At 42.0% G+C, this 121,896-nt stretch overlaps 1 protein-coding gene and 2 long non-coding RNA genes across 5 annotated transcripts; 1 reads left to right on the top strand and 2 right to left on the bottom strand.

Annotated features, from left to right (window-relative positions):
- Positions 1-22,249: 22,249 nt before the first annotated feature.
- Positions 22,250-40,098, bottom strand: LOC134473861 (uncharacterized). The gene is made up of 2 exons (XR_010044321.1): positions 39,929-40,098; positions 22,250-24,875 (listed from the first exon to the last, which is right to left on the bottom strand). It is a non-coding gene; the product is annotated as an uncharacterized LOC134473861 (long non-coding RNA).
- Tet1 (tet methylcytosine dioxygenase 1) lies at positions 23,101-121,323 on the top strand. Of its 3 annotated transcripts, XR_010044320.1 has the most exons (13): positions 23,101-24,966; positions 40,749-40,802; positions 73,173-75,471; positions 78,564-78,654; positions 79,182-79,275; positions 90,552-90,763; positions 94,708-94,858; positions 95,174-95,260; positions 98,819-98,908; positions 100,096-100,233; positions 105,827-106,178; positions 110,018-110,114; positions 111,126-111,154. XR_010044320.1 is itself a non-coding variant. In XM_013156854.3 (12 exons), exons 1-12 carry the CDS (start codon positions 23,101-23,103, stop codon positions 111,992-111,994), a joined length of 6,303 nt encoding a protein of 2,100 aa, XP_013012308.1. In that variant the 3' UTR covers positions 111,995-121,323. The 3 variants fall into 3 exon arrangements, 2 of the variants coding, with proteins under 2 accessions (XP_013012308.1, XP_063095673.1); XM_013156854.3 differs by lacking the exon at positions 110,018-110,114 and having other exon boundaries at positions 111,126-121,323; XM_063239603.1 differs by lacking the exons at positions 23,101-24,966; positions 110,018-110,114 and adding an exon at positions 40,372-40,533 and having other exon boundaries at positions 111,126-121,323.
- On the bottom strand, positions 50,178-78,769 carry LOC134473862 (uncharacterized). Its single transcript, XR_010044322.1, has 4 exons — positions 78,605-78,769; positions 75,427-75,501; positions 54,089-54,176; positions 50,178-50,845 (listed from the first exon to the last, which is right to left on the bottom strand). It is a non-coding gene; the product is annotated as an uncharacterized LOC134473862 (long non-coding RNA).
- Positions 121,324-121,896: the final 573 nt, after the last annotated feature.

Below are 121,896 nucleotides of genomic sequence, written 5' to 3' on the forward strand. Positions count from 1 at the left end.
ATAGAATCTATCTCACAAAACCAAAAAACAAAACAAACAAACAAAAAGGAAGGAATGCCTAGTGGAGTGATTGCCTGTGATCAGGGGATTGAGACAGGAGGATCTCCTTGAGTTTGAAGCAAGCCTGGCTGCATAGTAGATTCAAGGTCAGCCTGGACTCCATAGAGAGATACTGTCACAAACAGGAGAAAAGGCGAGAAAGGGGAGGAACTCTATTCAATGAATGAGTCACTAATGCCAGGTCCAGTTCTCAAAACCGTATTTTCTTCTTTTCAGTTTTTTGTACCATAAAATAGGGAGCCATGTATAAATATTTATATTTTACATGTTTAAACTGAATAATCAGGCGTGGGGTTTAGCTCAGCGGCACAAGTCCTGCTTGGCAAGCACAAGGTCATGAGTTTGATTCTTTTTTTTTTTTTTTTTTTTCTTTTTGTGAGTTTGATTCTTGGTACCAATAAAAAATAAATAAATAAACTGAAGAACCATAAGCTCCCTATGGTAGAGATGATTACATGCATTACAAATGTGATTTAGGGGGGCTGGGGATTTAGCTCAGCAGAATAAGCACCTGCCTTGCAAGCAGGCAGTCGTGAGTTCGATCCCCGGTACCGATTAAAAAAAAAAAAAAAAAGACAAATGTGATTAGAACCACTGACCCTGTAATCCCAGCACACAAGAATCTGAAGCGAGAAGATTGCTGTGAGTTCCAGGCCAGACTAGGCTACAAAGTGAGTTCAAGTCCAGCCTTTGTCAAAAAAGACCTGGGGATTTAGCTCAATGACACAAGCACCTGCCTGGCAAATGTGAGGTTGTGAGTTACAAAACAAAACCACTGATCCTTAAAATTGGCTGGAATTGGCTTGAGGATATAGCTCAGTGGTAGAAAAATTGCAAAGAAGCCGGGTGTGGTGGCTCACACCTGTAACCCAGCACTCAGGAGGCTGAGGTGGGAGGATCATTGCAAGTTTGAGACCAGCCTGGGCTACAAAGTGAGCTCAAGGCCAGCCTGTACTGCATAGTGAGACCCCATCTCAAAAAAGACAAAAAAAAAAAAAAAATAGGCCAATTATGGCAGTACAAATTTGTAATCCAAGTACTCGGGAGGTTGAGACAGAAGGATCCCCATGTGTTTGAGGTCAGCTTGATTTACATATTGAGACCATCTCAAAAATGGATAAATAGGGGCTGGGGATTTAGCTCAGCGGCATAAGCGCCTGCCTTGAAAGCAGGCAGTCCTGAGTTCGATCCCTGGTACCGATAAAAACGAAAAAGCCAAAAAAAATGGATAAATAAGTTGGATGTGGTGCCACATGCCTGTAATTCTAGCACTCAGTAGGCTGGCAGGAGGATCATTGCAGGTACAAGACCAGCCTGGGCTACAAAGTGAGTTCAAGGGGTAGGGATTTGCTCAGCAGTATAAGCACCTGCCTGGCATGTGTGAGGTCGTGAGTTGGATCTCTGATACCAGAAAAAAAAAGAAGAAGAAGAAGAAGAGGAAGAAAGAAAGAAAAAAAAAAACTCAAAGCCAACTTAAACTGCATAGAGAGATCCTGACTCAAAAGGACCAAAAATAAATAAATAAATGTTAATATATAATGAGCAAAACATCCCGAAGTCACAGTACTAACAGAGGTTTCTCCTGTCTTATAGGATACACTGGTATATTACCAGTTCATACATTTCCATTTCCAATGAAATGCACCTCATAGGTTTAATCTAATACTTAATGGTCCCAACTAAAAAATTTAATCAATGCCAAGAATAGAAAGTTGCTACCCAGGGTTGTGGCACAAGCCTACAATCTTGCACTTGGGAAGCTGAGGCTGGAGGATCACTTTGACTTCAAGACCAGTTTGCGCTACATAATGAGATCCCATATCAAACAAATGAATAGATCAATAAATACATGCATGCATGCAATAACAAACAAGAATAGGAAGTAGTTATAAATTATAACAAGTGTAATGACTTAAACATCCAATTGTCTCTTCATATACACAGTTTCTTATTTCTTAACTCCCTAACCTAACTCAGATGTTATTGTCCCAGAGTTCATTATGCATGTATATCTGCATGTCTGTAATGTTGGAGATGGAGCATAGAGCCTTTGCAAAGAGCTACACTCTCTGCTGTTTTTGAAATCTATTTATTGGTTTTATTGAGACAAGATTCCCTAAGTCACTAAGATGCCCAGGATGGGACTGACCTTGTGATCCTCCTGACTCAGCCTCACAAAATACTGGAATTGCAGGTAGGTGTGCACCACCATGCCCTGCAATGAGGGTCTCTTCTCTTCTATATGTATACTTAGTCTTTCTTGCGGGGCAAGGGTTACAGGGAATTGAACTCAGGACCTCCAGTTTGCCAGGGAGGCACTGTGCCATGGAACTAAATCTCCAACCCCCATACCTAGTCTTAAGGGTCTCAACCAACCACATGGTTTGCAATCTTACCTGTAAATCTCATCAGTCAACTGAGACCCCCTCAATCCGAACCCCTTCTCACCCCACTTCCCAACTCCATTGATTTGTTTCAACTTCTCCATCTGTATATCTAACTGCCTCTGTTGGTTGAAGCCAAAAATTTTATATGTATATTTCAGACATTTATATAAAAGACCAATAGTACCAATATGTTAGGCATCAATAGCAATGATACCTTTGCAAGGTTCTGCAGTCCTCTGAACAAAATTACTTCACACACTGTTTTAAAAAAGGAAAGAAATGGGCATGATGGTGCCTACCCTCTGGCACATGCCTGTAATCCTAGCACTTGAAAGTCTGAGGCAGAAGGACCCTTGTGAGTTTGAGTCCAATCTGAGCTACAAAGTGAATTTAAGGCCAACCTGAACTACATAGTGAGACCCTGTCTCAAAAATACCAAAGGGGAAAAAAAAAAGAAACAAACACAAATAGGAAACAGCAATTCTGCTATTGTTGTGGTACCAAAACTGTTCTTATTAGCAACTCAGTCATCTTCTGGAAAGAAAACATTCTAGAGAAACAGCATTTAAAAACAGCTCTCTGGTACAGCGTATCACTCACTACTATGTATCATGAAGCAGGTACAAGACATTTTCCATTCACAGAGGTGTGCTACAGTACTGTGTTACCAGAAGATACATTGCAAGTGCTATAAACCTGGCATGATGGTGTATGCCTGTAATCTTGGGAGGATGAGGCAGGAGGATCGCAGTGAGCTTGACGCTAGCCTGTGCTGCATGATGAGTTCAAACCCAGCCTGAACAACCTACTGAAATCCTGTGCTAGGAAGGAAGGAAGAAACAAAGAAAGAGAGGGAGAAAGGAAGGAAGAAAGGAAGGAAGGAAGGAACTTCAGAGTTTCTGGCCACCACCAAAGCAACATCATTTAGAAGCGGAGCGGCAGCCAAATGTGCAGCTGGGCTCAGGTGTGTTCACAGATGTTGACGTCAGTGTGTAATCATCTACTCACTGGCCAGACAAAAGGAAAGTCAGTTATGACTGTACTTTGCCACAGTTGTATCCACAAATCCTAAATTTCGAATCTCCTTTCCAAAACCTACCGGTCCTGCAGCCTTTTTCCTCCTTATTTTTTTTTTCTCAGTACTGAAGATTGAACAAGGACCTCTGCCCTGAGCTATGCCACTCACCCTTTTTTTTTGTCTTTTTCCTTTTTATCGGTACTGGGGATCGAACTCATGACTGCCTGCTTGCAAGGCAGGTGCTTATGCCGCTGAGCTAAGTCCCGAACCCCTGTTTATGACTTTTTTTTTCAATTTTGAGACAGAATCTCATAAGTCATTACATTGCCCATGCTTCAGTTTGGGATCCTCCCTCCTGAGCCTCTGCGAATGCTGGGATTAAAGGAGTGTGCCATATTCATTTTCTGTTAGTATAACAAAATACCCAAAGCAGGCTGGGATCATAAAGAAAAGAGGATTTAGGAACTGGGGACTTAACTCAGTGGCAAAAGCACCTGCCTGGCAAGCTCGAGGTTGTGAGTTCAATCCCCAGTCCTCCCCCTCCAAAAAAAAAAAAAATAAAAGAAAAGAAAAGAGGATTGAAAGTAAGTTTGCATCATAGAACTCTAATGTATATGCTTTTCATTGAAAACAAAAAGGACAGCAGATTATGGTAGCACCCCATCACTCTGGGATGTGGATGGCCCTAGGTTCAATTCCTACTACCATTAAAAAAAAAAAAAAGATGGCCAGGCATGGTGGAACATGCCTGTGATCTCAGCACTCAGGAGGCTGAAACAGGAGGATGGCCCAGAGTTCAAGATCAACGTGGGTCACAAAGTGAGTAAAGTCCTGCCTGGACTACATAACAAGACTCTGTCCCTGTCCCTCCCCTACAAAAATGGCATTAAGTCAAGCACCTGTGATCCAAACATCCCAGCAATAACAACCCTGGACATATTTACTTAGCCTTTGCCTCCCAGAAGATAAAAATGTTTTGATAATAGTATCCAATTGTCTCTGCCATCAATGACTGGCCTGGTAGCAACATTTTCTGAGGACATGGTATGAGTCTGTATGGAAAGATGCAGCAGAAATAAAAGCTCTCAAGCAGGAGGTGGTGGCACAAACCTGTACTCTCAGCACACAGGAGACTGAGGCAAGATCCCCTCCGGACCAGCCTGAGCTGCCTTAGTGAGTTCTAGGGAAGCCTGAGCTACCTCGCAATGCTCTCTCTGGAAAAACAAAAAGAATTTTTATTTATTTATTTATTTATTTATTTAAGTACCAAGAATCAAACTCACTGGTTTGTACTTGCCAGACAGGTACTGTGCCTCTGAGCTCTATCTCCAGACTGAGAATTTAAATTATACCTGAGAGTTGCTAGGTTTTTGTAGAAAAAAAATTTATACATGTACCACTAATAAAGTATAGGAAAAGCTTGTATGAATAAAGTATACTACCAATCTCCATGAATACTGATGCCACTATGATAAGTAAAGATTAGCTGTGTTTGGTCAGATTGTTCAAGAACATTTCTAATTGGTGTGATGGTGGATGCCTGTAATCCCAGCACTTGGGTAGCTGAGGCAGGAGCATCACGAATTGGAGGCCAGCCTGAACTACATAGTGAGACCCTGTATCAAACAAACAGACAATTTCCTAGAGAAGCTGAAAATTGATTGGTTTGTTCAGTTGCGGAGCCGCAGCCCTGCGCCCTAACACTCAGCTCCACAGCGCCACCTTGTGGATTTAAAGAGACAGACCGAGATGCTGAACTCAGAAATTCTCCTTTTTTTTTTTGTCTTTTTCCTTTTTATCGGTACCGGGGATCGAACTCACGACTGCCTGCTTGCAAGGCAGGCGCTTATGCCGCTGAGCTAAATCCCCAGCCCCAGAAATTCTCAAAGCAATGACAGATGTTTTTCTCCTTTGGTGATACTGAAGATGCAGGGCCTTGTGTTGAGCCCTTTATTTATTCATTTATTTTTATTTTGATAAAACATCTCACTATGTCTTTAAAATGCCCAAAGCATTTATGGTCTCAAACTTGTAATTCTCCTGCCTCAGTCTCCCAGAATACTGGAAATATAGCCCTGTGCCTTCATAACTAGCTATGACAGATTTTTTTTTTGACAGATATTTTTGAAATAACCACAGTATTTTAGAGAAAGGGATAGGAAAGGGAGGTACAAACTTTCTGTTTCCTGTGAGTCGGTACTAGGTGCTTTATGTTTATTATTTTATAATGAAGGTATTATGATACTGTGGATTTTTCTAAGAAATTAGCTCATTTGTGCAAACCGTAGAATATCACAACTGCATAATTGCACAGAGGTCAGATAGGAAGCCAACAAAAATTGTTTGAACCTAAGGAGTGGTTGTTTCTACCTGTAATCCTAACACCTGGGAGGTTTGAGACAGGAGGATCAGATTTGGGCTCAATCTGAGCTATACAGTGAGCTACATAGTCTTAAAAAAAAAAATCTTGGGGTTGGGGATTTAGCTCAGCGGCATAAGGGCCTGCCTTGCAAGCAGGCAGTCGTAAGTTCAATCCCCAGTACCGATAAAAAAGAAAAAGACCAAAAAAAAAAAATCTTGCTGGGTGGGTGACACATGTCTGTATCTCAGCATTAGGAGGATCCCTGAGAAGTTGAGGAGAGCTTGGGCTACACAGTGAGTTCAAGGCCCACCTGAACTACTTAAAGAAATCCTGTCTGGAAAACACAACAAAGAGCCCCTGGTATACCAAGTCCTGACCTATCTATTCAGAATACATAAATGAAGCACAGCCCCTTGAAAGGTGTGGTATGCCCACCTTATTCAAAAGGGTCGTTCCTAGATGTCCTATGATTGCCTGAAACCAAGAATTCAAATCTAGCTGGCATAGTGGTGCACACATCTATCATTCTAATAGTCTGGGAGACAAGATAGAAGGATCTCAAATCTAAGCCCTGCCAAGCAAGTTAGTGACTTTGCAATACTGTTTCAAAATGAAAAATGGCTGGAGATGTAGCTCAGGGCAAAGGCCCTCGGTTCAGTCTCGGGACTGTCCCCCGCGCAAAAAAGGCATAGCAACTGAGCTCTGCATACTCCTGTGCCCTCTTGCAGTTCTGCTTGCTGCAGTGTCCATTGTGGTAAATCAACACCTTGACTCACAGCTAAGTCAACAGAAGTCAGGTGCTACATCATGGTGCTTGCGCCACTGGGCTCACTTCCTATCATTACAGGCGTCCCACATCGTCACAAGAAGTACAGTACAGTAAGATGTTGAGAGACTGGCGTTGTGCTGCATGGCTGTAGTCCCAGCGCTCAAGAGGCTGAGGCAGGAGCATTACCATGAGTTCAAGGCTAGCCTCAAAATGAAACAAGCCAGCAAACAAAAAAGAAAGAAAAAGAAAGCCAGGGATATAGCTCAGCATCACAGCGCCTGCCTGGCAAGCAAGAGGTCCTGAGTTTGATTCACAGTACAAAAAAAAAAAAATGTGTAGAGACATTTATATAACTTTTACTACCGTGTACTGTTATAACTGTCCTATTTTATTACCAGTTATCATCATTAACCTCTTCTTGCACCCATTTGTGAGTTACACTTTCCTGCGGGTCTGTATGTGTGTACAGAAGTTGGTACTACTCAAGGTCGCAGGGTTCCCAGGATTCATGGGTGCCCATGGACAAGGAGGATACATACAGAGTTCTGGGTTCTTTCCAGTCATGCACACTTACAAAGGCGTTGATCTTTTTTTGAAGGAGTTGATCTTGTAAATCAGGCACAGTGCTCACAGTGCTCGACTGGCAACAATAGCTAATAACAAAATAGAACTGTTAAAACCATCTTCCATAATAAAATTCAATTTTATTGAAAACTTAGGAATTACTTTTCCATCCTTTGTATTCACAAAGTCTGAAAAATAAATCTGTTAGGAGAGACTCAATCGGTAATTAAAATAACTTTACAAGTTCAAGAGGAGACAGTAAGCAAGTGTCCAGAAATAATTCAGGCAGCAGTATTTTGTTTTGTTTGCAGTACTAGGGGTTGAACTCAAGGCTTTCACAGACAGATACATCCCAAATCATTAAAAAAATTTTTTTTAATTTTAGACAAGGTCTCACTGTGTAGCCCAGTCTAGCCTCAAACTTGGGGTGATCCTCCTGTCTCAGCCCCTTGAGTGCTGATTACAGGCCTGTGCCACTTTAAAGTTTGAGGCTGAAGTAATATGTAGAAAGAGTATCAAACAAAAGAAAGTCTTGAGCTTCTTAAGAAAAAAAAATCTGCCAGGTGTGGTGGTGTATTTCTCTAATCCCAGCACTCAGGAGGCTGAGGCAGGAAGAGTTTGAGTTTGAGGCCAGACTGGCCTCCATAGTGAGTGCAAGGCCAGCCTGGGCTCCATAGCAAGACCTTGTCTAGGGGGAAAAAATTGTAAATCACAACATCGTTAGAAATTATATCACTTGTAGTCAGGAGATCTGATTGGTTCTGGCAGAAAGAAAGAACTGGCGACATCTCAGGGCTGAGGAGTCTGGAGGAAGGGATCCCTTGGTACAGCAGTTCAGCATAGGTTGTGATATCTCAAAGGTCAACTCACAACCAGGGTGGGGTTGTCCACAGCCCAGTTCCATGGGTCAGCCCTAGCAGGGTCTGAGATCTGATTAACAGTGGGCTCTGGCTCCTTTTGAATTGACACAAGCACAGCAGCTCCACTCTGCTCTGGATTTTGAAACGGGCAAAGGGTCCACCAGAGTTCTGCTTCTAAGGACCAGCAGAGAAAACAGTTGAGAGCAACTGGATCTGTGGGTGGGAAAAGTGAGCACAGAAGTTGCTAGGTACAGCAAAAAGAAGAAACCAGCATATTGTCACTTGGAAGTGAAAAAGAATCTGTACTAACATCAGCTCAGTAACCACACTCAGAGCGCTCGTGACTCAATCAATGAATGAAGCCATGAGTTCCATGCCAGCCTGAGCTACGCAGTAAATTCAAGGCCAGTGTGGATGACATACCAAAACCCTGTCTCTCTCTCTGTCTCTCCATATATATTATATATAATATATATAGAAAGAAAAGCAAGCTGTTTATTTGAAATCTGCTTCTCCTGGTTATTTGACGCTAAAATATGAAAAATGTAGTTTATGGGATCCTAACTAGAACATGTCCTCCCACTCTACAGCAACATGTGCTAATCTTTCTTCTTCCCCCCAAAACCAGTCAGTATTTCTATCAGTGCACGTTGACAGTACTCGATAACCGCTGGGGGTGAATGTTAATTCTTTTCAGACCCCCTTCCCTTCCTCCCATCTTCCCATCACTTCTGCTTTCTCTCCCTCAGTTTATCATTTGATTTCCATAGTCACTGAGACATCCTGGTTTGCATCTCCAGCAAACTGTGTACTGTGTACACTGCGTGCGTGCGTGCGTGCGTGTGTGTGTGTGTGTGTGTGTGTGTGTGGGTGTGTTTTGAGACAGGGTCTCGCTCTGTAGTTCAGGTTGACCTTAAACGCAGGAATCTTCCTGCCTCAACCTCCCAAATGCGGGGATTACAGGCGTGTGCCTGGCCCCTGTGTATTTTTGATACTCTTCCGATTCAATTTGAAAACCTCAGATAGAAAGTCTTAGCCCCACGTCATTGTGGCACAATCTGAAATCTGCCTGACTCTCCTCCCGGGATCCAGTCTCCGAGTTCCTGGAATTTCCTGAGCGATAGCAATCTCTTTAGTTATTCAGAACAATCACCTTTATCGCGGTTGAGCTGATGTTAATGAAGGACTCAGGGTGGGGCTCAGGTAGCCTCGGGGCAAGGCTGGTCCCGGACACCTGCACATCCAAAACAGCACGCGGCCCCTCCGCGAGCCAGCGGGAGGGTAGGCGCTGGGGCTGTCACCTCCGCAGGGGTGCCCCGTGCGAGGCCCCGAGACGGTGTAGGGGCTCCCGCGCGTGTGCCCCTTCCTGCACCCGGCCTGCCAGATCGGCGCACCGCTCTGTTAGATGTAAGTAAAACCTGTCCATGCGCTCCGCGAACCATTATAGTAAATCATCAAATCCCAGATAGGGGCTGGAGGAGGCCTTCGGAAACAGGCCCAAACCGAGCATGGTGGCACACACCTGTTAATCCCAGTACTCAAAGGATGAGGCAGAAAGATTGCTGGAGCCAAGGCACTACATCATGAGTTCAAGGCCAGCCAGCGTGAACTACATAGGGAGACCCTGTTTTAAAACAAAACCAAAAAAACCCCACGGCTCACAACCTTGGATTTGGATTTTGCCTTTAATCTGTGAAGTTGTATCAGATAATTACAGCTGTGGCAATTTGTGTGTGTGCATGTGTCTGTTAACTGAGACTGAAACCAGGGCCTTGGTACTGAGGTATATTCTCAGCCCATTTTTAAACTTTTTATTTATTTTGGGACAGGATCTTGTTAAATTGTTAATTTGAGAGCAGGGTGTGTCAGAGCAAGATGGCTTCCAGTTAGTTGGAGGCCAGTCTGAACCACACAGCAGGACCCTGTCTCAAAAAACTAAAACCAAGGGGCTGGGGGTTTAGCTCAGCGGCAGAAGTTCCTGCCTGGAAAGCAAGCAGTCGTGAGTTCAATTCCAGGTACCGATTCCTGCCTTGAAAGCAAGCAGTGTGATTTCAATCCCCGGTACCGATTAAAAAAAAAAAAAAAAAGGAAAAAGACAAAAAAAAAAAAAAAAAAAAAAAAAAAAAAACCAAAAAACAAACAAACAAAAAAAACTAAAACCAAATAAATAAATTGCAGCTTGCTCAAACTGAGGCTAACGTTTTGATCCGTCTACTTTAGCCCTTCAGAGTGCTGGGATCACAGGTGTGTACTTGCCAGGCCCTGCAAGCAGTTTTACAGCCCAGGACCCCCAATCTTGAACAGATACCTAAAACTGCAAACAGCAAATTCAGCCTATGCCAAGTGTTTTCCATATACACAGAGCTGTGAGTTTACAAATTAGGCAGAGGCTGAAATTAACAGTAACAATACATTTCAACAACTTTGATGAGATGGGATGATGATTATTAGTGATATGCAAATGCTGCTTATTTTTTGGTACTAGGTTCTAAATGAAAGACCTGTCACAGAGCTCCACCTACAAAACTTACTAACTGTATATTTTTGAAATTTTCCATTGAATATTTCCGAAAAGTGTTAAGTGTTTTAGTAAGTGAAACTGCAGAAGTTGAAACTGTGAGCACAGGTGGTGACCGTACTCCAAGTGTGGCAGGTGTCCTGTAGCCTGGGCACTACCAACCTGGAGTTGAAAGTACTGAAAAAAATGCGGTCTGAACCAGGCATGGTGGCACCTGCTTGTAAGCTCAGCATACTGGGGCCATGGCAAGAGGATCACTGCAAGTTTGAGGCCAGCCTGAACTGCATAGCAAGATCCTGTCTCAATAAGACAGAAAAAAAAAAAAAAAAGAAAGAAAGAAAGAAAAAGAAAAGAAAAGCAAGAAAGAGAAAAAAAGACTGAGTATAGATTTTTTTTTTTTTTTTTTGGGTCTTTTTTGAGTTAGGGTTTTGCTGTGCAGTTCAGGCTGGCCTTGAGTTCACTTTGTAGTCCAGGATCTAAAACCCTAAATGATCTTCCTGCCTCAGTTTTCCAAGTGCTGAGTGCTAGGATTACAAGGATGTGCCACCATGCCCAGCTTGCTTGCTCTTTCTTTCTTTCTCTTTCATAGTATCCTCAAACCTCTTATTTCTCTCTCTTTTTTTTTTAGACAGAGTCTTGATAAATCACTAAATTGCCCAAGCAGGGGGTCAAACTTGAGACCCTCTAGTCCCAATCTAGATTTTTCTTGTCATTTTTTCCCAAACATTATATTATGACAGCTATTCACAGACCACTGACATTGTTTTGGGTATTATCCATAATCTAGAGATGATAAAAGGTAGATGAAAAAAATCTGAACCTGGTCACCTGGACCTGTAATCCTAGCTGCTTGGAAAGCTGAAGCAGGAGTTCAAGGCCAGCCTGGGCCACAGTAAAGTCCTGACTCAAAAAAAAAAAGAGTGCCTGGCAAACCTGAGGTTGTGAGTTTGATCCCTGGTACCAAAAAAGAAAAAGAAAAAAACAGTATTTGGGACTAATGACTATCAGTCATATGGAAACACAGCTTATTTTGTGGTATTGGGTACTGAATGAAAGACCTGTCACAGGGCCAGGGATTTAGCTCAGCAGCATAAGCTCTCACTCCCCAGGCAAGTGTGAGGCCAACCAAAAAAAAAAAAAAAAAAAAAAAAAAAGAAAGAAAGAAAGAAAGAAACACCCGTCGCAGAGCTCCACCTAAAAATTACATTTTGCCCAGGTGAAATTATTATCCTTATTTACATTGTGGTAGGGATGGAACATGAGATCTTTCAAATGCTAAGAAAGTACCCTACAATTTCCAATAGTATTTTTCTCTTTTGGGGGAAGGTTGGTGATGGCAGGATTGAGACAATCTTATCATGCAATTCAGGCCGCCTTTGAGCTCACTCTGTAGCCCAGAATGGCCTCTAATTCGCAGCAATCTTCCTGCATCAGCTACCCCATTATAGGCATATACCAGTAATATACCAGTATTGCAGGCTGGCTTTGGCTTGCTTGCTTTTTTCTTTTTTTCTTTCTCTTTTCTTTCTTTCTTTCTTTCTCTTTCTTCGGAGACAAAGTTTCACTACTTAGTTCAGATTGGTCTCAAATGCTCAGTGATCCTCCTACTTCAGCTTTCTGAGCGCTAGAATGACAGATGTGTACTACCATGTCATGCCTTTTTTTCCCCTTGAGATGGGGTCTTACTGTGTTGCCCAGGTGGCCTAGAACTGGTCTCCAGTAATTCTGCTTTGGCCATCCAGTAGTTAGGACCATTCTAGGTACACTCAGGAAAGAAGCTGTATATGTGTCTGTTTTCCCCAGGGTACTACCCAAGGTAACCAGAGCGTCTGAAATAATTATCTCTTACTATATCTCTATATAGTAATAGTAAATAAACAATAATTTAAAGCCAGGTAGAGTAAGGCGCACTTGTAATCCCAGCATGTTGAGAGGCTGAAAAAGAAGATACCAAGTTCAAGCCCAGGGCAATTTAATGTCCTAGAGACCCTGTCTCAAAATAAAAAATAATAAAAGGGCTGGGGATTGCAGCTCAGTGTGAAGGCCCAGGATCAATCTCTAATACTGAAAAGTTATTATTATTTTTTTTAGTGTGAACTAGAGTTATGTTTTTAGGAATTAGATAAAAGCTGTTCCAACACTCACATTATAGGTATCTCCAATTCAATTTTCTTTTCTTTTTTTTTTTTTTTTGGTACTGGGGATAAAACTCATGACCATGCACTTACAAGGCAGACGCTTAAGCCATTGAGCTAAATCTCAGCCCTCCAATTCAATTTTGTAAGGCAACTGGAAATAAGACATTTATTCTTAGTTTATTCAGGAAGAATAAATGAACTACTTGTAAACATGGTGGGAAATAGCCTAAATCTTTGTTTTTTTGTGTGGAGCTCCAGAAAGAATCACACTTTGATTTCTTCTTTTTAAGGATGTTCCTTATATGCGGTTTCCCATGGTTTCCCTAATCCTTTATATTCTAGTATAAATCTCAGGCCCCTTTTTGGTCTGAGGGACCAGATAGACTTATTGTTGCTAGGTACTGTGTCTGTGAAGTAAATAACACTGCACTGTACAGACCTGCAATTCCCAGCCTCATCTGTGAGGTGAGGCAGGAAGTTCTCAAGTTCAAGCCCAGCCTGGGCAATTTAGCAAGTTAGTGAAATTCTGATTTGATGGCTGGGAAATAAGTCACTGTGAAGACCCTGGGTTCAGTTCAGCCCCCAGTACTACAAAGATACAAAGGACCAAACCCAGATGCCAAGCTGCCTTTAAATATAATCTACATGCTATTGACTCTCAAACTTGTTCCTCTTGTGACTCTTTTTCCAGATTCAAATTTGCTCCACACTTGATGGATTCCAATTTTCCCCCCCAATTTTTTTTCCCCAATTTTTACTGTTGTAAAAGATTAGCACAGGCAGCTGGGTATGATGGCATATGCCTGTAATCCTAGCATTCAGGAGGCTGAGGCAGGAGGAGTGTTTCAGAGACCAACCTAGGCTACAAAGTGAGCGCAAGGCCAGCCTGAATTGCATAGTCAGAATCTGCCTCAAAAAAAAAAAAAAAAAAAAAAAAAAAAAGCCCAAGGATTTAGCTCAGCATCTCAAGCACATGCCTGGTAATAGCCAGATTGTAAGTTGGATTCCCTGTACAAAATAAAAAGAAAAGAAAAGAAAGATCAGTATCAATATAGGGCTGGGAGGTGGCTCAGTGGTAAAAAAAAAAAGTCCTTGCCTCGTATGCTCAAGGCCCTGTTTTTTTTTTTTTTGTCTTTTTCCTTTTTATTGGTACCAGGGATCGAACTTGGGACTGCCTGCTTGTAAAGCAGGCGCTTATGCCGCTGAGCTAAATCCCCAGCCCCAAGACCCTGGTTTTGATCCCCAGCATTACAAAAAGTAACACACACAGCCAGTGGGGTGGCACAAGCCTATCAGGCCAGCACTCTAGGTGACTAAGACAGGAGGATAATAAGTTCCAGTCTCAATGAGACCTTGTCTCAAAAAATGAAAAGGGCTGGGGATGCAGCTCAGCAGGAAGGTCTTGGGTTCAATTCCCACAGTACCACAAAACTAAACGCATACATAAATTAAATATATAAAGAAGCCAGCTGTGGTGTCGCACACTCCGAGTCCCAGCATGTCAACAGGTGGCTCCCTGCGAATCCAGCCTCGACTACATGAGACCCTGTCTCAAAAAGAAAAAAAGAATGACACAGCAAGAATCCACAGTGAACCCATCTGAGCTGAGACACAGTCCAGCCGCTGAGGTGTTGGTCTTTGCTCTTCCTACTCACACACTTTCCTCCCAGCTTCCATGCTTCCTTTGAGAACTACTCTTCATGAGATCTTCCTTGGTTGCTGAGTTTTTTTTTATTTTTATTTACCTGGTGCTAGGTATCAAACGCAGAGGCTGGTGCACACTAAGCAAATGTTTTGCCTCTGAGCTGCACCAACTGTTGAATTTAAAATTGCAGCCCTGGAGCATATTCCCTATCCCCTTCCTCCTCTTTTTTCTGTGTCTGCATGGGTATGTGTGATTGAACTCATGGGTTCTGTGCTGCACTACATCCTCAGCTCTTTTTTTTCTCCTCTTTCTCCTTTTTTTTCTTCTTTCCTTCCTCCTCCTTCTTTGGAGACAGGGTCTTTTTTTTTTTTTTTTTTTTTTTTTTTGTCTTTTTCCTTTTCATGGGTACCGAACTCATGACGGCCTGCTTGCAAGGCACTTATGCAGCTGAGCTAAATCCCCAGCTCCTGGAGACAGGGTCTTGTTATGTAGTTCAGGCTGGCCTTGCATTCCCTATGTAGAGCCTAGGTTGGCCTAAACTCCTGGCAGTCCTTGTGCCTTAACCTCCTGCATGCTGTGATTACAGGCCTGTGCCACCACACCTGGCACAAGAGGATCTTTTTGAGCCTAAGAGTTCAAAAGCCAGGGTGGCAATATAGCAAGGCCATTTTAAACAAAAACAAAACAAAAAGCCACCTGCAAACAAACAAACAAAAAAAATGGAAGAACCGACTGAGGAAAATCTACTTTAGCAGTCAGATTCATTTTAAAACATTTGGGAAGGGCCAGGGCTATAGCGCAACTGCACAGTGCCTGCCTGGTAAGCGCCAAGTCCTGAGTTGGATTCCTGATTCAAAAAAGCCTTTTCAAATCAGCTGGGCAGCATGGTACGTAAACCCGAATCCCAGCACTGGGGAAAGTGAAGCAGGAGAATCTACAATTCAAGCGCAGTCCAGGCTACATTAGCAGCCAGAAAAGATTCATTTCAAACTCCCTGCTTTCTTTCTCCCTCCCTGTGCTGCGGATGGGCTCCCTGGCTTGCTGCATGTCCGCCCTCTACTCCAGAGCTGCACCTCAGTCCACCTGCCCAATCTGAGACCTTCTCCAACCTAGACCTCCACCTACCACATCGAATGCACTGTACTGCTCCCTGGCCAACCTAGTGTTGAAAGGAGCGAATCTTACTCATCTTTGTCTAGATCGGAGTGCAAGGATCTGTCAGCAGGAATCCATCTGAAAGGAGGGCGTGAAGTTCAGGAATTTCTCTGTCCGTCTCTCCCTGCTTCCTCTCCTTTTTTTTTCTCTGCATCTAAGTTAAGGTTCTAAAGTCTAAAGTGCGGGACACCAGGCATGCGAAGAATGGTATGAGGTACGGAGAGAATGAATCTGCCTCCTTCCAGTTGGGCTGAAGCTTAGACCAAATGACAGTCCGCTGAGCAGAGGTTTTCTTACCATGGTGACCCCATTTAAAATCTTGTGTGAAGTGCCTGACCCCTGGAAGAAGCCTCTACCCGGGAGCACGCGGAGAGAGCTCAGAGGCCTTTTCCGGCCGGTTTGACGCAGTCCTGCTGGCTATTACTCCTGATGTGTGGACTCCCCTCTTCCTGCGTCTGTATTACAAGTGAATCCGACCCCCCACCCCAGGTCCAGATCCAACTAATAAAAATATTATGATGATTCTGGCAGACACCAAGGGCTGAGTCCAGGATCACAGCCCTCATGTGGTTTTTCTGGGTGTTGAGGGTGCTTTTCCACTGCTGTCGACCCAGGGGCTGTCCAGGTGCCATCTGGTGCCTGAGACCGCTGTCCTGCATCTACAAACAACGGTCGAAAGGATTTTCCAAACTTTTTTTCTTTCCTCTCTGAGCCTGAAAGCCCCTCAAGAGGAAAAAGAGAGATAATGTAAGGATTATCTTAACACTTCTCCAGCAGCTCTCCAATACTTCCTTTGACCTTGAAACTATCTTCATACTAGAGGAGAGCTGAAGGCCTGGGGAGAAGGAGGGGTCCGAGGGGAGTCCGGCTCCACTTTGGGGAAATCCGGCTCACGTTTTGCCTGTCGCTCCGCGGTGCAGGGTCCAGCGAGGCCGAGCCCCAGCCTCAGTCCCCGAGGTCTGTCCCAGGGAGACGCTGCTGCTCGGGGGGCTGACCTGGTGGGGAGTGGCCGCGCAGTGGCCCCGGCACGGCTTTGTGCGCGCAGCCGCTGGCCCCTCTGCTCTCGGGTCTGCCCCCCAGGGACCTGTCCCTGCGCGACCCAAGCCATGCGACTCTACCTGCCTCTGCGCCAAGGACCCTCGCGGAGCAGTCGCCCACCCCAGGGGCTCGGGCCCTGACCGTGCCTGGAGGAGGTAGGTGTCTCCCCGGGGCCCTTTTGCGAGCCCGCGCCCGTCGCGGCCCCGGGCTCCAAAGTTGGTGGGGACCCGCGCGAGTTAGAAAGTTTGCCAGAGGGCTGCCTCGGGCGTGGGGACTGGGGACACGCGCTGCCCGGGCTCCGGAGCGGGTGGAGAGCGGGGCCGGGCACACCCAGCGCTGCGCGCTGGAAGGGACCTGCACCCCGAGGCCAGGAGGGGGACCGGGGGCGGCGCTCTGGGCTGCTGGCGAGGCGGGGCTCTCTGCGCCCCAGAGGAGGCCCGCGCCCCGCCGCGACCCCGGCCCTGCCGCCCGGGAGCTTTTGTAGCGGTTGATAAACAATGAGGCCCGGTGTGCGCGGGGTGGCCCGAAGGGTCGCCTGGGGCCCCGACCCTGGGCTGAGCTGCGCACCGGGTCGGGGAAGGGCGATGTGGGCGCCCCTAAACGCGCGGCGGCTGCATAGCCCGCTGTTGGAGTCGGTGGTCACGGCGCCCCGGAGCAAGAGAGGCACTAGTGTGAGTGGGTTGCGCGTGGGAGGCCGGGGTATCGCATGCTGACCAGATCCCCACGAACGCGTCTCCTCTAGTCCCCTAACTTCTGCGGACACAGATGGGCAGGGAAAGTGCTTTTGGCGCCTGCCGCGCCGTGCGTGCTAGGGGCGAAGCTAGTGGAGAGGAGGCCTTAGGGGGCGCCTAGACCTGAGCTGAAGGATCGGGGAGGAAGGGCGCCCGAGGGGAGACGCAGTCTGTCAAGTGACTTTGGAGAAGAGTATTTCACGACCGCCACCCGGCCCCATATCGCTAGGCGCTTGTGGCCACCTCGGTCCCACTCCTGGGGATTCCCGGGCGTGGGAGGCACGCAGAGCTGGGTCCCCAAGACCGCGACAGGGACTGGCCGTGCGACACGTGAGCCTCGGTCCCCGCCCCCCAGTTCCCGGGCTGGGAGAAGCATTTAAAAATCTCCTTTTACTCCCTCCCTCCCTCCTTCCCGCCCGCCTTCTTCCTGGCCTCCCCTTCTCTGCTCGGTTTCATCTTTTGCGAAATCCATGTGTTTCTACCAGAAGTGGTCAGGAAAAGTCCTGGCCGGCGGCAGCAATATTTCTACACGAGCCTGGGCACACACTGGGCATTTATGAACCAGTGAGGAGCGCATCTCCCCGAGAATAGTCAGGAGATTGAAAAGGGGTTCCACCCCACCCCCACCCTCGCCCCGGAACTCTGTCCTCCCAAATTAACCAGCTATCCTGCCTGGATCACTGCCGGCCTCCTCCCCGGGTTCCTCTCCCGCGCACTAGATGGGCTGCATAATACTTCACGGCAATGACCGGCGAATGAAGAAATATTTGAAATGTGGCTTCCAGGCCTTGTAACTGGAAAGCAATTAGGACCCCACCTGGGGTCGCCAGGGTGAGCGACATGCTGCGTCCTGGAGGCGCTGGAGAGCAGCAGCCTCAGACCTGCTGAGGACTGAGGCCGCCCTGGGTGAAATCACATAGTAAAGCCCAACACTGGCTTCAGGGTACCCAGAGAGTTTGCAGAGAGCTGAGCAAGAGTATCAGAGCGTAGTGGGGATTTATACCTACAATTAAATGTAGTGGGGGTGTCCACATAGACAAATACAAACGAGAAGATGTTTGGAAATTTAGTTCACATTATTTCCAAGAACTAAAACTAATGTGATTTGTGGTGTGGCTTTGGCTTTGGGCGTGTTTATTGATTTTCGTCGGTATTGGTTAAGCAAGGTAAAAAACGCCCTAAATCCCTGCTTTTCCTAGTTGAAAGGATTTTTAGTTGGGTTGTCAACCTCTTTTGTCTTACAAAGCATATTATGGTTTAGATGAAACTTCAGCATCAAGGTCCATGGGACATGGTCTGTACAGTGGCCCTGGTTTTGGCAAAGATCAATGGCCTGGACTTGCGACGCTGATCCTGGCTCACCGTGTTAACAGTTGGCTGCCGGGTCTTCCTGGAAGGACCGGCCGAAGGTCTGGACATGCACTGCCCCAACCCTTTGGGTGTCCCCGATCTTGTCTGGTTTGCCCCCACCTCCCTCCTTGTGTGACTATCTTTCCCCCCATACACACTGAATTAGTTTTTCTTTACCCTCCTTGGTCTTTCTACCTTTACTGTTCAGGCTTTGGGTCCCAGTTATCTTTGTATTCCAACTTTTTGGCTGAAACTTCTCGTCCCTCCTGTAGCATCCCTCCCCACTTTATAGATGTTTTCTTCCCTCTTTTAATGCTCTTTTATTTTTTTCCCCTTGTCTTTGGAAAGCCACTCTACCTCCATTTTTAAACCTTCTCTTCCCTCTCTTCGCCCTTGTCGCCGCCTCTCCTCACTGCAGGGAGCTGGTGTTTTACATATGGAAGGAGCCTTTCACTAAATCTGCTAGCTTTTCACCGAACAGTCTTTCCTAGCCCTCACACTCTCCGTAGCAGAAAACGATCTAGGAACAGCTAGCAGTGGTGGGTCTGTCGCTTTTGATGTAGAACTTATTGGCTGGAGGAAACTGAACCAGGTGGTGCCTTAAAAAGAAATGTCTTAAGTCCTGTTTTTCTCAGTCAAGTGCAAGAGCATTTAAGTTTCATAGAGCTTAATGGAGGGACTGTGAAATTTGAGGCTTTTCAACCAAGCTCTATATGCAAACATCACCGTTTTCAGCCACAGATGGGAACAGGCAGAAAACTACAGTCTAAGTTTAAACTGGCAGGTGGGCTGAATGGGTTGTATCCATTTAGTTTAGCTATTTCCTACCCAGGGAGATCTCGAAAAGGAGTGTAGCCAGGAGATTTTTTGACCTGGTGCTCGCAGTATGCTTATTTACAGACCACTGATAGAGTTTAGGAAGCCAGCCTTTCATCTTATGATTTTTATTGATTTTTAATTAATTTATTTTGGTATTGGGAATTGAACCCAGCACCTTGCATTAGGAGGGGCAAAACTACCATAAACAGCCCCCAGCCTGCCAGCCTGCCTTTCTTTTTATTCTTTCTTTCTTTTTGAGACAGGGTCTCATGATGCAGTTCAGGCTGGCCTCGAACTCAGTGATTCTCCTCCCTCAGCCTTCCAAGTTCTGGGATTATAATTGTGCACCACCATGCCTGGCTTTTCTTTTTTCTTTTGAGACAGGGTCTTGCTAAATTACTCAGCCTGAATTTGAATTTGGGATCCATCCCATTCTCCTGAGTAACTGACTAGCTGGGGTTATAAATTTGTACCACCACACATGGGAGGTGATTATCTTTTTTTTTTTTTTTTTTTAATAAAAAGGACTGGAGAGTGCCCACGGGTCTCTAACCATCGGACCGATGGGCCTAAGCGGTTGGGAAACCAGACTCGAAGGAACAGCTGGGCTAAAGCCAGCCCAAGGTGATTATCTTAAATAATTGTAAGAAAGCGTCTTAGGGAAAGGCTGATCATTTGGTAAGTTCAAATAATATTTGATTTGGTTATGTATGAATAACTAGCAGACCCCTGGTAGCAGTGATCACCTATCAAAGTGCACTTCTTATTTCTCTACTTTGTTATTTGACTTTTATTCTCAAGTTTGGGCTAGTATTGTGGAGTAACCCATTTGGGATCCCTTCTGTCTCTCTCTCAGACAGAAGCTTTCTTTCCCTTAATAAGTATTTCTGCTTTTAACCTCCTTTGCTCCTAAAATTCATTCTTTGATTTTAAAGAACAAGAACTCAAACCAGACATATGGTAGGTTGGGCTAGTATTGTGTCTTTTTTTTTTTCTTTTCTCTTTTTGAGTCATGATCTTACCTTGTAGCCCATGCTGACCTCAAATTCTCAGAGATCTTCCTGTTTCAGCCTCCTGAGTGCTAAGATTACAGACGTGCACCTCTATGCTAGGCTGTACTGAGTCTTTCTGTATCTTTTTAGAGGTTGGTCTCTTCTCTCTTGCCCTATGATTTTGAATCTCATGCACTGTAGTCCCATATATCACAATAATATTTTAGGGAAAAATTTGTTGTGGGTTAGGGGCCTTGGTACCTTCTGATGAAAAGGTCTATTAACTGAGTAATGTTTTGCATCCCAGAGTTGGTTTTTGTTTTGTTTTTCTCATCCAGAACAATAGGAACTCAGGATCCTGTCAATTCAGTCAATTGCATGTGGCTCCCCTTTCTGGACTCTTATGTAGATTTTCTTTTCCCATGTTGTTATCATGTAGCTCTCCCTATAGTAATGAGACTCTGGAAATATTCTAGATTATGATGATTTTTTTTTTTTGTACCAGGGATTGAACTCACAACCTTGTGCTTGACAGACAGGCACTGTATTGCTGAGCTATATTCCAAAACTGCTTTTGAGAAGGACCAAAACATCAGTTTTAGTCAAAAAGGAAAAACAAGAGTGGAACTGAGATGTTAATAGACAAAGGAGATTTTACTGTTAGATTTTTATTTTCATTCATCTGGCTAGTGGGATCTGCGTGTTCACTGGAAGATACACTTTTTTAAAAAATTTCTTTGGTGCTGGAGATCTTGTTCTATTACTAACCTACAGTCCCAGCCCAATATCTTTTTGGGTGAATCTTCTCTATAATACATAAATCGCTAAAAATGGCACATTTAGTAATATTTGTAAATTATAAAGGAAGATTAGTTTCAGGAGATCTTTGAGGATAAATTTTTCATATTTTACTGTGGATTTGTTTGACAGAATAGATTACATTACCAGCTGGGTGGGGTGAGACATATCTGTAATTCCAGGACTCTGGGTGGCTGAGGCAGGAGGACCATGAATTTGAGCCCAGCCTAGGCAAGTTGGTAACTTAATGAGACCCTGCCCCCTACAAAACGAACAATAACAAAAGGGGCTGGGGATGTCAGTGTGAAGGCCCTTAGGTTCAATTTCCAATACAGGGATGTGTGTGTGTGGGGGGTGTTCAGCCATAGCAAAACCTTAATTTATCACAAAAGGTTACATTTCATCAGTGAAGCAGAGATGATTAAAATGTAGGTTTTGTGAGTGAGGCATGGTGGCACACACATCTATAATAGCAGCACTCTGGAGGCTGAGGCAGGAGGACTACCTCAAGTTTGAGACCTACCTGGGCTATGTAGTAAATTATTTCAAGGTCAGCTTGAACCCCATAGTGAGACCTTATGAAAAGGAAAACAAAACAAACAAACAAACAAAAAATATATATATATGGTCTATAATCTGTGGAACCCCTTATTTTATTTCTTGTTGTCTCTGTGTCTTTGGCTGAGTGCAACCAGGTGTTTTTTTCCCCTGTTGCAATCTCCGGACATGTTAAAAGCTCAAAGTTTTTGGACTGTTAATTGAAACCTAAAGTTAATATTGGATCTCCAAGCCAGGTATGGCAGTGCAAAGCCCATAATCCCAGCACTTGGGAGGCTGAGGATGGAGGATTGAAAGTTTGAGCCCAGCCTGGGCAATTTAGTGAGATCTTGTGTCAAAGACTGGGGGGTATGGGCCAGGGCAATGGGAACAGGGGATACAGTTTCTTGGAGTACATAAGCTCCTGCCTCTGGGTTTACCAACTTTGTCGTTAAGTCCACACTACCTAGCTTGTGTTGGAATGTATTTAGAAAAAAGAATGAGACAATTTTTAAAGTATCTTTTTTAGTTTTTGTTGTTACTGAGACACAATGTCCAATACCCACAATTTCAGGGAAGAGAGGCTTAACTTGCTCATGGTTTCAGGGAGTTCAATCCATGGTCAGTTGGCTCCAAGGCAGGAACTTCATGGCAGAAGGGTATAGCGGAGCAAAGCTGCTTAGTTCATGGTGGCCAGGAAGCAGAGCAGGGAAGAGCACCATATACAGTACCCAGGGCTGACCCAGGCCACACATGCAGGAGCATGCTCTTCTAATTGGCAAGATATTTCTTTACCCAGTGAAGCTGACATCAAGGTTAATGATCACAGTACCTAAAGACAGATTTAAGTTTTAAAATACATATAACTACACATGCTGTGTCTCATGTAGAGAAACATTGTTATGCTTATTTTATTCTAAGAACTTTATCAGCTGAGTCGGTTGTTGTGGTAATTAAAGGAATATTATAACGAATCCAACCTCGTAATAATTCTTCAGCTTGGCATGGTATCACAGCCTGTTATTCCAACTCTGGGAGAACATGCCTCAAGAGAGAGAGACAGAGGTGGGGCATTCCCATTTTTCTTTTTCTTTTTTTTTTTTTTTTTTTTCAGTTCTGGAAACATCTCTACCCATTTTTCTTTTGCAATACATGTTCTGAGTTTCCTCATTTTAACCAATAGTAAATATTCTTTCAAGTGGAAAATGCATGAGACTTACTTTCAATATTTTTATTTCAGGTTGAAACTTTGTATGACTGAGCTTGACAATCTATCCAGATTCTCCTCCAAAGTGAGACTTTCCAAAGGACCAATGACTCTATTTCCTGGGCCCTTGGAGTTCTTCCCACTCTGTAGCTATGTCTCGATCTCGTCACGCAAGGCCTTCCAGGTTAGTCAGGAAGGAAGACATAAACAAAAAGAAAAACATCCAACTGAAGAAGACCCACAAGCCAGCAGCCAACAAAAATGTGACATCAGTCAAGCCTGTGAGCCCTGGAAAGTTAAAACAATTAATTCAAGAAAGAGATGGTAAGAAAAAAACAGAACCCAAACCTCTTGTGCCAGCCAGAAGCCTTCTGACCCGAGCTGGAGCAGCCCGTCTGAATCTGGATCGCAATGAGGTTCTGTTACAGAACCCAGAGTCCCTAACTTGCAATGGCTTTACAATGGCTCTCCGCAGCACCTCTCTTAGCAGGCGGCTCTCCCAGCCTCCAGTGGTCACTGCCAAACCCAAGAAAATTGCGTCTTCCAAGAATTCAGAAAAGCAACGCGAGTGTAATAAAGTGCTCTCCAACCCCGGAGTAAAGCATTCAGAAAATGACCCAGTCCCAAATTCAGACCCTCCAGTGCCTCTTGATACAGAAAATCTAATCAGTGTACAAAACACACCTTTAGTTAAAGGTGAGAGTCCAGAGACAACCCAGCCTTGGTCTCAAAAGGTAGAGGAGTCCAAAATCAGTGTCCCCACCTCCAGTACCCTAGCAGCTGAGATTCTGCCTGAGCCTCTGGAAAGGCCACACTGTGGTGAAGAACTCTTCTCTGAACAGATACCAAATGACACCAGCGAGTCCCAGAGCTTTGCTTGGGACACTCTGAGTACCTCTTTGTCCCAAAGAGTAGCCACCGAAGTTACCTCCCACAGAAACCCTCACGTTCAGTTGGAAGACTTGGGTTCACGAGTACAATCTCTGAAGTTGTTTGATTCTAGCCCAGATCCTGACCCACGTGAACAGGAGAGCTGCCCATCCTCTGTCTTTCATCAGGGTGTACCCGAACTGGACCTCAGGAACTACCTGTCTGTCTATCCCTCAGCCCTGATAAAGTTCCTCTTAGCAGGCTCCGAGCCACAAACCCTTGGTGCTCAACCCCACAACCAAGAGGCCCTCCAAGCTACCCCAGCTCCAGAGGGAGCTGCTGATTCTGCCTCCATCCCAGGACCAGCCTTTCAGGCTGTTCCTCATCAGTGGGAAATTCCGGGTGCTAACCCAGTTCCGGGGGAGGCCCCAGCCCCACTGGAAATTCCTGGTGCTACTTCAGTCCAAAGAGAGGTCTTTGGTCCTATCCTCAACCAACACGAAGTCCTGGGTTTGGTCTCAGGTGCGGGTGCTGCCCCAGACCTGGGTGCCTTCCTTCCCCTGCTCCCAAATGCAATTCCTGCCTATAGTGCTCTCCCACAGTGGCCTGTGTCCGAGGGTGCTGTAACCTACAGGCCTGCAGTACCAAGTGCTGGGCCAGTCCTGCCCTTGGGCCCAGGACACGCTCCTCAGCCTCCATCAGGCCCTGAGTTCAGCTCAGTACCTCCAGTAATAGCTGCAAGCAATGCAGAGACTGAGGCGCCCATTCCTATGGGCCTTCCGCCAGCCACCACTCCCGATGTCACTGTCGCGCTGGGAAGCAGCCTTGCTCCAGCCCTGCCTGGCTCTGTCCAGTTCTCCCAGGCTGGTCCTGGCACCACCGAAAGTCAGAGTCCCCATGTCAGTGTGAGCAGCGCGCCCGAACCGGTGTCCCTGGCCAGCGCCACCGCCTCCTTGTCCTACACGACCCTCCTGCCGACTCTGGAGAAGAAGAAGCGCAAGCGCTGCGGGGTCTGCGGGCCCTGCCAGCAGAAGGCCAACTGTGGCGAGTGCACATACTGCAAGAACAGAAAAAACAGCCATCAGATCTGCAAGAAGAGGAAGTGTGAGGAGCTGAAGAAGAAGCCATCCGTCCTGGTGCCTTTGGAGGTGAGTGAGGACCCAGGCCCACGTGGGAGAGAGGGGGTGCGCCAAGCTGGGGGCTTCCATCTCCTGTCCTGTAAATTGGCAACTTGCTGTTGCTTGACTGTAGGAACCTGGGTCTGCTCGAGGAAGGCCATGTGCAGAGACAGCTTGGCTTTCTCCTAGTAATTGTCCCTCGAGCACACAGTTCTTCCATTGTAGCATTTGATAGGGACATAGAGAAATCCTAAAGGTGTGGTTTTGCAAAGATCTCCACTGTGCTTCATTTTAGCTAATTGCTTGCCTTTCTTGTGTATGTGATTATGGACTTAAAACTTAAGAATTGGCCAGGTGTGGTGGGGCACTTCTGTAATCCCAGCACTAGGGAGGCTGAGGCAAGAGGATTTTTGCAAGTTCTAGACCAGCCTGGGCTAAGTAAGCTTGAGCTGCATAGTGAAACCCCATCTCAAAAAAAAAAAAAAAAAAAAAAAAAAGTTGAACAAATTAACTACCTTAAAACCTGATGGGGGGGCAGACAATTTAAAACTCCACAACAAACTCACTACATCGCCTATGCTGGCCTCAAGCTCACAATTATCTTCTACCTCATCCTCTGGAGAGGGATTGTAGGTGGGTGTCACCACATCCAGCATCCTTTTTTTTTTTTGTATGGGGAATCAAACTCAGGACCCAGCACTTGCCAGGCAAGGGCTGTGCCAGTGAGCTGCCCAGTGTGCTTACTTTTGAAAGGGTAAAATTGTCTGTACCCTCAATGTTGAGACTGCCTTGATGCCTGCCAATAATACAGATTTTATGTTTATTTTCCGTGGGTGATTTCTTTTGGTTTTGTTTTCCCTGTGAGTGATTTCGACCTATTAGGCACATTTCATGGAGCCTCTGGGGTTAAATGAAAGTAGCTTGTGAATTCTAGTGTACTATAAACATCAGTTCTTACATGATTGATAAAAATAATAAAAGTATTGGTTGATTTAGAGTTTGAGGTCTGGGGATATAGTTTAGTGGCACAGTGCCTGTCTGGTAAGCACAAGGTCCTGAGTTCAAGTCCCAGTACCAAAGGAAAAAAAAATTTTTTTTTTGTCTTTTTCCTTTTGCAGGGGTTGAACCCACGACTGCCTGCTTGCAAGGCAGACACTTATGCCGCTGAGCTAAATCCCCAGCCCCCCCAAATTTTTTTTATTTGAAAGATTTTATGGAATTTGGTTAAAACACAAACTGCTGCATATTAGACTTGTAAAATGTGTGACAATTATTTATGATTTTTGCTGTCTATTTATTTTTGCAACAGAGTCTCTCTGTGTGGTTCAGGCTGGCCTTAAACCTGCATAGCCTGGGCTGGCCTTGAACTCACAGTAAACCTCCTGCGTGCTGAGATTATAGATACATATATACACTACCACACATGGGCTAATTTTTATAACATTCTTATTTTTATTTTGAGAGAGGGTCTTACCAAGTTGCCCAGGTTAGGCTTGATCTTGTCTGCAATCCTCCTACCTTAGCTTCAAGGAGTGTCACCACAACCAGCTCTTGTCATTTCTTCTAGCTCTATTAATTGGTTTCAAATGCTAAGGAAAAGCTCTCCCGCTATTTACTTACTTGTTTGTTTATCTTTTAGTCTAAACCTATGAATTTTTATTATATTAATGGATTATAATTTATATTAACCTTATTTCTTTTGGAGGGGAAGGTGGGAGGGGAGGAACTTTCAAATGCTAGGCATACACTATTGCAACCGTCTGTTATCAAATTTGAAGCTCTGAGTATCTCAAATTTGGCCTGGAGAGAATTTCAACTTTTTCTTTCTTTCTTTCTTTCTTTCTTTTTTTTTTTCTGGAATGCAGATTGAGCTTGGTAAGCACCAAGCCACATCCCAGCCACCCCCTCCTGAAGCTATAAAGCCAGCTTCAACCATTCCCTGAGTAGTTGTTTTCTGGCACAAGTGTTTCACTGTCAAAAGTGTTTGTGTGATGTCCCAGATCTGAGTCTGCAATTTGTCTGAGGTTGAGTTGGTTCCTGTAAGTGGACAGCAGTGACTGAAACACTATGTTGGTGATACCCAGGGTGATTGTCACTACCATGTCATTGATGTGTTCAGAGTTACTTGTTCTCTCTTCATTTGTTCTTTTTTTTTTTTTTGTCTTTTTTCGTTTTTATCGGTACCAGGGATGGAACTCCCGACTGCCTGCTTGCAAGGCAGGCGCTTATGCCGCTGAGCTAAATCCCCAGCCCCTCTTCATTTGTTCTTTAGCTCTTTTTTATCCTCCTACCCCTCCCCTCAAGAGTTCTTTAACCTTTTCTTTGGCTGTCACTGTCTTGGACTCTGGAGGTGGATAAACTACCCTCCCCGCAGGGAGTCAGAGTCTCTGCCAAGTGCATTCTGGGAAAGCAAGGTCAATTCTACATTCTGGTTTTGTTTTGGCTTAGTATTTTTGTGAGATTCATCAATAATGTTGTTTACAGTTGTTCATCATTATTGTGGTATAGTATTCCATTGTATGTATGTATGTATCACAGTATATTTATTTTAAATGATATGCCATACATATCCCTTGGCGAACATATGTGTGTGTGCTGTTGCATATATTCCTTGAAGAGGAATTGCTGGATCCTAAAATATATATATATCTTCAGCTTCTGTAGATATTATTGAACCACTGTGGTTGTGCCAGTAAGACTTCCCTTAGTGGCTGAAGATAGCTCAGAGGCAGAGGGGCTCTTAGAATGCACAAGGACCTGGCTTCAATCCCCACACCCAGATAGCCCTCCTGGGACCCTGCCTGTGATATGCTGAACTGTAGGTCAATTGAGAGATAATGACTTTTTTCTGGATGAATCTGCTAGCACGTGACCAATGCCTTCCCTGTTTATTAATAGTTCATCCCCCTCACTCCCTTTCCTGGGGTGTAAAACCAGAGCCTTAGGCATGTTAGATAAGGGTTCTTCCACATAGGTGTGGCCCAGCCCTATTTATGTAATCTTAGAAAGTTTTTTTTTTTCTTTTGTGGCACTGAGAATTAAGACTGGGGGACCTTATCACTGAGCTAGATTCCTGGCCCATTTTATTTTATTTTATTTTATTTTATTTTTGATGGTGCCTCAATGGCTAGGCTCAAATTTGAGATCCTCCTACCCTAGCCTCTAAGAGTCTAGAATTACAAGCATGTACCACCATGTCCAGTTAGAGTTTTAGTCAAGATTAAAAAAAAAATTTTTGTCTTCTTCCATCCTTAGTTCATTTTACTGTTCTCTTTGTATCTCAAAATGCTGATAATTAAAACCTTTAACTTTATCATTTTTTCCCTCCCTTTTTAATTTTTTTTCAGTGCTGGGAATGGAACCCAGGGCCTTGCAGTTAGAGAAACTCTCCATGACAAGCTACACTCCCCAGCTGTTTTTATTTTGAGACAGTACCTCCTTAAATTGGTCCAAGCTGCCTCTAAATCTTGTCCTCCGAGTAACAAGATTATAGGCATGGCGCACCATGCCTGGCACTTATCAGCCTTATAGTTGTTTAGGAATGTGTTTTTGGCTAGTACATTCCTCATGTATATTTATTTGTAATTTAACATTTTGAGTCTTTTTTTTTTTTTTTTTTTTTTTTTTTGGTCTTTTTGAGGTCTCACTACACAGTTCAGGCTGGTCTTGAGCTCACTTTGTAGCCCACGCGTGTCTCCAACTTGCAACAATTCTCCTGCCTCAGCCTCCATAGTGCTAGGATTACAGGCATGTGTTTGGCTTTTACCCTATTTTTTTGAAGTGATATAAGTATATAAAAGAATAGGGTGCAGGTTTTTTTAAGCATAGAGATACATATTTAGACATGGGTTACATTTTTTACAAGTAACTTTAACATAGGGTGTGCAGGGTAGGGTTTTGAATTACGTCTCTAGCCAGAGGATTTTAGTATAGTATGATGTGTTTAATTAACATTAACTGAATGACTAGATACAGTAGTTTGTGAGTTCATCCAGCCAAAGTGAAATAATTTTTTGTATTTATGTTGGTTTTACTTTTCTGCCCAAACATTAGAGGTTATTACATGTTTGGTTAGACTAATGACAACATACTAGAGAACACTGTAAAGTGTGCTGCGTTTATTACTGCTAACTTCCATGTGCGCATGCGCACGGGCTTCAAACCCAGTGCCTCACACATGCTAAACCAGTGAACTGTATTCCTCCCAGTGAGCTGGCCCCTTCCCCTCCTTTTTATTTGAAACAGGATATATATTTCAGGCCGGCCTTGAACTCACTGTGGGAATCCTGCCTTAGCCTCCTAAGTATTTCGAGTACAGGTTTGCAGTAACATACAAACCCCCTGCCCCATCTTCTTAACTAATGGAAATTGTCATATTTGAAAATCTGAACATTAAGGGTTGTTAAATGATGCGGGGTGAATCACTGGCTGCCTGCTTTTTTTTTTTTTTTTTTTTGTCTTTTTTCTTTTATCGGTACCGGGGATCGAACTGACGACTACCTGCTTGCAAAGCAGGTGCTTATGCCACTGAGCTAAATCCCCAGCCCCATGGCTGCCTGCTTTCTGACGGTAGCAGTGACACACTCATTGTCTTCGTCTTACCCCTTCCTCTGGGAGCTGGTGATGAGCCTCGCCCCCCACGGTCACTACTACCTCAGTGTTTTCATTGCAGAATGTGTGGCATACTGGACAAGTTTTTGTTACTAATTCCTGAGACTGCGGGCAATGTTACGAGTCCTGAATTGTGCCTTCAAGCCAGATGAGTGTATTAAAAGCCTTTTGGTGGACAGTGTGCATGTGTGTGAAGCCCGCCTAGGGAGAAGAGAGCAGGTCTTTCCCTGCGTGGAGCGCCCAGGCCAGGCAAGCACAGAGTGCACAACCAGCGACCCCTGGAGCTGGGTTGTTTCTGATTAGTGCATGTGAGTCCTCGAACCTACCACTCTAGGGAAGTACTTTACCTGCATTATCTGGCTATTTAATGTCGCAGACTGGCCAACATATTTCATCTTGTGTCAGCGTAATACGAGTTACAGTTACAATGAGCGCGCCGGCATAGTACGTGTTGATTTTATTTTATTTTATTATTTATTCTTGAGCCTCATGGTGTAGTTCAGACTGCCCTTGAACTCACTAGGTATCCCAGGCTGGCCTCAAACTTGTGATCTTCTTGTCTTAGCCTCCAGAGTGCCGGGATTACAGATGTGCGGCTCCATGCCCAACATGTATTTATTTTTCAATGGAGTTTAACTCCAGAATTCTTTTGTTGGTCTACCTATTCATTTTTTTATTGCGCATTAGTCATCTAGGAGATGCAAGTGTAAATCTCCAGCTGTTTTGTTTTGTTTTGTTTTGGTATGGTGAAATGAACCCAGGGCGTCACGCTTGCCAGGCAGGCAATGTGCCGCTGAGCTACAACCCAAACTCAAGTCTCCAACATTTTGTGGGGCTATGATGGATGTGGCTCAAATTTCACCAGGAAAGACAGAAGGAAAGGTCTTATGCTTTTTTTTTTTTTTTTTTTTTTTTTGTCTTTTTCCTTTTTATCGGTACCGGGGATCGAACTCACGACTGCCTGCTTGCAAGGCAGGCGCTTATGCCGCTGAGCTAAATCCCCGGCCCCAAGGTCTTGTGCTTTTGTACAGTTACACTGGAATAACACACAGCTACCAAATGAATCACACTACTCTGGACAATTCAGCAGATTACCTAGGTAATGAGAATCAAAACTCAAGTATGAAGTATTCAGGTGTTGGTTGATTATCAGCTTTTCAAGCCTGCTGTGAATATTACAAAGGACAAATCTTGTCTTTCTTCTGATTTAAGTATTCCCACATGGCTACCAAATTACTGCTTTAGCAGGCCATAGTGCTGGGTGTGGTGATGCATGCCTGTAGTCCCAGCACTTGGGAGGCTGAGGCAGCAGGATTGCTAGTAAAACTTTTTTTTTTTTTTGAAACTCTGTCTTGAAAAAGAAACAAGCAAAGCAGAGAGCAGTGATTATAAGTGACATGCTTAAATTATTCCAAAGCCCAAACCCAGGACTTATGGGATGCTGACAAGAGTTTGCTTGAACAAATGATTTAAATTTTAATAAAAATACAAAATCTAGCCACTTATCACACACCAACATCTAGTTTAAAAATACAAAAATTAAAACAACATCCCAGAAGGTCAACTGCACTGTAGTCCATCTACTTTATACCATATTTAATTAGTATTTTATCAGCTAGTACCCCAAAAGAACACTTTGGGGATTATTACACACATATTCTTTTTTTTTTTTTTTCACCATGAGTCCAGCTAGATACACACATATTCTTTTTTTTTTTTTATCTTTTTCATTTTTATCGGTACCGGGGATCGAACTCATGACCGCCTGCTTGCAAGGCAGGTGCTTATGCTGTTGAGCTAAATCCCCAGCCCCACACACATATTCTTTTCAAGTACCAAAGCCAGTAGAATCATAGGCTAACTGTAGCAGAAATTCAAGTGGAAGCTTAAGGGAAAGGTTTTTGGAAAGGTACAGTGCTTTTAAAGTATGTGAAAGGTCTGGGATGAGGTGAGAGGAGAAAAATGATTAAGATGTGATGTGTGATGAGAGCAGAGTGCACATGCTGGTGTGTACCAGTTGTCCAAGATGAACACAAGTATTTTGCATCACAAACATACTAGTGTAAAAAAGAAACTTAAAAATAAAATAAAGGGCTGAAGGTGCAGCTTGGTGGTAAGTGCTTGCCTAGAATGTTCAAGGCTCTGGGTTCAACCCTCGGCACCACAATTGATTGCATTAAATGAATAAATGATGGGAAAGCTGTATAACTGTGTGGCTTAATTTTTTTGTTTGTTTTGTTTTTGAGGTTTGATACATAGTCCAGGTTGCCCTGGAACTTGTAGTTCCCTCAGCCACCTGAGTGCGGGGATTGTAGGTGTCCCCATTATACCTGGTGCTTACAGTTTATGCCAAGTACATTTATAAATGTTGGCTATAGCAAGATGCAAAGTGTGGGACGCTCAGAATTCTCAAAAATGGGGTTGGGGATCACTGGGTTCACTGTAGCTCAGTGACCGAGCACTTGCCTTTGCCTGGTGTGGCTGCAGCCCTGGGTTTGAGCTCCAGAGTAGGACAAAAATCAAACAAAATGAAAGACTAAAGAATGCAAGCTCAAAAATTCCATAGTTTTCTCATTGCCAATGAAATTCAAAGGATCAATCCTAGAAGGATATGTATAAAAACCAAATGTTGAGAATATTTATTTCTGAGGATCGTTTTGTGAGTAGAGGAGGAGTACAATAGAGAATACATGCCTTTTAAATTTTTCTTCCAATATTTGTATGTAATTGGAATTTTTACATAATGACCTTGTGTTACTTAAAAAAAAGAGAGAGACAGGGTGAAGGGGAAAGAGGAAGAAAAAGAAGTGAGATATTATATGCATGTACTAATTCCCCACAGTGTATGCAATCATTTTGTCCTGCACACATGAACTGATAGAAGCACATTTTTATGGGGGGCTACCAGAAATCGAACTCTGGATCTCATGCTTGCCATGCAGGAACTGTGCCACTGAGCTAAATTCCTGGCCCCTAACAATATTTTTATAAAAAGTGCCAAAACCAACTGGGCAGGGTGCCACAAGCCTGTTACCCAAGTACTTAGGAGGCTGAGACAGGAGAAACTCAAATTTGAACCTAACTGGGTAACTTAACTTAGTGAGACCCCTGTATCAGAATAAAATTTGTGGTTACTGTGTGTGCTCTCATTGGTTGGCTCTCACCCTGCAGAGTGTGCTTCTTTTACTACTTTGTTTGTTTGCTTTTTGAAATAGGGTCTCGGGGCTGGGGATTTAGCTCAGCAGCATAAGCGTCTGCCTTGCAAGCAGGCAGTCGTGAGTTCGATCCCCGGTACCGATAAAAAGGAAAAAGACAAAAAAAAAAAAAAAAAAAGAAGAAGAAAGAAAGAAATAGGGTCTCACTCTGTAGTCCAGGCTGGCCTTGAACTCACTATGTAGCCTGGGCTGACTTTGAATTTGCAGCAGTCCTCCTGTCTCAGCCTCCAGAGTGCTGGGGTTACAGATAAATGTCACTGAACTGGGCTTTCTTTTTAGGAAACTTCTGAAGGTCCTTAGCTTTTGGAGGTGGTGAGTGAGCCAGCATTTCAGCAAATCTGACTAATGACTGGACAGCAGCCAGATCAGATTAGGCATCTAGTGTATTTTTAGCTACCATGGAAAATCAGAATTTTTAAATTGCCATTATTGTATCAGTGCTTTGGTCCTGCTAAACTTTCCACATGTTCTTGGTTGCTGAATAGGAATTCCTGAGACTAACTTGAAGTATAGTGTGACTTTCATACCGACTTTACAGATCCTAAGAACACAGGATAGCGCGTACCTGTGCTCCTGGAGCTCAGGACACTGGGATGGGAGGGTCACTCGAATCCCAGCATTGTGGGCCAGCCTGTGCCACATAAAACTAGGCACCTGTCTCCTAAAAACCAAACCAAACAAAACCAAATCAGAGTCCCCCCAAGCCTCAGTGTTGGGGATCAAACCCATGGCCTTCACACTGAGCTACATCCCCAGCCCTTTTTTATTTCCATTCTGAGACAGAGTCTTACAAGTCACTAAATTTTCAGACCTGGCTCAAACTTGAAGTCTTCCTGTCTCAGCCTCCCAGAGTATGAGAATTACAGGTGTGTGTCACCCTGACTGGTAGAAGCTCTTGATCTGTTTGGACACAAGACTTCATATACCCTGGATTCCACTCCCTCACATTGTCTGCGGGAAGACGCTGTATGGCTCTTGTTAAATTTCCAGGGCAGCAGAGTCTTCACGCTCCAAAATAAAAACAAACCAGAATGGCACCCACTGCCCGAGCCTGTGAGGGCTGCCCTTGACACCTGTTCTTTGGTTCAGGAGAAGCAGTTACTCTAAGAATTTAGATTTCCCCTGTGAGTAGCAGTGTGGAAAAGTGTCCTTGTGCCCCTGAGAGCTGTGCATGGGCAGCAGGGATGATGTCTACAGTATCTGGTGCAGAGCCTGCCCCATATAGTCACTGAAAAGTGCTGTGAGCTTGCTACATCCTTCAAAAGATTTGTGTATTCACTTCATTACTTCCAGCTGTTTGCCTCGTCTATGTGTACTCTTTTCATTTTTTTGTTACTGTTTTTTTTGAGGCAAGGTCTCACTTTGTAGCCCAGGCTGGCCTTCAAACTTTTGGTAATCCTCCTGCCTCAGCTTCCTGAGTGTTGGGATTACAGGGCAATTCACTATGTCCAGCAATTTATGCTACTTAGGGGGAAAGTAACTGAGGTCCTTGGCAGTAGCCAGGACCACACACTGTTTCTGAGAATTATAGATGCCTTTGTCCGGGTGATGGATTAAGATCCATTATGAATGATCAGTTTTCTGCCCTGTGGTACAGAATTACACTTGTGGTTTCCAGAGAGACGATTGCACAGTTCTTTTCTAGCTGCTGTTTTATGAGAGGGCTTTGATGCTGCTGTGCTCCAGACATTTCTACTCCAAAGCTTATTTTCCTATCGTGTTTCACGTGCAACATCATTTTGTGACCTTTTTTGCATAAGGATACAGCCGAGTGACAGTGGGAAGGAGAGGGAGGAGGAGACGGGGCGGGGGGTGACACAGGATCAAGCCCTGGGACTTGGGAGCAGGAGACTTGGATGAAGGCTGGAGGGAAGCCCGCTAGGGTGTGTGTGCTTCTCCTTGGAGGAGGAATTTGTTGATGAGTTCATTCAGAAGTATGGAAGATTTTTTTTTTTTTTTATCGGTACCAGGCATCAAACTCACGACTGCCTGCTTGCAAGGCAGGCGCTTATGCTGCTGAGCTAAATCCCCAGCCCCTGGAAGATATTTTTTGAGACAGTATCTTGCTATGCAGTCCAGGCTGGCCTCAAACTGGCAGTGATACTCTTTGACTTTGAGTGCTGGATTTATAGGCATGCACCACTATGCCTTGGTTTTTGGTTTTTTTTTTTTTTTTTTTTTCTTTTTTTTCCTTTCAACTTGAGACAGAATCTGACAATATTTGTAAATCACCCAGCCTGGTCTTGAATTTGTGATTTCTCCTGCCTCAGCCTTCCAAGGTAACAAAGATTATAGGTGTGTGCCCCCAGGCCTGGAGAAACAGGTAATTTTATATTTTTCTAGCCCCACTGTCTAGACCAGAGTTGAACCCAGAGCAGAGGCTCACACTTAACTAGACAAGTTCTTTACTGCTGTATTCCTGCTTCTCTCTACCCCTCACTCACCCTTTCCCTCTTTGAGACAAGGTTTCACTCACAATGTATGCCAGATTGGCCTTGATATTACTGTGTAGACCACGCTGACCTTATCTGTGTTTATCCTTCTGCCTCAGCCTCCTGAGTGCTGTGATTGCAGGTGTCTGCATCTGAATCTTTTTTTGTTTTTGTTTTTAATTTTGAGACAGGATCTTCTAAATTCCCTAGTCTTGCACCAAATTTTCAATCCTCCTGCCCAAACTGCCCTGCACCGAGCATTTTTTGTTTTTTTCCCATTTTTCTGCTTTTCTCTAGCAGGAGGATTATTTGAAATGACCAATTCCATGACTGCTGGAAATGAAAGTTTGATATTCTTTTTATTTTATTTATTTGTCTTAGTGCTAGGGATCTAGCATGCTGATAAAGTGCCATACCACTAAGTCACACCCCCAACCTCCGCTCTCCTTTGTTTTTTATGTTTTGAGCCAGGGTCTCACTTATGTAGTCACTATGCTGGCCTCGGCCCCTCAGTGCTGGAATTACAGGCCTGCACCTCCACATTGGGCCTCTTTAGTCATTTCTGCTTATTGTGCATGAAACTTGCTATCACCTAAGTCAGGACTGAGATCATCAAATCCCTGAGTGCAGGGATGGAAAAAGGTGGCCAGGGCAATCGGTGAAAAGCCATTCAGTGTTCCTGCAGGCCCAGCTCTTGTGAATCCCTGGGTTTGCTATTCAGAGTCAAGGTTAGATCCAATCACTGTCACTAACCTTGCTAGCATTATAGGCAGCTAAGTTATTCAGAAATATCTGTAGGCAGTCAAGCAGGGTGGGCCTCTCAGGAGGTCAGTGCAGAAGACAACTGTAGCTGGAGGCACACTGACTGGAGGCCAGGTTTAAGAGAAAGAGGAACTGCTCACCCCTGTACTTCCTCTAGGATGCTCTAGGGATGAGCAGTGTGACTGATACTCTGAATAGACAGACATCAATCACCTTGGGCGTGTGTTGGACCCACATCTCTTTAACCCAACGCATCAAGGAAGTCCTTGTCCATCCCTTGTGCTCATGCTATATGACTTGCTTCCCCACTGGACCCCCATTTAATCAGTATTACCCAAGGGACTATACTTGTAATCTTATTGATTGACCATAGTTTTGTCTAACCTCACACTTATTTTGTGGTTTTCCATTGATCAATGTTATCTGCACTTATAATCTTTTTTTTTTTTTTTGTCTTTTTTGTTTTTATCGGTACCAGGGATCGAACTCATGACTGCCTGCTTGCAAGGCAGGCGCTTAGGCCGCTGAGCTAAATCCCCAGCCCCTTGCACTTATAATCTTGATTGTGGGTCTATCCCACCTTAGACTCTCCTCACTGTGGTTTTGCTCTCTAAACTCCCTTGAGAAGCAGGGTTCCCAGCAACCTACTCAAGACCTTCTATCTCTTAGACAGAAGTTTTTCTTTCTCTCAATAAATACTTTCTACTCTTAACTGCTTGTTCCTAGAATTCATTTTTCTATTTTAGCAAACACAAACTCACATATCAGACATCTTAGCAAGCTAGGAGTTACATTTCCCTTATTTAGAGGTCCTATATCATCCCTGTATCAATAGGATGAACATTGGATTTCTTATTTTATAGAGCAGGACACAGAGACCTTCAGTACTCTTAGGTTGCTGGGTGTCTCACTGGGTGGCTTCCCAAATGTCTCTGGGAGTAACATTGCTGCCTTCGGGGCCAGGACACTTGACATCTGGCCAGTGTATACACTCAGTGTCCCGCATTGATTTGACATGTAATTACATTGTGAGCACTTTACTAAACATTAAACAATGAACTGGGTGTGGTAGTTCACGCCTGTGATTCCAGCCCAGCGAGGACCGAGGACTGCTGTGAGTTCATGGCCAGCCTGAACTACATAGTGAGACCTTGTCTCAAAAAAAAAAAAAATGTTTACAACAGGATAAAAGTATTGATGCTTTTTAAAAATTGTATTCCTAGGGGCCGGGGATTTAGCTCAGTGGCATAAGCACCTGCCTTGCAAGCAGGCGGTTCTGAGTTTGATCCTTGGTACCGATAAAAATGAAAAAGACAAAAAAAAAAAAATTGTATTCCTGTTCAGGTGTGGTGGCACAAGCCTGTAATCCTAGCTACTCAGGAGGCTTAGGTGAGAGAATTGCAAGTTTGAGGCTAGCCTGTACAAAACAGCAAGACTATATCCAAAATAAAAATTTTTGTAAGATTTTTTTTTTTTGTCTTTTTTTCGGTACCGGGGATCAAACTCATGACTGCCTGCTTGCAAGGCAAGCACTTATGCCGCTGAGCTAAATCCCCAGCCCCAAAATAAAAATTTTAAAGGGCTGGGATGTAGCTCAGTGTGAAGTTCAACTTCCAAGACGACACATACACACGCATGCATACACACAAAGTAATGAATAAATAATAAAATTATACTCATTTTAGTGTGGCATAATCTGTAATAGAAATGCAAGGTGCTCTGAGAAATGTTGGCTTGTGTGTGTGTGTATGTGAGAGAGAGAGACAGACTGGTGAGAATTTAAATGGTGCAGCTGCTGAGATCGAAGTTTGTACAGAACTCAAAGTTAGCTGTTAACTGTGCTTGGTGTTGTATGCCTGTGGTCCCAGCACTCTGGCCCTGGGTTCAGTTCCCAGGATTGCTAGGGGAGAGGCAGGAGGAGCAGCAGCACTAGCAGCATCTGGGTGTGGTGACACATGCTTTTGTTATCCCAGCCCTTTGGGAGACTGAGGCAGGGGATTGCAAATTCAAGCCCAGTCTGGGTGACTCAGTGACTTAGAGAGACCCTGTCTGAAAATAAAAATTGAAGCAGGTCTGAGGATATAGCCTACTGCAGAGGCCTTGGATTTTGGCTCCATGACCACACAAACAAAATAATGTAGCATGGCACATGTCTGTAATCCCAGCACTCTGGGAGGCTGAGGCAGGAGACACAGATAGGAGATATAGACAGAAGAAGAAAACTCAGCAGGGGCTGAGGAAGGCAAATCTCACACACACACACACACACACACACACACACACACAGTATACTCATTTTGTATACAGTATAATCAAACCTTATGGTATTCGGCCTCATTCTTCTCTTTTTGGTGTCACTTTTTTGTTTTTTTGCTTTTTGAGACAGAGTCTCACCATGCAGTTCAGGCAGGCCTTGAGCTGACTTTGTAACCGAGGCTGGTCTCAGATTGTGATGATCCTCCTGCCTCACCCTCCTGAGTGCTGGGATTACAGGAGTGCACCACCACGCCTGGCTCACTTTTGATTTTTTTAATTAGTGCACATTTGCAGAACCTCATCACCCCACTGATTGTAGACAGCTAGCACCTGGCCACAGTGGTCCTGGTATCTCACCTCCTTCTCTGCGGTCTTGGTCTGCAAGGGAACCTGTTAGCATAGGTTTAGTGTGCACTGGTGGATATATTTAGGTCAGATTCTGTTGGTTTTCCGAAGAGTTGAGAACACTACCGAGTTGGGTTTTTTTTTTCACATGAATTTATTAAAACTTTTGCCTAGCACTCTGAAGGCTGAGGCAGGAGAACTGGTGGAAATTTGAGGCTACACAGCAAGACCTGTCTCAAGAAACCAAAAAGAAAAAAGTGAAATTTTGGCTGTGGGTGGATGAGAGAGAAGTAGGTGAGGACTGGACTGGATTGGGCAGGCAGTAGTAAAGCCCCCTGCTTTAGCATGCATAAGGCCCTGGGTTTCCGTCCTCAGCACCAAGAAGGAACCTGAAAACCACAGCAGGAAACCAGGCCCACTGGCTTCGTGAACCCTCCAGGAAAGCTCCCTCTCTGGCAAACCCAAGGCCGGAGGTGAGGGTGCCAAGCCCAGGCCATCCAGCCCTCACTCTGTTCCCGGTTTCTGCCTGTGGGAATCTGTTCAGGATCCAACTGCAAGTGGAAAACCCATCTCTGGCTGAGCAGCCAAGCAAGCCCTGCTGCCAGCCTCCAAATGTGCTGCTGAAACCTGGGCCCTCGAGGTGGAGCTGGGCTCTCCGCAGCGGTCAGGGTGGTGGGGATGGGACCACGACCAGCCTCTGTCGGTCACTGGTGTTGGGCAGTGACCTTGAAACCTAGCAGCAGCGCTGGTCCTTGTCGGTGCTGCTTTTGCAATGCCAGGGGCTACAGGAAGGGAGATTCCTCTGTTCTGTCTTTCCCAGGGGGTGGCAGGTGTCAGCCACTGTGCCTGCCACCTGCGAACGGGGTCCTTCCAGTGAGAGAGGGTGACTCTCCATGCCTGCCAGGCTGGAGTGTAGACAGCTGCATGTGGGGACCTATTTTGGTGGCTCTGGGGGGCAGAGTTGCTTGGGTGATGGTTTTGGGAGAGGGAGGTGGATTCTGCCTCTGGCCAGGCAGGTATTTCTCCAGGAAATGAAAGTCACAGGAAATGTTCCTAGCAAGACAGAAATCCCTTGTCTCGCACCACTTGGTGGCAAGTGTATTTTGAAAACTCCACCCCTTCTCCTTGTCCTCAGCCTGTCCTTTCCTAAGTGGCTTTATTGTTATTTTCTAATCCGCCTTTGTCATTGGACATTTATTGACAGAAATCAAATCGCTGTGTTTCTGGGCAGAGCGCCTGCTGCAGAGAGGTGTGGTTCGGAGGAATGAGACACGAAGCCCAACAGCTGAGCCTTACTGTCCTCACATAACCTCCCTGCCTTAAATATCGCCAATATTTCGCCTTGCCTTATAAAGTAAAAATGCACAATACCTTCCAGAGTTTCAGCGAGCCCCAAGGCCCCCCTGGGCTCCGCGACAGCTCCTGTGCAGTGCAGGCAGAGCCGTGTCCCCTCCCCCAGGCGGACCTGCCCTGGCTGCCACCCAGAGGTGACTAATCAGGGAGACTCCGCCATCGATCCTGCCGGCCACCTGGGGGATTGGCGAGCATTGTTTTGGCTGAAGCCTCCTATGATTTCGCCGCGACCAGATCCTCTGCGGAGAACTCCATGTCACAGCTTGGGGCTGCCTGTGTCCTGTGGCGAGAGCCAGCCGCACAGGAGATCCTTTGTCTAGGAAGGGCTAGGCTGAGAAGATCACTTTGGAGTTGCTAAGCTCTGCATTGCCATTGGCTGCACCGTGTGGGGCTGTTTTTGCAAAAGGCATGCCCAGCACGTCTACAGTGCTGGCAGGCCAGGGCTGCCTTCAAACACCATGATAATAACACCAAGAGCAGTTTGCAGAACTGTTCCACTACCGAGGCTTCCTCTGCAGAAGCAAGATGGCTACCTTGTGGGCTTCGCCGTGAAGAATGCAGAGGCTAATTAAGACAGACTTTAAGGGAAAGCAGGGTATTTCCCTACTTCATCTTGATGCAAGGTTGTTGTTTTTTCACTGACTTTTAAAGTATACATTTTACAGAAGCTGTTAGGTTCTGCCTAGAAACATGTTGATGATTTAAGATGGCATAAGTAGTTTTACAGAGAAATAACCAAAAAAAATTTTTTTGGGGGGGGTGGTAGGAATGGGAGCTTTTTTCTTTTTTTAAATGGAGGCTCATTTTCCGTTTTGATTTTTTTTTTTTTTTTTTTTAGGTTATAAAAGAAAACAAGAGGCCCCAGAGGGAAAAGAAGCCCAAAGTTTTAAAGGTAATCAGCTGTTGATTAAATACTATTTATTTTTTTTTCCATTTCCATATAGTATTTTTCTGTCACTTGAGGTTACATTTGGACTAGAGTGGATGTGAATGTTCCCAGATTTTGAGTAAATAATTTTCACTCAAATAAAGTGTATCTCTCTTATTTTAATGTGCTGCATATTAGCATTCTTTATTTACAACTCCACAGAAGTCTGAAGAAGGAAAAGTTTATATGCAAACTGTTGTGCATAGAATTATGTTTTCCTTCCAGCTCCCTTTGTAACATCTGCATTTGTGGCGTTGCACCAGTGTGTTTTAGGAGAAAGGTACCATACCAAGTTGACAGCTATGCTCCATTGTGATTTTAATAGACCCTCCATTCAGTACTATTTTGAAATGTGTGATTCCCCCTCCCCAAAGAAAATGAGGTCCTTAGAGATTTTAGTTCAGTTTAAGATGTATAAGTCTTTGAGATCTTACAGCCAAATTATAAGTGCTCAATCCCAAATTGTTACTGTCACCTTTAATTTTGACATAGAGCTGTAGGACTAAGCATGTTTTCTTCTTTTTGAGTCAATTGCCTATGATGAGCATGTAGCAATAACCTAATTTGGCTATAAGCTAGTTAGCTATAGCAGTCTGTTATGAGCTTTGTACAGTATTTAAAAGGGTTCATTTAAAACCCTATGGCATCACTAAAAGTTCAGTGCTAGCTTTAGTCTGGCAAATAGGTGCTTCTGTGCTCCGGGTTTCAGGTGGCATGTTGCTGTTATAAATGTAAGCAACCTGAGCAATCTTGAAGTAGAGAGCAATCACTAGCAAGCAATCACACAACTGGCTTGTATAGTTATGTTGTGTGCATTTCACTTAGGATGTTTGTACCTAATTACAGCTAATATTTTGCAAAAAAAAAAAAAAAAAAAAAAAAAAAAAACACCTTTCAGCCCTCAAAGAGGAGCAGCATGTTGAACTATTGCTGTGAATGTGGCAGAATTTATCTCATTTGTTCCCCAAATTGTGTAACTTGAACATGTTGATACTGAGAACCAGACCTTGCACTGCCTTCTGGTTTGGGTGACCACTGTGAGCTTCTTTCCTGCCTGTACACAGAATTGCCATGTAGAGTTTCCACCAACCCATGAGTGTTTATTTAGCATTTTTCACACAGTGCGTGGTGTGCTGGGCACTGTGAAATGAATGAAAATGCTTGACACAAATTCTCATGGGACCTAAACAAATAAGTATTAGTGATTTTCAAGACACATTAAACCATTTTTCTTCTTCATAGTGATCTGTCTACTCCTTTTACATCCTTCCCCTACCCCCAAACCTAGAAGTACTTCCTTAAAAGTCTGATTTGTCTCTTTTTCTATACTTTCTGTATTGGGTGTATCCACCTCAGACCTGACATTCTTTAAGTGAGAAATAGTTTTAGCGCCACTGCTGTAAATGGCTCTTCAGTTTGGAGGCAGGATGTAGCAGAGAGAAACAGACCACATACAGAGATGGAAAGATGTTAAGCTTGGTGTTACATCTCTCACCTTTGCTAAGAAAGAGGCTTGGAGGATGCTGTTTATTTTTCTGTTTATTTTGTTAGTCTGTGTGTGTCCTGTCACCTGAAATAGATTTCACAAGTAAATATACCATGTGTTGATTTTGGGAACCACTACAGCAGACTTTGGCTGTTTCTTTTAAGTAAGCACTTGTAGGTGGCCGGATTCCCTCTGCCCTGCAAATTTAATTGGGGCTGACTTTCCATTTGTCCTTAGTGATTGTCCTGCAAGACTAGGAAAATACCCCCAAAGGAAAAGATAATTGTTAAATGTTAACATTTAAGTTGAAAAAAAATTGTGTTAATGTTTTCCATCTTCCAAATAAAACTTTATTTCTCTCCTACATGGTGGAAATGTTTAAAAGGTTTCAGATTTTAACTTGAGCTTGTAAAGTTCACCTGGAACAGACGTAGAATATTATAGAACCCTAGACTAGGAAGTGCTAAGTGCATTTAGGGAGGCCGGGAAGAGAATTGGCTTCCAGCTTACAGGTGAGGTCTTAGTTGGGTGCCACCCACGGGAGCTACTCCACAGTAGGCTTTGCAGGTCACGGCTCGGTTTTCTTGCGTTATTCTTTGTCTCTGCATTGATCCTTGTGGCAGAGACCTAATCCCCCTTCCTTTAATGCTGGACTCTTGGATCTTCAGTCTTTTGGGGCTTGTGCTAGGGTAGATGCTGCAATTTTTCACCCTTGTCAATGATTAGGAAACAGATCTGTGCACAGCATGATGGGGGATTAGTGTGGAACTGGAGGCTTCTTCCATTTTACTCTGAGCCTGGACTGCTGTAACCAGGTGTAGGACTGAAACTACTTTATCTCACATCTTCCCTCTAAAAGAAGACTGTTACCTTCTGAGCTTGTATTCGCTCTATTCCTTCAGAATTTCAAGATATAAGTGGTGATCTCAAATCGTTTACTAAGTCTTCCCTGTGGCAGTTCCTGAAGCACCTCAGTGGCCAGAATGGGCACCTATGGTGGGTGGTGAGTGGCTAGTAGCATGGGGCAGTTCAGCACAGTTTTCCATACAAGTCCCTTTGTGATCATGGTTACTGTCCCACCTAGGTGGACATGCGAGAGCTTCCTCGATTGTTGACTGAGGTGGATTGGTACTCAGAGGGGTGTGACTTTAGGCTTCTGAGCAAGGGACCTGGTTCACATTTTCTCTAGGAAGAAACAGTGATGTAAATGTTGTCCCACATTATGCACAGGCACAGTTGAGGGGCAAGTCAGAGGATATATTTCCTTAGTGAAAGCCAATTTTAAAGCATTGTTCGTTGGCTCAGATTGTAACTCTTGGTTCCCGTAGAAAATCAGTTAGCATTGTCAGTTGAGTGTTTGACCAGAATTTCATAAAGGGGTTAAGAAAAAAAACTAGCAATAGCAAAGAAGCGCAGTGCTAAGGAAGGCAGAGAGCCACTTAGGACTGTCCTAGGACTGAAGGTCCGGGTGACCACACTGTATGGTGAATGTCTCCAGGTAAACAATTACTTTGGAACAACAACAATTGCTATTAGTGCCCCTGACATACTGCCCCTTGCTTCAGACACACTCGTCCCATCCTTGTCCTGACTCTGAAGCAGCTCTGGAAGTCTTCTGTCTTTACTGGGTCTGATGAAAATACAGCAGATGTCGTTGCTATGTGCCACCCAGCCAAAAGCAGGCTGTAAGAACGTTCTACTGTGTCCTCATCCACCTTCTGCACCTAGTCTGTCACCATGCAACCCTCGACTCTTCCCCAAAGTCAAAATGACTGTGGGAGAGTAAGTGTTTCAAGTTGATTCAGGACACCTTAAAATGAAAGACAGGAAAGAGGACTTCCAGAACTGCTTCTGAAGGAGGCAAGAGTGATGGGACAAGTGTGTTCTGAGTGAGAAGCAGTAATCCCAGGGGCACTCAGGCACTCAGGGCGACGTGTCTTCTCCTGAATGAATTCACTGGCTTTTTTAAAAATCAGGAATTGAACACACAGCCATGCATTTGCCAAGCAGGTGGTGTGCCATTGAGCTACATCCCTGGTCCTGTGATGAATTTGTTTAATAAAAAGGAAATGGTCACGGTATTGTGGATCCGATCTTGTAGCTGCACAGGGTGAGTAGCGCTGAACTGTGGCCAGGGGTACAGGCTCCTGCAGGGAGGTGTGAAGTTGTGACCAATTCCCTACTCTCTGAGCTCCTGCCACTTTCCTAGGCTGACCTAGGCCAGAAGTCGGGAAAGGAAGTGTTCTGATGAAACTTCTCCTGCTACGTGCGCATGAGTGTAGAAAGCGGCCTGTGGAGCTGGAAGGGAGGCGAGAGCACATTAAGTATCATTAGTGGTATCAGGAACTGTCTTGTAGGGTCAAAAAGAGCTGGATGTGGTGGCACACACTTGTAATCCCCATATTCTGGGAGGCTGATGCAGGAGGATTGCAAGCCTGAATCCCACTTTCCAATTTACCAAATTAATGGGACCCAAAATTAACGAGATCCTGTCTCAAAATAAAAAAAAAAATAAAAAAGGGCTAGGGTTGTAGCTAAGGGTGAAATCTTTGGGTTCAATCCCCACCACTGCAATAAAACAAACAATAAAATAAAAATTTTAAAAAGAGACCAGGTATGGTAGATAATATCTGTAATCCCGTAATTTGGAGGATGAGGCAGGAAAATCTCTGTGTGTTTGAGGCCACCTTGAATTACAGAGTGAGATCTTGTCTCAAAACAAAATTTTAAAGTATCAGGGGCCAGGGATATAGTTCAGTGGCACAGTGCCTGCCTGGCAAGCATGAGGTCTTGAGTTTAATTCCCAGTAACAAAAAAGGAAAGAAAAAAGCATCAGAACCCAAAGTATGAAGATGGCAACATTAGATGAGGCTGAACTTACAGAACAATTCTATGCTTTTTTGACAACTCAGCCATACATGTTCATCTAAAATGATTTCACTATAAAAAATACAGGCATCCTTGTGTGGGTGGGGTTGTACATTCATATATTCTTCATTCTCTTCCCTTGACTGGGGTGGGATGTGTTCTAGCCATTTGGTTATAAAATGCCATCACAGTAGTAACAGTGTTTGGAAGAGCTGGGGAAACAAATATAAAGAAGTGTCAGTGGATATTAGACCAGGAAACTGTCTACAGAGGCCAACTGAGAAAAGAAAAAATGAAAACTTGAAGCAGAGTTGCTGCGGGACTTGATGCCGGTGGCCCTGCTCTGTTTGTCTCTGCTTCCTTCCTTTCTTGATGATGCTGATAAAGTGAGGAGCGAGTGGTGTGAGGTGCTGGCAGCGTGGGGCCTGCGTGTCACTAGCGTAGCAGAAGACAAAACATTTGTATGTAGCTGTGCTTACATGTCTGCCAGAAGCAAATAAAGCATATGAGGGTCACGATCCACTTTTCTTTTTATCTTTTTTTTTTTTTAGACACAGGGTTTTGGTATGTAGTTCAGGCTGGCCTTGGACTTATGGTGACTCTTCTGCTTCAGCTTCCAAAGTATGGGGATTATAAAGGTGCACCACCACATCTAGTTTGTAATTGGGATTGACAGTGTTATCAAAATATTTAGGGCCACTGCGAAGTCTGAATTAAATGCTCCATCTGAGTTCCTTTCTGAGTAACATTTGAGCACATACCAAATGCTGGGGCGGTAATGGTAAATGTAAGATCATTGTGTTTCCTGCTTTCTAGGAGATTAAATGCCACTGAGGAAAGTCAAGGAGGAAAAAAGAAAACACATGACAAATTGTAGCACATGTATTGGAAGACAGAAACATGAGTGTGAGGCTAGGGAAAAATCATTGTAAGAGACATATTTGGTATCTTTTGAGAACTCTTCCTTTATATTATAAATTATTATGATATACATTAATGTTGGTTTAAAAGGAACATACAGTTAAAGTTGGGCATGGTGGCACACACCTGTAATCCCAGCACTCAGGAGGCTGAGGGAGGAGGATCGCTGCAAATTCTAGACAGCCTGAGCTACAAAGTGAGTTCAAGGACAGCCTCCCAAGTGGTAGGATTACAGGCGTGAGCCACCACACTCTGGCTATTTATTTATTTATTTACTTATTTTCTGCACACATAATTAATAGTTTTGTTTCAGTTAGCCAAATAAATCATTGGTTATATGATAGTTTTTCTTTTTAAACTGGTAATAAGGCAACATTCTATTACTTATAGCAACATCTTAGAAGATTTTAAAAAGCCTAGAAGATGGTGGTGGGTTCATGCTGTAATCTCTGTTACCTGTGAGCCTGAGACTGGAGCATCATAAATATGAGGTCAGGCTAATTGGTTTAGGGAGAACTTGTCTCAAAATGAAAAGGGTTGGTGTGTAGCAAAGTGGTACAGTACCCCTGAGCTCTATTCCTGGTACCAGAGAGAAAAGATAGTTTAAATGTTAAATTTGAAGCTGGGCGTGGTGGTACACAGCTGTAATCTCACCACTTGGCAAGCTGAGGCAGGAGGATGGCTTCTGAGTGTGAAGCTAGCCTGGGCTACAAAGCAAGGCTGTCTCAAAAAACAAAAAAAAGTTAAGCTTGACCGTTGCTACACGTGCCATTTTGATAGAAGGCTTTACCATCAAGGGCAAGTAATTTATACTTCTGGGTGTAATGGGCCAGGGAACAAAAATTTGGTGTGGATAGCAAGAACATCCACACAAAATGCACGTTACAAATTAACGATTGAAAGAAGGTAATTTCAGAATGCCAGAGAGTCACGTAAATTTAAAAACTTAGTTCTGTGACTCAACACATCATCTTTATTTCTCATTATGTCATATGCTGGCAAAAACTGTTAGCGACGTGTGCTTCTCCAGCAGTGTTTATTCACACAATCAAAGGCACACATGCGGCTTCTGATCCACAGAGCCAGAAACTGTGGCACAGTGTTTTGCAGAGTCTGGATCGCGGGTGTCAGGCAGGCTTGCGCCCACAGAGCCCGCTCATTCATTCACTCGCTTGTCACCAGGGCCTGCATCCGCTCTGGGATTTCTAGGAACGATCCCAAACGAATCAGAGTGAAAGGAAGCCAAGTAGGGTTGGACCGGCTGGAGGAAAATTTCATTCAGGCTACAAAGAAAAAAAAAATTATGAAGTCACCTTCTTAGTGCACAGAACATAGGCTTTGTGTCTTGAGTATTTATACTTGTGCATATTTGTTTTGATGGTGGTGGGTTTGCTTGCTTGCTTGCTTGCTTGTTTGTTTGTTTGAGGCAAGGATTTGCCATGGGTTTTAGGCTGGCCTGGAACTCACTTTGCTCAGTATGTGGCAGGCTGGCCTCGAACTCACAGTGACCCTGTTGCACCACCACATCTGACTGCCACAATGGTTTTCAAGAGAAGTGATGCAACCTTTTTGTCATCCACATTTAAAATATATTGATGTCGCATGAATTTGGGGGAAATACAAACTCTTCTCAATTCTTGGAAGCCAAGCGTTCAATGATAAGCTTATTTTAGGAACATGGTTATTTTAAATTACTAAGTGGCTATTTTAGATATATCTCTTCACACGTGAGTGAATTTAATTTGAAATAGGATGCATGCCTACACCCACATGAAATCAAAGAATTGGGAAGCCAATGAGGTAGTGAATGTTTAGAGCAGAATAAAAAATAGAGCACCTGCCTGGCAAGTAGGAGGTCATGAGTTGTACCAAAAAACAAACAAACAAAAAGAATGAAAGATAGCTAGGGAAAAACGGAAGTTGGTGTTATGCAAATTGGAAGGGAATTAAGAGCTGTATGGGGGAAATAATGCAATTAAGATGTGTTGCGTGCCTGTGTCAGCTCCTCCTGATGAGTGAGGGCCTTACTTCTGTAGTGCAGATGTGTACTAATAAAAATGTAAACAACAAATGAAAGCAATGTTTAGAATAGCGTGGTACATAGTGATCTAGCATGTCCAAAGGAACATGTTGCTAAATTATTATTATGTCTTTTTTGAGACGGGGTCTCACTATACAGTTCAGGATGGCCTTGAGCTCACTTGGTAGCTCAGGCTGTTCTTGAATGGCAATGAATCCTCCCGCCTCAGCCTCTGAGTGCTGAGATTATAGGCATGAGCCACCACACCTGGCATGTTGCTAAATTATTAATGAACCATTCAGGAGTATGGATTTGCTAGCAATATATTAACTTAATTGCCTCTTATAGAAATATCAGCCTATATCCTCACCCAAAAAAATCACTTTTTCTTTCCTTTTCAAAGGAAAATCACTTTTTCTTTCCTTTTCTTTCTTTTCCTTTTCACTTCTGCTTCTACAAATCTGTACCTTTCTCTTGTGACATTGCTGTGGATGGAACCCAGGGCTTCATGAGTGCTAGGCAAGTGCTTATCACTGAGCTCCATACCTGTCTCTTATTTTATTTTATTTTATTTTTTAAAAGGATTTTTTTGGGTGTTGTTTTGTTTTGTTTTTTACTACCTTCTTTTTTGGTACTGGGAATCAAACTCAAGGCCTTACACTTGCCAGGCAGGTGCAATGCTGCTGAAATAAATCCCAGTCACTGTATCTTATTTTAGAAGGAAGAAATGTTTCTAAAATACTTAAGGAGTATTCAATTATTAATTATTCTCCTTATAATTGTATTCCAGTTCTTGAAATAAGCTTTAACTTATTCTAAACATAACTACTGAAAACTATAAGGAAATATATCTGAAATGTTCTGAGCATTTACATTTTTATGCAGCAGATATTAGGACTTTTAGTTACTTTCTAATTTTAAATACTATTATCATCACTATAATCAGTTTTTTTGAGTCAGGGTCTCTATGTAATTCAGACTAACCTTGATGATCCTCTGCCTCAGCCTTCCAAAGCTGGGATTATAGGCATTATTTTTAAAATTTTAACTCTGCATTTTTGGGTGTTAGTAGCAACACAGGGAAGGTATGTAATTAGGAAATCTAGTTGAACAACTGAGCCCCATTATCTTATGTCTGTAAAAATGGGAACAAGTAATAACCCACAGGATTGTTGGTAGATTTTTTTTTGAGACAAGATCTCACTATGTAGCACAGGCTGGCCTCCAGGTTGTAGCAGTTCTCCTGCCTCAGCCTCCTGAGTGCTGGAATTAAAGGTGTGTGCCACCATGCCCAGCTGTTAGATTATTATAAATAAAATATAATAAAATATAGAGCAGTTATCCCATGAATAGTGGATCTCCAGTACATGTTGCTATCTTCATTAATACTGTTCTTTTTGTGATAAGTAGGTGAAATAAAAACTTTATAAACTATTGAAGCACTCAGGTTTTAAGTTGCCTCTCTTTTTTTTATAAGCTTTTTCAGTGGAGGAGCAGCTTTCACCACATCTGTCAGAATAACATGGCCGCGGGTGCAGTCAACCAACCATCAGTCTGATGAGGGGATGAGTTAGTGGATAGAATATACTAGATTTGGTTAGTCAGGGCTGAGCTCTAGAACTTAGTGTATTGGCCAGGTGCAGCTGCTCTGGAGGCAGTTTGAGATCAGTTTGAGACTAACTTATGAAACATAGAGAGACCCTGTCTCAAAAACAAAACAAACAAGAAACAACCTGGTATTAGTTGAAATTAAAACAAAGTGACACACCTGTAATCCCAGCACTTGGGAGGCCAAGGCAGGAAGATCACTGTGAATTTCAGGCCAGCTTAGGCTAGATAGCAAGACCCTGTCTCCAAAATCAATCAATCAATCAATCAATCAATCAATCAATCAATAAAAGGAAGGGATTAAGAGAAAAGAGAGGCTATTGTAATGACATTTGGGCACATGGGAGAAGCACTCACATCACCTGTGGTAGTCTCTGTGTTGAGTTGCTCTGGAAATCAGGATATATATCCAGTATATTTAATGTGATAAGTTAATTTGTCTTTACCTTTTTACTCAGGAAAACCTACAATTACAGAAAAGTTTTAAGAATACATGGAATATCAGTAAGTTTTTATTCACACACTGACCCCTCCCCACTGTTGAATGTCTGTTCTGAGAACAGGAAAGTTCTACAGAACCACAGTATAAATATCACACCAGACACACTGAGTTCTGCTCTTTAATACCATACGCTATACTCCTAAGCTTCCTGAGGGCCTTCCCGATCCAGCATCCAGTTCTAGATTGCATCTTGGACTGGGTGGTCATTCACTTGACCGCAAGGCCCTACACTGACCTTCACCCTCAGCTCCTTATTTTTACTTTTAAGTCAGGCTTTCCCAATGTCATGAAGTTCCCCTGATGGAGCTCAAACTTTCCACCCTTCTGCCTCAGCTTCCCAGAGTGCTGGGAGGGGAGCTGAGTGCCTTTATGCCATAGACATGGTGTCACTGGTCTCTTTTTTCTCGTACTTCCCGCACCAGTGAGTGGGTATGGAGTCCGTCCTTTTTTGTGGCCGCACTGGGGACTGAACCTGGGAAATGCTAAGCTTCTGCTCTTGCTCCTTTGATTGGATTCTGAGGCAGATTCTCTCTGGCTTGTCCAGGCTGGCTGAGTGGGTGGTTCTGTGTCAGCCTCCAGGAGTCCTGGGGTCCTGGTGCACTCTGCAGGAGAACATTGACTTGTGAGGGCCTGGATTCCAAGGGAGGGCGCTGCAGGTTGGTGAGACAGCGGTAGCAGGGGAGACTTGGAGATGAGCTTGAGACACTGCTTCTGCACCACTGGGGTTGGGGTGGGCAGTAGTGAAAGGCATGCTAACGCTTGCCATCGGAGGGAAGCAGAGAATAAGATAAACTAGTGGTATTTATCCAGCCCGGAGGGACAGTGACAAAAACACTACTGAAGTATGAGTTTTGGTGAATTTTAGAAAAATATTTGCTGATTAAAATAAAAACTGAAGCTGGGTGTGGTGGGTGCACCCCTGTAATCCCAGTACTCAGAAAGCTGAGGCAGGAAGATTCCTATGAGTTCGAGGCTTGCCTGCATTACATAGTGAGATCCTACCTCAAAAAAACAAAAATAAAATAAAAACTGGTTTCAAGAGGTTAATGTGTCCCTGACTCTGTGAAACATGGTTTCTATGCTCTCTGGGTGGACAGTGTAGATAACTGCAGCCCAGAACTTTGAGTCGGAAATGTAATCCAGCTGGGTCCAGGCTTATTTATCTTTTTGAGATAGGGTTTCACCATGCAGTTCTGGCTGGTCTTGAATTCACTTTGTAGCTCAGGCTGGCCTTATACTTGCAGAGATCCTTCTGACTCAGCCTATCAAGTGCTGGGCTCCACGATGCCCGACTCTTGGGTTTATTTAAAGTCTCTGATACTTGATCACTTCATTAAAACAAATTAGGACCATCAGGATTCAACGTTGCTTGGACCCATTTCTGAAGATACAATATAAATGGTAAGGGTATAACAATCCTCGGCAGTCTATTTCTGCTTAGTATAATTTCTAGGGAAAAATTGTGAAGATTAATTTGGTCATGGTCGTGGCAGCAAAAAGTTAGAAATAATGTGTGTTCCCAGTTTGATGTTTCAGTCAGAAAACTTAGTCATATTCATTAGCTGAGAGATATAAAACTACATAACTGCACTATGAAACTATATCTTGCACTCCTGCTTCCTTCTCAGGACTTACAATTTTTTTAAAAAGGTGGTTTTTTTGAGACAATATCTCATTATGTAGTTCGGGCTGCCCTTGAATTTTGCCGATCCTCCTGCCTCAGCTTCCTTAGGGCTAGATTACAGATACTTGTCATCACACCTGCCTTAAAAAATGTTTTTGGGGCCTGGAGATTTAGCTCAGTGGCATAAGCGCCTGCCTTGCAAGCAGGCAGTCCTGAGTTCGATCCCCAGTACCGATAAAAAGGAAAAAGACAAAAAAAAAAATGTTTTTGACATAATTTTCTTCTTTTTTTGGGGGGAAGGGGGAGGAAGTACCAGAAAATGAATTCAGGACCTCGCCCTTGCCAAGCAGGACTGTGTGATTGAGCTATATCCCCAGCACCATAATTTCAAACACAAAGAAAGCTATAGAGAAATACTACAAAGTATTCCCGTGCACCCTCTTCTCTCAAATTCCTGATTTTGCTTCGTCCTTTCTTTCTCTTTCTCCATATAAATTAATAGGTATTTTTATCCATCCCCAAACTCTTCAAAAATAAATTTCAGAAATAATATCCTTTTTACTCTAAATACTACAGCATATATTCCCGGCAATTGAAGACATCACATAGTTCCACAATTAAATCACTACACTATGAAGGTCAAACTAAGAAAGTTAAGCAGTAGGATGCTATGCTGTTTTTTATTGAATCTACTGATCAGTAGTCTGTTATTTCTGTGTTTATCCTAATCCCTTATACACCAAACAATAATCTTATCAGGTACTGCATTCAGCTGTCTCTTAATATTCTCAACCAGAGAGCACAAATCAGGTTTATCCTTTTTTTTTGGGGGGGGGGGTACCGAGGATCAAACTCATAACTGCACACTTGCAAGGCAGGTACTTATGCCACAGAGCTAAATCCCCAGCTGCTAGGTTTATCCTTTTTTCCTTTTCTCTGTTTTTCTTTTTTTGAGACAGGATCACTCACTGTAGTCTGGCCTTGATGTTACTGTATCCCGGGCTGACCTGCAACTTTGAGTGATCCTCCTGCCCAGGGGCCTCCCGAGTGCTTCGATTACAGGTGTACGGCACCATGCATGGCTACTTCAGTTATTTTTGTAGAATGTCTCTCCATGTGCCTTTATATGTGCTCATGGTGAGGTTCAGTTAATCACTGTTAACATGGATTCTTTAGAAGTGAGCTATGCCCTCTGCACATCACACCTACCTGCCCACAATGTCAGTTTGTCTCATTATTGTCATTTTAACTCTGTCCAGTCGGTCAGGTTGTGTTTGCCATACTGTTAAAGTAAATCTTTTGCATTTTGCAATTGCATAATCCCTCAAGGAGTTAACTTTAAGATCATGTAAAATTCTTTGTGGTGGGGAAGTTGATTGATGAGAAAGGTTGGCCAGCATGCCCAAGGCCTTAGGGTTGATTCTTAGCACTGAACAAACACAACCAAATGAAAAACTATCAGTGTGCTATTTGTCTGTCTGTTTTTCTGTCTCTCTCTGTGGGGATTGAATCTAGAGCCTCATATATGCTAGGCGAGTGCTGTTGTCCTGAACAGCCCTTTTTACTTTTTTTCCAGCCCTTTTAATTTTTGAGACTAAGTCTTGCTGACTTCAAACTTGCAGTCTTCTGCCTCAGCTTCCTGAGTAACCAGAATTACAGGCCTGTACCCCCCATATCTGGCTGTGGACTTTATTTTAGCTGAAATATTCTATTTGGTACTGAATTCTGTTTCAGCACTATTTATGAGCATAGAAATGGCAGATGTCTTCAGTTTTAAAGAGAAGACAAGTAAAGGTTTTAAGTAAAATGAAATATAGTGAAATGGGTAACTTCAGTTGAAAAAGTAGACTCAGGTTCCTGTGCTTCGGACTGCAGTCATCTTACTTGGGTATGAAGGGAAAAAGGAGCTACTGGGGGAAGGTGCCATGCAGACAGGGTTCAAAGGAATGTCAGACAGACTTCATTCCTCCTTTATCTTGCCTTTTCCTGCTCTTGTCTTCCTGTAGTCTTATCTTACCAGGAATTTTGAAAAAGAATGAAACCCTATCTTGAGAAACTCAGGAAGACAAAGTAAAACAGAAAGTTTTATCAGTTAGGGACAACCTACTCTTCCAGTCTAGGACTAGTGACTTTGAAGAGAAGCAAGGAGATTTAGGGCCAGATAGGAAAGAAATCAGTCCAGTGTCCAAGAGGACAAACTCAAGAAAGCCACAAACATTACCTTGCCATCTTTCAGTGAATTTACAGCCTACAGGGCTCACAACCAAGGGGTTCTGCAATCCACAAGTCAAACGAATGCAAATTAATCACTGGGATTTAAAAAGAAAATATGGTTAATTCATTTAAAAATAGTCATTTTAAATTATAAAAATAACACACTAGCCAAATGTGGTGGTGCACACCTGTTATCCCAACTCTCTGGGAGGCAGAGGCAGGAAAATCACAAGTTTGAGCCCAGCCTGAGAAATTTAGTGACTTAGTGAGATCTTGTCTCAAAATTTAAAATTTTAAAAAGTGCTGAGAATATAGTTCAGTGCAAAGGTCCTGAGTGCGATCCCCAGCATGACTAAGAATAATGATAAATTTTCAAAACTAGTCTAGAAAGTAAAACAAAAATGCACAAAGGAAACCAAGCTTGCATTCTGTGTGGGTCCTCTTGCTGGACATCCCTGCCCAGCTTTGTGCAGAGCTGGACCACAGTGACATAGGATGGGGACAGTGTTGTCATTTACATGAATTTGTATTGTGAACTGACAAATTGTTATAAATGCCTAAGGGGATTCCTGGGTATGGTGTGGACTAATGACAGGAGACTAATTACCATCTATTTCCTCAAATACTTATTCTTGTGGCAAGAAGATCTCAAATGTACTCTTTTGAATATACAGTGCGTTAGCATTAGCTACATTCATACTGAAGTGCGGGCACTTTTTGGAGTGCATTTAACAGTGAAATACTCAAATTGTAACTGTTTTTAAGCTAGCTTTCATTTTATCGTGTCCACCTTGCACTTGCCAGCCAGGCGCTTCTGCCACTGAGCTAAACCCTCAGCCCTTTAAACCAGTTTTGATGAACACATGGCAAAAACTCCCATCTGTAGCCCAGCATGCTTCTTCTAGCCTCTTTCTGATCAGCTATTCCCTCTCTAAGTAGCTGGTGTTCTGATTTTTATCACCAACCCCATGGTAAATTTTGTCTCCTGTACACTTTTTCGCTCACGAATGGAATTGTACAGATTATACTGTTTCATGTCTTGCTTCTTTTACTTAAGATTAGGATGGATAATCAATACCCTTGTTTTTGGTTTGTGGGACTAGAGACTGAACAAAGGACTTTTGCGTTGTCCTTTCTTGCCCTAGCCCTTCCTCTAATTTTTAATTTTGAGACTGGGTTTTGCTAAGTTTTACAGGTTAGACTCAAAATTTTAATTCTCTTGCCGCAGCCTTCCAAAGTGCTGAGATTGTAGACATACATCACATTGCCTAATTCCTCAATATGAACATCTTATGGTTGCTTTTTCATTTTTTTGAGACAGGGTCTCGAGGTATAGTTTAGACTGTCTTCAACCCATTATGTAACCCAGGCTAGCTTTGAACTTGAGGGATCCTTTTGCCTCAGGCTCCCAAGTTCTGGACTTAACTGGTGTGTGCCAGCAACTCTGATACAGCTGTCTTTAAAAAAAAAGAAAAAAGCTTTATTTTCCCCAGGCTCCAGAATTTGAGAAATACTTATTATGTAAGCAAAGAAACAGCAGCTTTATTGGGATATAATTCCTATAGCATACGATTCACTCACAGAAAGCACACAGTCCAATGACTTTTAGTATTTTCACAGCTGGGTACCGTGATCATGATACTTAGGGCATTCAAATTGTTACCTCCAAAAATGACAGTTTACTTTTGCTGTCACCACACAGTCCCTTCATCATCCTAACTATTGGCAGTCACTACTGTACTTTCTATCTCTCTGAGACAGCTTGTTGTAGACATTTTCATTTATTCATTCTAGTGATAGCTATGGGTTTGTTTGTTTGTTTTGTTTTGGTACCAGGGATTGAACTCATGACCTTGAACTTGTCAGGCAGGCACTTAGGCCACTAAGTTAAATCCCTGGCCCCTACATTCATTTTTTGAAATTTATTTATTCAGGGTTTTTTTTAAAGATAAGGCCTCACTATATATTCCAGGCTGGCCTTGAATTCTATGTATCTCAAACTGGGCTTAAACTGGCAATTCTCCTGCCTCAGCTTCTCAAGTGTTGAAATTACAGGTGTGCATCACCATGCCTGGCTTATGTTCATTTTAATTGTTACCATGTGGTGTCTTATAATACCTGCTTTAAAAAAAATTTTTTTTTTGAGACAGAGTTTCCATCCCTATGCAGTTTAGGCTGGCCTTGAATTTCTTTTGTAGCCCAGAATGGCTTCGAATTCACAGCGATCCTTCTGTCTCAGAATACAACCATGCCCAGTTTAAATTTATTTGTGAATAGTATTCTCACCTGAAAGGTAGTCACATGTATTAGGATATTAATTAGAATAACATTTATTGAAAAACTCCATAAATTGGCTTTGAGTTTTTAAGTGTTACAACAGTTGTTACAGTAAACATCTGGATTGGATGTAAATTTTTTCTAAAGATGCTATATAATCTATGTAAATGTGGCATTGAGTTCATAATAACAGCATCAGGAAGAATAAAGTTGAAATTGTAAAGTAAAACCTAATTTTGGTTTGGTTTGGTTTTTATTCGAAAGTCTTATGGCAAATTTTGGTAGCTATACAAAGAAGCAGAACCTGACACGTTTTTTCCCATTTGCTCTCCATCTTTGGGTTGAAGAATAGATAAAAGATAGGAATTGAACCTCAGAATGTTTAACAATATCACAGAAGTTCCTGTTCAGTCTGAAGACTTTCCCTGTCTAAATGAGCAGGGTGGAGTCGGCACCTCGGACCTTGCGGGGAAGAACATCTAGATGTCTTCAGCGAGTGTGTGACAGCAGAAGGAATGAAGGGCAGTCACTGTCAGAAAATATAAAATAAAAACAAAACCAAGCTGGGTGTGGTTGGTGCATGCCTATAATCCCAGCATCATAGGATGCTGAGGTAGAAGGATTGAGGCGAATTCCAGGCCAGCCAGGCTACAAAATGAGATTCTGTCTCAAACAAAAACCAAACGAAACCAAAACAAAACAAAAACAAAAAAACAGAAGAAAGAAAGACAAGAATCTTAAGTGGGAAATTTCACAAAGCAAAAAATATATACATCCAAGAAACCCTGTTTTCGGGGTTAGTAGGGCACAGTCCTGGGAGTTGAACTCCAGGCCATCATCTGAGCTACATCTCCAGCCTGATTTTTATTTTGAGAATTTGGAATTCTTCTGCTTCGGCCTCCCAGAGTATCAGGATTTACAAGTATGTGCTACAAGAAGTAATTTTTAAATGCCTGGCCTCTATAATAATTTCAAAAGCATGTAATAGAATACTTTTTTCCTTCTCAGTTTGTAAAGAAAAAAAAAAGATCGATAACCATTAGAAAAGAGTTAAAATGGGATATCTTAACCCTCCATGGGAACAGCAGTTAGTCCTATCTTTTTGGACAGCAGTTGGGATCAAAAGTCCACAGGATCAATCTCTAGGGGCCTGGGGCCCTATCTTAAGTGGCAGAGCTCTTGCCTAGCATTCAAGAAGCTCTGGGTCGGATTCCTGGCTCTAGAACACAAAATAAAACACAAAGTATCACTGAACAGTTTTCAGGGCTGGGGATGTAGCTCAGTGGTAAAGTGATTGCTATGCAAGTGTAAGTCCTGGGTTTGTTCCTCAGCACTAAGCTAAATAAATTGTACAGATCTACACAGAGGAAGAAGGATTTCCGGATGTTGTTTTGTCAGGTCTCTTGGTACACACCTGTAATCCCAGCACTATAGGAGGCTGAGGCAAGATTGCAAGTTCAGTCCTCAATGAGACCCTGTCTCAAAAATGGAAAAGAGCTGTGGGTATAGCTCAATGCAGAGGCCCCAGCTTTAATTCCCAGTATTGCACCCCCACTTCGAAAAAGAAAAAAAGCATTATTTTAAGTTGGATAGAATCAGGTTACAAAATGATATCTATAGCATGTTTGGTTTCTGGTTTTAAATACATAGAATAAAGTAAAATGAATATATATGTAGCATTAATTAATACTGAGATGATTAAAAAAATACTGAGATTGAAGAGTTTTTTTGTCTGATTTTCTTTCCTTATCTACATATGTTGGGTTTTAAAGTTTTCCTGAAATGAGACTGTAGTAAAATCAAAGAAATTTCAAATTATAAAGAAAAACACTGTCTGCTACTTTAGGATTAAACAACACAGTAAACAGCATACTGAACCTTGCGAAATCCACTTCCTATCTCTAAAAGTTCTACTTTTAAAACTGAACCTTATACCGGGGTGTGGTGATGCACACCTGTAATCCCAGCACTTGAGAGGCTGAGGCAGAAGGATCACTTCAAGTTCGAGGCTAGCCTGGGCTACAAAGTGAGTGAGTTGAAGACCAACCTGAGATACAGTACATAAAAGACTGTCTCAAAAAAAAAAGAAAGAAAGAAAAAAAAAAGTAAATACATAAACACACTGCATCTTAGAAAAGGGCACTGGGGAAGGTGCTCTTGGCTCCAGACCATGAAAGGTATGAGTTTGTTTTTGATTTGGATCACCCTTCAAAAGGGTACAAAGAATTCCTTTACACCTTTACCACTTTGCCACAGTGCTAAGCTCCATATCCTTTGTGCCAGTATTAAAGTCAGGATGGCAACACAGATGGAATACAAGGCCCCCTTCTGATTTGGTCCATTTCCCCTCTCTCTGGAGCTCAGGATACAATCAAGGATTGCCCCTCTTTTTCTTTTCTTTGCTAGGCACGTGCTGCGTTGTGAGCCTCACCATCAGCCTGAGGGTTGTACCTCTTATTTAGATTTAGATGTGGGTGTCACTCATGTCACTGAAGCTTTGGGAGAATTCCCCTCAGTCTGGGTTTGCAGGGCATTGTCTCAAGGTTAAGTTCAGGGCTTGTCTGTCCAGCTAGAACAGCTCACGCCCTATCTATGGATCTCAGCATGAGGTCTCCTAAATTGGCTGGCTTTGATCTCCTGGTAAGTGTCTGCCAGATTTCTTGGTAAAATCAGTTTCCCTTTGTAATGAATGGATATCTTGTGGGAAATACTTGGAGACAATGCAAATATCCTGTTCTCTGTCCTGTTTTCTATCTCAAACTGTTAGCTTCTATTCATAATTCTTGCTTCTGGCAGTTACTGATGTGTTTATCAAACAGTCCTATTGCATTTCCACCATCCTCTCCAAACCTACCAATGATACTGGGCCTGGTAAGAGGCTGTCTCTTCTCTACTGCTTGTTTATTTAATTATTTGTTATATCAGTATAAACACAGTTTTATTACTAGTTTTATTCTGTGGATTGTAGCCCATTACTGATAGGTATTTGGAGAATTAAAGAAGACTTCAGTTCTCATCTGCTTTTTGTTTCGTTTCAATACTGGGGGTTGATCACCAGGTCTGCACACTGAGCTACAGCCCAAATTCTTTTTCATTTTGAGACAGGGTCACAAAAGTTGCAGCGTTACCCATGCAGGACTCGACTTTGAGATCTTCTTGCCCCAATTTCCCCAAATGGTGAAATTACAGGCAGGTGGCACCACATTCAGCTGGTTGGGCTTTTTTGGGGTATGTGTTCACTTTTGGGGGCCCTGCTGGGAACCAAACCCAGGGCCTCCTGCTTCCGAAGCACAGGCTCTACCCTAGAGCCACATCCTCACCCAAGTGTAACTGTTTTTACCAGGCTGTCTCAGGCTCCCAGGGATAAAAACAGCCCCCATGGGTGCAGGAAGCCGAGATAGCACTGTGCTGTAGTTTCTGTCGCTGCGGGTACCCAGGCAGAGGCTGAAGAATCTCTTATCGCAGGAAATTCAGGCAGAGTCTATGCACGTCCTGAACGGTGTCTTTTTTGAGACAGTCTCGCTATGCAGTTCAGGCTGGCCTCGAGTTCACTTTGTAGCCCAGGCTGGTCTCCCAACCATCTTCCCACCTCAGCCTCCCGCGTGCTGAGATTACAGTGAATTGTTAAAGGCAGAGTCTTGCCTTAGGTTTGATTCCATTCTGTACCCGCTATGTGTTCTCACGCCAAGCCGAGGCCTCTGTTGGTTGCATGTAATCCAGCTTCTCTGCGTCAGAATTGTTCTTCCCCTATTCCCCAGCTGATGGTTTGAATCCGTTTTGCGAGTAAAATACCTGAGAGGCCTGTAGGAATTCATTGGCGTGAACGTCCAAATGGGGTGGGAGGCCCCTGCGTGCTGCAGCACCTGGCCTCCGTGGAGGTTTAGGGACAGGTACTTGGAGGCTGGAGGGAGGGCTTCCGGATGCTAAGGTGCCTGCCTACCCTTCTGCGCAAGCGCTGTGCTCACAGGCTGCAAAACCAAGTCACCTTTGGTTTATTTTCATTAAAAGCTGTGTACAGTGTTGCATTGATCTTTTCAACTGCCCCGAGTAGTATGATTATAAAATGCAGTGTTCTTAAAAACAAATAGAAATAAAGTTCCATGTTCTTTTTTATTGGATAACACCAATCTTTGGGGAACTATGGAATTCAAAACCTGAACACTTTGGGGCCAGGCAGTGTGTTTTTAGTCTGGCCTTCCCGTCCTTTTTTGATCTTACTTGCCTTTCTTTGGCGGGGCAGCAGGTCCTAGCCAGATCTTCATGTATGCGAGGGAAGCATTTACATGGAGTTTCAGTCCCAGCCCTGAGTGTTCAGTTCTCAACTGTTCACGTTTGCAGCAGGAAACAGATAAAACCAGTGCTAGGAGTGTAGCTCAGTACACTGCACTTGCCTCTGGGGGAAAGGCCCTGGATTCCACCTTCAGCCTGCCAAAAATGGAGTGCGCTTGGCGGTGAATGCCTGTAAACCCCCAGCACGCAGGAGACTGAGGCAGGAAGATCACTATGAAGGTGAGGCCAGCCTGCACTTCATAGTGAGTTCAAGGCCAGCCTGCATTACATAGCCAGATCCATTCTTAGTAGCCCACTCATCTCCTAGTGATTGGCAAATGAAACTAGAGAGGAGGAGCTGGGACTCAGTTGTCACTTTGAAGGACCCAGTAACTTCCTCCACCAGGCACCACCTCATAAAGGTTCCCTAGCCTCCCAGTAGCGCTGAGGCTGGTGACAAGCCTTTAATATAGGCTTTTGGGGAACACCAAAGATCCAAACTAAAATGGGCATAGTGGTGCATAACTGTAATGTCATTACTCTGAGAGGCTGAAGCAGGAGGATTGCAAATTCAAAGGCAGCCTGGACCCTGGACATAAATATATTCATAAAGGTATTAGTAAAACAAAAACAGGGGTATGCTTTTTAAATCAATAGTAGAAACAGCACTAAACAATTTTTATTACAATAATGAGTATCTGTGATGTAGAGACACCATTTAAATAAAAGAGCCTGTGCTGCATTTTTAAAAATCTGGTTCAGTGTTACACTGTCCACAGGAGACCCTCCTATATCAAGGTAGTGTAAAAAGCTAGTGTCAAAGGATGGGGAAAAATACTCAAGAGAAATGTAAGCAAAACTGGACTATTTCTAGTATATTTTGTAAATTTAATATTTATTGCAATGTGAAAATTTCACTTTTCCTTATTTTTTATTTTATGGAAAAAGGTAAGATGAAATTTCGTAACAAAAATAGACAATAGTAACAATAGTTAATGTATTGCATACTGTCACCTTTAATGTAGCTATTCAGAATACCATATGGGCATTAAAGTTTCTCTGGGTTTAGCACAGATACTGACTGGCATTTTCCCCCTTTTCCCCATCTTAGATCTTTTTCCTTCTAAATAATTTCTTCCCATTTCACAATGTATATTGTACAGTTTAGGCCTAAGTTGCTCTTTTAGTTTTTTACACCAGGAAGACAACATGATGTTTGCACATGCAAGTCTGATTTATTTCACTTATGAGTATCATCTCTAGTTGCGTATATTTACCTATAAAAGTTTCAAGTTTATCCATACCATGTGAAAACTTAAACCTGAACCAAGAGCAACACATTTATCATCTCTTACTATAAAAATGTAAGTTTGATGTTAATTTTGTATTTTACTGAAAAAATTTTTTTTGAGACAGGGTCTATGTGGTCCTCCTGCCTCAGCCTTCTGAGTGCCAGGGGTGTGTCATCACACCTGTCTTTTGCTTACTACTGTAGCAAATGTCTCTTCAAACAATGGGTGTTTCCTCAGTTCCCAGGGCCTCAGGGGAGCTAAGGAATCACTCTATTACAGCTATATATTGAGCTCCACGTTTTGTTTCTTTGGTGCTAGCAACTCACCCTAGGGAGTGCTGAGTTTCTCCCTCCTCCAAGTTCCACCATGGAAGATTTTTTTTTTTTTTTTTTTAATTTGTGTGTGTATGTGTGTGTGTGTGTTGGGAAGTTTAAGGTATCCGTACTTTAAGGTTAATTTGTTTGTTTTTTTTTTTTTTCTTTTCTTTTGGTCTTTTTGAGACAATCCCACTATGTTATTCAAGCTAGCCTTGGACTTTGTAGCTCAGGCTGGTCTCCAACTTGAAACAATCCACCTGCCTCAGCCTTCTGAGGGCTGTGATTATAGGAGTGTGCCACCATGCCCCAGCTGGAGTTAAATTTCTTAACAATAATAGCACCCCCTTAATAATGCTTGTGCTAGAGTGGCCAGAATTCCCTATTGTTCTCCAGCATCCTGTCTCAGATTCCCCAGTGCCCCCCACCATAAAACAATTTTGATCTAGATGATGCGCACAAGCTCTGTTTCGCAGGCCTGAAGTCCAGGTTGGTGGAGCTATTTCAGGTGGCTCCCGAGACCTATGGGCTGGTAAGAAGAGATCTGTGCCGAGAGGGTAAGGACGGCGTGGGTTACAATTGAGGCTGGCTGAGAAATGTCCGGTTCCATTATCTGGTCCCTGAGTGAGGAGTAGGCAGTTTGGGGCTGAGCAGGTGAGAGGCCCAGTGAGGAGAGGAGTCTGGGTTGGGAACATGCCTCCCACAGGTAGCTGCCATCTGGCTGGTCGGGAAGTGCAGCCCTGCTTGGCTGCAGGATGAACGGCTCCATGTTCTCTTACCCAGCTACTCTTGGAACGTTTTTTAACCCTCACACCAGAGGGAACCTGAGGTTTTCTAGAGCCCCCAGGTGAAACGGACCTGTATCGGGTGCCAGACACAGCCTTGGAGGATTGTGATTTGCTGTTTACAATGAATGTCTTACCATGATCTTGGATTCTTGCAATTTGAGTCCTGCAACTAAAAAAACTATAATTTTGTTTCATTTTCATTGATTTAAAATTGAAAACTAAGAAATGCAGAGTGTGTCTGTGTGCATGCACATGCGCACATGTGTTTTGTTTTGTTGAGGTGACATAGTTCTCCTTATGTAGCCCAGGCTGGCCTTGAACTTACAGTGACCTTCCTGCTTCAGCCTCCTGAGTGCTGGAATTACAGCTTGGGCCACACTCCTAGCACAATATTTTTGTATAAAATACATTCATTGTTTTAGTGTCTACATCTAACTGTTGAAAATGTAGCATCTGATTTTGAGTGTATTCACTATAAAATATACTGCAAATGTCATAGACTTCATGTTGAAAAAATGAAGTTTTTATCATATTAATTACATGTTGAGATAATATTTCTGATATATTGGTTTAAATTCAATTTTTTTTTTTTTTTGTCTTTTTTTTTTTTCATCCATACCAGGGATCGAACTCACAACCACACACTTGCAAGGCAGGCGATTATGCTGCTGAGCTAAATCCCCAGCCCCCAATTCAGTGTATTTTTAATCTAGGCTTGGTGATGCACACCTGTAATCCTAATACTCTGGAGGCTGGGGCAGGATTGCCATGAGTTATAGGTCAGCTTGGGCTACACAGTGAATAGGGTTTTGAGACAGTTACATTGAATTGTTTAGTTTATTATCTTCCTACCTCAGACTCCCAGAGGGCTAGGTTCAGAGATGTGCACCGCCATACCCACCTTGAATATGGGTCAAGATCATCCGGAGATTCATGGGTATTTGGTGGGTATCGGGGACTATAACTTGCAGCTATAATTGTGTTTTGTTTGAAGATATCCAGTTGGTGACTGAGCTTGGACTTTAAGAAACAGATTATTTTTTCCCCCTGCAATAGTGGGGATTGAACCTAGGGCCTCCCGCTGAGCTACATCTGCAACCCTTAAATTTCTTTTTTTAATTTGGAGACCAGATCTGAAGAAGTCTCCTAGGCTGGGCCTGAATTGCAGTCCTCTTGCCTCAGCCTCCCAGTGCCTGTGACCCACTAAGACCTGCTGGAAAGGCATCTCTGGATGTGGGTATGGAGCCTGAGAGGGCGGGGAGTGGACGACGTTTCTCAGGGCGCAGAGCAGCAGAGTGAACAAGCAGGCAGCATGGGCAGGGAGCTGAAAGGGGCCACCTCTTAGGTGTGAGAAGCCTGATGGAGAGCAGTCCCCACGGCAGCCCACGGGCTTTGGCGGTTTGGTCCTTGGGGACAGCTGCTGGGCAGTGGTAGCGGCGAAAGTCTAATTGCAGGACTGATTAGGATGGCTGGGAGAGGATTGCAGAGGGGCGAAGGGCTGCTGCCTGCTGGTTCTGAGTGATTCTGTTTTCTTAAGATAGGAGAGTTTGTGATTCTTCCATCCTTGGGGAAGGAGGCAGGAGGAGAAGGTTACGGGAACTGGTTCCAGAGCACACTCCGACTCTCCTGTGGGACTGAGCCCACATCTCTGTGTATTCCTAGCAGTGCTGAGCAGATCCAGCGTTAATTTCTCTCTTCCCTGGAGAAACTGTAACTATAGAGACTGCCAACCACTATTGGCACTGTGTAAAGTTCAGACTTCCCGATGTTGCCCCACCAGGAGTTAACTGGCTATCTGATGGCCTTCAGGATGGAATTAGGCAAGGGCCCAGCATTATCTCAGGTCCTGGAGGAGATTCCGGGAGTGGGGGTGGTGAACAGTCTAAAACTTCAGGGAAAAGAGGAGTTGCCAGAGGAAAATTTATCCAGAAGTCTTGAGGCGCATTCCAGTCTTCCCTGTGGAAATGTCCTGGGGTGCAGGACAGTAGCTCAGTGGCTGGTCACTAGCCAAACTCAAAAGCATTCAATCCTGGCACCACAAAGTAAAACCCTAATTCATCAGGAGCCTTAAGTATGAATGAAAGTAAAGCAGATTTGTGAGACTACCTTGATTGACATTGTCTGGTTGAGTTTGGTAATCTGCAATGTGTATGTTTTAAATTCTTTGGCTTTAAAAATTTAATATGGCAGGTGGGTGTGGTGACCATCACCTGTAATCCCAGCATTTAGGAGGCTGAGGCAAAAGGACTGCCATGAATTTGAGGCTAGCATGGCCTACAAAGCAAGACCCTTTCTCAACACCAACACCACCACCACCACCTGCCCCCCCACCACTGAAAAAAAAGAAAATGAAAAAACCCGAAGACAAATGAGAAGCCCAAAAATTTAATATGCAATTCACATTGGGATATTATTTCCAACAAATTTTCACTGGATCCAGGTCTCCTAGCTATATGAAACTGAGAAGTCTGAAGGAAAAGTTAGGCAGAAAGGTAGAGTACATGGGGGTTACCCCTAGATGTGAGGCACAGTAAAGTCCAAGGAAAACTTGGCACTCAAATAAGCTGTGACTGAATCCTCAACTATCTTTGGCGTAAATCTGCTCACTTAATACCTGTGTGTGAGCCCCATACCAATACAGATTTTTGAAATAAGGTGAGGATATTTTGAACAACAAGGCTGCACTACCAAAATAGAAAAATAAAGGCAGAGCGAAAGGGTCAGAAAGATAACTCCCTGGATCTGAGACTAGGAGCCAGGAAAAGAGTGGTGTTCTTTTGACATTCAAAGCTCACAAGATGACCTTTGTGAACCCTCAGTGAGTATCAGTAACTAATGGAATGTCCTGGAAATGTTAATGCGTATTATTTTCTCCTTAGTCACACCTGCTGCACAGTCCTGAGGGATGAACACCCAGCTTGGGAGAGGCCTTTGTTTGAGGGCCCTCGGTCTAGCCTGGCTGAGTCAGAAGCTCCTTATCAGGAGAATGCAAATACACCCTGGAGAGCTCAGGACAGGATTCTTGTAAAAGGCTCACAAAGACCCCTAGCAAGTAATAAAAGCTCAAAGCATAAACACTAGCTCCTAATAAATATTCATAGATGTGGACACTAGTACTTAGGCTTTTTATATGAAGGACCTAAACCTAATCCTAAAAAGAAAGAACGAGTTATATGCATTTTTCCTTTAAGTAGTTTACCTTTATATGTAGTAAGATTGATTGTAATCTTGCCTTTGGGAGGCTGAGGCAGGAGGACTGCCCTGAGTTCTGGGCTACATAGAAAGACCCTGAGAGAAAGGAAGAAAGAAAAACAGAAAGAAAGAGGATGGAAGGTATTTAAGTGCTTAAACAGAAGCCAGATGTGCAGGGTGATGGGCTGGCTCTGCTTCAGAACTCTCCAGAAGGTGGCTTCATGGACACAGCAACCACAGGGCCCAGAGCTGTGAGCACAAGCCCGTGTTGCCTGTGAGAATTCCCATCCCCGAGTCTAGGATAAGCACATTGAGTCTGTGGTAGTCAAGGAATGACTGAATTTGGCAGTTGGGAACTCAGATGTGTCTGTAATTCTAGTACTCAGGCCAGGGTTGGAGAACCACTGAGAGTCCGAGGCCGGCCTGAGCTGTGAGACCCTGTCTTGATAAACAAACCCTCAATTGAAATCTGGATACTTGAATTAAAAGGAAATAATGAGGTAAATTGGAGGGTGATTACTGGGAGCTTATTTCTGATGTGAAAGGTGTTTTCTCATTGACTGAGGTGTGAAATTGTGTGGGCTCATAGCTTCAGGGGAAAAGAACCAAAGTTAGGCTGGAGAAGTTTAGCTTTTCAGATTGGTAGTGACTCCAAACTTTTTCTTTCTTTCTTTCTTTCTATCTGTCTGTCCATCTGTCTGTCTGAGAGTCTCACTATACAGTTCACGCTGGCCTGCAACTCACTAGACTTGCCTTGAACTGACAGTGATCTCCCTGCCTCAGCCTCCTGAGTGCTGGTATTACAGGCATGCGCTATCACGCCCAGCTACCAAACATCTTCTGAACCCATAGGAAATTCACATTTTTAAAAATTATATTTTTAAAGATAATGTACTAGGATTATTATAGGTGTGTGTGCTCGCCGCACCCAGCACACTTTAAAATTAAATGGAGGAGGCTGTCTTCCCTCCCTCCATCTCAGGTCAGGGTTAAAACAGGGAAGGTTTGCTTTGTGTTCTTAAAAATTTGTGGCTAAGTGAGGGTGGAGTTCTTGTTGGATGTATAGTGGAAAAATCAGAGTAAAGAAGAAAGCAGTTTGAAGTTTGGTGAGTGTGGGAATCTGACGTCTCGCTCTGATTCTCCACAGAACAAGATGGGAAGAGCCACCAGGCCTTCCCCACCAAAGTAAGGTGATAGGATGGGGGCCCCTGGCAGTCTTTGGCTCTGGCTTTCTGTCAGGTTTTGGTTTTTTTATGTTTTCAATCTCTTTTGAGACAAGGTCTCACTGTGTAGCTCAGGCTGGCCTTGAACTCTTGGCAATCCTGCCTCAGCCTCTGGAGTGCTGTGATTAAAGGTGTGCACCACCACACTGTTACGAGTTTTACAGTTGGTCAGCGGGTGGTTATAGGTAGAATGGAGTAAGAGACCAGAGACAAAGTTCAAAGAATATTAGGACACAAGACTTTCTATAGTGGCCATTAACTTTTTCCACTAAAAAAGAGGAAAGAAAAGTTGGTCCAGGGATTGCTCATGGAAAATAAGATGCAGTCATGTAGGCTGGCTATGAAAGAGATTCTTCTTTGTTTGTTTGTTTGTTTATTGTTCTTGGTTTTGTCTTATTTCAAAATTCTCTGGCTCCTTTGGTAGGCAGCTGATTCGTCTTTTCTTTCTTTTTTTTTTCAAGTCTGGTCTTGTTTTTTGTTGTTTTTTCAGAGCAGGGTCTCACTACATAGTTCAGGTTGGCCTTGAACTTGTAGCACTCCTGTCTCCCCTCCCAAGTATGGGGACCGGACTGTTGTGCAGAACACCCATCCCCCTGCTTCTGCTGGGTCAGCTGCTGGGATACAGTACGGCCCCTGTCACCACAATGAACCTCAGCACTGCTAGATGTCTTCACTAAACACTCTGTCTTCATGTTGAGGACACAGGTGCATAATTCCGAAATAAATTTATTATTTTAGTTTTGGTTTTTTGACCTCAAAGCAATCCCAAGTGCTGTGACAACAGATGTGTATCAGCCATGATGCCCAGCGACTGAGGGTCACTACTGAAGGGACATAAATATCTCTGGGATTCTCTGTGTCCCATTCTGTGTTAAGAGTTTATGACATTATGTTTTTTTTCCCTTTTTCTATGTGTGGTACATGCTTCTCTCATTCCTTGGGATTCAACCCACAGTCTTGGCACTAAGCTGTATCACTAGTTTGTTTGCCTGCCTACCTGATTTCTTTCTTTACAGACAGGGTTTTTTTTTTTTTGGAGGGAGGGTTTATCTTTTTGAGGCCCTTTCAATGTGCAGTTCAGGCTGCCCTTGAACTCACTTTGTAGCCCAGGCTTGCTTACAACTCACAGCTATCCTCCTGCCTCAGCCTCCTGGAATGCTGAGATTACAGGTGTGCGCCACCACACCTGGCATTGTTCAGGCTGCACTCAAACTTGTGATCTTCCCACTTCAAGCCTCCCCAAGTGCAAGAGTTACAGGCATGTGCTACCACGTTTAGCTTTTTTTTTCAATTGCAGTGCCGGGAATTGAAACCAGGGCCTCATGCATGCTGGGAAACGCTTCACCACTGAGCTAGATCCCCAGTTCTTTCATAAAATTTTTTTCTGAGACAAGGTCTCCCTAAATTGTCCAAGCCAGTCTCAAACCTGAGACCCCCTTGTCTCAGTCATCTAGGTACCTGGAATTACAGGTGTGCACCACACTGAAACCCCCGCTCCTTTATTTTAAGGACATGATATACAGCTGAAAGCCAGGGATGACGGTGTGAGCTTGCAGTCCCCGCACTCTGGGGGATGGAGGCAGGATTGCACATTTCAGTCTAGTGTAGAGAATTTAGGGTCTTAGTGAGACCCTGCCTCAAAACAAAATATGAAAAAAGGGCTGGAGGTATAGCTCAATGTGAAGTTCCTAGGTTCAGTCCTCAGCATACAAGCATACACATGGATGCAGCATACAACTGAGTAACAAATTTCAGCTTATTTTGTTTTTCTGTTTGTTGTTGTTTTGAGACAAAGTTCTGCTAGGTAGTCAGTCCAGCCTGGTTTCAAATCCTGTGTTCCTGTTTCAGCCTCCTGAGTGCTGGGATTTCAGGCATGCACCACTGAGCCTGCGTAGCTGTTATGAAGCTTGTTGATTAAAGGAAATTCCCTCAGAGCATACTGTCTCCATCTAGACTGATACAAAATTCTTCAGAGAACCTCGAGTTCTCCATAGAGGAGCATGTATGCAACTCCAGTGCTCTAGACTGCATTTCTATAGAATTAAAAGCATGAATTGCAACCCTCAAACTCTCCCTTTCTTCAATACCATTTTCCAGTGGTAACTACTACTGACATTTTAGTTTTATCCTCTCAGATTTTCTTTTGCACTAGACAGATGTTTCTGTGTCTTAAATCAATAAGGACCACAGGCTCACATTGCAGTGCGCTGGCCACATTAGGGACAGACATTCCCCATTACAAATATTAAGTTGCATTTCAGTTTTTAAAAGTACATTTTCACGTCTTTATGTCACTTGGGAAGTGGCAAGTTGCCATTTTCTTTTGCTTGTCTTCTAGAGAGCTGAACACTTAACCATTTGGATTTCTATGTAGGTGGGTTATTTCTTTTTATTCTTCTGTTGAGACTGCAGTAGAGACTCACACAGTTCACATTAGTAATAGTAACCTTTTACATGAGCTGTGAATGTTTTTTTTTAATCCCCTCTGATTCTGCCAATTGAACCCATGGTCTGTGCATTGAGCAACATCCTCACCCTTTTTTATGTTTGAAGACAGAATCTCACTAAATTGCTTAGGCTAGGTCTGAATCTCAGTCTCCCAGAAGCTTAGGATTATAGGTGTGCACCATATTAGGCATTTGCTTTTCTTATATTTTGACTCTGTGTACATGTGTGATACAGAGTTATATGAAGGTCACATTTAAGTGTCCGTAAATAGTGTGTTATTGGAACATGACCACACTAATTTGTTTGCAAACTGTCTGTGGCTACTTGCTTAATAAAATGGTAATACTTGTGACAGGGATGTACAGCCCACAAAACCCACAATATTTTATTCTCTGTCCTTTTACAGAAAAATAATTTGCTAAGCCTAGTTATAATAATAAACACTGTCTTATTTTGGCAACTTGATTGTTTAATTTTAAACAGCCTTCCATGTGAAGAAATCCTTTTTACCAAAATAAAAAAAAATAATTTTAATGTTCATTAAAAAATAATTGCTTTGCCCAGAATTCTTACAACTCTTTGTGTTGAAATTATCTATTATTTTTGTTGCTAAAGCTGGGTCAGACTTTCTAGTGGGTTATGGGTATGGGTATGGGTGTGGCTTGATCCAACGCCAGGGCCTCAGGCATGCTAAGCAAAGTGCTCTACTACTGAGCTGCATCTCCGGCCCTTTTTGATTTTGACTTTATCTGTTGTCTCCATAGGTTCCCTTGCCTGAGTTTAAACTTGCCCTCCTGCTTCCTTGGCCTCCTGGGGTGGCAAGATTACATTTGTGTACCACTCTGCCCAGTTTATATCATTATTAAACAACTGAATCTTTATTTTTATAAATGCTAGGGTTTTCTACTTTTGTTTTTGTTTTGTAGTAATGGGGACTGAACCCAGGGAGTGCTGACCTATATCCCCGAACCTTTTTCCCCCCTTTGGTTTTGAAGCAAGGTCTCAGAAATTGCCCAGGCTGGCATCTACATTGCAGTCCTCCTGGCTCAGCCTCCTGAGTGCTAGGATTACAGGCATGTGCCATCACGATCAGCCGCTTAAATTTTTTTTTATATAGTTTTTTTTTTTTTTTTTTGGCCTTTTTCCTTTTTATCGGATCCGGGGATTGAACTCACGACTCCCTGCTTGCAAGGCAGGCGCTTATACTGCTGAGCTAAATCTCCAGTCCTCAGCTGCCTAAATTTTAAAAAATTTATTACAGTGAAAGATATTGCCCTGACTCTTAGAAATTTTTCTCCTCTCTTCGAACAAACCTATCCCATTGTTCTTGCCACTTTCTGGACATCTTTCCTGTGTGTCTTCTCATCCATGCTTCAGTATTCTGAATTGACTCAAAGTACTTATGGAAATTTATGTCAAAAACATTACAGTGTGCTTTCATCTACCATTTTCACTGGATATGACACCATGTGACTTCTTCATTTTGGCTCTTCCTCAAAGTCAGAATGACCATGAAAGATAAACTATTCAATTGGTTCAAGATCCTGGGGCGACCAGGACAAGGCAACTGAAGACACTTAGAAAAAAGTTTCTAGAACTGCTCCAGGAAGTAGTCAGAATGATAGTGTGTTCAAAGGTGGGGTGGGGTAGTGTACTTTTTATTTTTCAAAGAAAATTATTTTTAGGCTGCACATGGTGGTACATACCTATAATCCCAGTACTTGGGAGGCTGAGGCAAGATTGCTTCAAGTTTGCGTAAAGTCTGGGCTACAAAGTGAGTTCAAAGTCACCCCTGAAGTGCATAGTGAAACCCTATCTAAAAAAAAAAAAAAATCATTTTGTTTATCTCTTTTTTCTTCTATGTAGTTCAGGCCGGCCTTCGGCTCACTTTGTAGCCCAGGCTGGTCTCCAAAGAAAATGATTTTTATTGTTATGTTTTAGGTATACATAACGATTAAATTCATTATAGGGAATTTGTACCTGTACATGATATAACTTGATTCTTTTTTCCCCCCATTCTCCTACTCTCCCTTTAAATCCTCTTCCTTCTTATTTTTTCCCTTCCTTATTTACAAAAGCCTTGTTTCCATTTTTTCCTTTTCTCATTACTTTTCCTTTCCTTCTTTTGTGGGGGAGAGTCATTTTTAAAGGAAGTCAATAGCAATGTGTCTTTCTCTTTTTTTTTTTGGCTGGGTGTGCTCATGCACACCTGTAATTCCAGTATTCAGGAGGCTGAGGCAGGTGGATTGTTGAAGGTTTAAGGCTAGTCTGGACTACATAGTGAAACTCTTATCTCAAAAAGAAAAAATTTAAACATGCACCGAATTTTTTATCATGCCCCCATATGTACACTTTATCACCTAGTATGTGTGTGTGTGTCCAATAAAAGCACTAGCACATTATAGCTGTATACTTACGTTAGCTGAAACCTAAAAATAAATGAAAACTCCCATCTCAGTAGAATAGATTAAGAGAGAACTGATCACCAAGTATCAACGGACCAAGATAGACCTCTTTCACAACTGTAATTTCCAGACAGAGAAGTTGGTTTTGAAAATAAGCATGAGAGGGCCAGGGATTTAGCTCAGTGGCATAAGTGCCTGCCTTCCAAGCTCAAGGTCATGAGATCAATCCCCGCCCCCCCCCCCAAAAAAAAAGCATGAGAAATCTATAATGTTAGATTCTGGGACAGTGGCTACCCCTCCACTTGTGAACAGAACACAGGAGTTTATGCTGTGATCTGGGTACACAAGAATTCATTTGGCAGAAACTCAACAAACTATACAATTGGGATTTGTGCACTTTGTGTATACGTGCTGTACTTCAGTAGAATTCATGTTTAAATGATAGATATTGCCTACTTAATGATTCTGATGTAAAAAATATCCAAGCCTGGAGGCACACACCTATAATTCCAGCTATTGGGAAACTAAAGCAGGAGAATCTGCAAGTTCAAGGCCAACATGGACTATATAGCGAGACCCTGTCTCAAAAAACAAAAACCACCCCCCCCACCAATTTTTTTTCTTACATTAACTTGGGAAAACAATGAGTAGACCAAAATACCAATAAGTGTAGGATTCAAATAGGTTCTCCTCATTTTCCTTTTATTCTATACTTCACTTTTTAGTATTTTTTTGAATTCTCAAAAAATATTGAATTTGAAAAAATAAATGTTCTGGGTTGAATCCGCAGACTTCACATTTATTCAATTGCTACTCAACTTAGTTTCTATGATTCTTATTTGGATATTTAAGTAGATGAGTGATTTCTGGATTTATTTTACAGGCAGATTTTGACAACAAACCAGTAAATGGCCTCAAGTCAGAATCCATGGAATACAGTAGCGGTGGTCATGGGGAAGAACAAAGATTGGAACTCAACACACAGCCTCTTGAAAATGTAACAAAAAATGAAGAAAAGATGACAGGTATCGAGGTAGAGAAGTGGACGCAGAACAAGAAATCACATTTAGCTGAACATGTCAATGGGGACTTCAGTGCAAATGTCACCAAAACTGAAAAATCAAAACAGCCTGCAGATGACAAGAAACAAACGAAGCCTGCAAAATTGTTTGCACAAACAGTAAAAAATGGCATTAAAAATGTACCCTGTTTATCAGCTGAAGCAAATGTACCATTTAACAAATTCAGTATTGAAGAATTTGGCAAGGCGCTGGGAAACCATCCCTACAAACTCCTGAAAGACACTGCGAACCATAATAATGCCATGAGCTCCACAGTCTCTAGTACAAGCTCTGATCACCTCAAGGACAAGAGGAACATCTTTGTCTTCCAAAAGCCTGGCTTTAATTGCAAATCCGAAGATTCTCCAAACTTGAACAGTCAGTTACATACACACAGTAAAGGTGACCAGCCTAAAGTCCCCGAGGACAGAGTGACTAAAGAGCTGAGAGATGACTCCACCATGCAGCCCACTCTCCTCTCCCTCATGAAAGACCGGAGGTTAACTTTGGAGCAAGTGGTCGCCATCGAGGCCCTGACGCAACTCTCCGAAGCCCCATCAGAGAACACCTCACCATCCAAGTCACAGAAGGAAGAAGAGACAGTTCAGAAAACAGCTAGTTTGCTTAACAGTTGCAAAGCCATCCTCTATTCTGTAAGAAAAGACCTACGAGACCCAAACTGCCACAGAGAGCCACAAAGCATTCCTCAGTGTCCATCTTTGGAAAAGCAAAGTTTGCGCCCCACAGCGGTGTTCAATGGCCACAACACCCTGCCCAAGCCGCAGATCGGCCCTGCTGCTAACCAGGTACCCACAAAGCCACCTGAACACTCAAAAGTCAAAAATTCTGTATCTCTTTTAATACCAAAATCCCATTCATCAAAAATCAATACTAGTAAAAGTGTCACCAGAAGTAGGGATGGTCTTGATGGTTCTCAGAGTTTGTATCAGTTGTCACCAGCAAGTAATAAATTGGGATACTGTAATCAAATGCTGGACAATAACAAAAATTTGAATTCCAAGGAAGATTCATTAAGTCAGGACACATCTTACAGCCAAATCGAGGAAGATGTTGCAACACAATTAACACAACTTGCATCAATAATTAAATGCAATTATATAAAAGCAGAGGACAATAATGTCGAGAGTCCACCAACAAGCCTTGTCACCCATAATACACAGCAAAAGCATAATCAGGAGAAGGGTACCATGCCACAGAAGCCATCTCCAAATAGACAAAGCAATCATGGCTTATTGGTAGCAAAGCAAAAGAACACAACCCAAAAAAAGGCCAAGTCTATCCCAACAAGAGATCGGCGGAAGAAGAAGCCTGCCATCGTAACCTGTCAAGAAAATGATCAGAAGCAGCAGGAGCGGTTGTCCTATCAGTATAGTAAGTTACATGACATTTGGATTGCATCCAAATTTCAAAGATTTGGTCAGTTTGGTCCACATGATTTTCCTCTTCTTTTGGGAAAAATTCCTCCTTTATCCAAAGTTTTGAAACCATTGGCTCAAACCAGTACAACCCTACAACACAAGAAATTATTTCCTCCCCTCAGTCAGATCAAATTTGAGCGAAACTCTGAATTAGCGCAGGAGAAGACGGTGAAAGTTGAACCATTGGATTCGCTTCCAGTGTTTCATGTTGAGACGAATTCTCACAGGCAGGTGTATGCAGATAAAGCCCCCATTTCTCAGGTACCAGCAACAGTCAACGGCAACCTGAAAGCTCACCCTTTGCCCGCCCCCTCCTGTCTACCTAACCAGTGTGCTAACCTGGTGGCCGGCAGTGACCAAACACGGTTTCCACAGGATGCCCAAGAGCACCTCGTGCCACAGAGACTGGCAGCACCACCCGCCGTCTCCCCCGAGATCCCCTTGCCAGACCCTGCACAAATTCTCAGGAACGTGAACGTAGTGAGTTCAGGCGGAATTACAGTGGTTTCCACAAAAAGTGAAGAGGAAGTCTGTTCACCTGGTATTGGCACATCTGAATTTTCCCCTATAGACAGTGCACAGAACAGTTTTCACCATTATGCCATGAAGTTCCTCAGTGACCCTGCCAAAAACTTACTGGCTGCCACAAAAGATACGGAAGTGCCATCCTGCGACTGTCCTGGTAAGTGCCTGGGTGGATTTGTTCTTTCACCTGCATGAATGACAGAATCAAGTTGTGATTCATCTTTTGTGGTATTTTTACCCCATTCTTATTCTAGCTAAGACAGACTAAGTAATTCTTTACGCATTTTTTCTGGTGGATCTTTATTCATTCTACTCAGATAAATGGAAATTTCATCTCATAATTTGGAAAAACAAAGGTAAATTTTTTTTGGTGGAAAATAGCTGATTTGTCTCAGAGCAGCCGGTCTCAAATTATATATTGTTATAGTGAAAGGATGAACTCTACTAATACTTCATTATCCTTGTATGTGAAAAGAATTTTAAGCTATTAGGATTTTGGTAAAAATGTTTAATTGCAATAGAAAATGTATAGAGACTCTAAAACATGTGCACAATTCAGCAAACAATCATAGACAGTATATAATTTTCATACCAGAGCTAGAACAGTGCCTTGGGTTTTTGGTTTTATTTTGTTTTTAATACCAGCATGAGTTTGAGGCCAGCCTAGGATACATAGTAAGTTTAAGACCATCTGTGACTATGCCTCAAAAAAGAAATAAATGATTTACTTTCAACAAAACAACAAATAGGTTTTGTGTTAACGGGTGAGTCACGGGCCAATTTGTGACTGATGTATTTGTTTGTTTTTTTTAGAAGTGAGTGAGAGAACACCTAGAACTAACAACTAGTTTTATCTGTTCTTAAAAGCCTCATCTATTATTATACTATTATACAGTTGTAGTATGGGATTTATAGTTTATAGGCTTAATAATTTAAAGCCTCACTAAAATATGGCCCAAATCATAAAAAATTCAAGATTTGATTTGAACAAGTCTTGGTCTTTTTGTCTGTAAGTTGGTGGTTCATTGAAACACTCCAGGCACCAAGGACTGACCTTTAGGGGAGGATCACAGCATTTGCGAAAGGTGATGGGGAGATGAATTGGGGAAGTGAGTTCTTAGGCCAGAGATAGAAGCAGGAGCAAGGATAATGGTTTTTACTATATGTCATGCACTACACTGAGCCTTTGGCTTGCTGTGTGCAAGGGAGGGCTTATTATGCCTAGTATCCCTGGGTTACAAATAAAGAAACTGAGACACAGATGCTCACAGCCAGTATGAGACTGGGAGATAGGTATTCTGTGCTTGTAACCTCTACTCTCTGTTGCTTCCAAACTCTGAAGTCTAGCCAGGCAGAACAACTGCCTGAAATCCTTGTGCTCTAGGAAGCTGAGGCAGGAGGATCACAAGTTTGAGCCCAGAATGAGAGACTCTGAGAACCTGTCTCAAAATTTTAAAAAGGGCTGGGGACATAGCTCAGTGCAGAGGCCCAGGGTTCGGTTCCTATGTACTCCCACCACTACTAAATCAAAGATCCTTTCCTCATTCCAGATAACTAGTTCCATTGGGTAGGAGGTAGGACAGCTAGGTTCTGAGATGATCAGATTTGTGTAATATACCCAGAATGGTTTTATACACTGTCAGTTACGTGTCTTTAATCGTGAAATGTGAGGTTACTGTGCTCATGTGAAAGACAGAAATTTAAAGACACACCTAGAAATCACCTCTCTCCCCCAGAAGCCTCATATTCAAGGACTGAGGCATTCTGGAGTGTGTATTGTGTTCTAGCAAAACCGAAAAATCAATCTTACCCATCTTGGTGTTCCTCAAATTTAGCACTGTCGGCATTGTAGACCCAGTGATTCTCTGTGCATGGGAGGGGAGGTGTGCCACCCCAACCTCTACCCACTATGTGCTAGTAGTACTGCACACACAGCCTACTGCAGTGTCATGACTTGAGGAGGCCTTCAGGTGTTGTCAGATGTCCCTAGGTTGATGTCAGCCCCACTGTGGAGCACCAGTACAATACCAATGCTGTATGCCACCAAATAGTTTAAATTGCTTTAAGAGCCCTTGATTCAGAAGCCTCAGAAACACAGTAAGTTTCTACTGTGCTGTGTTTTATCTCTACTCAGAATGATTAATGAGGTTGTTGTAGCCTGAGCATAGCTGGAAATGCCTAAAATACAGATGATAAAGGTACTTGTTTTTCAAGTAATGTGTCATTCTGGTTCACAAACCCTCCAATGGTATAGAAATAATAGACATCTTGCCATTGTCTTCCCCTTCTTTCAAGAAAAGCCCCTCTCACACTTTTCCATATGAGTAAATACAGTCTTTTATAACAGTATTTTTGCAATACAATCAGTATATGACCAGCATTTTTATAGATCCATGCCTGTGAGCACTTTAGAGGCTGAAGCAGGAAGATCAAGTCAAGCCTGGGCTACACAGTGAATTCAAGGTCAGCCTGAATTACATAGCAAGTCTCTCTCAAAAAACCAAAAATATTTTCTAAAAAAACTTTTTGACTCACTAGATAAAACAGTATTTTCACAACTTTGCCTCTTCAGCTTAGTGAAATTCTAGATTTAAACTATTTCAGGAACTTTCTGGTATTCCACTATATAAACTGCCTGTAATTTATATGTTTTCACTTTTTGACATCTTAAGATTGCTCGTCTTTTTTGATGCTACAAGTAATTGTAACAACGAACATTCTTGTATATTTACATTATAAATATATAATTGTACAAGTACACAGTAAAATAAATTCTCAACAGTGAAATTTCTGGGCTCAATTTTAGTAGAATTCTGCGGCCAAACTTTTCACATCTGTTGGTCTTGGATAAGTTAATTTGTACCTCAGTGATAACCAAAATTTGAAGCAGGAGATAAGAAAATAAACATGACCCATATCTTAAAATATTTTTTTCCCCTCTGATTCTTGGGAGGTAGAATTAGGAGGAGGAAGGCAAATTACATTAAGGACCTATTGTCCTTGTCTTGAGTTATCAAAGTTAAGCAAAACCTTGTCAATATTCATTGTTCTAAAATATTTTTTTTTAATTTAAAAAATAAAAATAGCTCTTCTGGTGCTGGGGATTTAGCTCAGGAGCATAAATGCCCACCTGGCAAGCGCGAGGTCATGAGTTTGATCCCCCGTACCAGAAAAAAATAAAAATAGCTCTTCCTTGCCCCTATGCACTTTTGTAAAGCTTTGGGTCTAATAATCTTGTTCCTTCCACAGATCGAGGGATACAAAAAGACAAAGGCCCATATTATACACACCTGGGGGCAGGACCAAGTGTTGCTGCTGTCAGGGAAATCATGGAGACTAGGTGAGGAGATGCGCGTCCCTGTTAAAACCCTTCTTTATCATGAACCTGACCCTGCAGAGCGAGTCTCTCTGGGGATGGTGTGACCCGGATGGAGAAAAAAGCCTGCAGGCGCTGCACCCGCCTTTCTCAGGGCGCAGGCGCAGAAGCAGGCGCAGGCGCAGGCGCAGGAGTGGCCGCGTCTTGGCGAGGCTAGTCTCCAAACTGCTTAGGAACCTTACTTATATATTTGATCATCTAATGGGAGAGACTGTTCAGATCCCGCCCCACCCCCCTGCGAATCACATAATCCCCTACTCGTCCTGAAGCCAGGCTGTTTTTAAAAGTGATCTTTAAAGAGAGTAAACTAAACTGGATAACAAAAATAACGGTCACACAAAAGCAAGTTAACCAAAGGAAATGTCGAAGAGTGTTTCCTTTTTTTGAACTCGTGTTCACTTCTGTGATGTGCACGTAGATGTTAAAAGCTACATGTGATGAGGCTGGATGGCGATTGACGAGCGCGTTCTTTCCCTGTCTTTTATACTCAGGTGCGGCCACAAAGGAAAGGCAGTAAGGATAGAAAAACTTGTGTACACAGGAAAAGAAGGAAAAAGTTCTCAGGGGTGTCCCGTCGCTAAGAAGGTAAGTACCGTGTTGGTAAAGGTTGGTAAATATTTAAGTTATAAATGAAATGAGTCCACAGGTTAAGTAATAAATGAAAATGTGCACTAGAAAAATAGCTGCTGTCAGGAGACTGAGGCAGGAGGATTGTTGCGAGTTCAAGGCCAGTCTGGGCTCCCTAGTGAGTTCAAGACAGTCCGGAACTACATAATGAGACTTTTGCTCTAAAACTTAAAAAAGAAGAAGAAAAAACCACTCTTGTGGGCACATAACAAGAAAGCAATCTGCCCTTATCTGGATTTTGGATTTCAGTGCAGGTTTACATCTTTAAAATGTTTAAAATAGGTGTTGTTTTTGTTTTAAACACTGAAACGGTATATAGTTACAAGTGTTAGTTATTTCTTTTCAAATTTATTTCCTTAGAGTATCTCAGATACATAATTATATAATTGGTTGCAATATATTTATTTCCCCCTTTAAATTCCATCCCATGAGTTTCTCCTTCCCTTCATCTACAGTTAGGGAGTCCAACAGACTGGCTCCTGTTTTTGCTGCCATGGTGCCATATTGTCTCAAGTCTCTGTACATCCCTCTGGGAAGGGATGTTTGCATTGGGATTTGGATAAGCAGGTGTGGTGGCAGGTACCTGTAGTCACAGCTATTCAAGATGCTGAGGCCGGAGGATCCCTTGTGCCCATGAATTTGAGCCCAGATGGGCAACAGAGACCTCATCTCAAAAAGAGACAGAGATGAACAACAAAAAGGACCAAAGTTTGCAAAATAGTGGTCCAGAGTAGAGAAACATCAAGTACAAAGGTTAGGGGAACAGGAAGGGGTGATTGTTTTGCTTTGTTTTGTTTCAACAGCACAAGTTTGTTTGTTTTTTAAAGACAGAGTATCTTAATGTAGCCCAGGCTGGCCTCAAAGTCAAGGTGATCTTTCTGCCTCAGCCTCCCAGGTGCTGGGATTACAAGTGTACAATTCCTGGCACAATACACTTTCTTTTTTGTAAGTGTACCACAGTGATTGTGATGAGATGTATACACATGATAATAACTTTCAAATCATTCAAGAAGCATGGTACTTATATAGACTCAAATAACCAATAACCAGAAAACTTCTGCAATAAAATTAGTATCTATGAGTTTTCTTTATGGACTATTTTGCAGGCAACAGGAGAAAGTTACTTTTTAGGGAATAATGTATTTGGAGATACACTGTGTATCTGTCTGTAGTAGAGACAAAGCCACACCATGTTAAATCTGGTTATTACTACAAAGTCTTGACCAGTGATCAAAATTATGATATTTGATCCTAAAAATTTAACCCACATGAAATTACTTTTTAGATAGTAACTGTACTGTTGAGTAATTATTTCAGTAACATTTTTTTCTTTTGACTTTCTGTAAACTGACCAAAAAGAATTTTATTTTATTTATATACATATATATATATATATATATATATATATTTTTTTTTTTTTTTTTTTTTTTTTTTTTTTTTTTTTTTTTAAAAGACAGGGCTTCACTATGTAGTGAAGGCTAACCTTCAACTCACTAGCTGAGGCTGGTCTCAAACTTGTGATCCTCCTACCTCAGCCTCCTGAGAGCTGGGATTATAGGTGTGTACCACCACAACCAGCCTAAAGGGTGTATATTTGAAAAATAATATCAGAGCCAGGTGTAGAGATGTATACCTGTCAACACCAGTGGAAGTTGAGGCAAGAGGATCACAAATTTAAGTCTAGCTTGGGCAGTTAAATGACTTAGTAAAACCCTGTCTCAAAATATTTTTTAAAAAATTTTTAAAAGGCTGGGAATGTTGTTCAGTGAGATCTCCCTACCCCACTTTCAATCAGTATTGTTCATTATGGAATATATCATTTAAAAAGTCATATAAGTGTACAATTTGTTTACTTTTGTAAAATGAATATCATATTTGTAAAACAACTACCCACTAAGATAAAACACCATTAGCGTCCCAGAAGCCTTAATAATAAATCTCTTATCCTGACTGTTGTAGTAATAACATTTTGCCCATTGGCATGTATATTTCTTAATAGTAAAGTTTTGAGGCCTGGGATTTAGCTCATCAGCATAAGTGCCTTCCTGGTAAAGTTTTTGGACTGAGCCATTTCAAATTTCAAGGAGCACTGAGTGGTATAATCATAAAAAATCACGTATTGTTATTCAATATCTGTGAAAAAAATATAGGCTTTATAATACATATACATACATATGTATATGTGTGTGTGTGTGTGTGTGTGTGTGTGTCTGATAAAAATCATAAAGTTTTCAGCACTTTGAAGGCTGAGGCAGAAAAACTGCCATGAATTCAAGGCCAGCCTGGGCTACACAGTGACACACCCCCCCCCAAAAAAAAAAAAACAAAAACAAAAAGCAAAAAGCATAAGATTAGTCAAGCTTTATTTTTTTGCTGCTGGTCTGGGTTATCTTATTTAAAATGTATTTTTCAGTACTAGTGCCTGGAGCAGTGCTTAGCTTGGAGCTGTTAGTGAGTTTGTGTTGTTACAGGCCCTGTGTTACAATATTGAATATTTTGAACTTGAGTTGGTAGCTTGAAGTAATCTATAGTTTTGCTATTCATAAATAGCTTTTTTTTTCTCTTCACTTTTCTTTCTTTCTTTCTTTCTTTCTTTCTTTTTTTTTTTTTTTTTAGATAGGATCTCACTATGTAGTTCAGCCTGGCCTTGAACCCTCAGCAATTCTCCTGCCTCATCTTCTCGGTTGCTAGGATTACAGATGTGGGCTGTCACACTGACACTTGCTTCTCTTTATGATGGTGGCACACAGAGGCTTATCAGCAGATTGTAACCAGGCAGGGCAGTGCCACCTTTTTTTTTTTTTTAATTGCTACTGGGGATCAAACTCATGACCTCACACTTGCCAGGCAGACGCTTATGCCACTGAGCTAAATCCCCAGCGCGGCAGTACCACTTTCTGAACCACTGTAACATGGTTTTCAGAGTTACAGTGGCAACATGGTACAAGTCTTTTCTCAACAGTTTCCTTGCACTGTGGTTGCTTACACGCCCACATAAGTATGAGAAATTGGTCTCTCAGTCTGTCTCTCCCCCGCCCCCCAGACAGGGTCTTGCTATGTATCTCAGGCTGATTTTTTTTTTTTTTTTTTTTTTAAGTTTAAGCTGATCTTGAATTATATAGCCCAGGCTGGCCTGAGTCACTTGCTGATCCTCCTGCCTCCACCTCCCAAATGTTGGGACTGGACTACAGGTGTGCACCACCATGCCTGGTTGAAACTTGGTCTCTTTGTCCTATCAGTTCAGGTCTTGCCAGGGCCTAGCTGGTTATCTCATTATTTAGAAGGTGTTAGAGGAAAGGATGGTATCTCATCTCAGATGCCTTGTGACCTTAACTACCCACCAGCAGCCCCTGGGGAGATGACTGCCGGGGAAGAATTCCAGTCGTTCCAGGCTGCAGGTCTCCACTGCTTCTGAAGGACTGTGCTGGTTTAGCAGGAGTGACAGTGAGCACACTGTCTAACAGACTGTTTTTTATGCTTCCGTCTGACATGACTAAGTGTTAAGGTGAAGCATAAACTAAAGTATCTGAAAATCTTTAAATCTTCTTGCTTTGGATTGGCGGTATAGCTCAGTGGTAGAGCTCTTGTGTAGCATACTCAAGGCTCTTGGTTCAATCCCTAGGACCTAAATACCTACCTATCTTTATTTTTATTTTTTTGTTTTGTGAGACAGGGTCTCATTGTATAGCCCAGGCTGTCCTCCATCTCACAACAGTTCTGTGCCTTAGCCTCCAGAGTGGTAGGATTACAGGTGTGAACCACCATGCCAGCCTTGCATTTTTGACCAGTCTTCTGAAGGTCCTTCCTTTGTCCCAAGGTTCTGCGTAGTCTCTTCCTCAGCTGTGTTTGTTTTTGGGCTAGTGGTACTGTTTATGTCTGCATGAATCAGGCACCACCTTTCCTGTTACCATGGCAGCACAGTGAAGACAGGGGTGGTACCCTGGGCTTCTTAGGTGCTTGTGACTTCATCCAAATATTAGATCACCATCCACACTTTAGGATCAGATCAGGCAGACTGCAAGTGGATGGTGTTCGTCATTGAGCTCTTTGTTAGTTTTTGTTTTGTTTTCATTGTAAAACGTGGTTTTATCCACTTAAGTCTATTATTTCCTAATGTGACATTACAATTACTGTTATGCTAGCTTGGTTAATTATAGAGTTCATTTTTTAAGGGAATCTTTTCTGTTTGTTTCTGGTATGTATTTACCATACAGAATCTTTCCGTTTGTTCCAGGGACTTGGTGCTCCAGTGTGTCCTGTTTGTCGTCTTCAATGCCTTCCTCCCCCTGACACCCTCCCTCATCCCCAGAGCTCTGTCTCCTTGCTTCCTGTCGTCTCCCCCTTTTTTTTTACTCTATTTCTGTTTTGGGCTTCTCACATCAAAGAAGCCACATGATAGTATTTCTGGGTATGGCTTATTTCACTTAGCTTCATGGTCTTGAGTCAAACATTTTCCTGCGGGCGACACCAGTCATGTCTCCCTAGGGCTGGCACAGACTGCACTGCACACGTGTGTCTTTCTCCAGGCATCCAGCGGGGTCACAGCTGTCTGTGGCACAAGGCCACCATGCCACACTCTGCCAGGAGCCCAGTCTGCATGGGGCATTGTAGCAGGACAGCATCAGCTGTGTTAGCCAGATACCCAGGAGAAGGGGAACTGGGGCGAATGGGATTTCAGTTCTCAGGCCTCTAAGGAATTCCATACTGGTCTTCACCGTGGTTATACTCATTTACGCTGCTGCCGTCCACATAAGGATTCTTTTTGCCCCTAGTCTGTCAGCAATTGTTTTAGAGTTCTGGATGGTGGCCATCCTGACAGGAGTAAGGTGGAATCTCAGAGTCTCAAAGTGGCTTTGTTTTGTGTGTGTTTTTTTGAGGCAGGGTCTCACCATGGAGCCCAGGCTGGCCTCAAACTCATGGTGATCCTCCTGCCTCAGCCTCCCAAGTCCTGGGATGACAGGTGTGTATTGCCACACTTGGCTCAGTGGTTTTGACTGTATTTCTTGAATGCTATAAATGCTGAATAGTATTTCAGTGCTTGGCCACGTACAGCAGTTTACTTCATTTGCTTATTTTTGATTGGGTTTGATTTTGACAAGCTTTTAAAAAAGTCATTTAAAGATTCTTGATATTTGTCCTATCTTTCCTGTCCTAGAAGAGTAGCTGGCAAATGTGAGTTTTTTTCTTTGTTTGTTGTTTTTTGGTTGGTTTTTGTTTTTGTTTTGTAACTTACCTCTTTACACTGTTGTGTGTTTCCTTTGCTGCAAGAAAACATTTGAATTTGATGTACTCCCTTTCAGTGATCTTTGGTGTCTTAGTTACTTTTCTCATTATTGAGACAAAAAAACAAATACCCAGAGTTAAAGGAGGAAAGGTTCATTTCGCTCTGGGTTTGCAGATTCATTCCTTAGTCAGCTGGCCCCAGGGTCAGTGGCAGGCAGATGGTAGCAAAAGCAACAAGGGGGAGACAAGCCTCCTTCTGTCCCTTGTATTGTATCTGGGATACCAGAATTAGGGCACTGCCAAACCCATCGGTGGTCTGATTTTGTAATGGCCCACCCTTAACCCTCGCATCGCACCATCACTCAGTCACACACTCTGGATCCAGCTACCTCTGCAAAAGCCCCACCTATCACTGCATGAGACTGGGGCCCGTGGAGACACAAGCCATGACATTTAGTGTCACTGCCTGTGCTGCTGAAGTTCTATTCAAGAATTCCTGTCCTGTGCCTGTGGCTTTCAAGAATTTCCCCTATACTATCTACCAGCAATTTTAGCATTTCTGGTACCAGTAAAACTGGTGTTCTGTTTTGTTTTGTACGGAGGATTGAACTCATGACCTTGCACATGCTAGGCAGGTGCTTATGCCACTGAGCTAAGTCCCTGCCCATTATTTCTGTTTTTATTTTTTATTTTTATTTTTATTTTTTATATTTATTTTATTTTTGTTTTTATATTTAATTTATTTTATCCCATTATTTGTTTTTATATTTAGCTTTCTTTTTTTCTTTTCTTGTCCCCTTCTCTCCCCTCTCCCATATCTAGTTCTTTCTTTTGTTTTTCTTATTTTGAGGCAAGAGTTTCACTATGCTGTTCAGGCTGGCTTTGAATCACTATGTAGCCCAGGCTACCCTCAGACTTGGAGTGATCCTTCTGCCTCAGCCTGCCAAGTGCTAGGATCACAGGAATGCAGCACAGGGCTATAACCATTTATTTCTTTTCACTTACTTTTTAATTACATTGTCAATTATATCTAGATGCTTACCCTTTATAGCTTATATTCAAAAACACTAGAATGGTCAACCTTCGAATACTTCAAATATCTATAGGCAAATAGCAAGTATCATAGTAGTGATAGTGGAATGATAAGCAAAATACTCCATTTCAATTATGAAATCTGCATATCACTCAAGGAGATTAGTGCTTGTAGTTCAAAAGTAAACTCCAGCATACTATTCACTGGTATTGACAGAAACAATATTTTTCTAAATACAGAATAAGAATATGTATAGACTTCACATCCTCCTATGGTTTTTGGATATGGACGGTTAAATGCTGTTGGGCATGGTGGTGCATGCACATGTAATCCTGGCATCAAAAGTCTGTGCAGTTTTGTGGGTTAGGGAGAGTCAATAACTGTTTGAGAAAGGATTGAGGATGTAGGTCAGTGTTAAGGTTCTGGATGCAATCCCCATGGAGGCTAGCTGGCTGGATACTTTATCCTTTTGCTTTCTTTGGCTGTGTACATATACCATGATATGCAGCTGAATCTGTGCACCATAGCATAATCCTTCCTTGGGCCTTAATTTGTCCTAACTCTGTTCTAGGAACATAAGAATATCGTCAAATTCATAATTCTCTCTCCTGGGAAACCATACAGTCTTCACCAGTGTAGTGTTTTTGTAGTTTCTGGGGCTCTAGATTATTCAACCAGGAGTTTGCCCATGAGAGGCACGTGCTAACCCACTGAGCTACACCCCAGTTTTCATTAGTTGTTGTACTTTGATAAGGAATAGCCTCACACCCACATATCCAAGGTCACTCAGAGTGGTGCAAGTTACTCATTTTTCCAACAAGTTTCATTATGTAGCTCAGATAGCCACAAACTCAGTAATCCTCCTGCCTCAGCCTTCCCAGTGCTGAGATTACATGCATCGGCTGCCATAGGCTAAGAATGTGATTTGTGACCAAAGGTCTACTGAAGGTTTTCTCAATAATAATATAAGTAGGGCCAGGGATTTAGCTCAGTGACATAAGTGCCTGCCTGGCAAGCATGACGTTATGAGTTCAATCCCTGGTACCAAAAAAAAATAAAAATAGTATGTAATTATGCTGGCTTTTTATGGGTTTTAAGCATTCACTTAACAACTATTCGATGTGGGCCTCCTGTGAACTGAGTTCTGTGCTCAGAGCCAGATGTAGTAGCTACTAGTAGCTACTAACATAAAGCAGCTTCTGATGCACATTGCATTCTAATTCCATGCAGCTGTAGAAAGTTCAGAAATGTACCAGAATATCCTGACCCAGTAATAACCAGTTTCTGAGGAAAAAAGAATGGAAAAAGTAAGGGGAGAGGAAATGCCAGGCATCCAGGGACACACTTGCAATCTCAGCACTTGGGAAACTGAGACAGAAGGATCTCAGCAAGTTCAAGTCCAACCTAGGCTAAGTAGTTCAAGACCAGGCTGTAGTACACAGTGAGATCCTGTCTCAAACAACATAAAATAAATGAATAAAATAAAGAAACTAAAGCATAGGATTAAAAAAGTAAAAAAATAACCAATTTCTGAGTTTTTCATTGGTCGTTTTGTACTGGGGGTTGAACATAGGACTGAGTTATGCCCCAAGGTCTTTTTTGTTTGTTTGTTTAGATAAATTCTTATTACACAGGTTAGATTAAGGCTCAAATTTGCCACTGTTCTGCCCCGGCCTCTCCCAGACTGCTAGAATTACGGCAGGTAGCATCCATTCCTTACTTTTTTCATTTAGGTTAAGGTCAGCCTGTTAATTAACTACAGCTCACCTATGGAAGTCTGTAGCAGTCCTCCACTCACAGACACAGCACAGAGTGAACACACTCTTTCATCCAGGATCGAGTGTTGGTTCTACCTCCAAAGCCCTCCTCATGTTCCTTCTCGCTGGTTTCCACATCTCAGAACAGCCATGCTCCGGCTCTCTAACATTAAGGATTAATCTCCTTTGTGTCACAATTTATTATGTAAAGAATTCTTAGAGTATTTCCCCTCGCTCTTTGACTCAGTGCTTCAGTTAGGAGAATAATCCACCTTCTGTTTAATTGTAAATAATTCTCATTGCTAAGTAATGTTCTGTCATTGTGAATAATTATAACATATTGGGCCATTCTACTGGTGATGACATTTTGGTTATTTCCCATGGGGTACCACTGTGCATCGTGCTGCTGACTTTGGGAAATGGGACAGTGCACTAGCGGAATTTCTGGGTTATAGATATATGCAAATTTTCAGCTTTGTTAATACTAATATTTTTCCAAGGCGTTACCTTTTAAAATTTCATTTTAATTGTTCAATTTTGTTTGTTTTTCTTTGCGGGGGGGGGGGTTCTGGAAAGAGGATAGTTCACTGTGTAGTTCAGGCTGCCCTCAAACTTGGGGTGATCATCTTGCTTCAACCTGAGTGAAGGAATAAGGCTTGCCCCAACATGTCCACTTTAATTGTTCTTTAAATTTTACAAATACACAGTGTATTAAGAGTTCCAGTGTCTCCGTATTTTTAGCAATAAATACACTTCTTGATATTTTGTTGTCAATGGGGATTGAACTCAGGACCTTGCACTTGCTAGGCAGGTGCTTGTGCCACATTTCCCCTTGATATTTTGTAATATCAAGTTAACAGTTCTTCTTGGTATGTAGTGTCTCTTCTTCATCCTCTTCTCTCTCCCTTTTTGTTTGTTTTACTTTGGATTTTTTTTTTTTCTTTTTATCGGTAACGGGGATCAAACTCAAGACCGCCTGCTTGCAAGGCAGGTGCTTATGCCGCTGAGCTAAATCCCCAGCCCCCTTTACTTTGGATTTTTGAGACACGCTCCACTATGTAGTTCAGGCTGGCCCCGAACTCACAGTGATCCCCCTGCCTCAGCCTCCCCAGTGCCAAGATAATACGTGTGTTCCACTGTGCTTAGCTTCTTCAACCTCTTCTGCCTGTTTTGTTTTGTTTTGTTTTTTAAATAAACATATAACAGGGCCAGAGATATAGCTCTGCAGTACAGAGCCTGCCTGGCAAGTGTGAGGTTGTGAGTTCAATTCTCAGTATACCCTGCCCCCCCCAAAAAAAAAATATACCCCAAAATTGCTATCCTAATCTTTGTTTTTTTTCCTTGTGGTTGGTGGTGGAGCTCAGGGGCATCAGGCATGCTGGATAAGCACTCTGCCATCAAGACGCCCAGCCACCCCAGGCAGGTTCCACATTAACCATTTTTAAATGCAGTTCTCAGGGGGTGAGAAACAAACAACTCTGCCCCCTTACATTACAACTCCGCTGTCCCCCTTCCCCCTGATAACACTCTACTTTCTGTTCCTTTGAATTTGATAGTTTCAGCACACTTGGATGAGTGCGTTCATGCAGTCTTTGTCCTTTTGTGTCTGGTTTGATATCCTTGAGATTCATCCATGCTGTACCTGTGGCAGAATTAAGGATTGTGTGTATGGACCAAATTTTGTCTGCTCATCTTTGTAGGCCACTGGGGTCACTCTGAAACCAGGTGTATGAAAAGCCCCCTCAAGTACCTTCTGTCAATTCTGGATATAGACTAAGAGGTGGGACTGCTTGATCATATTGAAACTCTAAGTATAAAGGTTTTCAGAAAATGATTCTCTGTTTTGTTTTGCAGTACTGGAGATTGAACCTTGGGGTCTTCACCCTGAGCTATATCACGGCCCCTTCTATTTATTTATTTGTTTTTTTTATTTATTGAGACAGCATCTGCCATGTAGTTTAGGGAGGTCTTGAACTTACTATGGAACCTAGACTGGCTTCAGATTTACAGTGATCCTTTTGCCTTAGCCCCTCAAGTGCTAGGATTACAAGCGTGCACTATCAGATGTACAAGGTCTTCCTCAGTCAGTAAATTTCCCTGTCTGAGCTTAAACTTGGAATCCTCCTACCTCTGCCTCCTAGAACTTAAACTTACAATCCTGCCTTTAGCCTCCTATAGCTCAGTATCCTTATAGGTGTGTACCACTATGCCTGCCTTGGAGGGTGTTTTAAACATGGTTGGATGATTATAGGAGTTACAGGGACACTGCCTTATGTATTGTTCTATACAGCAAAATGCTTTAGTGAACCAGAGATCTATAACTTCCTCACATGGCTAAATGTCAGTATTCACATATATTTGTTTGTTTATTTTTAGTGAAGCTTGGAAGTTTAAGCCTGTAATCCTAGTACTGAGAGAGACTGAGCCAGAAGGATCACAACTGAGTTCCATGTGAACAGTTATGCCAAAACCTGTCTCAAAATGAAAAATAAAAGCCAGGTGTGGTGGGGCCTGTAATCTCAGCACTTGAGAGTCTGGAGAAGGAGGATCACCTCAAGTTCAGGGCCAGCCTGCCTACACATCCAAAAATAAAATAAAGCAAAAAAAAAAAAAAAAAAAAAAAAACCCTTTAAAATTAAAAGATGAAAGTGCTGAGGATAAAACTCATAGTCTAGTCTTCCTTTTTTGAATCCCCATTAATGCTTATATAGATGGACAGAATATTAATTTTTGTTGTGCATTGTGATACTGAAAATTGAATCCAGGGCTCATTGAGCTACAACCCTAAACATGTGATCCTCCTGCTTCAGCCTTCCACTCAGAGGAAGGTTAATCTAAGCTTAAATGTTGGGAGTTGTGGTTCTTTTTATTCAGCTATGTTTGTCCTGTTAATATTTGTGGAAGAAGAGAACAGTTATGTTTTCCTGATCCTGTTTTCTCTCAAAGAAACCATCACCATAATGAAGCAAAACACAGACTCTTTGCAAGTACAGATTCCTCTTCTGCCTGTCTTTTGTTCAACATGTGAACTGACATGCTTTTCGTGCATATTGGTTGTGTAGAGATGAATACAGGACAGTGGATAGTCCCCTGGGCTTCTAGAGAGGTCTCAGCCACTGTTGATCTTAATAGATTCTTTTTTAATAAACTGACAGGAGTAGCCATTGCCTTCACACTGAGGATGCTCGTTTTCCATAGATAAATACATTCTGCTTTTGCAGGTTATCAGAAGAAGCAGTGAGGAAGAGGAGGTTCTTTGTTTGGTCCGGGAGCGCCCAGGCCACCAGTGTCAGACTGCTGTGATGGTGATGCTCATCGTGGTGTGGGATGGCATCCCTCGGCCAATGGCGGACAGACTGTACACGGAACTCACTGAGAGCCTAAAGTCATACAATGGTCACCCGACAGACCGAAGATGTACCCTCAATGAAAAGTAATCAAATCTGTTTTGTACCGCTTTGACATTCAGATCTCTAGTTTATCGTGGGAAATTACTACTTACCTCCCACCTCAGTATATTAAATGGGATAATGGGATTTAAGGTGCCATGGAAGTAAAAGCAGTTAGCATTTTCAGAGAGTTAGTGAAACCAAACTGTGATGCATGCCTCTGTCACTTGGGAGCCTACAGCAGGAAGATCTGAGTCTGTGGGTTCTACCTAGGAAACTTAGCATGTCCCTGACTCAAGAAAGGAAAAGACCTGGGATATAGCCTAACATGAAGGCCCTGGGTTCAACCCCCAGTGTTACAGGGACCACAGTTTTGGGGGTGGTGCTGGTGCCCAAATCCAGGCTCTTCCTCAAGGCTTACTGGGTACCCCAGCCCTGAATGGAATGACACCCCTACTCTGTAGGGGATTCTTTGTCTGCTTCCCTCTTCGCCACCTGGCCTTGCTCACATAGAGTGGGACAGAAAGGGATTTTAACAGAAAGTTCCTCCTAAGGGGCTAGCAGCGTCAGTATTTTCTCTATTCACAATAAAAGATTAGCTGTTTGCTTATGTTCTGATAAATGTGTTGTCACATTTGAGTTTGGGGCCATTTAATAGGGAAAGGGCATCAGTGTGAGTGTGATTGTGATTGTGTTCTAATTACTGAGTCCTTTTCTGTGGTTAAGAGCCACTGGCTATTCTTTTATTATCTGCTTCCTTTCAGAAAGGTTCGAGCTGGGGTCGGGGTCTGTTGTCCTGGCTGATGTTTAACTAGAAGGTCACTTATCCTCCTTGTGTAATGTTTGAGTGCTGGGACTGCAGATCTGGACCTCCACACTGGCCCTTTCTTATTTTCTTTGTCAGCTGTTAATTATTCTAGGCCAGTTTTCTAAGGGATCACTGTTCATTTTGTCGCCATTTTTATATACTGGGGCTAGTAAAGCTCTGTCCAGAATGTGTTTGCAAATACTCTTCCTAATCTGTCTTTATACTTTTTGCTATGCTGTCTTTTCCAAAAGTTTCTTTAGTTATGCAGTAAAACAGATCTCAACCTGTTGAGTTTGTTTTTTAAAGGTGGTTAGGTATGTTTCCCACTTTTACAAGTTAAATGATAATAATAGATACATGTTTTCTTTTTTTGTGTGCAGGAGATTAAACCTATGGCCTTATGTATGCTCCCACTGAGTTACGTCCTTGGCCCTATACTACATAAGGCTGCTCTGGGTGGTGGCACACACCTATGATCTTAGTATTCTGGGAGGCTGAAGCAGGAAGATCCCCATTTGCATTTTAGCAAGACCCTATCTCAAAACTTAAAAAGGGCTGGGAATGTAACTCAATGTGAAGGCTCTGGATAGGCTCTCACTACTGCCACTCCCTAAAAGTTATTATTCAAAGTATAAGTTTAAAAGTATGTATAAAATTTTCTTCTCAATCCACATACAAAATTAACATCTGATTATTTTCTAAAGTTTACAAATAACCTTGACTTATTTAATCCTCCCAGTAAGTTAATGTGTTTTTATTTTGCCTAATGTAGATACATCACATCATTTTTGTTTTGTTTTGTTTTTAAATTGTCTTGTACTAGGGATGCAACTCATAACTTCATGCTTACCAGGCAGGCACTTATGCTACTGAGCTGAATCCTCAGCCCACCACGTCATTTTTTTAAAAACTTCATTTTTACAGAAAATGTGTAAGACTACTTCAGTGATGCTGCGGCGTGGTGGTACATGCCAGAGGCAAGAGGATCACTGGGAGTTGGAGATCAGCCTGTGCTACAAAGTGAACTCAAGGCCAGCCTGAATTGCATAACCCAACCCTGTCTCAAAAAGACAAAAATGAAAACAAATCAAAACAGAAAACCAACAATTGAAGTGAATTTTTATATATCCTTATCTAGATCCAGCATTACTGTAGTTTTTCTATACATGTGTAAGCACACAATAAATATAGTGTTACTGTTGATTTACTTTTTTTATTTGAAAGCATTTATGCATTCCCACCCCAATAATCAGTCCATCAGAGTGGATTTACCTAATGTAAGGATATTCTTTTATATAACCACAATATAATTATCAGGATAGTGAAATTTAACTTTAATGGAAATACACAGACTTGTAGTGTATGACTCTACTCCCAGAGTTGAGGAGGCAGGAAAAAGGATTTTTAGTTTGAGATCAGTCTGGCCTACATCACAACATACTGGCTCAGTAACCCCCCCCCCCAAAAAAAAAACCTATTATGTAATGTCTACTTTATATTAAAACATGTAGTTTCCAGTCATATGCATCATCGTAATTTCCCCCATCTCAGATTTGGAATATTTTATTATTTCGTCTTTTTTTGTGTCTAAATCCAGCTATCTTGGTGTTTGCCTTTCATGGCATTGAAAGTATTGACCAGGAAATGATATTTTTGTTGATTCTTAGTTAATTTTGGCTTGCCTTCTGATTCAAATCTGCTTTAGAATTATTGACAGTTAAGTATGGAGGTATTTGCCCATAATGCCAGCACTCAGGAGGTCTGAGGCAGGAGGGTTGCTGCGAGTTAAGGGCCAGCCTTTACCATAGTGAATTAGGACCAGACTGAACTCTGTCTCAAAAAACAAAAAGCCAACAACAAAAAACAAACATCATTGGCAGTGTACTGTACTCAACATTAAACGTAAACTATCTGAAGTCAGTTTGTTCCTTTTTGGTGATACTACCTGAGGAAACTACTAAGTCTCATAATTTGTCATATTTTTAAAATAGCAGTTAATAATAAGTTAAACTACATTTTCTCTTCAATTTTTTTTCCAAGGCATACATAAATTACTTATTTTTCCCTTGGTTTAGTAGCTTTAATTTCCTTGTGAAATTTCAAATTTAATGTAACCCCTTTGGCTTCATTTGTATCTTATTTGTCTTCTTTTTCAAGTTGTTGTGCCATCTTGTGCTCCTTCTAAAGATCCATCCCATCTACATAAGAAGTTTAAGGGAAAGTTAGAATAGCTGAACCAGTCTTCATCTTAACTCTTCATTTTTTCTTTCTTTTGTTTTTGTTTTTTGAGAAAGGGTCTCACTGTGTAGTTCATCTTGAACTCATAATGCTCCTCCTGCCTCAGCCTCCGGAGTGCTAGTATTATAGCAATGTGCCATCGTGCCCAGATTATCATTTTACAAGTGCTGCATTCTATTAGAAGTTTTAACTCTTAATGTGACTTTAAAACCACTAAAAGAATGTGTGCTATTTTCTTTGTGTTATAAATATATATCCTAACCCTTGTCAGTTTTACTGTAGAGTCTAACTTAGAGCTTCAGGATTACCCAGAAATGTTACATTTACCAAATTATTGCTAATTTATTCTCATTTTTATACTCAGTCTTTCTTTAAAATTGACAGCAAATTTATATTCAATGTTACATTCTCTCTTAATTCTCAGGAAATGTGTGGGTCTCATTTTTGACATAAAGGATCTAAGATGTAAAAAGATAGTGTAGCATTCTAATTTTCATTTCTAATAGGGAATAAATCTGCGTTTTAAAATCGAGGCGCAAGCTGGTCATGGCGGTGTATACCTGTATCCCAGCACTTGAGAGGCTGAGGCAGGAGAATTGTGACTAGTTTGAGACCAGCCTGGACTGCAGAGTAAGACGCTGTCTCAAAATTTAAAAAAAAAAAATCAGGCCCATTATTTCTTCACGTCACATATATGCAAATCAAACAAAGTGATTGGTTTTAGCTCCCTAGGTCTAAATATTTTAGAATTGTATATTTGCCATTTATTTGTATTTAACATTTTGAATGAATTTTTTATATAAATTGTAGTTATAAAATGGATACATATAACCTGTCATTGGCTATCGTGTGTGTATTTCCCAAGTTCTGTGACCTGAAATGTTTTACTCAAGGAAGTCTCCTGCTTTCTGAGTTGACTCCCTTGCCGTTACCATGTTACAGTCGTACCTGCACATGCCAAGGAACTGACCCCGAGACCTGCGGAGCTTCATTCTCTTTCGGCTGTTCATGGAGCATGTATTTCAATGGATGCAAATTCGGTAGAAGCCCAAGTCCCAGAAGATTTAGAATTGATCCAAGTTCTCCCTTAAATGTAAGTGTCCTTTCTGTTTTTAATTACACAATGTATATATAAATACGTTTCTTTAGCTTTTTCGAATGCTAACAAAATTAAAGTTTAAAAAGTAATAAAATACTAAATATATAAACATATAATTTAAAATTCTAAAGAAATTGAGAGCTTCAATTATCAACCCAAATCCCAGTTGTCCCTGGCCTGCCTCCCCTTCTCTTGCTCCCCAAACCCCAAGGAATTTATTGTTAAAAGAACCTAGAATTCTTTACCCAACCAGAGTAGGAAAAACCATTTGCCAGCATTTCAAAGACTCAGAAAGTTTACTACCCACAGACCTACTATGAAAGAATTACTAAAGGACGTAATCCAGCAAGAAGATGCGTGAAACCGGAACGAGTCTGTCAGGAACACGTGGCCATGGTGAGCAAAGAAATTAGTCAACCTTGGTGTTAAGTTGTAATAAGCTAAATAATTAAATTTTTTAAATATAAAAAAGAACCTATAAATATAATTCCATATTCTTTTCACATTGAGGGTGGGGAGGCAGGGGGAGGTGGTGTGACTCAGAAGAGATGCAGTATGGTAATGTGTTCTGCTTTGTTTAGGGGAGGAGGATTTAATTAACCTGGAGAGCTGTGTTTTCCAAACTTGGAGCAGTGACCAAAAGTACAAAACACATTATAAACCTCTATGCACATACATTCATAGACATAAGTAAAATAAAATAATACATTACTTACCTTAAAATTAATACAGTTATCCTGTGGATTTCTCTGACTTATGATAGTATTTTATGTTAAATTTCATTTCTTTATAAAATGATACGGCCTTCTAAGAATTCATGCCCCACATAGTTCGGAAAACACTACTTATAAGTGTTGCATATAGTTGATAAAATATATGTTTAAAAAGGTTTTAAAACAGTTCCTCAAATCACCAGACGTGGTTTACAAATCGCTAGTATGCAAGATAAATAGAATATACAAAATGAAATAGATTTAATCCAACAGTGTATGTCTTACAGTTTATATAACAACTTTCAAAAAGAGCTTAGAATTACTAAACAATCCTCCCTTTAATTCTAGCATTTTCTAGATTTTCAAGCTAATTCAGTAAATCAATGATATAACTCAAAAGTTATTTGCAGATATTTATTATCTCCTGTCTTGAGAACACAAAATAGTTAAGTTACATAATATTATGACTATTAGAGTTTACAGGATGGCTAAATAATAGGCTATCTTGTTAAATTTCCATAACTTGCCTCTCTACCAACAAAGAATCTCTGAAAAAGTTTAGCATATAGTATTCTAGAACCTTTAGTGGAGAACTGTAGCATTTTACTAAAGGTACACATAATATACTTGATAATAGATGCTGTGGTCACACACTGAAAACAGTCTATAGCAGTGCTAGCAAATGTATGGTACACCTGTGTCAGTGGGCTCTTTGTTTTATCACTGAAAGCGCTAAAAGATTCGCCATCACTGCCCTATAGTGTGCTGATCATTCTTTTTTAAATTCACCAGTTTTCTTTCTAAATATGATATACTGGAAGTGTATGTTAGTTTTTGACAGAACTGTTACATTTCTGTATGTTCTTCATCCTGTTAAGTCATGAATGAATGTGAGAACAGTTTGCTTGTGGTGATTTGTAATAATGAGTAACGTCTTACAGTGCTTGTGATACAGGAGGAAACGTGATCATTCCAGGCACTGTCAAAGCCCTGTGTGGCTGAAGCTCTGCAGGCAAGGGACTGTAAGGTGCATGCAGCAGTCTTGTAAGCCACGGCAAGAGGTTTGGAAGATCATAGGAGGGTTTTAAGGAGGAGGAAGAGACTTACACAGGGGTCTCTCTGGGTGCTTTTCAAGTTTTGGATTGGAATTAGCCAGGCATGGGTTTCCAAGGGAGCTTATCACCTAAGAGTGAGTACAGGAAGCAGCCATGGTAGCTTGGAACGGGTTGTCACACAGGAATTGGTGAGCAGTGGTGGATTGGAGGCACTTCTGAATTCTCAGTGTAGTGCTAGAGGCCTGAGTTGGTAGGTAGTGCGATGGTCACACATTGAGTCAGAGCATCGGGGTTTGAAATTCTGAAGGGAAATCTAAGTCAGTACTGCTGACAGTTGGAGAGGTGATCTGGGTGGTAATTATGGCCATAAATGTAGATATTGGGGTCAACAGAAATCAGGTATAATTAAGAGCCAAAAACACTGATAAAGTTTTGATTCGAAGTCACCATTATATGTGACATGCATATTCATTCAAATGAGACAACTAGAAAGCCAGGGCTTTTGCAACATGACTAACGCACCTAACAGCAGAGTGAAACCGAGAGTCACTGATACAAGTGTTCTTCTATTTGTCCCTATTTACCTCCTTTATTTCTTATTTACTTAGGCTGACTTATGACACTGGATGTTCTATAATAGCTACTATTATAAAATATGGCAAAATGATGTCATAACATCGAATAATTAAGACCTATTAGTGTGTAGGAAGTATAGAAGTTACCCGCAATTTTTCTAACGTTTCCCTCAATAAACTATACTCATTACTGTAGAATGCATTATCGTGCTAGCAGTAAAATACAACTACTACCTAATCCAATATTGCATGACCCAGAAAAAAGATCAAAACTGTCTACGTGGTCTTTAGAACATTACTCTAACGTTCCTAGCTCAGTGCAATAATTAATATACAGGTGTAGCATTAGTACCATGATGTTTGTGAGCTACAGTGAGTCACAACCACACAAGTGAACTAATCTGGAAATGAAAACTTTATACATGGACTTCTTGTCAGTTTCTGTCTGGGCCCCCACTCACCCACGCACCCAGGGAGTGAACCCAAGTCTTTCACACTCAGCTGTATCTCCAGGCTTTTTACTTTTTATTTCATAGGATTTCTTGTATAATCAAAAACTGAATCAAAATCAGTAGTAAACAATGTTCATGGGTCCTAGATTGAGCTACATGAAAACATAACTGAGTTCCTGTAGACCCTGCCCTGTTGGGTGGCTCTGGCTTTAAGCTGGATCTTACCACATGGAAAGCGAGCGGTTCCCCCCGACTGTGTTTTAGTGTCTCCACCCAGCAGCTCACCTGCCAGCTGCAGCCTCCTTCCGCTTTCCTCTGTTTGTGCTCTCAGTCTGCTCCTTCTCAAGCTCTACCTTGACTGAAAATGTAATCATGTTGGAAAAACTTACAGTGGTCTTTCAACTACTGTTCCCAGGGTTTCTATTCTACCACTCCGAATACCACAGTCACCTGTTTTTAATACAGACTTACATTAGAAAAAGTCTGTAGCAATCTTAAGTTCTTAAGTGGCTGGCATTCATGGTCCCCATCGTCCCAGCAAACCTTACTCAGCGCAGCTGTTCAGGCACAGAAGATATAACCCTGATCATAGACAACTAGCTACCCACTTGATTACTTTTGATCTACCAGGTGAGGCATCCACTAAACCTGTCATACTCACTTTACCATTCTAAAAACAATAAATAATGATTCATGGTACTATTTTAAAGACAGATGTATTATATTTGAGCCTTGCAGCTTCATGCATGTTCTGCTTCTCTGTTATTGTATAATGTAACCTTGATCACATTATGTCCCCTTGGATGCTTTATTCACTACATTCTTTGTCATCAGGAACCGGATATTTATTGATTTCAAGTACCCAATAATGTTATAAAGTATCATTCTCATCTTTGGCAACATGAGTACTTGTGCAAGTTAACCATTAACAGTGTTTAGTTTTCTAACTAACAACAATTCTCCTTCTAAAAGATCTAATTAGGTATAAAACATTCCTAACAATTCAGATTACGGTAAAGAGACTGGTTTCCCCTGGTAGCTATTTTGTTATGGTAAGTATAGATTATACATCAGCAATTATTTCTAGTGAAGTTTCATACCTTATGCTCATTTTACATGTTATTATAAAATAAACTAGATGGACCATCTTTTCCTATAGGAAAAAAACCTGGAAGATAATTTGCAGAATCTGGCTACAGAATTAGCTCCAATTTACAAGCAGTATGCTCCCGTTGCTTATCAAAACCAGGTATGTTTTGCGACCTTTTATAATGCTTTTCAGCATGGTTCAAATTTCGATATAGAGTGGGATGTGTGGAGATGCACACCTATAATCCCAGCACTCAGGAGACTGAGACAGGAGGAGTACCGCAAGTCTGAGGCCAGCATGGACTACAGAGCAAGTCTGTACCAAAATTTTACAAAAAACAAAAATGTTTTCCTATCCTTTTAAAGTCCTCATTAATAGAAAACTTTTCAAATTTGAACTTTAATGTATAATTTTTGTTGAATAGCTTTTAAAATGATGTAGTGTTGTTAAGTATGTCATCTTGTTAGAGGAGTTGGATCAAAATACCAGGATGGCAGAATTATGTTTGTTTTTACTTTTGAGGATGGTAAGGATTGCATCCAGGGCCCCACACGTGAGAAGAATCCTTAGAATGTGAGAAATTAGGGGCTGGGGATTTAGCTCAGCGGCATAAGCACCTGCCTTGCTAGCAGGCAGTTGTGAGTTTGATCCCTGGTACTGATAAAAACGAAAAAGACCAAAAAAAAAAAAAAAAAAGAATGTGAGAAATTATTTAGAAGCTATACATAAATTGAAAACAAGTATAATAAATTAAAGGTATCTATATAGTGCTTAATATTAGACTCAGAGCTACACATTTTCTTTAAACATCTTTATTTTATTTGGGTTCTTGTGAATAGCATGATATCTATTAAATTCCAGCCTTTTTTTTTTTTTTTTTCTTTTTTCTTTTTGTAATTCTTCAGTTAATAAGATAGAGGCTACTGTGTTTCCCAAACAGACCTCAAACTCCTGGGCTCAGGGCATCCTCCTGCCTCAGCCTTCCAAACTGCTGAGACTATAGGGCGTGTCACTGAACACAGCTCCAGCTTTTCCTTTTCAAAAGACATATGGGAAGAACAGGGATTTAGTTCAGTGACGTAAGTTCCTGCCTTGCAAACGCACGATCGTGAGCTCAATCCCTGGTACCAAAAAGTAATTAAAATAAAAGACATATGGGCTGGGGATGTCGTGCAGTGATAGAGTGCTGGTCTGGCATTTACATTCCCTAGGTTTCAGTCCCAGCCCTAGAAAAACAATGTATGTATTTCAGCTTTGCATTGATGCTAAAAGCTCTGTATGTAATTTATGTCCTTTTATAGGTTTTCTGTCCCTTAAAAGTGTGTGCTATCCTTCCTTTCTTATAGGTGGAATATGAACATGTTGCCCGAGAATGCCGACTTGGTCGCAAGGAAGGGCGTCCATTCTCGGGGGTCACTGCCTGCCTGGACTTCTGTGCGCATCCACACCGCGACATCCACAACATGAACAATGGGAGCACTGTGGTAGGCACACGGGGGCTGCATGTCAGGTAGTTCTGTTATTGCATGCTTGGGCTGCAGCCCTTCCCTGTGATTGCTGTGGTGACAAACCTTATTTACAGTGTGCTTAGGTGTCACACAGGTGCTGTTTATTAGAATTACCAGTGTCTTTCATTCATCCTTTTGGTTTGGTTTGTTTGCTATAAAACAAGCCTCACTTTGTTGCTATGTTTAAATCATATTTTTAATTATGGTATTTTGCTGGGTGAAAGGAGTACAGGATTATTTGAAACACAACTCTGTGTTGTCAAACTGTGATGGTGCTCACCTGTCATGCCACCACTTGGGAGGCTGAGGCAGGAGGATCACATACTCTTAACTAAGTTAATTTTCCTGTTTTTTTGTTTTGTTTTGTTTTTTCTTGGTACCAGCAATTGAACTCAGGACCTTGCACTCGCACTTACCAGGCAGGTGCTTATGCTGCTGTGCTAAAACCCCTGGCCCTAATTTTCGTTTTTGCCATGTGTACTTCAGGGTTTTTGTGACCAACACTGCTGTGTTTGATTTGATCTGGTTTGATTTTTTTGAGGCAGCATCCTTGTAGTCCAGGCTGGTTCTTAACTTCCTTCATAGCCTCAACCTCAGGACCTTGCTCCTGCCTCAGCTGGCTGACCCTGAGCGCATAGGCCTGCACCACTGTACCCAGCAGTGGTTCTTCCCCCGGTCTGTTAATATTCCAGAGTACCAGCATTGTTTGCCACCAGGTTATGTGTATCACAATCACTTGAAATGGGTCAAAACCTTTTTGTTTTTGTTTTGTAGTGTTGTGTTTTTGCTCATGCTCGGCACTGAACCCAGGGCCTTCAACTCATCAGGCAGTCCATTTGAGCCACCCCCAGTGCCTGGACATACCAGAGACACTTAGATTAGGTAGAAGGTAGAAGACCCCGCAGAAGTCATGCAGCAGGCTTTCTCAGAGAAATGAGTGTGCTTGCAGTAAACATGTCAACCTGTGGACTTTCTACTTTTTCATTCATCCTTTTGGTTTGGTTTGTTAGCAGGGGAGGATGGAGTATGAAACATCAAGCCCTGGGGTGCTTGAACAATGAACTATATCCCTAGCCCTTTTGTTTTATTTTTTTTGGGACAGGGTCTCATTTCATGGTCTAGGCTGATCTCAAACTCAAATGATCCTCTTGCCTCATTCTTCTAAGTGCTGGGAATATAGGCATGTGTCACCATGTCCAGCGATTCATTTTTTATTTTTGAGCCAAGGTCTCACTAAATTACCTGTGCTAGATTTAGGCCTCAGCTTTTCTAAGTGCTGAGGTTACAGGTCCACACTACCTCACCTGGCTCATATCACCTTGAGAAACAGAAAATTCACCTTTATTTTTGACTGAATCACTTTGTTTGGTTTATACAATAATTTTGAAACATTAAGTCTTAGCTCTAGGTTGTTACAGTTGTCTTGGTTACATTTTTCTTATTGCTGTGACAAAATATTTCACACCCAAAATTAGAGAAGGAAAGGTTTACTTAGCTCACATTTTGTAGAGGTTTCAGTCTGTAATCATCTGGCTCCAAGGCAAGGTAGCATGTGCACAGGAGCAACATTTCAATGCTCAGGAAAACAGCAATAGAAAAGACAGGGGCTGGGGCTGGGGATTTAGCTCAGCGGCATAAGCGCCTGCCTTGCAAGCAGGCAGTCGTGAGTTCGATCCCCGGTACCGGTAAAAACGAAAAAGACAAAAAAAAAAAAAAAAAGAAAAGACAGGGGCAGAGCAAGCCTGTTTTCCTCACTTATATTGTAAGTCAGCTACATTCCTTGGGAGGGTGTCCCACTCATACCATCTGGCTGCCCGCCTCTTACAGATACTGAGGATGTTACAAAGGGCCCTGGACCCCTGCTAAGTCACTTACTTAAACTTCAGACTGACTCTCTCTCTCTCTCTCTCTCTCTCTCTCTCTCTCTCTCTCTCTCTCGCTCTCGCTCTCTCTCTCTCTCTCTCTCTCCTCTCTTCTTTCCTCTTTCCTCTCTCCTCTCTCACATTTTGACCTCAAATTGATACAATGTACAATATCCTTAATGGCTGGCTCTCTATAGTCCTCAATGTAAATAATCTTTGAGACCTTTTCTTTTTTCCTTTGTTAAGACAGTGTCACTATGTAGCCAAGGCTGGCCTCAAACTGACAGTGATGTGCTTGCCTCAGCTTCTCAAGTACATGGGTTTATAAACAAATGCCACTATGCAGTGCAAGCCCAGTGTAATCCAAGTGATGAAGTTATATAAATCCATGGTGAGCCCTCCATGGCAGCGCTCACATATCATCTCTGCCCTCAGGAGGCTGAGCCAAGAAGATTGCTGTGAGTTGGAGACCAGCCTGGGCTATACAGTGCTATGAGACTGTCTCAAAAACAAACAAACAAATAAACCAAACAGATGGTGGCACACACCTGTAATCTCATCATGGCAGAAGGATCCTATAAGTTCAAGGCCAGTTTGCACTAGCTAGCAAGACACTGCCTCTAGAAAATACCAAATTATAATAACAAAAATTCACCCTGGTGAATCCCCACCATCATCATCACTCCCCCAATTATTATTATTATTATTATTATTATTATTATTATTATTATTAAATGCAAGATCTCCCTCTGGGACTATAGGTTCACGCCACCATGCCCAGCTCATCATCAAACTTTGGTCAGGACATTTTCTACAAGCTGCTTGGCGGTCAGGCAGAATTAGGATCAGAGTAAAACCAAGTTTTAGTCGCTCTAAATTTTCTTTTTCACCAACTTCTCAGCAGTGTTTTATGTATTTTGCTCATTGCTAGGTTTTGTTAATGAACTTTTTTAGTAGTACGTGTATACCTTGCTAAATGATTGCATTTATTGTGGGGGAGTTGGTGCATGTGCACACCTCTTAATTTGTTGTTTTTGTCGTTGTCCCCTTCCCCTCCTGTCTTTCACTCCAACTCTTGGTCCCTTTCTCATCAGCAAAAACTGTAGTTCCATTTTTATCCCCTTAAGTTCTCTTCCCTAACCCTAACCCTCCCCATTGCCTCCAGATTTTCTCTTTGTCTTTTTTTCTTTTTATGGGTACCGGAGATCGAACTCACGAACACCTGCTTTCAAGGCAGGCGCTTGTGCTGCTGAGCTAACTCCCCAGCCCCCAGATTTTCTTACCTTGAAATTCTACCTAAATCTCTCCTTTCACTCTCTCTGTTTCCTAATCTTCCTGATTATCCTTATATCCTCCCCCTATCATCCCCTCTTTAGCCTCCCATGGACAAGTAAGCCAGCCTAAGTAAACTGGGCGAGCTAGGGGTGGTTGGATGCCTATAACACCATCACTTTTGGAGGCTGAGATGGCAGGATCACAAATTTGAGCCCAATTTGAGAAATGTAACAACTTAGCGAGACCCAGTCTCAAAAACTAAAAAGGCTGTAGGTCAGTGTGAAGCCCCTGGTTTCAATGCCCTGTACTGAAAATCAGTCAAGCAATTCAGGCATTCTGGTATGTGCTTATACTGACAGCTACACTGGAAGTTCAGGAAAGACCATCGTTTGATCCCAGAAATTTCAAATCCACATGGACAACATAATGAGACCTTGTCTCAAAAACAAACAAAAAACCCAGGTGTGGAGGTGTAGGCTTGTTGTAGACCCTGCACTTTGAAGGCCAAGGCAAAAAGATCACTGTGTGTTCAATGCCGGCCTGAACTACATAGCAAGGCCCTATCTCAAAATAGTAATAATAATTATTATTATTAATTCATTAACAGCCTTGTTGAACATGTAATCAACGAAACATGTGTCAACAAGTAAACATGTATCAACGAAAGATTTCTGATTCCAAACATTTTTATACTATTACCAGTTTAGCCTGTATGGCTGTTCTCCCATACTAGCTTATAAATGCTACTATAAATATTAAGAAAGTACTGTGAGTTTTAAGCCTATACCTACTTTTGCTTTACCAGCTGTCCTAGTTACTTTTCTCATTGCTGTGAAAAACTACATTTAAAAAGAACAGTTTATATCAGTTCACTGTTTGTAGATGTTTCAGTCCATAGTCAGCTGGCTCCAAGGCAAAGCCCATGGCAGAGGGGCTTTCCAATGGAAAAACAACCCATGACAGGACAGATAGAAAACAGGCAGCATGGGGGCTGGGGATTCAGCCCAGCGGCATAAGCGCCTGCCTTGCAAGCACACCGTCGTGAATTCGATCCCTGGTACATATAAAAACAAAAAAGACAAAAAAAAAAAAAAAAGAAGAAGAAGTAATAGAAAACAGGCAGCTGGGGCTGGGGATTTAGCTCAGCGGCATAAGCACCTGCCTTGCAAGCAGGCAGTCGTGAGTTCGATCCCTGGTACCAATTAAAAGGAAAAGGACCAAAAAAAAAAAAAACAGGCAGCGCGAAGAGGCTGCCTCCCTTCTTTTCCCTGTAACCTACCAAGGGCACAAGCCTAATGGCTGGTGACACCCATACCCAGCACTATATGCTGAACCACACCCATAATCCAGTATTGTCAAAGCCCCTAAATAGGACCACTAAATAGATACAAGCCATTCCACCATCTGTATGCTTTGAGTTCATTGGGAAACCCAGCACACTTTGAAAATCATATATTCCTGTTTCATTTATTTCCAGTCTTTCTTAGCTTAGAATAAGCTCTTATCTCTAGGGAGAATGTTTTAATGAAAAATAATGAAATCATTTCTGATGGATTTGTAGTGATCTTTGAAAAGTAATTATAACTAAAATATTAGTTGGTACAGCAGAATATTAATATTAGGTTGCAAAGGTCAGGAAGTCTCTATGTGATGTTCATTCCCATTTATCTACAGTGTGTGAGTATATCCTTGAGAGTTAGAGGATATCAAGGCATGGAGGTACACACCTGTAGTTCTAGAACTTGGGAAGCTGAGGGAGGAGGACTACCATGAGTTTGAGGCCAGGGTGAGCTACATAGTAAGTTCAGGACCAGCCTGAACTACATAGTGAGACCTTGTCTCAAAACAACACCAAGTAAAAGAAGTAAGAACTGTTAACTGATTGGTAAAATATGATCTACATGCAGAGGCCTGGTTCCATCTTCAGTACCCCTTAAAATGTAGAACAACAATCAGGGAAGAGGTAGGGTGCACTGAGGGGAACGTTTTTTAAATGTTTACCTGTAGTGGTTATACTTGTTGAGCAGAGTTGGTATGTGTACATAACAGGTTAATTCTTTGTAAGGATTCCCTTCCCACCCCAAGAACACATTTTAAGTGAATACATACATCTATAAGATTGATACATTTATATATGGTATTCCTCACTGGATAGAAGGGAAAAATATTGGCTCAGAAAGAAAATAAAAATGGCCCAGGCTGGGCATCTTGTGACAAACATCTTTTGTGCCAATGTTCTGGGAAGCTGAGGTAAGAGGATGAAAAGTTGCAGCCCACTTGGGCAATTTAGCATCCTCGCATGGCTCTCTGAAAATGCACCAAGGGCTGAGATGGTGCTCAGTGTGCAGGGCCCAGGTGCGGGGCCTGCTGCTGCCAGGAGGGAAGACTGCATCCAGGACCTGTGCTCCCACCTGCCCCTCTCCTCCCTGCAGGTCTGTACTCTGACCCGGGAAGACAACCGCTCCCTGGGTGTTGTCCCTGAGGATGAGCAGCTCCATGTCCTCCCACTGTACAAACTCTCTGACACTGATGAGTTTGGCTCCAAGGAAGGCATGGAAGCCAAGATCCGCTCGGGGGCCGTGCAGGTCCTTCAGCCCACACGCAGGAAGAGGACACGTTTCACGCAGCCGGTACCTCGCTGTGGCAAGAAACGGGTGGCAATGATGACTGAGGTCCTGGAGCGTAAGATCAGGGCAGTAGAGAAGAAGCAGAGTCCTCGGGTCAAGCGGAAGAACAACTCTGCCGTGGCCAATAATGGGAAGGCGACATCACTACCCAGCCCAGGTGAGCCCGGGACCTGCCTGCCTGCTCTGTGGCCTTGTGTGGGTAAAGGGGTTGGACTTCCCCTGAATCTGCTGTTCTCTCTCATGTGTCTTTGAGATGAACTAATATGAGAGAAGATAGTAGTCTAGTCACTAGTTACTCTTTTATTGTTTGTTTGAGACAAGGTTTTATTACATATTCCAAACTGTCTGTAAACTCAAAATATAGCCCACGCTGTCCTCAAACTTGTGGCGATCTTCCTGCCTCAGCCTCCAACTACTGGGCTTATAAGTGTGCTCAGCCACACCCAACCAACTAGAATCTCAAAGTTTTATTTATTTATTTACTGGTACCAGGAATTGAACTCATGACCTCGTGCTTGTCAGGCAAGTGCTGTGCTGCTCAGCTATATCCCTAGTTCTTGGTTCTTTTTAAAATCATATTCTTACCATTGTGCCTGTGAATTCTCTGTGTATTTTCAAGCCCCACATACTCTTCTTGGCAAAGATGAAATTATGGAAGCCTGAGGCATCCATTTGAGTCATGCAGGGCCCGTGAGTGGTCCTGGGGGCTACGGGCTGGGGCTACATCTACTTGTGTCTATCATAGGAGGTCGGCTGCAAATGTGGGCATTTGAATGAGGTCTTGGGTGAATCAAGGATGAGCAGCTCCATGTCCTCCCACTGTACAAACTCTCTGACACTGATGAGTTTGGCTCCAAGGAAGGCATGGAAGCCAAGATCCGCTCGGGGGCCGTGCAGGTCCTTCAGCCCACACGCAGGAAGAGGACACGTTTCACACAGCTGGTTGGCAGTGGATCACTGGAGAAGCAGTGTCCCAGTACAGGGAAGAAGCCAGCGGTAGGTCTAGGCCCAGAGTCTACCTGTGTGCTAGAGGTTGGCAGAAACAGAAGTAGCAGGGGAGGAGGTCAGAAAAATGAGCTGAGGCCGAGCAAGGCGCCCGGGTTTGGGGGACCAGCCTCCCTTGTGAGCTACAGGAGAACAGGTCACAGGAAGCCTTGATCAGGCTCCAGCATAAACCTCGTTACTGGCTTGAAACCAGAATGAATTGGGCCAGATGATACAACTTTGAGGAACTTGTAAAAAGCTCCTCCTAATAACAGGGAGAGGATGGAGCTAGAGCCACAGTGGCTAAGGAATGAGAGCATGAGAAATATCTGGATCAGACATGCTTGTGGTTGATACAGGGTTTCACTATGTAGCCCAGGCTGGCCTTCGACTCAAGCAACCCTCCTGCCTTTGCTGAGTAGTGGGACTGTAGGCTTGTAATTACAAAGTATGTTTTGAAGAGAACTTCAGTAGTATTCCTGATATATTACACATGGAGTTAGCTAGATGTGGTGGTGTATACCTGTAATCCCAGGACTCACAAGACTGAGGCAGGAGGATCTCTAATTTTGAGACATCCTGGGTCACATAGTCAATTCAACCTGGAAGGATGCAGGAACCTTCAACCAGTGAGGAGAGATGAGCAGGTCTGGAGAGTTAGATGGGGAGGGGAGAGCTCAAGTTTTGACATGACTAGTGGAGTTGTGAGATGTTGAAACATATAACCTAGAGACCAGCAAGCACTGAGACTCAAGTTACAGCAAGGAAACTAAAAGAGGTACAGAAGAAATCTAAGGAAAAACCCTGAGAACTGTGTATTTTTAGGTTTCGGGAATGAGGAGGCACTAGCAGGAGAGACTTGGAAAGTCTGTTCAGGCAGGGGTGAAACCAGGTTCTCCTGTTTCAGGAAGGAGACAAATCATCAGTGTTACTCCTAGGAAAGTGATTCAGAAGATAGGTGCCACTGTCACATTTGGAGGCTGCTGGTGGCCCTGCAAAATTCAGGGCAGTGGTGAACTGCAGAATAAATGAAGTGAATTTCAGTGGAAAAGGAAGGATGAGAGGAATTCTTTGGTAACAATAAAAGGGACCAATGGAATGCAGTAAAGATGATAGAGTTGAGACCTTTTTAATGGACAACTTTTGGAAATACACAAAGTAGAAATTGTATAACGAGCCCCATTTCCCTCTCCACAGCCCAGTTTTTCAATACAAAATCATTCTCCTTTAATCTCATTCAGGCCTCACCCCTTAGAGATCTGATATTGTCACTGAAATGAGAAATCTTTTTTAACTGTGGTACTCATAACAACACAAGTACAGAAGCCTCCTCCTGAGACCATGCACCAGGAGGCTAATTACTCCCTGGGAAGGGTGGCACTGGGCTCTGGAGAGGGCCTGCCTAGTCCATTTTATGGTTCAGGAAACATTCATAATCTTTTCTGTAGTCTTAATTTCACTGCAGTTAGCATTCTTGTCATTCTTTTGTTCAGTGGTTTTCTTTTAAAAAGCAAGATTGTCCTTATTAATAATTTGGTACAAAGAGTCAAAATAAATGCTTAAGGCAGCATGTTGCTGTGTGCTTATTGTCCAAGTACGTCAGAAGGCTGAGGCAGGACAATTGCAATTTCGAGCGTAGCCTGGGCAAGTTACTTAGAGAGACCCTATCTCAGATGAAAACTTGAACAAAAACAAACAAAAGACTGTATGTATAGCTTGGTACAGAGGGTTCAATCCCTACCACCAAAAGAAAAAACTTAATTATGTGTCTTTTGTTAGTTTTTAAAACACCAGTTGCTTTTCAAGTATCTTCCATTGTAATCAGATTGGAAAATGTAGAATTGTATCATTTTGGTTTTATGAGTGTTTGAACATAGGTTATTTGTCAGTGCATATTGATTGGGATTTCACACAATACTATAAAGTATTTATAGTATACTATAATACTATAAAGTATACCACAATACTATAAAGTATTTAAAAATATTCAGATCTTCCTCTCTTTCATTTATAGAAACCTCTCAAATTGGCAGTCCTGGTTGTTTTCAATAGCTTTCTTAGCTTCTCTTATAAGATCTTCCAGGTTTATATAAAACTGCCCCATATCGAAATCCAGCTATTTCCATAAGGAGTGCACGGGGACCCCGGTAATGAATTTATACTGATAGTGCCTCCTGGAATCTCAAGGAGGGCTGGGTTGTGGCCAAGTGGTAGATCACACACATGCCCAAGGCCTTGGGTTCAGTTCCCAGAACCACCACCTCAAACCAGTCACAGAGTATTCCTTGGTTTCCTTTATCTCCATATCTGAAACATAAGTTATTTCTTTTGTTTTTTATAAGAATAAATAATCAAATGACAGACATTATATAATGCTAAAGAAGATTCCAAAGGAAAAAAAAGATTCAGAAGAGAAATACTAAAGGCAAGATACTTACCATTCCCTTCTTAGTGGTAACTGTTCTTTACTAATGCTTTTACTGCTATAACTCATATCCAGTCCTATGACGCTTAAAACGAGTAATCAGATCATTTTAATGCTGTGTGCTTCTAGTATTCCTTGATATTAGTGGCCTTATGCACAGTATTTTACCAATGGTCTCCCATCCTTTTGCAGTTTGATGTATAAAAGAAAATTTTGTACATCCACTTCAAAAAACTCATTACTTTTAATGTTTTCCCCTTAGCCAGGCATGGTGGCTCACACCTGTAATCCCAGCACTCAGCAGACTGAGGCAGGAGGATCACCACAAGTTCGAAGTCAGCATGGGCTACATAGTGAGACCCTTTGTCAAAATAATTCTTTCTTCCAGTTATTCACATGTTGGCTGTTTAACTTCAATAATGATGCATACATCACTACTAGCTGCATATGTTTCCTTGTGTAGTGCTGCGTGTGTGTGTGTGTGTGTGTGTGTGTGTGTGTGTGTGTGTGTGTGTTACTAGGGATTGAACCCTGAGGCTTTGCACTGAACTATACCCCCTACCATGTTTGTTTTTATCTTGAGACAGGGTGTTACTAAATTACCCACGCTGCGCTCCAAGGTTTTAATCTTCCAGCCTCAGCCTCCCAGAATGCTGGGATTTCAGGCATGTGTCCCAATACCTGGTAATACTATTTTGTTTATGTTTTTGTTTTTTTGTTTTTTTTAAAGAAAAGTTCTGGCTATACAGTTGAGGCTGGCTTTGAATTCAGTGTAGCTCAGGCCAGCCTCCAACTTGGCAGCAATCCTCCTGTCCCAGCCTCCTGAATGCTGCGATCACAGGCATGCACTGCCATGCCTGGTAACGTTTATGAATCTCTTTAGAAATGAAAGCCATCTTGTCCCCTTGTTGTGTCATTTGAGCTGCATCTGTGGCAGCTCTTAAGCTGGTTAAATTTTATTGCTATGTAACTAATTATTTCAAAACATGATTGTTTTACTCTTTTTTCCCCTTGGTCCTAAAATTCATGGCTTTTCGATTTAAAAAAAAAAATAGAACTTCAAAACAAATAGAATGTCTTCAAGAAATATGCTTCCATTTGATTTGAGGCCCATGGTAATCAGGTAGTACCTAAAAGGCACTGCAACATTACTTTTGGTAGTTAATTATTGTTCTGTGTCACTGTAATAATCCCTGCATAGTTATTCCAGTGTTACTTTATAACCAGTTAGGACATTTTTAATATTTTAAACAGTATTTATCCTTTTGGCTAAATCTTTGCATTTACTTCTAATTGCTTCCTAAAGCAAGAACTTACGGGAAATTGCTGCGTGAGAAAGTATATCAAAGCTGAGGGTGTAGCTCAGTGGCAGAGCTCTGGCCTGACATACTCCAGTCCCTGGTTTCAGTCCCCAGCCCTGGGGAGAAGAATTTTAAAATCCTGTACTAAAAAGGCAATTCCCAGCCGGGCATGATGGTTCACCAACACCTGGAAGGCTGCGGCAGGAGAATCACTGCAAGTTCAAGGCCAGGCTGAACCGCATAGTGAGATTGTATCACAAAAAAAGAAAGAAAGATAATTACCAAAATAGTTTGTTCATTTTCACTGTTGGGTCCTTTTCTCTGTTTAGTGAGTAATAGTAGACAGTACAGCCTGGAATAAAAAGTGAAACTAAACCCCATTTTATCTTCAAAGGTTCAGACAACACTAAAAGCTATTCATCGGCCCCATCCATCCCTCACCCCGTCAAAGAGGCAAACCTGTCTCCAGCCTTCTGTCCCCCGGCCGCACCTGCAGTTAGGTGCCATAAGCTAGGCGCGCTGGGCTCCCCCGAGCGGAGCGGCGCCGCCCCCTGCACTGCGCCACCCGCACCAGAGGAGGCTGCTGTGCTCCCCGCCCCGTCCCCACCCGCGCCCGAGCCCCCGGCCCTGCCCGAGCCTGCCCCCGGCTCCGCCGAGCAGCGGGGCCCACAGCCCCCTCCCCTCCCCTCGCCCGGCGGCCAGCCGGTGCCCTGCTTCGCCGAGGAGGATGAGCCGCACTGGGACGTGGACGAGCCGCTGTCCGACGAGGCGCTGTCCGACGAGCTGCTGTCCCCCGCCGCCGAGAAGGGTCTGCCACACATGGACGAGTACTGGTCGGACAACGAGCACGTCTTCCTGGACGATAGCGTGGGCGGAGTGGCCATCGCACCCACGCACGGCTCGGTGCTGATCGAGTGCGCGCGGCGGGAGCTGCACGCCACCACCCCGGTGGCCAACCCCAACCGCAACCACCCCACGCGCCTCTCGCTCGTCCTGTACCAGCATAAGAACCTGAATAAGCCCCAGCACGGTTTCGAGCTCAACAAGATCAAGTTTGAAGCCAAAGAAGCCAAGAATAAGAAAACAAAGGCCTCTGAGCAGAAAGATCGGTCAGCTGAGGAGGCCGCTGCCCTATTCCCTGAAGTAAATGAATTGAACCAAATCCCTTCTCATAAAGCATTAACGTTAACCCATGACAACGTTGTCACCGTGTCCCCTTATGCTCTCACACACGTCGCAGGGCCCTATAACCACTGGGTCTGAAGGCTTCTGCCCCTTCTCAATGCCTTTGCTAGTGCAGTGTATTTTTTCAAGGTGCTGTTCGAAGAAAGTCATGTTGTCGTTTACTATATCTTCATCTCACCCATTTCAAATTTGAGGTTAAAAAAATTTTAAATAGGGTGGGTACTTAACTGTGACTATATTTTGACAATTGGTTGAAGGTGCACATTTTAAGCAAAAATAAAACTTTTATAGTTTTAAATACATCAAGAGATGTTTTGGTTAGGCATTAACCTTGATAGAATCACTCAGTCTGGTGCTTTAAATTAAGTCTGTTTACTATGAAACAAGAGTCATTTTTAGAGGAATTTAACAGGTTCATGTTCTCTGATGTAAAATCAAGACACAGTATTAACTCTACACAGCTCCTGGTGCTTAACCACATTGACACAGTTAAAAATAAGCTGAATTATTATTTCATGGTGCCACTGTTCCAACATCTTCCGATCATTGCTAGAAAATTGGCATATTCCTTTGAACCTTTGAAATAAACCAATGAAATGCTCTCTTAAAATACTTCCTCCTGTAGAAAATAATTCATTTTTGTTAGTAATGGTTGGAGGCTGTCCATAAAGTGTAAATAGATATTTTAAAAGCACTTTCTATTTTTAAAAGTAACTTGAAATAGTATAGTATAAGAATCCTATTGTCTATTGTTTGTGCATATTTGCATACAAGAGAGATCATTTATTTCTTGCTGTGTAGAGTTCCATCTTGTTAACTGCAGTATGTAGTCGAATCATGTATGTGGTTTATGTATGTCCTTTCACATTACATACTAGCTACTTATGTAAAATAGTTAATCTCTAAAATTGGAATTAGAAAGACACATTATCACCAATATTGATTTTTTTTCTTTGTTTGGGTATTGATTTTTTGTTTGTTCTTAGAACTAAAAAAGTGTGGTCAACAATAGCCTCATTTCTTTTACCCAGTTTCATCAATATAAACCATGAAAAATGTTTCCAAGAGGAAAAGAGACAAAATGGGATTCAGAAGAGTCAAATGCTTCTAATGTTTCAAGGTGATAAAACCCCCAAAAAGTTAGGTTTTAGCCAGAATTCTACCCATCCCAAATTGCCTTGATTGTTCTGAGATCCAATCAAATGAAGAGTAAAAGAAAGCATAATGTAGAAATCTTTTGAAAACAAGTTTTCCATTATCGTCATATCTCTCTATTTCTTAAATAGTTGAAATGCTATTATAAACATTTGTCCACCTAGAACTAATACTCATTAATCTTAGTATATTGGATTTGGAGAAATGCTGACTCATCTTGCCTACATTGTAGGTAACAAGAAAAATGGTCCTATCATGCATTTTTAGATTCCCATTTTTTCTCCATTTTATTGACTTGTGTTTATAGCAACACAAAAAGGATTACCCAAACAAAATATTTAAACAAGAACCTTCGATGAAATACTTGATTCTGTTAAAATGCAGAGGTGCTACAGCATTCAAAGTGTTAAGATTCTTTGGGAGTACAGAAACCTAAATGGTGCTTCTCCCTTGGAAATGCCATAGGAAGCCACAATTGCTAACACTCATCATTGTGGTGCAAATGCAAAGCTCTCTAAAGAAAAACTCATTGTAACTTATTAAAATAATATATATGGTGCAAAGTATCAGTTTAAAGCTTTTGACTTATCCAAGTAAAGGAATATGAAGGGATTGTAAATAACTGTATGTCCAGTGATAGACCATCTTGTACAAGTAGATTTCTGCTCATTGAATATGTAAAATAGGGTAATTCGTTGATGTGTTTTAGTGTTTTGTGTGCCTTAGAGTTCCGTTTTAAAACATGTATTTTTTTGAGCCTAAGGTTTCTTATACATATGAGTATATAAGTGATTGTTTATTGCTTCAGCTGCTTCAATAAGATATTTACTAGTATTAGATCAAGAAAACACCTTGTATAATTAGATTATAGGCCTTAGCTTCCACTGAATTGTTTCCTCACTAGAATTAATGGATATAACCTTACGGCCCTTTATCCATCTATCCACTCCTCCAATGCACACTTACTAAATGCCTGCAAAATTTAAGTATCACTTTTGTTTTCTTTGGATCACCACCTGTTACATATTAAAAAATTATTCAATAACCTAAAATATAAACACCAATGTTGATAAACGGGACTATTGACTTTTGTGAAGCTAGCTGCAGTTTACCAAAACTAGTCCATGAAAAAACATCTGCTTTCAACTAATATGTTTCTATTCCATTGTTCTTAACACCATGAGTGGGGTGCCTGCCTCCACAGTAAGCCCACTGGGAACCACACTCTATTCCTAGGCTTTAGGACTCTTTCTGAATTTTAACAATTTACCATCTCCTTCTCTCCCCTGTGACTTTGACAAAGCTTATACTTCTTCAATGTCCTCAGCATTATGATTGTATGCTGTGACTATGCATACTCTTCCTCATGAAGCACGGAAATAAATTTATTTGAAATTACATTTTCACTCATGAAATTGGTTATCCAGCCTTATTTCTTGACCTCTATTATATTTTACTATTGTAAATCAACTTTTTTTCTTTTACCTCTTGCATAGCACTCAAAAATAGTTTCCACCTTGATTGATAGTGTAATCATGACCTCCCAGTTCGCCCAGCCAATTCACGTATATGACACAATCACCAGCTATAATATATGACAGAGTAACTGATGCCTAATATATATAAAGTATTACCCTGCCCCTCAAAATTCTGTTTTTAGGGGTCTGGGACATATAGCTCAGCAGCACAGGTGTCTGGCAAGTGCAAGGTCCTGAGTTTGGTTCCCGGTACCTCTTCCCCACACACATGAAATCCATTTTTAATGTCTACAGGTTTATCTGGATTGTTGTTGTCCCCCCTCCCCCTTGCTTATTAGCCTCACGTCAAGTTCTTTTTTTGGGGGGGGGGGTCTTTTTCATTTTTATCAGTACCGGGGATCGAACTCACGACTGCCTGCTTGCAAAGCAGACGCTTATGCCGCTGAGCTAAACCCCCAGCCCCAAGTTCTTACACAAAGTACCAAATAGACCATGTTTTTAACCTAATTGGAAAGTGAGGCTGATACTGGCAGGTAAATTTTTGCAACATAAGTACATCTTAAGTAATTTTCCAACATCTTTATTACTCTGCATGTGGATAAAATGATTTCATTCACTAAAAATAGAACTTCACTAGCTGAGCTCCATAAGCAATTTATTCAGACATAACCCCAATACATACTTAATTGAATGCATACCCTTGTGTAAATGAGCTCCTGACTCAAGTACTATAAAGTAACCTACTTTCTGACATCATTACTCCAGTGGATTCCTACTGGTTATCCTTTCACGGTAGCATGTATGAAAATAACCCCAGTCTTTTTTTAAAGCAAAATTTATATTGATATGTTTTATCTGGGACAAGTTTATGACATTATTGCATGACAGTATTCATCGGTGGTAGGCATGGCAATTTCTTTGACAGTGCCACCTCAATGGGTAGGTGTTGAATATAGTTACCTTCAATTTCACACCTTAGTGCATGGAAATTATTGTTTTGTGTCAGTTTAATACAACTGCGAGTTTTCATCCTGTAGAACTGATGGCAAGGAAACTATGAAATAAAGTAATGTGGTAGTGGCCTCTCACAACAACTAAGTCACCTTAGCAGTCACAATTCAATCACAGACACCCATACAGCAGATGTCAGTGTCAGTTTGTAATTAGAATCTAAACAGGTGAGGGCCTCTTTATGGTTAAGAACTTTATAAAACAAACTTGATTTTCTTTCCCAGAGGGTATTTTATCACTGGGAAATAGCCTTATTTTGGTACAAAAATAAAATAGCTTTTTCGTTTCACTCCCTGAGAGGTTCAGAGAAAAAACAAATTAACAATGAAATTGGGTCAAGATTCCTTTGCCTGATTTATTGGGCTTTGTGTGGGACATTGGAAGTTTTTTCACCTCAGAGGTTGTCCTGTTAGCTCATTCTGCAAAGTGTCGCTGTGGTCTTCTTTCCCATTTCAATGAACAAGTAGCAAATTCTTCTGCACTAGAGCCTTTCAGCCCCCTTGGAGTCTAGTTAGAAAAGATTAGATGATTGAGCTGGGCATGGTGACAACATGTCTACAATCCTAGCTAAGGAAACAAGCAGGATGATCACAAGTTTGTTGCTAGTCTAAGCAATTTAGGAACACCCTGTCTCAAAAATAGGAAACTCTATCTAGGTAGTAGAGCTCTTGAGTGGCAAGCACATGGTCCTGGGTTTGATACCCAGTACCACAAATAGGAAAGGAAAATGATGTCACCCATAGCTCAGGAAAGCAATTGAAAATCAGTCATCGTGTCCTTTATCAGAATCTGTACTTTCTTAACACATTAAGGCTCAGGGGCCTATTTTATTTGTGTGTGTTAAACAGAAACAGTTCTATTAATTTCTGGGGTGATACAGCTAGGGTTTATGTGTGACATTACTATTTTTGTCCACTTGGAACTCTGCACTCTAATTTTCTGCCTTTCAGTTTCTGGATGATAATGTTGGTTTTTTGGTCATTGGTTTGTTTATTTTGAAGCTAATCTTGAATTCTTCCTGGATTCAAACAGTCCTCCTGCCTCAGCCTCCCACATAGTGGCAGTATGAGACACAATCTACCTTGTTTTGTTTTGGATATTAAAATACCACTGTTCACTGAAAAGACAGATATTTTATTCCTTCAAATAACCAAAAGGTGTTCCTTACTTTAATATTCTTTTCAGTATTCTAGTTCACTTTGGTATAATTTCAAATTTCTGACTTTGATTCTAGCATTATCATTTCATTGTTTCCTAGATTGTCTTTCCATTCCTATTATAATATCGATGATTCTACTGTGACCATAAACTTTCTTCTTTGTTCAGCCATAACTATGCCCAGTCCAGCACAGCTTACATACCAATGTGAGTTTGGTTCACTCACATTGAACCAAAACCTTCAAAGTAGGAATGCTATAAGATGTAAATCTGTTTGTGGATTTCACCTAATTCTGTGTATGTGTGACCTTGAGTCTCATAGTTTAACAGTCTGATGAAGCTAGCTATCCTAAAAATAGCAATCTAGCCACTAACAGCCGTTATGTAAGACGGTCTCCTGTCTTGTTCTTAATTTGAAAAATACTTTCCAGCTGTCAGATTTTCATTTTAGGAGAAATAATGTTGGAAAGTGATTCTTCATTTGGCAAGCTATTAATTTATAATCCGTGACCAGAAAGTGCTTACTATTTTTCTTTTCTCACTCTGCTGAAGCCACAAAGTCACTAAGTATATTTTGATATTTCATTTTATGTTTTTGTGCTGGGATTGAAACTAAGGCCCTGTGCATGCTAAGCAAGTGTTCTGCTGCTGAGCTGTATCTCCAGCACATTTTCACTCTTTTTAAATTTATCTGTTTCTAAATTTCTGGTTTCTATTTTTTGCTTTTTTGAGATGGAGTCCTGCTTTTTTGAGACAAATCTCATGAGGCAGTTCAGGCTTCCAGGCTGGCCTTGAAGTTGTGGTGATCCACCTGCCTCAGCTTCTCATGTGCTGGGATTATAAGCACCTACCACCACTCCCAGTTAACCCTGATTTTCTTTTCTTTTCTTTTCTTTTTTTTTTTTTTTTCTTTTTTTTTTTTTCATTTTTATCGGTACCAGGGATCGAACTCACAACTGCCTGCTTGCAAGGCAGGTGCTTATGCCGCTGAGCTAAATCCCCAGCCCCTTACCCTGGTTTTCCTTAAAGATTTGTTGCTGTGCTCTTTCTCTTTTCTCCATTCTCCAGGCCTCTTACATGAATAAATAGGCATGGTTTACTTTATTCTACTTTGGTTCATTTTAAGAATAACAGTGATCTTGGTTGTCTTTTAAAATTAGGTCTCATAAATACTTTTAAGCATAATACTAAGAAAGGTGCAGGAGTTTGTTTTGCTTTTTTTTGAGACGGGGTCTCACTATGTAGTTCAATCCAGCCGTGAACTTAGTGATTCTCTTGCCTCACCTTCCCACCACAGACCTGTCACCATACCTGGCTAAGTGGGAGAGCTTTTATTCAGCCCTTTTGGGTTGAAGCAAAATCAATTTATAGGAATTGATAGTAGTTACAAGACCACGTATCAAGTACTAATAACAAGTGGTCTCTGTGTAGAAATCTAAACAGTAATTCATTTGTCAATGTTCAAGTGTTTGAAAAAATGTAAAGATAAAAGTATATATGAGCTTAAATACTCTGAAAGCCTTTTCTAGGTTGTGTGGCTAATTATAAACTTGCTGATGAGTAAATTAGTAATTGGTCCTATTTATACAGTAGATTATATTTCTTGACTATTTTCCTCGTCTCTCAACCAAATTTTTTTTTTGATACCAGAAATTGAACTCAGGACCTTGTACTTGCCACGCATGTGCTTGTGCCCACTGAGCTATATCCCCCTGGCCCTCCCAAAAGTATTTTGTTGATGTGATGCTATCTGTTTTCATGTAAATTTACTTGGGATTCTTTGGTGATCAGCAACAGTAGACTTACACAATCCAGGTGAGAAAAGTTTTTAGAAGTAGGGTGCTAAGTAGTCAAGAGGATCATTAACAATGAAGGTCAGGAATGGGAAATAGGGAAAAAAATGTGCTCCCATCAGCAACTGAACTGAAGGGTCATCCTACCAACTCAAAAGCAAGAAATACTGTTCACATTTCTTCACACTCCATGCTGATTTATATCTGAAAATAGCTGCTAAAAAGGAGAAAATTTCAACCCAAATTAGTAACAAAAAGTGTGGTACTGTTGCTTGGTACCCTTTGAGGTTGTCAGCGTGCTTTCCTCTGCGATTTTTTCTTCTTGAATGGAAAATATCGTTATTGGGCTGCTGGGAAACCTGCGTGTAGCAGAACAGTAGATGACTTGATCTGAGGGTTTGCAAGTTAACCGACCTGAGAGTGAACGCACAGAATCTGCAGACTGCTATGTGCATTTCTGGAGCATGAGAGCGATGAAGAGAGTGTTAGGGATAGAGATCTTGTCACTCCTGATCTGAGGATAATCTGTGTAGCGCCTCATTTATAAACTGCGCTTCTGAAGTATTTTCTTCCCATTATTGATTTAACCAGCTCTTTTCCCATGATAATGAAGGAAGGACTCCCCGAATTTCCAGGACTTCTGTGTTGCAATTTAGTTTATCTTTTTTTCTCCTTAAAAAGCTTCTACAATGAAGAATATCCCTTTATTACAAAAACAGGAGGAATTTCCTAAGTTTTTCATGTTTCTTTTATTTTTAAATTTTCTATAAATTGGGGCTGGGGTTCAGAGGCATAAGCGCCTGCCTTGCAAGCAGGCGGTCGTGAGTTTGATCCCCGGTACCCATAAAAATGAAAAAGACAAAAAATTTTTTTTCTATAAATTTTTTACTTTTTATTTTTATTAGTATATGTTTGCAGTCCATAGTGAGTACATTCATTGCAGGGAGTTGGTCCATGTACATAACACATCTTAAGTCTTTTTGCTCTTCCCTCCTAATAACTTTTAATACTGCTTTTAAAATGGATTGGTGTAGCACCTCACAGTCAAAGTTTAATATGTTTGTTGAAACATATTAAAATAACAGATCTTTTTTGAAGGCAATGGTGCTAGGTAATCAGTTTTAAATCTCAGCCCCTCCTAATATAAATGAAATGGAAATTATTGGTGTCTCTAAAAGATAATACTGCCTCTTATTTGAATTTGTCTTGTTTGTTCTGCTTTGTTTTCAGCCATGTAAAATCTTTGGGTCAAAGGTTAAATATGACTTTTCCTGAAGAGCTAAGAAAAACAATGAGATGTGTTTGTAAAGTTTTTAGTAACCTCTTTATATATAGGTTATTCTAGTAACATTAAATATAAGAAGGTAGAATATTTTGACTGTCCCACCAGTATATTCTGGGTCACCATAATAAAAGAACAAAATAAAAATAGGCCAAACTTAAATGCTCCAAACCCTTTTTGGTGATTTTGGTGAGTTCAGTAACTGCCTATTATCCCCAATGCCTATTTGCTATAATTAAATGGCATAAGACTTTACAAAAACAGCTCTTAAAAAAGATCAAATATTTTTATTGCAATGTATGCTCATATTTTTTTTAGCTTTTATGAGATAACATTGTGATAGGTGCTTAAAGAGAAATATTTTTTCAGAAATGGTTTTATAGTAAAAACTAAAGGCAGCTTTTGCATTGTGATGTATGGGTGGATGGTCATATTTGGGTTAGTAAGAAGTCGTGAAGTGTTCCCTAAACAGAAATTTGTAAAATTACTTGGCAGAGGGATAAACATAAACTACTAGTTTGTTCCTGTTCTCTCCTGCTACTCGGTTACCTAGCAAGTAAATTGACACAAATGTCATCAGCTTGATTTAAAGTAGAACTCACAGTGCTTGGCATGGATAAGAATAAAATATCCATAGCTTCTTCACCATGGTGAAATAGAGTAGAACTGAATTTCCAATAGAGAAATAGCAATTTCGTAAGTTAATATTCCTTGTCTCTACCTAACTTCTCATTTTAGAGTATATTTACTATTTATTTTTACCTTTTATTACTTATTGCCGTCCTACTGTGTCAAATATTCTATATATTGAAATGTTTGCAAAAGGCCAGGTGTAGTGGTGCATGCCTGTAATTCCAGCACTCGGGAGGCAGAGGCAGGAGAATTGTGGAGAGTTCAAGGCCAGTCTGGGCTATATAGGGAATTAAAGGCTACCCTGAACTACACTGCAAGACTCTGTCTCAATAAAAAGTATATAAAATGCTTGCTAGAAAATGCTTTGAAACGCCACAAAATATGTGTTAGTTCTTCATATATGAGGGAAACAGTTGAAGGAAAAGCACTTCACCATGTAGACAGAAAAGACATAATCCTATAATGATGATGATCTTAGTACAGGATCAACATTTTGCCCTCTGTAGACAAGGGAACACTTAGCAGTACTTGAAGACTTGTGAGTTGGAATTGCATGTTACTTGAAAGATCTAATTAAGCTAAATTTTGGTGCACAGCAGTTGTACATGATTTCATGTTTATGTAGCAAAACGCTTTGAAATGTACAATTATTGAAACATACATGTAAAGATAGTTGTGGAAATTGTCTATTATATTTTCCTTGTGTGTCTCATTTGTTTAGAGCATAAATTTTTTTAATTGTTCTAACTGAAATAAGGCTAAATGAATACTGTAACTGAAAATATATTTTAAATCTTTGTCATGAGTTTTTAAAAAAAACTATTGCAAATTGTATCATTCCTGATTACACAGAACTTTGTGGGTGGTTTTAAATAAATTTTATACTTCTATTTTGCACCTGGTGGTCTAATTTTTCTTTTGTTTTAAAAACCATATTTTAAGAAATTAACATTCAATAAAAATCATAGGTTTTAACAACAGATGCGAAGATTTAACATTTGGAAATGACCAAATGCATGCATAGGTCATGTGAAACCGAGGGCAAGGTTGTGGATCATGGTGCAGCATATACTTGACACACATTATGAATGGGTTACATTCTTAATACCAGAGTAAATAAATTAAATAATAGAAGTTCAATTCCTTGGTTGCACTGGCCACACTGCAGCATGCGATCACTACAGTCGGTCAACTGTATAGAATTCTAGATAGTTTGGGTTACAGAATGTAGTCTGTTGGCTTTCCATATGGTCACTCCTTTCAGTGACTGCTTGCATTTCAGTTTATAGTGAATCCCCTTTTCAAAATATTATGAACTATCGAGGACATACAAAGAACTTAAAAAAGAGGGGCTGGGGATTTAGCTCAGCAGCATAAGCCCCTGCCGTGCAAGTGTGTGGTCATGAGTTCGATCCCCGGTACCAATTTAAAAAAAAAATCAGTCCTCCCACATTTACAGACCCAATGCAG

This window comes from Cavia porcellus, unplaced genomic scaffold (genome assembly GCF_034190915.1).
Source record: "Cavia porcellus strain 051 isolate PalLab524CR breed Dunkin Hartley unplaced genomic scaffold, mCavPor4.1 scaffold_28, whole genome shotgun sequence".
In the NCBI taxonomy this organism is placed as follows: Eukaryota; Metazoa; Chordata; class Mammalia; order Rodentia; family Caviidae; genus Cavia; species Cavia porcellus.

Coding starts and splice junctions, on each gene's coding strand:
- Tet1 (XM_013156854.3), top strand. CDS start 23,101: ATGTCTCGATCTCGTCACGCAAGGCCTTCCAGGTTAGTCAGGAAGGAA. Junction 79,276..90,551: donor GGTGTCCCGTCGCTAAGAAG/GTAAGTACCGTG, acceptor CTGCTTTTGCAG/GTTATCAGAAGAAGCAGTGA. Junction 100,234..105,826: donor TGAACAATGGGAGCACTGTG/GTAGGCACACGG, acceptor TCCTCCCTGCAG/GTCTGTACTCTGACCCGGGA.